The following is a 117,569-nucleotide window of genomic DNA, read 5'->3' as shown; positions in this document are numbered from 1 at the left end:
AAACAAAATGAAAGAAAAATACAATCTCTAGTCATGAAGCTAAGTTAAATATATAAACACCTGATTAGATTGAATACAATACAGTCTCTACTGTTTAAGAGATCTCTAGTCATGAAGAGTAGACCCTTTCAAAACTTCTGATTTCCAATATGGAAGTCAAAGTATCTGTCATATCCAGAAATCCAAATTGTGAGAGAAGAACAATCTCAATTTGCTCCAGAACCTAACCCCTAATTGACATTGATTGATAGTTCAGATCAAGACTTGTAAACACACAGGTGAGAATGAAATGCAGCTCACATCATTCATAGTGCATTGCAGCTGCTGAAAGAAGAGCACTTTCTCTTTCCCTTCACCCTCTTTTGATAAAGCTGTACATCCTAATCAACTTCTAAGCCATTTCACTTAAAATAAGGGAACATCTCTGTTAACCAAATGAACAAAATTATTACAAACCCACTACCCAAATGAAAATGTTTTATCAGTTTATCATATCTGATTTTAAGGATTCCAAGATAGCACTTGATATCGATATGGAACCTGTGTTTTATATCAAATTAGAGGTATAGCTTTGATGAACATAAAATTCATTGAAACAAAGTAATCATGCACCCATCAAATAAGTCATTTGTGAACATTAGAGTTAATGCAAAAAATATAAAGAAGTGGCAATTTTGTGGCTGCTTTATCTCAGGGATCCAAACCCCATATCATATCTCTAATGTTTTTACCTTTGAGAGAAGACATATTTATTCATTTCTGCAAAATAGGTTGAAACATTTTGACCTACATCAAACCATTGCATCATGACTGAGGTCAGAACATCCGAGAAGAACAGATCTAACAAAAAGCTTCACCTCTAATGATTGGACCCGTCTTCTTCTCCTTGATGCAAGGAGAGAAGATTCATCCAAATCAATAACATTTTTTAATACAGAATCCATTTCTCCAACATCAGAATCAAAACCCGCTTCCAAACTGAATCACTATCTACTAAAAAAATACTTACTTCCACTGTCAAAGCTCAGCCAACCAAGGAAGACCCTTCAAAAGATCCAGACCCACTACACATTAAAGACATAGCCGCCGCCATATAAAAAAGAGTGAGTGGGGCAACAGCTCACAGGTGATGGTTTAAAAACCCGGAATAACCTCTGAAATCGACAAGAAAGCGTAATATGGTAGGATTTCCGAAATCTTCAAGAATTGTATTTAGACAGAAAAGGTCCAAATGAAGTTGGTAAGAAAGCTGAAACCTAGAAACGGCTTCTTCCTCAATCGAGGGGAGGGAAAGAAATCAGAAGAGGGAAAAACCAATAAAAAGAAACACATCTTATGATCGTCTTCTTAGTTGTCGCATTCTGACCTCGAATGTGTTTCTTGTCTCGACGCCAGTAGCACGATTAAGGACGCGGCGGCCGCCGCCGCCGCCGCCGTGCGTTCTCCGCGTGTGTCCCAATCTTGAAATAATACGTATGATGAATGCAGTATGAAAGATCTCAAAATCTGAGCCATATTTAAATTAATAAACCATACAAATTAAATAGAATCATATTTAAAATAATTGAATAAATTCTCATCCACTCTATTGGGAGAAAAATTATTGTGACCACCAAAAATGTTTCCTTTCTATCCACCCTAACCGTGCTCTCAAAGGACACTCGCTCTTAAGTCACTAACCCTAGACCTCACAATCCAAAAGCTTTACATGAAAGTCCCAAAAAACAGAGTCATGGCTACCATGGGACCCCACCGCCAATGAGGCCTCCTTCTTTCTGCTCTTTTCAATTTTCCTGCCAAAAAAAAAGTCTGACCAATCAACCTCCTTTTGCCTCGAATCTGGCTTAAAAAAATTTGCAGCGGGATTGCCCGCTACTTGTCCTCTCTCCCTCCCCCCCTTCTGCTCTCTTTTCTCTATATTAAACCCGTCTTCCTGCCTTCTATTCGTTTTGCATGTATCTGTTGTCTCTCCATCACGGTTTCGCACTTTCTTCTTCTTTCTGGGTTCTTTAAACTCTCTGGAAACGGAATCACAGATCTTCTTCGTGCATTGAAGTGGTGTATTAAGGAAAGGGAAGTTTTGGTTTTTCGGCAAGAATAGAAAAAAGGGTATTGGAGGGATTGGAGGAATGGATTCTGGGTCGTTTGTAACGAGAGTGGCTGCTGCGGCTTCTTCTTCTTCGTCTTCGTTTCTGCTGCCGGTGTCGAGCCCGAAGGAGCGGCTTGTGCTTCCGTTTAGAATACAGCAGAGGCCGAAAAGGTTCGGTTTTAGGCCTGTCAGGTGCGCCATCCGAAGTTGTGATGACCCTTTTCATCTCCCGCTTCGTAAGCGGGCGTCGGTCTCGTGTTCTGCCGTGACCGACTTGCCAGTGGGTGTGACTGATCTGCCTCGGGCCAAGCTGCAGCGCCTTGTTGCGGAGTTTCGGTCCATGCGGGAGCCCATCGAGAGGGTGAAGAGGTTGCTGGAGTATGCAGGTCTGCTACCCACGCTCGCCGACTCTGATCGGGTCTCTCAGAATCGCGTCATGGGCTGCACGGCACAGGTGTGGCTGTCGGTGGAGATGGACACCGATGGGAGGATGAGGTTCGCGGCGGACAGCGACTCCGAGATCACCAAGGGCTTCTGCTCCTGCTTGGTTTGGGTCCTGGACGGGGCGTCGCCGGAGGAGGTGTTGGATTTGAAGACGGACGATATGGCGGAGCTCAACGTGGGGTTGCCTGGCCGGGCACACTCCAGGACGAACACCTGGCATAACGTGCTCATCAGCATGCAGAAGAGAACCAAGGAGATTGTTGCGGAGAGGGAAGGGAGGCCGCCCTTTGAACCGTTCCCTTCTTTGGTTGTCACTGCTGATGAATTGATCGCTAAGGGGAGCTACGCCGAGGCTCAGGTTAGCGAGCTCGCCGGTTCTGTTTAGTTTTGTTTCTATGAATTGTATAACTGTTGTTGAATGTTGGGGATGTTTTGTGGAAAATAACAACTGTCCGGGATGAGAAACGGAAATTGATCGAAGAGAAAAAGAAAAATGAAACTTTGTTCTGGAAATTCTGCACCTAATTTTAACGTACTCATGGACCTTGTTGTTCAGTCTTCTAATAAGAAAGTTGTCTGTACAACTGTTGTGGTACTACTGTGTCTCTCTCTTATGTTCCCCCTTTTCTTCATTGATTTTTGCATGTATTGGAAGTTGCTGTTCCTTTCTGATATGTTGGTGAATGCGACTTAAGAGGCAAGAGATTATAGATGGCAGATGGCAGATGGCAGATGGAAGACGTTGGGAGTTGTGAATGTTTTTGCATTGGGACATGTGCCAGCTTCTTAAGAGATTAATGAGCTTTTGTACCCATGGGAATATGATAATAAGTTTTCAACGTTCTCCAATATGAAAAAAACATGGACCAGTGCCTGCTTTTCATTTTTCTGCTTCTTGAAGCAAGTCCCATAGTAGGTGTAGAATAAGTTTGGAATGTATCTGTAGTGTGGAGAGGAATCAAAAAGCTGCAATTAACTGTACTTCTGTCGAAAGAATTAAATCTAAGAATTTTTTTCTTGTGCATTTGAGTCTGTCTATTTAAATCAGAGTTCTAAGTGGCAGCCTAATTGCAGGCTAAATTTTTATCCCCTGATGACGTAAAGGTTAAAGAACTTGTCAATGTGCTGAAGGAGAAGAGGATTGGGGTTGTTGCACATTTCTATATGGATCCTGAGGTCCAAGGTGTCTTAACTGCTGCACAGAAGCATTGGCCCCACATCCATATTTCTGATTCCTTGGTCATGGCAGATTCTGCTGTCAAGATGGCTGAAGCTGGATGTCAGTACATCACAGTTCTTGGAGTCGATTTCATGTCTGAAAATGTACGAGCCATCCTTGACCAAGCAGGATTTGGAGAGGTATGTATGTTTGCGGTTTCTATCTGTTGTCCTATTTCAGATTCTTTTATTTATTTATATTTTCTTATTTCAGGGGAAGAGTCTGAATTGCGATTCACCTGTGAAAATTTCTTCTGTCCTTACATTTCATGTATCTTGACCCTGAGACATGTTGTGCAGGTCGGTGTGTACAGGATGTCTGATGAAAGGATTGGTTGTTCATTGGCAGATGCTGCAGCTGGCCCAACATATATGAGTTTTCTCAAGTCAGCTTCAAGATCAAGACTCGCTTTGCATGTAATCTATATAAATACATCCTTAGAGACAAAAGCTCATGCTCATGAACTTGTCCCAACAATTACCTGCACTTCTTCTAATGTTGTACCGACTATCTTACAGGTTGGTAGGTTTATTCTTCGATCTTATGATGACTTGTTGTCTACATTTTTTGTTGAACTCTCTAACCTACTATCCTCTGTAGGCATTTGCCCAGATACCAGATTTGAATGTTTGGTATGGCCCTGATTCCTACATGGGTGGAAATATAGCTGAGTTGTTCCGCCAGATGTCTATTATGACAGACGAAGAGATAGCAGAGATACATTCAGGGCATGATAGAAGCTCAATAAGGTCATTGTTGTCTCGTCTGCATTACTATCAGGTGAATTTTCATGTCTTATTTGTCTTATAATTTATTCTGATGATAAGTGTATTTGCTGTTCTTTGCACTGAGCTTAGAACGATAACATTCATTCTTATTGTTGCAAAAGTTGCCTTCTTAAGTTTAGAGCATATTCACTTTTGCCTATTTTAGCTTTCCTTCTTGGAATTTTCTATGAATTGGGGAGCATATGGAATTGAGAATCCAAGTTTTAATTTTGCAAAGAGATGCCACAATAATTTTACTTTCTTATTGCTGTTAATGTAGTCATTACAGTCTAAACTTTTGCATTCATGAATTTAAGTTTTGCATTTGCAACTATGGTTTTTCACCAGGATGGAGCTTGCATCGTTCACGACCTCTTTGGACATGAAGTAGTAAGGAAGATACATGAGGGATACTCGGATGCATTCCTTACAGCTCATTTTGAAGTGCCAGGGGAAATGTTTTCTCTTGCAATGGAAGCAAAGAGAAGAGGAATGGGAGTTGTAGGTTCCACTCAAAGTATACTGGATTTCATCAAACAGAGGTTGCAAGAGGCTCTAGACCGAGATGTTGATGAGCACCTGCAGTTTGTTTTAGGAACAGAATCAGGGATGGTCACTTCTATCGTTGCTGCAGTACGTGCAATATTAGGACCTTCCAGTGATCACTCTTCTAGAAGATCAAAAGTCAGCGTTGAGGTTGTCTTTCCCGTCTCTTCTGATTCTCTGTCGAGAACATCATGCAGCAATAACGGAAGTAGCCTTCTCACAGTGGTTCCCGGTGTTTCAGCTGGTGAAGGATGCTCTGTCCATGGGGGTTGTGCTTCCTGCCCCTATATGAAGGTGAACACTTTTTCCTCTTCTTCCATGGACCTACATGCTGTACATTTCCATGCACTATGGAGCCTAGATTTAGTTCAAACATAAATCTTCTCTGGGTTAATGGAACTAATTAATGTTTCAATGCTACACAGATGAATTCTCTTACTTCCCTGCTAAGAGTTTGTCGCCACTTCCCTGACACACAACACGCCCTCTCAGATTATGAAGCAGGCAGGTTTAATACAACAACTGCACTTGGAAACCAAGTTGCAGAAATGGGTTGTGAACCTATCCTGCACATGAGGCAATTTCAGGTTAGTATAGATGCCTGTTTGTGTAATGCCGTGCTCTGCTCTCTGCTTCAAAGAGCACCCTTTAATGTGTTTCAATTGGTTTTGCAGAAGCATGGGAAACTGCCAGAAAAACTTGTCCATCAGATCCTACACTCCAGCAATGGCAGACTGAACTCATAGAAGAATTGAGACTGAAAAAGTTTTCTACAACATTTTATACTTCATTATAGATTAACAAATCCAAAATTTTGTTACAACATTTTATACTTCATTAGAGATTAACAAATCCAAAATTTTGTTGTTGTATACGTATCTGCATCTTCTTCTTTTTTATTTATTTATGCATTTGTATGAATAAAATCTTCACTCGGTCTGAAGGGTCTAAAGCCCCCCAATTCATTCTTGTCAGCCATAGTATTGAGTTGTATTATACCTTTCTTGCTTTCAGTAAGAAGTTTTCAATCAATGCTAGGTCTCAGAATAATTGGCTTTTGATCCCTTTTTTTTTAATCATAGGATACATCACAAATTTAACAAAGCAACAGTGTCTACTGATATGCTACCGAGCTAAAGCGGAGACCTTGCTCTCAATGGACTGTTAAGCGAATGAATGATTAAAAGTGACAAAGGTTCAGAACTTTTAGGAAGTCGCCCATGGCTACTGTAATCCTTCGCACAGGATCAAATTCAAGAACAAAACAATCTGAGGAAACAGATGGAAGGCCATGCATGCAAGCCTAAAATGAGCGATATGATTTGCTGAGCCTGAATATACTCTTGCCTCATTCCATAACAACCTTAGCACCTGCCTCTTTCATCTTTGCAATAATCTTCTCTGCGTCCTCCTTCAAAACTCCCTTTTTCAATACAATGGGTGCTTTCTCTACTAAATCCTTTGCTTCCTTTAAGCCCAAATCCGTGAATGTTCTCACTTCTTTTATTATCTTAATCTTAGCAGTAGCCTCAAAACTTTCAAGCTTCAAATCAAATGACGTCTTCTCCACCTTCTCCTCAACCTTAGCTGCACCAGGTACTTTTGCTGAAAGTCCTTGGAAGCCCATCCCGGGCATCATTACACCCATGGCCGGCATTTCTTCTATACCCAGTCTCTGTCTCACCAACTCCGTTAGATCAGATACTTCGAGCAATGTGAGATTGGAAATTTCATCAACAATTGCTGACACACGCCTAGTGGGGGCTGTCTTCAATTCCTGTTGAGCTGTCGTAAACTCACAAGCGGAACTTGATCGATTACACGCCCTGTCATTTAAGCTGATAATTCCCAGCTTCTTGAAGATATTTGAAGATGAAGAATGGTAAGATTTGGCTGCAGAAAATGCATGAAGTGTAGGGTTCTGGGAGATGAGTCTGGAGAGCGATGAGAAAAACCTCATATTAGGTTTCATAGACAGCTATTCTATTAGGAACTGAAAAGCTTCAATGCAGTGAGGATTACAGGATGATATATAACCTGCAAAAGACAGATGCAAAGATTAATATTCATCAGATCAGGTGACCACCTATGCAAAAGTAGAATGAACAATGTCAACAATTCTCAATATCCTAACTTGAAAATGAGCTTCTTCTAGTTATCATCCTTACTAGTAGTTATGCCAAAGACACTAAGAATGATAATTATACTCTGAAATTAAGGAACAGTAGTTCCCAAGAAATTATGAAGTTATCCTAAAAGAACAACAAGAAAAAGAAAACACATGAATTTTACATATGGTCAAACATCTAAAAAATCTCTTTGTCAAGTAAAATAACAAAAACTAAGTTATCCTAAAGTAGCCTCTGGAAGAGATTTATGAAGTCATAGTTCATGAGTTCATTATAGCCTTTCTCCAAACAAACCATGAACTAATAACCATGAAATCTGACTCAGAAAGAGGACAAAATTTTGGAGGAAGGAAACCAAATTTGACACTTCAGATACTAATAGCAGATGATGAACAGATAAGAATGTCAAAGATCTAGAATGGCCCAAGTTAAAAGAATCAACGATGTCTCAAACTAAGGAGAATTAACCATTTAATCAAGCTCACAAGGGAAAACAACAGTACTGTGACATTTGAGTTATTTATATGAAATGTTGGCTTGAAGCACCTGAAGTGAGAGGGAGCGTTTGACGCTCGTTGTAGTAAGAAGGGGCTCTCCAGCTTACACTGGCTTGGATACCCAGTCTATCATATTGAACAAAAGAAAAGGTTGTATTCCGACCCATCTATTATATGATTATTAGGCTCCCTTCTCAACTAATGAATATCAGTTGAGAGGTTTGTGCTGCTTGATGCTCCGATAAAAGAACAAGTCAGTGGGACCATGCTGGTATGACAGAATATGCATTAGAAAGTCAAACCTAAAGAAGCCACCATAAAACAGAAAGGACATTGTATTGATATCATGACTAAGGTTCACCCTTTCAACACTACGAAGGCTTTACACAGTTTAGGTCTACAACAATGTAGGCTTGGAATATTCCACGAAATTAACATAAAACTCTTTTAGCTTCAGGAAGCTCAGGTTGGGAAGCTTATTAATAAGCAACCCACAGCCCTCCAAACTTTTCCTGCCTTGCTGTAACCCATCAGTACAAAAGAATCCATTTGATGAACCCTGACCTAAATAACGAGTGCTATCATACAATGTTATATTAGTGCTCTCTCTATTTCATCTTTCAAGCAAATTTTACCTTTTCTCCTTCTATGGTAAAATGATTTAGAAGCAAATTTGCTTCAATAATTTACCAATCTTTATTTTTGGCATTTTCAAATATTTTATTGGTAAACATTATCCCAAGATAGTAGACAAGTAAAGGCAACCATGTCCCTAAATAGGACAGCAATTTCTTTTCTTTTTCTTTTTACATGAAATGGTATTATAGAACAGTTCCTGTGAACCATTTTATTCCTTCTCTTTTTCATAATACAACATTGTTGAACCATGAAAGGAAGGAAAGGAATAAATAAGAGAGTTACAAAATGTGTAAAAATTTCTTAGTTTCACATTTAGAAATACAGGAAAATCACCTTCTAAACAACTCAAAGGAAAAATTCCAGAACTTGAGGCCTTCATGTAAATGATCTCCACAAGAACATTAAGAACCATTTAGGTGCTGTTGATGCCATATGCATAAGAAACCCAAATACGTAAAAAAGGAAAAAGATAGAAAGACAGAAAACGAGGCACACTTTTAAGTTGGAGCTCCATGTTTCTTTAAAGAAATTAAGGAAATGAAATTGTAATACCTGTCACATGATTATAGTTCTCCTTAACCATTTCTAACCCCAAAAAGGGTCCCCAAAACAATTCAAATGAAAAAAAATTTAAGGTTCTAAAACAACGATAAGAGATGAGAGCATATATAAGGATAACGCAAAGATGACAATTTTCACAAGTAATAATCAATTCTTTGAGTTGCATAAAGAAAATCTTATATGCTGAAAAATTGATTACCAAGGGAATGAATCAGTGCATGGAAAGCATTGAATGCACTCAATAATTTTACAAGGTTGAGGTCCCATTCCCAACAAGCCACTGCACTTGCTTATTTGTTTACATGGTAGACAACTGCAATTTTTTTTGGAAAGTTGACTACATACATTAAGTGGACGACCTCTCTCTCTCTCTCATTCCCAAAACCTCATGCAAGGACCCCCTATGTGACTATTGAGCCAAAGGCTCTTTGGCTCAATGTAAAAATAAGAGAAAAAAATGATGAAAAAATCATGGAAAATAATTAAGATGACTAACCAGTTTCTGGACACTATGATTTAAAATCTATAATGAAAGAAATTGCATATAACCATAAAATACTCAACATTAACATTCAATTTCACTCACATTCACGTTAAACTTTTTCAAATATAAAATTTATACTGCACAAATACATCTGCTAACATAGCAAATGATCTGTTAATAATATGTGTGGTTTCAAGATGACAAAATCATTTACATATTCTCCATCCCCTGTCATATTCACCAATTGGAAAAACTTAAATTAGATGGAGTTCAACGGTATAAGAACGATAACTACACCTAACAATGACATAAAATTTAAAATGATATTGCCTAAAAATAAAAGTGGAAATTCAAACTCAAAACTATCCACTAAGTTTTACTCCGAATGAACATTGATAAAGCCGATCCTTCAGTGGAACCAATTTAGAAAAGGAACTTTCAAAAAAGACATAAATTTTCCTCACTTCCAAGGCAAGGATTGAACACCCCCCCAATCAAACAGATGCCAATAAAAAGAAACAAAAAGGAAGAAACGAATACGGAAGTAGCGGAAGAAGGGAAGAAAATGAAGAAAAAAAGGAACGAAAACGAAGAGATTTTACCTATTTGGGCGAAATCAAGGGGTAGAAGAAGCGGCAGCGTCTGGCCGAGCCGGCGAGCTACTTTACTGAGAAGATAGGAGACGACGGGTTCAATTTTTCCTTTGGTGGCATTTTCGTAATAATTTGAAATCACAGGGCTAACTAAGGTTTTTTAATTAATTAATTTTTTTACTTTATTTCCACATTAATCTTCTAACCATGCTAGCATAATGGAGTCGGGTGTGACAAAGGCCCAATGAGAATGGTTTTTAAACTAATATATAATGTATTATATAAAAAATATAATTCGTCAAATCGAGTAATTACAGTTGTTTAATTGTGATAGTGCATGTATTTTTAAATATAACTATACAGGTAATTGATAATCAATATGTAACAAAAATCAATATTTGTGACATGATTTAGATAGAATTACCTAACTTATCAGTTAGCTAATTATTTGGGTATGGGAGAGTGACTTCTGCTGTTTGGTTCATATTTCATAACAAATGTCTTACTCCTTTGACCAGTGTCTTCTTCACTAGAAACTAGTCTCTTCTTCCTACACTGCTCCAGCCTCCACACCTTAAAAAACACTTGAAAGTTCCCAGGTTCAAAACATTGTTTAATTTCTTAACTGAAAGCCAATCTCTTCCCACTAAACAATATTCTGTGCAGAAAAATTCCCCTAGCTAGTTAAATTACACATATGCCTCATCTCATGGCCTTCTCTTATTCTTCTTTTTCCTGCAAGCAAAGCTGCTGGGGCCAACTGCTACAGAAGTCCTCTTTGTCCTGTTCATAAAACATGTCAACTAAGCATTTGGCATCACACCTTACTGCAAATACTCTTAAGTGATTCCCAAGCAGGAACAAAACATACCTCGTCGGAAGGTCTTCAAACTCTATCAAATCAATTTCATCTTCCTCTGCACCAGCTGAAGAACAAAAACTTTAAATGTTTAGAAATAGCTCAAACGTTGGAAGGCTCCCAAGGTCACCATGTACTGTTGAAAGCACTTATCTATATGCCTGTAAAACATTTACTCAGTTTTCAGACAGCTTTACCGATTTTTATGAAAATGTAATAGAAAAAGATTCAATGGATGGTTGCAGCAGAAAAATTAATATAGCTTGCAGGTCTTGACCAAGAACAGAGACTATATAATGCCACAAACACAATGACGGAAGTCATATGACTCATTTCCCTTTTCTTAAAATTGTGATCCCAATAGTGTCCACTTGGTGGGAGATACCACACTTATGGACATTTTTTATCAGGAGACATTATTACCGATTACCACATTAATGTTAGATGAAAAGGCTAACCTGCACCATCAAGAAAAGGCGACGGGGAAGCTTATCCCGTACTGTGGCATCAAAATTGCATTTAGCTGTACTAGAGACTAACAAAGAACAGAAACCAACTCGAATGAATATGTACGTTAATATTATCTGAATGCAGCCACCATAAATGGACTATTCATGCCTCTGCTGCCTCAAGGTTTCAACAAGTGGTCAGACCTTATCATGGTCTTCTTTACACCTTCGCCTATCCAGAAAAGTTCACAGATAATGTTAAGAAATGAAGACCTACGCAGGACCTTCCAGTTAATTCATGTTCCTCAAGGAGTTCACCCTATTGCCAATTTGAGAGCCAACAATCTCTAATTGCTGAAAACAATAGCTCTTTATGCACCTCTTCTGGATCCTGACTTGTTACCTCATCCTCATAAAATTCTTTCAATTGCGATATGAAATGTGCAGGAGTAAGAGAACTACAAGAAAATGGTCAAGTAAATGAAAAATAAAAATAACTCATAAACATTTAAAGAGAGGTAATCATGTACAAAAAGAATATGCCTAGCATACTTCAATATCTTGTATCAAGTTTCACTTAAATTAAGGCAAACATTTTGTTTAAGAGGATAGGAAAAAAATAAGGCACAGAACTGGCAGAACAGAGAAAGTTTACAAATGCAAATAACCCTCACCTGGTAGTGCACATTCATCTCCTTCCTCGCCAGGGTTTGCAGAATCCTCCCAACGGTCATTTCCATTGTCATGGTCCCATCGATCCCCAACTGGAGGGACCCAAAAGTTAGCTTCCTCTGAATCACTGTTATTTTCAATTTTGGGCTTCTTCTCCTTAGATTCATTTTCATAGGTCCCATTTGGCATGTCCTTGACACTTCTCTTTGTCAATTTTGACAGTTTAGGTGATGATTTGTCATCTCTTTCTGCTTCCTTTTTTTCTATCCGTAAAAAAGCTTCATATTAGTAACCAAGCTTTGGACCACCAAAACCTTGGATGGAAGGACATTTACAAGTGTAAATATTATAAAACAAGAAATTTATCTGTACATGTTTCCTCTCTGTAGCTTCAATTGACAATGAAAGGCCACTCAAACAAAAATAACTATTATGCCCTGCTGTCATTTGAGAGAAAAGCACAAAGAGTTAGAAAGTTTTAAGCAATGGAAAATCTTGACTTCCACTAAGGGAATCTCTCCTAGTTTTTTTTTTTTTCCTTTTCTCTCATTTCCTCTCCAACAACACAGTTTTATGGTTATATAAATTACACTTAAGGCAGCTACATGCCCCTCATTTTAAGTAACCAACCAAGGGCCACCAAAGCAACTATTAGGTTGGTCATTTTAGCAACACCATCTGTAGACCGGGTTGCGGACAGAGTGGTGGGTCACATATCAACTTGGCTTTTAACAAAGAAAGCATTTTCTCCCTATTTGGGTTCCTCCATTCGTGAAAATTGGAGAAACTTGGCTTTGATACACATTGGAAAAAAGCCTCCGGTCATGCAAAAATGGACTTCTCCAACTCCTGGTTATCTCAAGCTAAATTTTGATGGTTCATCCCTTGGCAACCCTGGTATGTCTGGTTATGGTGGAGTAATTTCAGATCATTCCGGTAATCAGATCTTCACGTATGCGGGCCCCCTTGGTATTTCTGACTCTACGAATGCAGAGTTACAGGTTTTCCTCTCCGGTCTTTGTGTTTTCAAAGAAAGATGCAGTGGGCCCCTCCAAGTTGAAGGAGATTCTAAAGTGGTGATTGGATGGTGTGAGAGAGTGTCTTCTCCTCCGTGGAGACATTGGGATACATTTAAGGAAATTTTAGATATTACTTCAATTGTTTCTTGTTGTTGGACCCACATTCCGAGATCCACAAATTCAGCTACAGATGTACTTGCTAGGCAGGGAGCTACCCTACAATCACTGGTTGTAAGGGAAATGCTCCCTCAAACTTTGTAATTTTCTTCTGTTTTAATACATCTTTTTAAAAAAAAAATAATAATTCTCTAAGACATTAAAATAAGAAAAAATATTAAATTAAATAACTGCTACTTAGTAAAGCAAGATATTTAAATAAAACAATTTTATGTGCATTACCCTCAAAACATTATTTTAGAGGGAATTGTGCAATGTGAGAAACCAATTACCTGACAAAGCCATACTAGAATTTACTCATGATTCTCCAGCTGGAATCACCTAAAGTAATTCTTCTTTTATTATGTAAACCAACTAAAAAAGGGATACCAAATGAACTACTTATATGCAAGAATCTTATATTTGCTGTATGATACATGTCCAAAAGTCAATACTTGTGTGATCAACAATGTGGCATTTCATTTGAGAGAAAGCAGGTAAAGTTGCCTTGGCATCACAACCATGCAATCCATTGTCACCATGGTTCCATCAACCAAAGGATCGCTTTTCCAGATTTGGCAAATCCAAACCTGTTTTAAATTAGCAGCCTCACTGTAGCCTTGTTTATTTCATTTCATGTAAGCAAAACTCCATCTTTTTGTGAAATTCAAATGAAGGAAGCATGAAAAGCCACTTCCAGAAACATAATTGTATGGAATACCACTTTTAAGAGCAGATACCATCAGAAGCAACTTTGCAGGACACCTAGCTGGGTCACTTCATATTAAATGCTCCCAATGGTACCACTACTTTTGACCCTTTTACTCATTGTCCTTGAGGTAAAGGGAAAAAGATCATAAGGTCTACAAAGCCTAGGTTATAGAAGTAAACAAATAAAAAAAAATGTCTGGAATATATAATTAAGACTTTTGCCACTTAAATGAAAACTCAAGAAGCTAACCTATTTGTTTCTGAAATCTTTTCCCACTAATAAACTTCCAAATATGTTCCTCGGATTTGTTGATGGTGTCACCGGTCAGCTTACAGATAAGTTTTGACCTTTGATGAAATAAAAAAACACAAGAAATGAACTAATTAATAAAAGAAGCCAGGTATCTATGGAGTTAGTCTAAAAACAATGGTTATAGCAATGGAATGTAAATTACATGCAAGAAATAGATAATATTTTGGCATTAACACGCAGCCAACCAAGGTGTAAAGATGCCAGATCGTCAATCATGACTACGCATTTACTTGCATACCAAAAACACATCTTTTTGTAGAATTGGAATAGTCTAAAGAGAAGAGGGAAGATATCCGGCAAAGTATAACGCTTAACATAGTGGATGATATATGACAAATATTTTGAGGTATTGCAAATTCAGGGAAAAAAAAAATGTTCCTTTTATCTGAAAAGGAAACCCAAAAATACTAGACAGCTGTTTTTCGTCATGAGTTAATTGTTGCTAATACTCATTCAGCAGTTTCATGAGTCTGACAAAAACATTTCTTACACCATGCAATGGATAAGGTGGATATGATGTTACAACTGACTTGGAAACGCGGAAATTTCAGCTAAACGAACCAAACATTGTTCCCTTTGCCTGAAAAAGACAACCAAAGATACAAACCAAGTATTTTCATCATGACTTAAAATGTGGTTACTACTATTTCATAAAAAATACTCTATGAATCGAACGACATTGAACTACGCATAACATATATCGTCATCTACGTCGACTACACTAGAAATCAATCATTCCACAATCTGACTTCGAAGATTTAGATAGAGAGCTCTTTCCAATAAATAACAGATACCCTAAATCCAACAACTAGACATCAAAGGAAAAGATCAAAAGACCATCTTCACATAAAAAGGATAACTCGGCATAAAGAAAAAACAGTATGAATTTTACTTGGAAGTCTGGTCTTGCTTGAAGAAGTTAAGCGGAGCCTTCTTTTGCCGGAGAGCCGCGTCGATGAGAGCCAACCGGCAGTGCTTACTCTTTCCATACGACTCCATCTCTCTGGCCACCAGTTCGTGTCCCGTCTCCTCGCACTTAAACCGCCCGCCTTCTAACTCCACGAACGTTGGAGAACCGAGCAAGAACCGCCCCTCCTTCTCCTCCACATCCATGGCGTCAGGCTTAGTGCTTTGAGTCTCAACGTCCACGTCCATGGCCAACTTCAAAATCAAATCACAGCCCGAAAACCTTCACAATTTTCTCGGCTGCTCTCCGCCGGCCGGACAGCCTCTAGGAAAGCTCAGCTTGAACCTTGATAGAACAAACATAAAGGAAGGCCGGCCGTGCTCCATAGAAATAGAAAGCCCTCTCGAAGAATTTATTAAAATAAATATGAATTTGATTTAATTTAATGGAAAATTAATTAAAAATTTAAAAATAAATATTGTTTAATAGACAATATAATGATATAAATTTATTAATAACCCTATGGTTCTTGCACATTACATTTTATGTAACACATGAAACACCCCCATAATGTTCCATTAATATATGTAATGAAATAAATGTTTGAGTTATATATCTTTCAAATGTTATGTAATATTAATGTTTGAAAAAAATATAGGGATATATAGTCATATTACCCAAAATAATGCATAAAAATAATAACTATAATAGTTATAGTGGAGTACACTTCAAATTAATTTTAAAATGTGGGTAAAAGATAGAGTAATTATAAAATTATTTAAAAATCATGTTGAGGAAAACAACTGAAGAATCAAAGAATTATTATTTTTTAATAAATTAATACTAGTAAAATATGGAAAATGGTGGAAATCAAAATTATGATTTTCTAACTCACTGAGTGGACTCAAAATCAGGACAAAACAACTAGGATTAGAGGGTCAAACTCTACTCTTCTAGTAAAATATTTATTTTTGAAAGTAATTCAAAGGTTCCTTGTGTGTATGTCAAGAAATCCAGCAATCAAATAGTTCTTGTGGTGCTATATGTGGATGATATCTTTATTACGAGCAATATTAATCAAATGATTTAAGACACCAAGAACTAAATGCATGAGCACTTAAAGTGAAGGACTTGAGTTCAAGTTCTAATATGGTTTGCTCTGTCTCTAATTGCATTTATGGATAATATCCTTGAGAAATACTCAATGAGCGAGTGAAAAAATACCATACCGGTTTCAGAAGAGGACATATTTGATAAATCACAATGTCCACAAAACAAAATAGAGAGAAATAAGATGGATAACCTAAAAGTGGTTTATGTTTCTGCTATTGGGAGCCTAATGTATCTTAGAATTTGTACAAGTCATGATATTTATTTCATTATTTACATGGTTGGTCATTTTTAGGTAGGTCCTAACCCACATCATTATGATTGGGTTAAACAAGTTTTGTTATATGTCAAAGAAACAAGGACAACTCAGGCTTGTGTTTTTGCCATCTTCACCATTGGAGGAGGTTTACTCTTACTCAAATTCCTAACAATATCTAGATTATCATAAATCTATTTTTGGTTTTATCTTCATGTTTGGCGGAGGTGCAATATTATGGAAGAGTAAAAAGTAGGATCATGAAATAGTTATGGGACATGATTATTGATCTTATGGCTAAGGGATCGAGTATTAAAGTGTTTGTTAATCATGTGAGAAATATGGGCATGGTAATCAGTTCTCCTAGGTTCTAATCAAGCCAAGTGGGAGAGTATTAGTGTTTTTACTATGTAGCCATATTCAGAATACTTAGTGTGTATTTGTTATATTTTTATAAATAAATATTTTATATATGCATTATTTAATTTCAGATAGTGCATTTGGTTGTTGTTAATACGAAGGAGTCATATTGACACTATCCTAGAACTTAATGCTAAAAATTTCATCTAGGTAGATAATAGTGTAAATTGGTGCAATTCACTTAAACATTTGAGTATTTGGATGGTAGCATACGACTGACTTGATGCTACATCATCATACAATATTGTGTTTGTATGACACATAGGACAGGTTATTACTTGATTGGATAATTGAGCCTTCAGACCATGAACCTGATCACCTCCTAATTTCACTTCCTTTAATCTTATTAATTGACTTGACTTTTGTTGTGAAATACATAATTCTTTTGGAATAGAAATAATTACATAATTAATTTATTTGATGCATCTTGCCAGTTTGAAGAATTCATGTTTTTTTATAGAGTTGGAGGTTTTTATTCTAAGAGAAACTTATCCTAGAGGCAAAATCATAATTTTGAGATAAATAAATAAATAAATATGAGAAATTATAGATTACAATTTAAATTTGTATATTTTAATTCTCATAAATGGTTTTATAAATATTATTATTTTTTTATATAAAAATATTGATTAGAGTCAAAATTTATGGATATTCATGTTAACATAAACAGTTTAATAAAAAAACTATTTCAAAATTTTAATATTATTTTTTAAAATATTTTATTTAAAATTATAGGAAATGGGCGTGGCGAACTCGTCATGTTGGGGTCAAACGCAATTTTGGGAGATGTCTCAGCTAACTAGAGTTTGAGTTTGAGTGAGAAGTGAACATAGAAGATGAATCCTTGTTGGAGTCTGATAGGTTGATGGATCATTTTACTCTTTATGAGCATATGTTGAAAAGGTCACACTAATCCACAAATTGACTCTATCCTTTCTAATGAGAGTACATGTCATCGAGGAACAGTTGCGAAAGGCGTTGGGGACTTTCATCAAAGAGGTAAATATTCCATTTTTTTTTTGCAAAATTCAAAAATTCTTGAAATTCAAAATTAATTACTAGGACTAAAGTTCTTCAACAGGGTGATTTATTTTACATTATTCCTTGTTTTGGTTTGTGGTTATTTTATAAAGTTATAGGTCTCTAAGCATAGGTGAGAACAATTCCCTATTAGTAGTAATATTATGTGACAATAATTATTCAAAAACATATATTAATGTTCATTCATCACCATATAATAGAAAATCCAAAGTCCCTCATGCTAAGACCATCCAACTCCCTCACATTAAGACCATCCGTAATATTATATATGTCACACCCATCACTTAGGAAGATATATCATGGTCCATCTTGTAGAGGCATCCTTGTTTGTTTGGTCCATCAGAGGGAAGGAGAACTCCCTTATTAAGCCATTTTGACTTGCATCCCCTACCGTTTAAGCCTGTAAATGGCTGCTTTTACATCTCTCTCAACTCTTTGGGTCTTCAAAAAGATACTCTCGTGGGTTTGCGTCTAAATGGCTCCTCACCTGCCTTGGGAGACGGAGAATAACAAGACGGTGATGCCTTCTCAACCCCTCAAACCAATAGCTAAAACCAAATGGCTAAAACCAGAAAGAGAAATTGCCATAAATTATATTACTCAGACCGAGTTTTTACGTACAACCCTTGACTCTTCGAGATCTCACAGAGCCTCTAAAAACCCAATAATTATTATATTCATGTCCTTGGATTTGATTGTCTGATATGACTCCATCTAAGCAGTTAATACGGGCTACAGTTTCCCTTCCCTCGGTATATAAGCCTTTCTCTTGTTTTTTCCCATCTCACATCTGGTTTCCTTTCCAGTTTTCCTTGTTCCGTGCTCTTTCTTTACAGTCTCCAATGGCGACCAGGTTCCTTTTATTTTCCGCAGTTTTTCTCTTTTGCTTTGGTTCAGCTTTTGGTGGAGTGCCCTTCTCCACTCTCCCTCGGACGCTGGTGGTCACTGCATCTCCTAAACGAGGCTCAGGTAAGCAACCCAGAAACCATGGCACCGATTTCTTGAAACTGGAACCGTCCGTGGAGGACCCAGATTGATATTTCTATCAAATTAAATAGTAGTTTGTTTTTCTGTGTGTTTTCGAACTGGGTCAGCGCTGAAAGCAGGGGAGGACTCGTTGAAGGTGACATGGGCGCCGAACGGGACTCTCCCAGCGGGAGCGGATAAGAACTATGCAAAGGTGAAGGTGAAACTCTGCTACGCCCCCATCAGCCAGAAAGACCGGGCATGGAGGAAGACCAACGACGACCTCAGCAAGGACAAGACCTGCCCGTTCACAATCGTGACGCGGCCTTACAGTGCAAAGCAGGAGAGCTTCGAATGGTTGCTGGAGCGAGACGTGCCGACGGCGACTTACTTCGTCCGGGCGTACGCCCTGAACGCCGCCGGCGACCAGGTGGTGTACGGACAGACGACCGACGGTAGGAAGTCGAGCAACCTGTTCGAGGTGGAAGCCATCACGGGCCGCCACGCCTCGCTCGACATCGCAGCCGCCTGCTTCTCCGCCTTCTCCGTTGTCTCGCTCGTTGGGTTCTTCTACGCCGAGAAGCGAAAGGCCCGCCGGAGCGCGTCGCCGGCTCAGTAGGAGAGAACAAAGTGTGGTGGGGACGGACGAGAGACGAGTGGGCGAGCTTATGTTAGGAATTTAAGACAATTTAGTATTATCAATTGCAAATATCTTCCAAGGAAATATTGTAAACTTGAGTTATAAAATTAAATCTTGTCTATTGAACAATGTGATGCCACGTGGTGCATCTTCGACCTTAAGTCTCATGAATATGTGTCATCATAAACACACCAAGTAACCATTTCTTATTTATTGACCAAGTCATGCATTGAGGAACCAATAAGAATGAAGCAATCGTGATTGTGTATGGTCGATTATTGATAGATCAATCGAGGGATTATATGATTGATCGTTTAGAGTTCATGAGGTTGATAGATCAATCGTGGAAACTGATCGTTCAAATGATTGGTGATAGTTGCATCTAGGGGTGGCATTGAGTCGAGTTTGACTTGATTTGAATACTTTTAAGTTAAGCATGAGCATAAAATTGGAATTGAGTCGAGTTTGAACTCTAACCTATATTTAAAATTATAAAAATAAATAAAGAGAATACTGTGATGAACTGCAAGCTATCATAAAGGAATTCGAGACTTTATAATGGAACATACTAATGTATAATAATCAGTTTAATAGACTTAAAAGAAAAAACCTACCTCCATCAATAGTATTTATTCCATTGACAAACAATTAGATGTTTAGGGACTCAAAAGAGCAGAACAATTGATCGTCTTTGCAGTTTGAGGTAAGTAAGACAAACTTTCAACCAACTAAAAAGGTAAATGACGAGAGCAATTAGAGTAAAGGAGTTTTTCGTAGAAAAATCTATGCTAATGAGTAGGCTCATAAGCTAATAAGCCGAGTTTGGAAAATCTTGACCTTGGCTTGTTATATATTACGAAAATTATTTTAAGTTTTAACTCGAATCATGCTCAAGTAAAAATTGAACTGAGTCGAATTCAAACAGTTTGCGAATCAGTTTGGTTTGGTGCCACCCTAGGTTGCATCCTCTAGTTTTGTAGAGGTGATGTTTGAGGTGCATAGGGTATTATAGTGGAAAAACTTACGCATGTCCAAATTACTACCACCAAATTGAATAATAAGAATTCCTTGTAGGGATTTCCCTTAAAGCCCAAGAAAAAGACTATGTTGTGACTAAGCATTATCATCCTCATACTACCGATGATACAAAGGTAAAAGCAATAGTTAGCTTAATGTGACATGACCCTTATATGGATTAGGATTAGAGCTTATTTATGCTCAAATGTTAGTTAACAAACTTCAAATTTGAATTTCAACTTTAAATTTGGTGTTAGTGTGGACGAGTTCGTGTGCACTGGAAAATAGTTTCTAGTGCTAGTGTTGCAAAATAAGAAAAATATAAAAAAAAAGAGAATAAGTAACTTGTAATAATATACTTAAATAAAACATAATACCTAAACCCAAAATTAGGTAAAACAAACATGATTACTATACGAATAAGTAATTTAATGTATAAGTAAAATATATTAATACACTAACTAATTAAAATGGGTTAATTTTTTTTAAACCGAGTTGACCCGAATTAATTTGGTTGAACTCGAGCGGGTTCGATCCGAGATTTGACCATAACCAGTGGTTTAATTTTTTCTAACTTAGAAAAAATTAAATCGACGTCTTCTTCCTCACGGTGCTACGACAGGGGCTCTGCGATGAAGACAACCTTGTGGGGGGGGGGGGGAGACAATGTTCGGCGTCGGGAGGCCGAAAGGTACAATGGTGTATTGAGATAAAGATGTTGGGACAGATCAAGAGGGAGAAGAGAGGGAGAGCAAGAAAAAAAAAATTGGCCTCTCGTGTCGCTACAAGTCCCACTCGCTTCATCCGGATGATTCATAATATAATATGGAAGCCAAAATCCCAAAATTAAACCGTGGGTGTTATCTTCGGGTTTATCTGATTCATCAACATGAATCGGGCATTGGTGCTCCACTAACGACGTCAAGAGATGAGCTGAAGTTCATTTCCTTATTCAAGTTGACTAACCCCCCCTAGGCATGTCCAAATTACTACCACCAATTTGAATAATAAGAATTCCTTGGTCCGGTCACAAGTTGTGGGGATTTCCCTTAAAGCCAAAGAAAAAGACTATGTTGTGATAGAGAATTATCATCCTCGTATTACTAATGACATGATCCTTGTGGAGGCCAACATAGAGGTGGTGGTAGTCGAGGTTGAGGTAGAGACTATGGTGGTAATAAGATATGATAAATTTTGTTCTTAGACTTATATGTCATAATTATTAATTTTTAAAACATCTATATAGTCTATACAGGTAATTAAATTTATATTTTTTTATATTAAAATAAATTAATTTATCTTTAAACAGATTTATGTGTGAACTTGTCCCATAGAACAAATTCATTTGATAATAAAATATGAAAATATAAGACTATACCTTCTTTCATTTTTTCTCACTTGAGTATCCAACAAAAGCTAAAAACGACAAAAAAAAATTCTTGCCAGATTTCTCTCTCTCTCTCTCTCCAGCTAAAGCCTAACTATGGGCCCACTTTTTCCCCTTTTCAAAACGGGGAAGGCGGCCTGCAGTCTGCTTCGATGTCACAGTAGGCCGGCATTGGCGCTTCACCATCTCTCTCTCTCTCTCTCTCTCTCTCTCTCGTGTTCTCGTCGTGGAAGAGAGTTGGCAATGAGCGCAACGAGATTATGTGCTATTCTGGGCGAATTAGGATTAGAGGGGCACGAGTCGCTGAGTCCCGACAGCTTCGAGTGGCCCTTCCAGATCGAAGAAACAAGGCCATTGCTCGCTTGGATCTGCTCCAATCTTCGACCTGCTAATGTTCTCACCTCAGCGGAGGTCGCCCAGTGAGTACATGGTTAAATTTTACCCTTTTCAAAGTTTTTATCTGCTTCTGGATGTTGATATCCGTTTCTCCATTAATTGCATAAAAGTTGTGGATGAAGATTTTGGAAATGATGCCATAACTTATTTTGTTCAGTTCAGAGTTCAAGTTTCATTTGTTCCACGGGGTATTTTTGCAGAAATCTTTGTGCTAGTCACTCATAACCACATTGATGTGTCTAGAATGTATTTATCTTCTTCATTGGAAGTGTAATTGATTGTAGTGGGTAATTCTAACTTCTGGAATTTAAATCCTCTTCCTTGAGTAGTTAGTCACATTGTAGCATGTTAAGATTAGAATTATGTGCAATGTATGTTATAGCTATGTACAATGTCATTGTTATGCTTAGAATGTATATTTGGTATTTGTTTTGGTTGATCATCATGCATGTGGACACAATAATGTAGCTGTTACGATGTTGGTAACTGGTCTCTTCCATCTGATTGTTATAAATATACGGGATGTGCCCACTAATAAGTAAACACGAAAATTTTCCAGACAACTGCTGGAAAAAAAAACTTTATGGAGTGGGATGTTATGGTAGTGAAGAGACAATATCTATAAAAAATGGACTATAGAGATGAGACTTCAATAGGCCAGTGAGAACTGAAGGAATTATCCATCCCCCCTCGCACCCCCCACTGATAAGAAAGTGGTAGGTAATGACTTGAAGAAGGTCAATCCACCAATGGAGCTTGCATATGGTTAGAGCTGAAAGAATGTGAAGGGTTCATATTAGCTCATCTTGTTGTATTTGGGTTAAAGGCCCGAATATAATGATGAAGATATATGATTGCTAGATAGATGTGCAGGTTGCTGGATCTATTGTCTTACTATGCCTTAATTTGTATTCCTTTTTTCTTACTCCTTCATTAATTTACCATAATAGCTGCTCTTAGATTTCAGTTTCACATTGTTGCTATCTATAGTGAGAGCTTTTTATTTTATTTTAATTATTGAAATTTACTGTGGTAGGTATGAGCAGTTTTTACAGGAAGGAAAGTTGTTGGAGGTATGACATTTTCCTTCATTTGGTGAATTTTAGCCTAGATAGTCTTGTCATTTTTAGTTGGGGGGGGGGGATGGGGTGGTGCTGAATTCGTGTAATTTTTCTAGTTAGTTAGTGAACTTCTAGTCAAATTTTTAATTTCTGAAACACTGATCAAGGAGCACCATCCCTTCAAAAAAAGCAAAAAAAATCTTTTCATTCTGTGCATGTTTGATGTGGAGTACATCTTCAGGGGGAGGACTTGGACTTTGCATATGGTAGTATCTCAGCCTTTTCAAGTAGGAGGAATAATCAAGATGCTGTTTTTGGAGCTGAAGAAGGATTAAAAGAAACCAGGTAGAAATATTTTATTTAACTTTCTTGTCCTTTCTGAATGACACTTGCTTTTTATAGTTGTATATGAGAGAATATGTTGCAATTTCATTGCTCTTACATGATCTGAGGTTCTGTTCTGTTTCTTCCTGTCTGGGTCAAGGTTGATTCTGGATTTTATCGGTCAATAATGTAATATTATTTCGAAAAAAATCATTTGTAACATGGCTTTTAGTTTACAAAGTTGATGTAAATTTTTTCCTATTTTTATTTATCTTCATGAGAAAATATCCTCCGTTGATGGTGGATTTCTTCGTGCTATATCTGTCCTGTGTTTTTTGCATTCATTGATGAGACTTGTATTATTTGAAGCTTTGTTTGTCCCAGACTTGTGATTTTCTCCAAGGCTGTTGGTTGTTCGAGTGGAGCACTAGGTTTTTATTGGTTTGAAAGAAAGTAGAAATTTTCAGAAAATATTATTTTCTGGTTAAAAAGTAATGTATGTGCCTCATATTTGCCCTTTGGAAGAGTCCTGTTGGTTTTAGTGTGGAATGGTTATATATCCTTCTAGTCTGGAGTTATGATTGTAAGCAATCTAATAGATACAAACTAGCTAAATATTTTTCCTCCTTCAAATTAATGATTTTTTTTTTTTTAATTTGCAAAATGTTGTGGTTCATGTATCTGATTTTTAGGGAAGCAACTCTGGCGTATAAAGCAGAAGCTGCAGAATTGGAAAAACAGCTTGGCCGGCTTCAGTCTCAAATTGATTTAATCATTTCTCAAGCATCATTGTTGACACAAGGACGAAGGGCACGGACAACAACAACATCCACTGTTAGTGGACAACTGTCATATTTATTAGATGATAAACTATCTGAGAAAAACTTGGAGGTATACTCATCTTCTAATGATTCTATGGTGACCTTAGGAACTTAACTACTTTTTTTTGTAACAAGAAAGGTATTTGACATTGAAGCATATTTTTTGTGGGAGAAAGTTTCTTGAGTGTGCACCACGTTACAATATAGTGGACACTAGATAATCACGAAAAAATAAAACACAAAATTAAGAGAAATTAGTATGAAAGGTTTGAGGTGAGAATGTCGTAAAAGGGGGGGGGGGTGTGGGGGTTGAAGAGCTCTTCTTTCCCTTGCCACGACTGAAGTAGAATCGGCTTCAACAATGAGGGGAAGGAGCAAACTCTGGCAGCAAGGTGGAAGACCATGCAGTATAGGTTGTGAGGCAGAGAGGCCCGATAACCAGTTCTGGTGGATGTGAGCACTCTCGAAGCCTGAAGGTCCTTTCTTGTATGAATCCATTTGATATTAATATATGTGGCTGCTAGGGCATAAAAAAATGAGGCTCAGATTTGTGTCTCCTGCCATTATTTATGCTTAGATTCTGAAACTGGTTTGGTTTAAGCAAAATTGGCACTTCCAAACTCTCTTCAAAACAGATTAAGAAAACTCATTGTTGTATAAATGTTTGATATATAAAAGGAGTACTTTATTATCAATGAGTCAATACACTATATTTAGATATTATAGGAGCATTCTGTTTGTCAGAAAAAGCTAGAAAGTGGTTAGTCATTAACTTAATGATTCTATTTTATGCATTTTGAAGTATCCTTCGAGATGTCTGAGCTTCTCGTTATAACTATGGATTGCACTTCAAATATTTCAATAATATCAATGCTCTTCCATGGTTTTTTGGTTTTAGTTTTTTCCTTAATGAAAAGTACAGGTTTTTGTATCGGCAGTGCCTTCCCTTTGTGAGTCACTTATTTGTTGCTTTCTTTTCTATTTTTAACATTGTATTGTATCCTTTTGTACTTCTTGCTCTTCTTTGAGCTCTCTTAAAGCATTCTTCTTCTCATTGCTTTCAAGAAAAGAAAAAGTATGGGTTTATGGTTTTGACCACTACTTTCATTTTGTTTGTTTTTTGTGTTCTTTATAATTTTTTTGTGTATCTTTCTTCTTCTTACATTGGCTGAAATTTGTTTTTTAGTTTTTTGAATAACTTAATCTTTATATCTAAAAGCATTCTCTTGCCAATTCTCTGATTTTTGATTTCTTTAGATGAATGCAGTCCTTGACAAAATTGCTTCTACTGGTCAGGAGTTGGCTCATTACCTGTCAGGAGATGGTACATATTTTATAGCTACATATTTCAGGAGATGGTACCCACTGAGGCTATAATCTGATTTCTTTCTTTATGACCTTGATTTGCAGAGTACGGGATCTACTTAGCTTACTCTGATTTTCATTCATACTTGCTTGGAGATTCTGCATGTTTAAAGGAGCTAAACTGGTGGTTTGTCAAACAGTTTGATACGGTATTCGGTCTAAAACTGCTTAATTTTTGTTCTTGTGTTCTTTCCAATACTATCTGTTGCTTTTAAGAACAGTTGTTCCTCTCAGACATATTACAGTAAGGCTTTTATAGCCAGGTTAAGAGGGAAGTCCTAGAATTTCCTTTGGGTTGTTGTCGCTCAATCGAGTAATGAACATTTTCAAAGGCTTTATTCTTTTTCAAAATTTTTTGAACAGAGTTTTATTTATTTATTGTGAACGGTGTTATTATTGTACTTTTGGTTTTATTTATTTATTTTTATTTTTTGTGAAATTTCTAGATGGTTTTATTTTAACTTCATCTTAATTCCCATCATTATTGTCGTCATTATTTTATCATCATTATATATGTTTCCAATTGTAGGGACCTTTTCGTCTTGTTGCTGAGGAGGGAAAATCTAAGTGTTCATGGGTGAGTCTGGAAGATATCACAAATTGTATGGAACAAGGTACTTTATCCTGTTGCTTTCTTTCTTTATTGTTTTTTCCAAGTTGTCTGTGCGTCTGGTGTTGTTACAGTTTCTTCTACAGCTTATTTAAATTCCATCTTGTATCTGTTTATGTGTCAGGTTTTGATTTTGTTCTTGTCTATTTTTGAAGGTTGTTGTATAGAGTGATTTATTTTCTGAAAAATAAAATTTGATGAAAATAAAAGGAAAAATTGATTTGTCTGCTTTTTGTCTGAAAAGAACTTCTTAAAGATTGATTGTTGATGTTGATACGTTAAGACGTAGGACCTTTTCTCTTCTCTAGTGATTGTGGTTAAGAGTTTCATCTTATATTAAATTCAATTCTTTATAAAAAAGTAATGATTTTCAAAAATTAGAAAATATTTTTCTTCTGTTTAAAGAGAGCAAAAGGATTAAAGAAGCAGAGCAGACAGAATGGAGCAAACACCAAGCTGTCATTTCGGACAAGATAAGTCACTTCCTAATGCACAAGAAACACTAGATAACTTAAAACTTATACAATACTTGGATTTCTTCTAGCATCGACAAGCTTTCAGTGGAAGGAAGATTCCTTGTGAACCAGCCCATTCCATTTGCTGAGCCTACTTCTCCAGTGAGATGGGCTGGAGCTGTATTTCAGGGGCACTTGTGTTCCTTCTAGGAAAAACCATGCTTCAATTACTGGTAGGTTGATACGAGGCACGTTGAAAGAAGAAACAATCGGGTCTTCCAAATCTTTTTCTCCCAACTTCCCCACACCATGCGTTGTCCTGTTGATGTACATCTGGGAATTTATCAAATTGATAGGCGTGGCCAGCTACCAGTGCAGTCAGGAAAGACGCAGTCTGTTGTATAAACAAACTACTGGATCTCCTTAATCATGATGGTGCCGAATAACTCATTGTGGCATGGACGCAATTAATTTCAGGGCCTTGGTGATAACCCTTATCCTGAATTTTTCTCTAAAAAACTTGGAACTCTACTTTTATTATAGGTTGAGAGGTTGCATCAGTATGGAAGCTTGTTTGCTTGACTTATGGTCTTCTATTTACCAGTTTCCCAAGTCTGGATGACTTCCATGTGGTTTCTTAGTTCTGCCTGGGAGCCTGCTTCTGGTCATACAGCGATTTAAAACATCACATCAGACTCTCTAAAAAGCTGGGAGGAGCTAGCTATGTAATAGTCCATTTTGAATCAACATTCAGCAAGTTATGACAATTCCATGCCTTAATGCACTATAGTCCCAAAATTGTCCTACACAATTTTCCCTACATGGTTGAGAGCTTTTTCAGTCTACTTGGACTATTTCCCCATTTTAGGTGAGTTGTGATGGAGGACTTCCCTTCATGTGCCACATGAATGCTACACAAACATGGCAATGAATTGAGTTGGATCACTGAAAACTTATTTTTGTTTATTTATATCTGATGCAGGAGACTCAGAAAATTCTCAGCTTCATCGTGTCACAAAACTACAAAGGCTTCGATCAATGTAAGCATTCTTGGTCATTTGTGGCTAAAGTTGATTCCATTTCTCTTCTTCTTATTTGTTCCTGACTAGTTTTGTTGGCTAATCAGTTCTTTCTACTAATAAGTGATTTCTGTTATGGAGAGAGATAAACCACTACAACATGATATATAGAACTAGGATATTTATGTGTTTGAGCTGATGGGTAGTATTAGCTTCTGTTGAATTTTTGGAGAAGAAATAATAATTCATTGACTTGAATATAACTGAATACAATGAATCTCTATTTATAATAGAGGAAATAAGTAGAATCACAATTAAACTACACATGTCTCAGTTACACCCAGTGAGCCTCTATTCTTTGAGACTTCCTCATATGAGACTCGTGTGAGACTCTTCCATAATTGCTTCTTCAAAGCCTCATTATCCATGGATTTAATACTGCGTAGTTTAGTGGTTGAAAGGCATTCTAAATAGCAACTTGTTTGATCTACTCTGGGGGAAGTCTGGTAGCTAAGGATGTGTAACCAAAAACATTGTAGCTTTCTTGCATTATTTCTGCTGGAAGATTCTTGTTGGTGTTCTATTTCAGTTTATCTTTTAATTTCTGCTACTGTCTTTCTCTTGAAATTTATCCTCTCTATGAATTGTAACAGATTTGGTATAAGTGAGAAAAAATGGGTGGAGGCCCAAGTTGAGAATGCCAAGGAACAAGCAATTCTGTTGACTGTGAGATCTCAAGTGGCATCTGATGAAGCTCATATTCATCTTGATCTTCATTCTCTTCGGTACATCCTTAAGATTTGTTATATAGTCATTTTCTATTTCCTTCTTCAATTCTTTAATGACAATTAAAAGTTTTCAAGACATCTGTTTTTATTAAAAGGAAATTAAACTAAAAAGTTCTTTTGGAATGTCATCTTAAACACTTTTCCTGTTATCTCAAAAGTTTTATTGTTTCTTGGCTTTGGTGTTGCGTATGTACTGCTAATTAGGTCTGGTCAACTAGTCTATAATTGTAAATATGCTCCATATTTGAGGCTTGTTGTCTGAAGGTTAGATTTGTTACCTGTGGTTGACAACTTTAAAAAGTCAATTTTGGGTGGGGCAGTCCAACTTTAACATGCTATTAGAGCCAACCACGCTCCTACCTGCATTTTGTTAGGTTTTTGTGTTTGTTCCCTATATCCTCTGTGTTTATGTTTTCCATGACTTGATCCAAGTTGTTGGTTTAGACATGGACTTGAGGGCGAATGTCAGTGGATAAAAAAAATCCCACCAGTCTATAGGTATACATGTGCTCCACAACTAAAGCTAATAGTTTGAGAGTGCGGATTGTGGTGGGTGGGAGAATGGTCCAACATTATTTTGACTTGTAAAGATGTTATGCTTATTAATTGGGAAGGGATTTCCTAATTTGGCTATTCATTATGGGAGGAATTTGCCCAGTTTTAACAGCTTGTTTGACATATATTATAGGGTCAACATTGTATCTTCTTGTGATGCAAATGCTATTCCATGTCTTCTGCTATTTTAAGTATTTTATAACTTGTAAGATTTTGGTATATTTGCATTGAGCTTCTTTGCATTCTAGATCACGATTTGCATAACTTACAGGAGACAACATTCTGAACTGACAGCTGAGCTTTCTAATTTGTACCAAAAAGAAGAGAAGCTGTTGTCTGAGGTGTGTAGGCTCATTTTGTGAGAACTGCTTTCATTTGTTCATAGTGTTAATTATTTTCTTTCACACATGTTCAACAATGGCCAAATGACAATTTGGATAAAGACAACTTATATTTCCATGGTCTACTTAACATCTTAATCTTTTTGATCATTGAAACTGTTAGCCACATCTCTCTCTCTCTCTCTCTCTCTCTTCTTCTTCTTCTTCTTCTCTGCGTTTCCAAATTCTTAATTTTTTGGACAGATGAAGCATTTCTTGCTCTGTAATGTTCTTGTGCGAGGTTGACTACTAGTAGAGTTCGAATTATGAAGCCCTGAACTTCTTTTCATTGGTTTTTGTTTGCTTGGTAAAGGTAAACCACATACATGAGGTGTAGGTTGTATTTCCTCAAATTTTTGCGGTACAATCGCAAGCCATTTACCACTAAATATCCAATATCCATTCATATATATTCATGTGAAAGGGTAGCCACTGACCACATGCATGTTATTTATTAAGCTTTGCTATTTTTGAGGGTTGCTCATTGAGTTGGCATGATTTTGGCTATAGTAATTTTTGAAGTTGGTTTCATATGCATTTCAAAATGATTTGTCGACAATTCATGTGAGACTATTCTGAACACTTCTCCCCACGTGTAAGACTTTTTTACAGCTCTTACACATAGAGTTTTTGGGTGGAGAGCCTATGTACAAGTACCTGCTCTAATCCAGGTCTGTCTAAGAATGACCAGCCAAAGTTAAGAGACCTTTTTGCATGTAACAAACACAAAATCCTGAATCCATTTGGCCTACTATTATTAACCATAATAAATACATAATAAGGAGTAGCCCCTATTAATTTGGATAATATAAGTCACCTTTTAATGATCAGTACCACCGCTCTTTTAACTAAAACCTGAGATTTGCTCCATATCATCCCTTTACAATATTCTTCAGTGATGAGTGGTTATAATCTCTTAAATTGAAGAGAGCTAAAAAAGCATCAGCTCCCGTGGTTTACCGAGCTTGACTTTTAGTTGTTGATGTCATCCTAAAGTAGTGTTAGGATGGTTGTGCATCTGTTCTCCTTGAATTTAATAAAGTATGGCTTCTTATGTGTTTCTTCTTTGGCATGCTTTGTTTTATGGGTGTTACACTAAATTGTTGTTTAGTTTGATGCTTTGTCACCTTCTACTTTCTGCCATTTCTGCAGACAATTCCAATTTTGTGTTTGGACCTGGCTCAACTCCAAGACACATTTATTTTACAAGGTATATGAATTGCTCTTTATCCTTGTTACTTGGAAGTAACTTAAGAGTATACCTTGACCCGTATATGTTTTTTAAGTTGATTAGGTGATTATGATTTAAAGGTTATGCGCCAGGAATACTACATTGCTCAACAGAAAATGGTATGTTTCATTTTATGGTTGTTGGAAATTATACTTATAAAAAATTAGTTAATAAAACCAGTTGCTGTATTTTAAGTTGATAGATCCTAGAAGACAATGATATATGATGTCCTTCGTAATTCTAGCTTCTATTTTAGTTGATTCCTATCCTTTGAGATAAGGGCAATGCTGCGTGGTAATCAGGGAGGGTAATGCTGCTTGGGCCATACGATTTGGATATAGCATTCTTGACTTAATATGTACCGGTAATAATTGCATGATACAGATAATGCTACATCACATGTTCAGGAAGCAGGCCAATTATGTGATGATTGATTTCCACTTCACTCGACTCAAGGGCCATCATGTTTTTCCATTTTTTTCTCAGCCTACTAATACTTCAACTTCCTTAGGATGTCTTTGAACTCTAGTTTTAATTTTAGCCTTCTTTTGTTTTGACATGGACTTTTGGATGGTATTATGGGACAAAGTATGGTACATCACCAAACAAGAATAGGGAGCTTTAGGTGCCAAAGCATTTGTCATAGAATTTTCTGGTCAGTGCATGTGATGTGGGCAGCTAAAGACTTCTAGACACAAGAACAATGCTAATGAGGTCTTGAAAAGATCAATAAGGACATTTTTGTACCAAAAAAGCTTAAAGCTTAGTCTGAGATTATTGGAGCTGAATGAGGGGTTCAAAGCCTTAAAAATAGTTACTAGGTTTGAGCTTATTGAAAGTAGCACAACTATCAAGTTTTTAGAAGACAAATAAATCCATGAATCAGGTTAACTTGGTGAGATTTTCACCCAAAAGGGTGTACTTTTTACTTTTTGTGTTTAACTTTTTCCCTTTTTAGGTTTTAGTCAAGCTTCTAATGGCAGCTTAATGTTTTCCTGATTCTTGCACTCCGGAACTACCTTGGCATTGGCATATGTCATCGTGGATGACAAAGACTTGCTATGAGCGAAAGTCTGTTCATACTGGTAATCCAGCCTCCTAGGTGGGATTGAGCTATTCTTTATCTAACTAGTGGCATCCACTAAACTGCATTTCTGGCGTAAGACTGCTAATGAAATGATGATTTTTTTTTTGCATAAGCAGTGATATGATTTCACTGTCTTGGCATCAAGAAAAAGATGGTTTAGCATTCCCTTATCGATTTAGAATATTCGTCAACCCTATTGTTTGAAGACAATCTTTCAACCTGTTGACTTTTTGGAAAAGAGAAAAATTTCAATAACTTGTTGTAATTTGAGTACAAATGAGGCTCTATTTATAATAGAGGAAACAAGTAGAATACAATTACAATTCAACTACCCTTATCTTAATTACACCCAAAGTTAAACACTATAAGATGGGTCCTAGAACAATTAAACAACTAAATATAAATAGAAGAATAACGTAACTAAAACACTTTTAATTGAGATTTTTCTGTGAGACCTCTTCCTGTAAGACTCTTTCTTAGACTTCACCATATTAATTCTAGCTCCTTGAGGCTTCTTACTTTGAAAGTCACGTAAGACTCTTCCATATCTGCTCTTCAACACTCCCCCTCAAGCTGGAGTTTATCACTTCAGCTTGCAATGAAAAGGATTATTGGTTTTCAATTTTTATTTGCTGAAAAAAATTCTTCATAAATGCAAAAACTTCATCTTTTGTGCTCCCCCTTTCTTGAATATTTTGGTCACATAAAAATTACTACAACATGTGGAAACAAATACCTCTTTCTTGTACTTCTTCAGCTACTTCTCTTCAAACTGGGGATACAAAGGACATAAAGACCCAGCTTGAAAAAAACATAATGTGGGAGAAGAAAATCACTTCTAGCCATACGACAAAATTCCTTACTCCAGTCAAAACGGTCATAGTCTAAAACACACTCCGCTCATTTTTAAAGGCGAAAAAACTGCCCAACTTTAGGGCTTAACAAAGAGACTACTCACTTTTTTAAGTATAGCTCAAACACAATTCACCATTTGAGTGAAGAACAAAATACTTGATTCAAACTGAATGTTGGACACACTCTTATACTTTTTAGTTAGTGGGTCTAGGCATTGCTCCGAAGTGATAAAAACACAAGATGATAAACTGAAAAAATACTAGAGGAAAACAACTTTAAACGGAAGGAGGCAACTCTGCCACACTCATACTTCAAAGTGACCTATTTCTTGAAAAACAACTAAGGGCTCTATAACGGTAGAACTTAATAAATTTGACCAAGTCTAACTTTTTTGGGGTGACCACAATTTTTCAGAGTTAACTATACGGAAGATACACAACCAAGTAACAAAAACGCAAAACTTGAAAGCAACATCGAAGCAAGATATTGCATAACTTGAATGAGCACATCATGGAGTGATTAAGTCTGACCAAAATTCTTTGTTTAGAAGAGAATTTTGGCTAAAAAACTAGGATTCTAGGGGAAAGAAACCCAATTCACGGCAATGCATGTAGATATAATAGGAGAGAAAATTAGAAAAATGAGAGATTTTCAGTATGATTGATTTTTGGTACTTTTGATATCGATATCTCAAAAAATATAGCTTAGAATCACAAAGGGTTTGTTGCTAAAGAAACTAGACTCAAAGAGCTTTAAATTGATGTCTAATTTGACATAAAAAGATTCGTTCTTGAATTTTTTATGACCTCTTTATTTTCTTTGTTCGGTAGCTTGACCCTTACCGACTCCAATGCTAATATCTTCTTAAATATGGATCAGATTGACATGAAATTTTCTCCTTCTGAAACTAGACTTCGTTACCTTTCATTCAAGTATAAATTTTCTTCATAAAATATACTTCTTTTGAGAAAAAGAATCTAATAGATTTCAGACTCTATAACCTGGCTGAACTGGGTACTCTTTCTTCTTTGGCCAGCATAACCATTGACCCTTGCGAAATTGATATCTCCCTCTCAAAAACTTAAATTGAGAATTGGTTTGATAAGGTAGAAAGTAGATTTACAGATATTTCTTTTGACATAGAAATCTCCATATAAACTCTCGTTCTTGATGGCTTAAAACGGCTCGAAAAGTGAAGCTTTCTGCTACTGTTCTAACCTCTCTTGCAGTCTGACCTTTACTGCTTTAAATATCGATTTCTCGTTGTAGAAAACTTTGATTACCAAACTTCGTTTTGCGTTGGAAAGTAGACTTGAAGATCTTTCCATTAATATATAATTTGCAATATGAAAAGTTCAGTATAGAGGTGCGAACACCAAGAAACCAATGGGTATTGGGACAAGAAAGAAAGAAAAAAATAGAATACGAACCTAAACTACTAAAGATGATATATTGAAAAAGGATCACATTATCTCTGTGGGTTGACGGAGTCAACTCACAAAAACCGCTTTGATACCATGTTGAATTTATGGAAAAGATAAAAACTTCAGTAACTTGTTGTAATTTGAGTACAATGAACCTCTATTTATAATAGAGGAAACAAGTAGAATCTAGTTACAATTAAACTACCTTTATCTCAATTACACCTAAAGTTAAACACTAAAAGAGTCTTAGAACAATTAAGCAACTCAACATAAATAGAAGATTGATATAACTAAAACACCCTTAACTAAGATTCTTCTATGAGACTACTTCTTAGACTCCACCATATTAATTATGGCTCTGTGAGGCTTCTTACTGTGAGAGTCATGTAAGACTCTTCCATATATGCTCTTCAACAAACCTTATGAGAGAGTAGCCTTTTCTTGTTTTCCAATTTTTTCTTTCTTTTGTAGTGATAAGACATTTGTTCAAATGGACTAATGCTTCTGAGGATTAGTTTTAAAATTGGGAAAATTGGGTGATTTGGTAGTAGAGAGTTGTAACAAAATAGTTAATTTTTCTTTCTGATTGCTTTTCTACACGACTAAGATCATGCCTTGGAGACATGTTATAGTTTGTGAAATCAGCTTATAGTTTTCCATGCAATAAATGGGTAGCGTACATACTGTTTGAGGGTCATATAAGACAATTATAAATGCTCTTTTGATGGCTGTTTTGGGAACGACAACTTTAAACTCATTCCTCTTTGAACTGGTGTACTGTTTTTGCACACGCTTTTTCTCTCATCTTCTATCCATCTTCTTGCCTTCTCTCTGTCTTTAGAGCTTTCCATTTGCACCAGGTCACACCTCCTGGTGGTCCCAGTGATTGTTGTAGCATTTTACAAGTCCATTTCTATCTCACTAATGAGGCTGCTTCAGAGTACTCTTGGTTCTCATTTATATTCCTATTGTACCTTTCTCGCTTGTTCCTATGAACCTTTTCATCTCGGCTACATTTTTTACTTTACCTTTATTATTTATCAAGTACCACTCCATGAACTGTGTGCTGGTGAACTGTGTGCTGGTTGTGCTCCTCTTCTATAAAATTGTTCAATTTGAAACAGTTAAAATTTGTCAAAAAGTATGCCATCTCTTGGATGATTTGACTTGTCCTTGACTCTTGAAGTCACTTTTCTTAGAAGAGGCTCCTCAAGAAAGCTTTTGTTGAGTGGGAAAAAGTCTCACATTAAGAAGTGTTATGAAAAATGATTGGGTTATAAGGTCGAGCATTAAACCTCCTATGTGGCTAGTCATTTTCGGATAGGACTGGGCTCAACCCAAGGGTTATGACACAAATAAAGAGAAAAAGGTATAACCTTTAATCAATAACAATTTGGTGAAATCCTTCTTCCTGGAGAGTTTGTAGACTTGAGAAGGAGAAGATTTTTGCTAAAAACCCACAACAATCAAATGGATTGCTCTAATACCACGTAAATATGACGAATAAGGAGAAATAGATAGAGAAAGAGAGAGAAAAGAGAAGAGAAGAGTTTCGGAAGAAGCTGCATTGAAGAACAATCATTGTTGGATCTGAAATCAGACCCTAATTTCTCTTTTGTACTGACTTAAGTTAGCAGCTTACAAAAAGACGTATATACCTCTCTACATATACACACTTATATCTCCCTAATAACATATCAGAATGACATGAAAAATTAACCACTATAATGCTAAAATAATAACTAGCTAACAACTAATCTAAGAGGGACATACAACCATCGGAAAAGACCAAAATACATTTATATATTTTAACAGCTTTTGATATTCTAGATTTTGAGGAGAGTGATAGGAGGAAAGGAGAAGAACAAGAGGAGGAGAAGAAGAAGACTTCTCAATAGAGGATGAAAAAGAGAAGGTTTGGAAAAAACATCAGATTCCTACACATTGGTCTTGCCCTGGATTTTGTTCACTCTATGAAGGCAAATGTTTTATCAAGAAGTGACTCGTTCATTATAGCCTTTACTCAATGTGTAACTGTTGAAAAACAAGAACAAGAGCATTTTGGTCATTTTACCTTGTCTTTATGTATATTTCTTGATGTAATCTTGTTTTACATTGTCCAAATATGTCTATAGATGAAATTTCATATAAAGGGGACATGCAAAGCAAGAGATATAGATAATTAGGGTTTTTCACTTAAAGTAGGGGCGATGTTGTAAATTGTACTCAACTCACTCAACCCTAAGCTATAAATAGAAGCTAGGGGACGTGCAGGTCCCCCATCTCAATTTCTTTCTCAATTTACTCTTATCTACTGTCTCTCCTTCTCATTCTCTCTCTTCAACCTTCTTTCTTCTTACTTTTTTTACATGGACCTTCTACACCGCCAAGATATTCATGGCTTAAGTTGACTATATATGTGGTTATTGCTATTAGGACATTAACAAGGGTTTTTTCATTTTAGTTCAGACTATATTCCTTTGGTCTTGCAAATAATAGCATAGCAACTACCTTTTGAAGCATTTTGCAACTTACTGGAGCCTCTTTTTGTGCAGTTTATAAATCATCTTGTAAATCAGCTTGTCAGGCACCAATTCTTGAAAATAGCTTGCCAGTTGGAAAGAAAGACAATGCTTGGAGCATATTCATTGCTTAAAGTTGTTGATTTGGAGCTGCAGACCTACCTATCAGCAGCCAACGGTCGTGTGGTATTCAGCCATTTACCTTTATGATTTCGTTTGAACTGTTTGCATGCTGCTAAAGAATCCAGATTGCTTTTATGGATGGTGCTTTTGTACTTGTTGGTGTTGTAAACTGTAAAACTAACCAGAAATTTCAATTAAAAGGGACTAGAAAAAAGTTTCAAGTTTCAATTTTTTTTTGCATTTCCTTTTATCATTTGAAGTGATTTATTTTGATATATTTAAGCCATGTTGGACAAAGTTTGCATGAAAAAGTTCGAGGATTTTCTTCTTTCGGTCTTTCATAACTTTGTTTTTAGAAATAGCAAAATTTGGAAAGATTAGTGCTGGGGAAAAGATGATAATGTAATTTTTCAAGAAAATGATAAATTACAATATATATCTAATAAATCTGTTATCGATGCCTCAATAAAAGATTCACATTTGGGAATTTATTTTAAAAAATCCTTTAAATCAACTATTTTCTTTTTTGAATACCCAAACTGTTATTCTCATAAAAATCTAAGAAAAGCATAAACTCTAAATGTCCCAGTGGCTACCTTATTTAGAAGTGTTTAAAGAGTTCCTCTCCATATACAGCTGAAACATTTGTCATTTATGTAAGATAATCTCAAGAGTTGATGCTTTTACAAACGTAAGTTTTATCTGTTTTATGTTGACCTTGACTTGTCACAGAGCCGGTGCCTTTCACTTATTCAAGCTGCATTGGAAATTCATGAGCAAGGAGCCGTGGATGATCGGGACTCTTTCCTGCATAGCGTTAGGGACCTGCTGGGTATTCATACAAGTAAAATTTTGATACTTTTTTCTAACTATTAAAGGCTATCCAAAATTTATTTAATTTGCAACTTAGACAGTACTTTCTGTTTCCTTTAGATGCTCAAGGAGGATTACCAACATATGTCTCAGCACCTGGCATTGTTCAGCAGATATCAAGCCTCCATTCTGACTTGCTTTCCCTCCAATTTGACCTTGAAAATTCCATTCCAGACGACCGATCCGGATATATTAACAAGCTGTGAGTGCTCTTTTTATGGACAGTAAGAAATTGGTGGTGGTTTTAATTTCTGTTTTTTTAAATGTTTAATTTTATTCTGTATGTGCAAATCCTCTTGCAACTTCTGTGGAGGCATTGGAATGTATATCATGAAATTTGTGATTTGTCTAAAAATGCTGTCCTTAAGTGGTGCCATGTAAATGGTATTGCCAATCATCTAGCTAAGGAAAGGTTGATGCAAAATCTCTTTGTCTTGGTAAATTCTCCTCTAGCCTTGTACTTTTGCTTGCTAGCCTTTGGCCTTTATTGCAATCACCATTCTTCCTAAAAGGACTTTGTAGGATTTGGGTCATTTATTGCTCTAGTGATCTACAAGAATGTCACCCATATTAGGTGAAGTTTTTAAGTACTAACCACATGGAGGCTTGATTCGATGACTCTGAGCTCAAGGCTCGTAGATCAACTTTATCAACTTTAGTCAACATAGATGTCAATCAGTTGCTGTTACTGAAAGGCCTCCACTGTCTCAACTTGATGTGGGTATCAGTAGGAAGCAGTGCTGATCGTTCTAATTCTTTGTTAGTATTCTATGTTTTTTTGGTCTCGAGATCTAGTGATTATTTCTTTCTGGAAGCAATAGTGATATTCATTCCCCAAAAAGTGAAAAAAGCTTGTAACATTTTTTTTTCAAATGTATATTAGGTGCACTCTTATCCAAAATTTGCAGCAGCTTCTATTTGCATCATCAACTACTGCACAACCAATATTGACACCATGGGTATACATTCTTTCAGTTTTTTACTATTACTTGCTTTTATGCCTGCTCATCTAATTTCATCACTTTTTCTCTCTCATTGGCAAGGAAGTGATTTTTTTTTACTCACATTTTTTTTGGGCAATTTTACTTATTTGACTCCTTTTAGATGTTCATAGCTTTGAAAGTTTAACTGAGATGAAAGTAAAGTCTGCTCAAATTAGTTATCCTTTTTCGTCTCTAAACTTGCTTTAAATAGAGGAGGCAGTCTCTTGACTCCCCACCATCTGACGTTCCTTTTCAATCATACACACTGCTTTTCTGCCTATTATGCCTTTAGTGCTGAAAAATATCTCCTCTCCTCTCCATCCTGTGGACTGTGTACAGCCCTGATAGAAGAGGTCCAAGCTCCCCTCCCCATTATGTTCTGCTGTAGGGGAGATTTCTCTTTTTGACCCAGAGAGCAAGAGAGGGGAGGTGGGGCTGGCTCCTCCTTAGAATAAGTATAATTTTTTATTAAAATTAATTGCACTCGGGTAAAAGAGCCATTTTTATGAATTTAGCATCTCCTTTAAAGTATGCTAATGGAAAGACTGCATATGTTGACTAGATTTTTGTTAAAAAGCATTATTTGGAGAAGTAAGGTGACATCTGAGTTGTTGCTGTATTTGGAAATATGATATTTGTGAGGGCTGTATTTGAAAATTACTCTTTCAAGTGCTATGCAACATATAGATCCATATCTTGTTTAATGCCTCTGATATCTTGTAATGTGGAAAATGAGTTACATGCATAATTTCTAAAGGCCTTAGGCAAAAGTAGGGATCAGTAATTCAAGAAATACTTAATGAGGCTTTCTAGAAAGAAAATAAATAGTCAATTAAGTTATACGTGTCTAGATATTTTCTAGAGTAGGATTCTGTATGTCAAGAAATAATGGAAGAAGGGGAAGGAAATGAACGGATTCACATGGTAGACATCTTTCAGCCCAGTTGCAGCAATGGTCAGATATGCAATGGTTCATCTAGCACTGATGCAAGGGGTGATATCAAAATTTGTTGCAATTGCTTCTATTTTATAAGCTGTTGTAGCTTCCCTTTCTGGCTTTTGGATTCGTTTTAGGACCTGTGCTATCTATCCTTCTTCACTGTGCCTTAACCCTTTTTCTTGGTCATATTTTCATCATATAATTTCCTATCTCCCGTTCTATGCAGTCTTGCTGATTTTGATTGTAACAAGTGTGATGGTTTTATTGGGTATGTCTACCAGCCATTAATGAAAGAGCTTGTGGAAATGGAGAAAGTCAATGCACAACTATCTGCAGCTATTGAAGAAGTGACTCGCATGCATCGTGAAAAGGCTGAGGTATTGCTTGGTTTTTGTTCTTTTATGCTTTTTAACCACTTACATGTTCTTGATAGTCTGTACATCTGAAAACCTATTAGGCGGCACATATCAAGACTCTTTTAAGTAATGGATATGAATATAAAGAATGGAATTCATTTTGTGATGTGGGCAAATGGCTCAGTGGTTACATGGAGGGGTTTATTGTGGGAGGCCTTGGGTTCAAGTCTTACTAGAATTAATGAAGTTCTCTCTGTTTGCTGATTTAAATACTAGTCTGGGGTTAAATCATGATGCAGATAGTAAAACATCATCCACATGAGGTGGGCCGAGAGAGGCAGGTCTTTGTTGATTTCTTCTGCAATCCGGATCGTCTAAGAAATCAAGTTCGAGAACTTACTGCTCGAGTCAAGGCTATGCAATTGTAGAAGCATTCTCATTTCTCCTTTTCTGGCAAATTTGGTGAGTTAATACTTTCACGAGATAAAATCAGTTATAATGTTACCAAGGTCTTTATTCGTTCTCTTATCTTGTGAATTTTATGTTGCCGGTTCCATATGTGGTTTGTTCTCTATAGCTTTAAAATTTGTTTTACGTCTATTTGCTGTGTGCTACAGTTTGACCGTGTGGCCGACTACTAGGTATTTCACATTGTACAGCTGATAAGCAGCAAAAAGCTGTTAAGAGGCAGTGTGGAACACGAACTCAGCCATTAGCTGAGGCAGTCACATTAAATATCATCGATGCCAGTTTATCTAATGGCTTGCTACAGTTCATAGATATGATTTATAAGAAAGATTCGGTTCACCATCCAGATGAAAGATTTTAAGGTTTTTCCGTCGAGGAGCCTGTGAGAGTCTACCCAAGTACTTCATCCAGTTTCTTTATCTGATGGAGAACCTAAGAAGCATAGCACTTCCTACAGATATTCAAATGTTCAAGATCAAGAAGGGAGTAATTTGTACTCTACTGTGCAAAAGCAGGAAACCTGTAATTATAAAGTTTCAATTTTCTTTATAGTCAAGAAGTGTCAATGTTGTTGTATTGTAGTAGAAGGTGATTTTTCTGCTAACTACTGTAGAATTTTGATGATGATATCGTGTTTCATGACTGGTTTATTATTTTTTTTGGCCAAAGTATATGTGATTCTACTATCTTTTATGTGATTCCAGAATCTCTCATTTGGTTTTTCAAGAGGAGAAAAGGAGTTTTCTGACTAGGGGTAGGCACCAGGTTGGGTTTCGCATGGAATCTGACCTGACCCAACTAATTTTCACATCTAGTTCATTTGGTGCTGATATTCTCATTTGATTAACTATTTTGATATTATAAAAGTAAGTATTTTTTTAATCATTTTATTTATATAATTAATTAATTAGTCTTAATTTAAAATTCTAATTATTTATTAATTTCTCACAAGTTAAAATTTATCTTAGTTTATTAATTAAAAATTAAGTACAATTATCTTAAGAGTTTATTAATAAAATATTCTCAAGAGAGCCAAGTCTAGACACTAGAAATTTGGTATGGCAGAGAGACTGACATTGCCATAACAGAATCAGATAACTAAGCAATTTTGGATCTGTCGAGTCCAAGTCATCTTTGATCTCAAAAGATATATTGAAGATACAACTGGAACTATGCATCCCCATCAAGCCCATGGCTCCAACTGTGTAGGCCAAGGATGACTCTCAGTTGGGTTGTGGAGAGGACTTTTTAGCCTTTCTCTTCTCTACATAGAAGAACACAAAGAGAGACACAACAGAGAATGCCGAGAAAGCAGCAGCAGCAATATCGATCGAAGTGTGTCGCCCTGTGATTGCTTCAATATCGAACAAGCTACTGGTCTTCTGGCTGTTTGTACTTTGGCCATAAGCCACCTCATGTCCATTAGAATCAACAGCATAAGCCCTCACAAAGTAGGTGGCTGTGGGCACATCCCTCTCAATCTCCCAATCATAGCTATCTTGTTTGTTCTTAGTGTATGCCTTCTCAACTATCTTGAACATGCAGGTTTTATCTTTGTCTAGCTCATCATGGGTCTTCCTCCAAGCCCTTTCCTCTTGGCTCACCGGTGAAAAGCATAGCTTCAGAACCACCTTACTGTATTTGGCATCGGCCCCGGCCATGAGTGTGGAGTTGAGTTCCCATGTCACCTTGACTGTGTCCTCCCCTGCTTTCAGTACTGCAAAGATTGAAGACAAGGGTCTCAGTAAATTAGAACACATTGATAAATTTTCACCCAAAAAAATCTTCCTCTTTCATATTGATTTCTTATTATTTACATGGGTATATATATACAAATTACAGATCCTAAGTTTGACATCAGACACACAATACTTTGAAGACTTACCTGAGCCTTTCTTTGTTGTTGTGGAGGCTATGAGAGTTCTAGGGAGGGTGGAAAAGATGACAGCCCCAAAAGCTGGTCCAAACATGAAGCAGAGAAGAATGGAGGCAATGAGAAGCCTTGATGCCATTGGAATGAGAAATGAGAAGAAGAAGCTGAGTTGTGGAAGTTGCAAAGCAGCTATTATATACAGACACATATGAAAGACAAGCTGTTGGGCATTTTTTTATTTTTTCTTTCCTAAAGTCAAATGTCCAAAGTATAGAAAGGAGATGATAAAGCCAAGCAATGACAGCAGAGAATATAATATTATGAGCAGCAGTAAGATACCGGTGGCCCATTGAGAGAAGCAAGAGGCATGGGATTTTCTTTTGTGCTTTTGGATAATTGGAAATTGGAATGAATTTTTGAATGAATTTCTTTAAAAAGTTGTCTTTTGATGTTTTTTGTGTCATTCCTCTTTGGAAATCCTCCAAGGAGCAAATGCTGGCATCTCTGTATCATGTAAAAAATTAATTAGTGGCCTAAATCTTTGCAATCACCACAAATTAATGGTGAGAGTTTACATTAAATTAATACAAAAAATTAACAACCGTAATCCAGTTTTTTTTGCCTCTCGGATAACCGGTCTTCTGCCTTTGATTCCAGTAATGGAAGCCTAATCTTCGGGCTTCTGTTACAGCGGTATATCCTTCACAACTATAAGCCAGTTAGCCTGTTGAATTTGGAGCTCCAATAGCAGTAGCCAGCAGATCCCAGATGAGAAGGTGCCTCCTTGACTTTGTCCACACTGACTTCTCACACAGCCCAAGTGCCTTTTTCATAGTCTGCAACAACTCCCCAAAGACTATATAGAGGTCACTTTTATTCAATTCATGTCTGGACAAAATGGCCTTTGGTCTTCTTAGACTGACTTCCCCTCTCAGAGTACAACTCCCATTAATTTATTCCAAATACAACCATGCCAGTTCCAAACCAGCTTCTTCTCTTAGACAATTCAACAAACAATTGTCATGCACCTGTGAAACCATGGCAAAAAGAAGTGTATATGATGATTTAGGTGACACAAAGTACAACGAGGTGCATGGATTGTACGGAAACATAAATCTGATTGAGATAATGTATTTTAATCTTGCCTGCTTAAATAAATACTCTCTTCTGGGTTTTTTCTGAAGGAACCTAGTTGCCTGGGTTTAACTCATTTGACTGATCGTCACAAATTTTTTAGTTGCTTATAAATGAGACTATGTGCTAAATCAAGCAAATTTTAAGGGTTTGTTTGAAATCCATAGAAAAGAAAAGAAAACAAGAATTTGATCATTATTATTCCTAAAAATAATTAGTAAAAATGAGATAATAATCAAAAATTTTTTTTTTATTAATTTTTTTAAGAATAATAATAGTCAAATTCTCATTTTCTTTTATTTCCATGGGGTTCTAAACATACCTTAATAGTATTTAGACAGGATCAGAAGAGTTTTCAGCTCCTCAAGACCCATGTAATCACCTACTAATCATATGGATCCATCCAAACCTGACTTGGTGATGAGATCCAACCTTGGTAATTGACTCATATAGTAATTTCTAATAAGAATAGGTGCAGTTTGTGTCATTAAAAAAAAAAAAACCTAATCACCCATTTTTCTTTCACTTATTTATGTTAGGTGTATTACTTAGCCAATTTCCTCCTATGTGAATGGGTCCTCTTTCCATGAAATCACTAGATGTAAGTGTATTATACATAGACAAAAAACTGTTATAAACAATTACTCTCATGGATCACAGACTCCTTACACTAAACAGTCGGGTGTATTCACCTTATATTATATATAACATTCAATACGTTTCAGAGTTTGAAAGAGAAATTTTAAGTGTCACTTAATGAGCAACATGCAACACATAATGAATGTTGCGGGTGTTATAGACAATACGACAAGGTGTTTTGGGCTTTGGAACCCCATAGAAAAGAAAAGAAAACGAGAATTTGACCATTATTATTTTTAAAAATATATAACAAAAAAGAGAATTTGATCGTTATCTTATTTTTATTAACTATTTTTTAGAATAAAAATGGTTAAATTTTCATTTTCTTTTCTAGGGGTTCCAAAACAGACCCTAAATACGTGTCAAGCTTCCGCGATGCCCATTTGTGCTTAGCAACCCTTAGAACAAGGAGAGAGAGAAAACTGTAATCAATTAGCCTCATGGATCACATAAGCTCTTTATAATAATTTTGAAGTAACAATCAAACATTTCTTCTCAAGCAAACGTCCACCAAACACAGTGACAACAAACTTAAAATAACATCCTCAACCAGTTTCATGCCAATTGAAAGGATTCTACTACAAGAAGTCTAAGAGAGAAATCACGTATAAGAAGGGTCCAACAGCTTCCTTCAATTAGTGAAAACCTTGATTCGATAGTAAGAGGAAGGAAGATGGAGAAGCCATCAACCATGCTGGTAGCATTTCTCTTGCTGGACTTGGCCTGCTCGGCCATGGCTACAACATGCATCGACGTATCAGGAAGTTTCCAACCGTGCATGGGAGTAGTGAATGGAACCTCGCCGATACCCTCGACGTCGTGCTGTGACGGGCTGAAGCAGATTCTGAATTTTGAGAGGCAGCTGGGTGTGCCAAGCACTTGTAACTGCACCAAGGCCATGCTCTCCAACGTGCCAGGGCTCATCATCAACTTCGACATCCAGACCCAGTGCAATGTCACCCTTGGGTTTAGCCTAAACACTACTACCTGTTAAGCCTCTCTTGATGTGTCTAATAAGGTTTGTAAGTCTGAGAGGGTGATTATATGCTTATTACAACTTCTGTGGTGTGGTTTGGTTATATTTGGTGATTCCTTCTCAGATTTTTTTGGGTTGTGATGAGTCTTGAAGGGAGCATGGAATAAGGACATGGATGTTCAGATTATTTTTTATATTTGGATGTGTTACATTTATGTTACAACATGTTCATTTTAACTTGTAGCTTGTCCAAGACCAAGATGTCCAACTTTAAAATCGAATGACTTGGCTGGTTAGTCTAATCCGACCATAAATTGGACTAGTTGAATGGGGTCCGATTCAATAAATAGTTTAAAAGACTTAGGTTTTTTTTTTTTTTTTTTGTTAGAGGGAGAATTTGAAGTGGAGACCAAATAATTGCATAGAAAATGTTATACAAAATTGCCAAACTTTTGATTGTGTCAAAAGCTAATGAAATAAATAAATTTTAATAATAGTAACCCACTTTGGTCTAACCTATGGTAGAATCCAATTTAACCCGCTTAAATCAAAACCGACCAACCTACCGATTTGATGGCCAGTTCATTTTTAATAATATTGATTTAATTATATATTTTAATTATCTACTTAAATTCTTTCATGGGATATTTATATTTCCTTTTTCTTTATTTTTATATCAAGAATTTTAAAAATAAGAATTTAGATTTTTTTATCATTATAATTGAGAAAATAACATAATTATACACATAAAAGCTTAAGAATAATGCAATGATAATGTATAAATTAAAAGAGTATAAAAAAATCCTTAGAAAAAAGATATTTGAATTAGAGTTTATCTCAACCATAAATTCACTCAAATAAAAATTATTGAATTGCCCTTATATATAATCCAATAATCGATTAATCGGGTACGCAATATCCCTTCCCAAGTCATCTTCCTTCTAATAAGCAGTAAAACATGTGATCGAGTAAAATTACCTGCACCTAATCTATTAAAGTTTTTTGCTATACTTTTATTCTTTTTAATAAACGATAAACAAAAAATTGGGTAAACAAATAAAATTCATAATGGTAATTAAATTGATTACATTTTTTATAAATAATTTAAAATCAATGATAGTTTTTGGAATGTAACACATGCACTAGAGACCTTAATATGACACCAACAGTTGCCTCCACTCACCTTTGTTTCCATTGTCTCCAACACAAGAGGTAGAAGATTTTTAACTTGTTGTCACATCATTCTTAGGATAGTGTTTGAAATGTCACATAAAGCTCAGTTTGATGTGTGTGTGTGGGAGAGGCAAAAACAAAGTCCATAGTGCTCCTAGAAACTAAAAACCTTAGTTTAATTTACAAGATTTGGAGAACAAACCTTTGAAATAGCCAATTTTGAAGAACTTAATCATAATAATTCAATTCAAGAAATTTAGTCACAAAGCAATGTATTTTTTATGACAAAAAATTTTAGAATTTACTTAAAAAAATCAAACATTTCCCGATGAATATTAAATTCATATGTAGAGACGAATTTTTGCTAGTGACTATAAAGATTTGGTAAATACTTTTCTCGACGAATTTAAAAATTCCCTCGGACAAAATGTACTTTTCTCATTAAAGATAAAAAATTTTCCCAACGAATTTTAACTCGAACTTTTTCAGCCAATTTTGAAATTCATTGGAAAAGGTACAACAAATTTTAAAACCTGTATATAGTTGTCTGATAAGATCAAACATCAACTAATTACAAATATCAAGCAAAGTTTGATTTTCTGAACTAATATTAGAATTTTAATTACACATTTATCTTATCTTGGCAATGACAACAAGACTTTTATTTATGATAAGAATTTTTATTTAATTTTGGTCTATAGAAAATAATAAAAAAATAATAATTATTTTTGCATGAGAAAGTCATGGATGGCTCCCATGGTTGGCCACTTAAATTTATCATTAAATCATTGTTTAGTAACTCAAATCATGCTTTCATAACCTTAAACTTAGAACTTATCTAGGCAACCTTATAATTCCCTAAGAATTGGAATTTATTGGAAGAAGATAGTCGTTTTCTTGACTCAAAAAAGGTGGAATGATACCCGTATCTCCATTGTTTGGAAATGAGAGAGAGAGAGAAGAGAGAGAGAGAGAGGCCCATAATGATACAGGCCCATGAAACTTAAAAAGAGAGAGAAAAATAATTAATAAAAAATGAAAAGAATCTGGGGGGCTTCACGGTCTCTGCATCGAGAGTATACAGCAGTTTCTCGCTTTCTTGCCTTCCTGCCTTCTTGCCCTTTTTTTCGTCCGCGTTCAGACGAAAACCCTTCATTTGGTGCATGCGACCGGAGCTCCGGCTCCAACAAGGAGCCCTAGCTCGCACTGTTTTTTGATTCTACGACGACCCATTTGTGTTTCAGATCTTGACAATGTCGAAGGCGTGGGGAGGAGTCGGCGCCTGGGCAGCCGAGACCGAGCGGGCCGATGCGGAGGAGCGGGAGCGGCAATTGGAGGCCGCGGACGCCACCCCGGCCGAGTCTCAGAGCTTCCCTAGTTTGAAAGAAGCGGCAGCCGCGAAGCCCAAGAAGAAAAAGCCGATGACTTTGTCGGAGTTCGCCACCGGGACTAAAGTTGGGCCCGGGACTGCTTCAAGGTATGATTCCTCCAACCGATTGACGACGGAGGAGATGATGAGGCTACCCACTGGGCCGAAGGAGCGTTCGGCGGATGAGATCGAGCCACGCCGGTTCGGTGCTGGATTTTCTTCGTTCTCGCGCTCGGGGCCACCCCCTCGGCGGTCGGACGAGGGAGATGCGTCGTGGGGTGCTTCTGGACGGAGGTCTTATGGCAGTGGGTTTGATGATGAACGGCGGGATCCGCCGCGTAGGGTTTCTGACTACGATCAGCCGTCCAGGGCCGACGAGGTCGACAATTGGGCGACCACTAAGAAACCCATTTCTTACGGTTCTGTTGATTCCGCGCGGAACGACCGCGACAGGTATTCGGCTCTTGGGACGGGTGGTGGCTCACGCGCTGATGAGGTTGATAACTGGGCTTCAGCCAAGAAGCCCCTTCCGGCGACGTTTGGTTCAGGGTTTAGAGATTCGCCTGTGGATCGTGAGAGGCCGAGGCTGGTTTTAGATAAGCCACGGGGTGATGCAGTGTCGACTGAGTCCACAAGGGGTACGAAACCCAGTCCTTTCGGGGCGGCACGACCTAGGGAGGAGGTTTTGGCTCAGAAGGGACTCGACTGGAGGAAATTTGATTCGGAAATCGAGACCAAGAAGATGAGCCGGCCCACGAGCTCCCAGTCGAGCAGGCCGTCAAGTGCACAATCTAGCCGCCCTGAGAGCCCTGCTAGTACTGAAGTTGCACCGAAGCCCAGACCGAAGATAAATCCATTCGGTGATGCAAAACCAAGGGAAGTTTTACTGGAAGAGCAGGGGAAGGATTGGCGGAAAATGGACTTCGAGTTGGAGCATCGACGAGTTGACAGGTTTGAACTCTTGTGTTTCTTCTTTCATTTTTATACGTTTTTTGAATTTTCTGTGTTCTGTCCTGAATGCTATGTTCTAGACAATTTTGAAGCCTTATTACGAGTCGCATTACACTCATCCTAATTTTCCCATTCTTTTATTCTCTGGGTGTAGAAAAGAATGTAGAAAAGAATAATAGTGAGTTGGATGAACATTGGCTTAACCATTCTTGGGTTCATGATGAAATCTATTGATGGGGAGCGAACTAGAAACTTGGTTTACGAGGTTTAAGACTAGAAATGAAATGGTTGATTGTTAACTTTCAAAAAAAAATGTTAATGGTAAAAAAATCATTTTAGTTGTTTCATTATTACTCGATTGATTGAAGAATTGATTTTTTTTTTATAATATATTTAGATGAGTAAGTAACTCCTTTCTTTGGGGTCAAATTCTTTATCTTGGAGTTTGACTAATTCCCCCTGAGAAAATGAGAAATTTACAACAGTCCTTTTGTGCCTTTTCATTTTTATTTATTTTTGAGTAAATTTTTTTGATAGGTCAAATATTTTTTGAGAAGGATTTTAGGTCAAAACAGAAAGAAATTGTTTTTACCATCTGCATATTCATTATTCTTTTATGGTACCATGCATAAAAAAAGAGAATTTGCCTGAAATGGCTATGGAGTGTTTGCGTTTGGCAGTCATTTGCAATCTCTTTATAGCTTACTATAATTGTTGAATCAACTTGGTAATTCTTTTTTCTATCTGTATCTTTATAACATTATCATTGTTCAGCCCTTATGGGGAAAGAAAAGAAACAAAAGAACTTAGTAACTTTCCTCTGGTTTGATGTATACTTAGGGTTCCTGCATGTGTTTCCCCTTGATGTATACTTAGGGTTCCTGCTTGTGTTTCCCCTTTATTTCTGTCTTCTTCCTTGTCTACCTGGAGTTCTCATATTTTCTCTTTGTCCTTAAATAAATGTTCTCATTGTTCATTTTAAAAAAATATTTATCCTTTTTTTTGTGAAAAAAATATTTCTCCTTCCTTGTTTCAAGACTATGTATTGTAGGAGGGGTATCCTTACCCTTGGGGCTGGACAATGTTTCTCATCCCTTCAGTTGTAATGGCATTATGGTTAATATAATATTCCATCAGTGAAAAAAAAATTCTACACTGTTGTTCAAGTAAGAAAAAAAAAAACTCACTAATTGTTTATGTCAAGGTTGTCTTATATGGATATTTTAGCTGGTATTTATAAAATATTTTTCGGGTATGAATATTCTTTCCTGTATTCAGCCATGAATCTTTTTTTTTCAGTTATTTTTATTTTTATTTTATTTAAAAAATGTAATTTTTTAAAATTTATTTTGTTTCTGATAACAATAGGATTTACTCTCTGTACCATTTAAAAGATAGAAAGTTATTTTTTTGAGGTTGCAGGTTTCAAGCCTTTTAAAAAAAACATGCTTCTTATGCTTCTTTTTTATTATAAAAGGACTTTTTTTTACTTTCTTTTTTAAAGGCTCACAAGTTTTTTCTTTTTGAATGTTGATTTACACATGCATGCACCCCCTTTACCCGTGGTGAGACTTGAACCCAATACCTCACTGTACAACCCCTTCATGTGACTTTGAGCCGAAGGGCCAACTCACGAAAGGCCCACAAGTTTGAATATGTCCATGTTTTCTGTGCTTAAGATCGTCCACTATTTTGGGTTATCTTCATGAATGGTCTAAGGTCTGAGTTTGATGTGAAAAGTTGGCGGTCTAAGGTATCCACTCATGGCATGACATGACCATGGTCAGGAGTATATCTTTTCAAAATTACTGTCAAAATTACTGTAACATCTTGTCTCTTCCCACTCTTATTTTCTGTCTCTTTTCACACTAACATCTTTTCAAAGTTGGCGGTGTAAGGTATCCACTCATGGCATGATATGACCAGTTCTCGTGATGACATTGCTTTCCTTAAAAAAAAATAGATCCATGTGCAACAGTAATGTTGGTGGTAAATAATTCCACTATTCTGTGGCTATGCATGTATCTTTTGTCTCAAGTTAGTTTTTTAAAAGCGAAACAAATTGTTTTTTTTTTATAAAGATGTATTTATATTAACAAGAGAAAAATTACAAAGAGGAGGGAGCAGATCCCTAACAACAAGCGATTGTAAGATAGCTCCCTGCTTGGCAAACACATCTGTTACCGAATTTGCGGATCTTGGAATGTGAGACCAAATACAAGATAAAATTAAGGTAATTTCTAGAATCTCCCGAAAGATGTCCCAATGGCGCCAACGGGGGAGGGGATGCACACTCACACCAACCAATGACCACCTTCGAGGCCCCTTTAATGTGAAGGGGACCACACGGAGCCCGTGGAGGAGGCCATGTAGTTCAGCTGATGTAAAATCAGGTGCTTAAAGGGCCGGCATATGAGAAATGCTGATTACCGGAAGGATCCGAAATAACACCTCCGAAGCCAGCAATCCCGGGATTACCAAGAGAAGAGTCATCAAAGTTCAACTTAAGGTAATCGGGATCAGGAGGGGTCCATTCACGGATAGGGGTACCCAAAAAGGAGGAGAAAGACTTCTTAATCAGAAGCCAAGAAGAGATATGTCCCACCACTTGGTTTGCGACACGTACCGTTGATTCACTTTTTGCATCGAACCGCCTTCGGTTGCGTTCATTCCAAAACCGCCACGGAATGAAACTAGCACAAGCAGAGAACATCTCTTTTCCAAGACTAGGAAGGGGAGTACCAATGAGCGACTGGCTGAAAGAGATCAGATCAGCCATCATGCAGAATTGTAACCTCAACATACTAAGAATGGGAGTCCACATCCTCCACGAGAAGATGCATTATAGCAGAATGTGGCTTGTGGTTTCAGTTTCAATGTTGCAAAAAGGGCACAAGGGGTCGATTGAGGAGTGTCCTCTTCTTCTAAGCACGTCTGCTGAGGGAATCTTGCGTTGACAGGCGCTCCACATGAAGAATTTTATCTTAGGAGGTGCACAAAGACGCCATACAAAGTAGACCTCATGCTCCCTTTGAGACGAATACCAGCCGTTAATGTATCTGAATGCAGATGATACAGAGGAAGTACCTCTTTTGTCCGGCCACCAAATGAGCTTGTTGGTCTCCGAAGGTCGAATTTTTACCGAGTTTAATGAATCCATCAAGCGATTGGCTTCCAAAGCCTCTGTGTGAAAAGACCCCTTCTGGGATCAAGGCTCAGACCACCCTCAAAAGCATCAACTACTGATATGTTTCTACGTGCAGAGAGGAGAAAAAGACTTCTGAAAGCATTCTGTAGCGGCTCCTATCCCATCCACAAATCATCCCAAAACAAATTGTCGTAGGAGAACATTGGTATAGGCTTAGAAACATCTTATGTTTATTTCATTAGACAATTACTGGGTCAGGACAACTTACTATGAGGCCTTGCTTGGTACAAAGTGTTTTAAATTATAGGGCATTTTTGAGGTATATGGCAAATTTTGGGAGCCTAGATTAAAAGGAATTTGAGGTCTACTAGACCTTTTTTTCTGTCGGGAATTTGACATTCATGGATGTTTCTATTTGCTTTCTTTTTATTCTTGGTATTATTTTATTTGAAATGTGAGTATAAGTTATAGTTGTATTTGTTTCTCCCTTCTGTGATATTGAACTTCTGATCATTCCTTTGTTTCTTTATGTGTTCTTTTTGTTTCCTGCCATATCTATTTTTCCCTGGAATATAGCTTTAAAAATTCTGTAATTCTTCATTTAAAAAAAAAATTCTGTAATTCTTCCCTTGGAAGTTTTTTTGTTTTAGGTTTCTGATTCTCATCATTATAAGAAAAGTCGTATATCCACCAAAGTACTCTCCCAATATGCTCATATTAAAAACTGGCTGTGTTGCCACTAGATTTGCCTGGGAAAAGGTACTGCAGCAACCATTTGGCAAATTTATTCAATTTACGCCTTTTCATACCAGTTGTATTGGCTCTTATGAGAATTTTAATTTTTTCGTGAAGAGGTGCTTGGGCCAAACACTGAAGGCTGGTACAGCAAGACTAACTTAATGGTTGCTTTTGACATACTGAGAGAAGATTTTTGAATTGAAAGAGATGGAATAAATGTCTTAGGGAGTGCAGAATATGTTTTGAGTCGGCTGATTATTGATGAAACATGACTTGTTAAGGCAAGAGCCAGAAATGTGGAAAGAATATCATTTATGGAAACATGACTCTGAAATAATGTTTGGATGGAAAGGTTAAGGTTGTGGTGCTTTGCGGTCTTTGTATATTTTTGCTGATCCCAGGTCTTTGTATATGTTGAACCCCAAGCTCCTTCCCTCTTGTTTGGTGATGGTGTATTATTTTTGCTGTCTGTATATTTGCGTTAGCATCGACTTTATTGCTGATCTCAGATGAATCTGTGTTATTAGAGACCTGGACCACACCAACTGGTTGAACCGGGTTCAACTGGACCCAGCCTCTCTACTGGGAATGAAAACACTAAAAACTGGAAATATTAAAAACCGGCTGGGTCAGCTGGCATCCGGTCTGTGTTGTGGGAGGCTTGAAACACTGCCCCATTATGGACATTGGCGAGGGAGGAGTCTCTCCCCTCCCTGCTGTCTGGGTCAGCTGACATCCGATTCAAGTGGGGGAGATCTTTTCCCCCCTACTTGTGACACTGCCTCATTGTGGACACAGGCGAGGGAGAGGCTCTCTTGTAGACGATTGAAGGAAGCTTTTTCCTGGTCTGTTACTTTATAAAATTTTTATTTAAAAAAATGTGATTATGATGTCATATCGGGCCAACCGGCAGTCAAGCTTGGTTGACCTGGGTTGAACCTCAATTTTTATTATGTAGATGGTTATGTATTGTTGTTTCATGGTCAGTGTTTTGGGCATTTTAAAGGTGGACGATGTTATATTGCTAACAATTACATGTATTTGACTTGAACTCATATCATCATAACACAAATTCTTCTAGGAAGTTTTTTTTGCATTGATATTGGGTGATGGTGTCAATCTTTGTGATGATGAATTCCAGAGCCGAGACAGCGGAGGAAAAGATGCTCAAAGAAGAGATAAATCATTTGAAAAAAGAGCTTGCCAAAGAATCTCAAGCTAATGAAAATGGTGAATCAATTGATAAAGCTGGTAGCCTGCATGAGGAACTTCTTCGTAGGGAGAGGGATCTGGAGCTTTTGACGCGTGAGCTGGACGACAAAATCCGATTTGGGCAGCGGGCTTCTGAAAGGCCAGGGTGTGGGTCTGGTGGAGTTGGTCCTGGACTTCCTGAGAGGCCACCATCTCAATCTGGCAGGCAAGAGGAATCCAGAAGTATGGAGTTTGTGGATAGGCCTCGATCTCGTAGAAGTGCAGATACTTGGAGCAGGGGTGATGATAGAAGAGGAGCAGCATTTCAGGGCAGGGATAGGGGATTGATTAGCAACCGAGATTTGGACAGGTGATTGTTTGTTGCACACCATGACTGTTTTGTATCGATTGTACTGTGTTTTTCTTTTTTTTCAGTTTTGGCTGATATGTTTCTATTGAAAAATGTTGCGTTATTTTTTTTTAGTTCTTTTATACTTATTGTAGGCTGTTCTTTAGGTGTTGTTTTATTAACTGCCATAATAAATTGGAAACAAAGTGGGAAAAAATGATTAGTCCAGGAAATCCCATAGTGACAGGAATGAAGTAACAACGATCCCTAACTTCCTGCGCTTAATGGCTAAGAAAACCCTTTAATTTTATTAGTTTGACTTTGATTTTGATTGTCAATGAAGTATTTCTTATTGTTAGGAGTGTAGTCCATAGAAATATTAATAACATAAAGACTCACATGTATTTCATTTATTTATCTAAATTATAAGGAAACAAGCAAAAACAAATCAGTTGGACATGGGGTTGAGGTGATTGTGGAAAGAACTCTTGTTCAATTTTCTTAATCAAATTCATAAGAGAGCATTTTAATGTAATCAATTCTTTCTTTTCCTTGAGTTAATTAGCCATCCACTGGGAGTTACAGATTGAATACTTGTACTTCAATACTAAATCCAATAAATCTAAGTATAGATCTGGAAGAAGGTTTTTGTTTCCAAATGGTTCGGATTCAGTGGATTGTGACGAATCTGTGGGTCAGTAAATGGTAGTGCTGAATAGTCAGTATGAATTATTCTTTGCATTGTTTTACTGGAAATTCTTGTTTCCTTCTAGGTTCTCCATCTTGAGCTCTTTTTAGAGATTCACTATTTTATTGTATGTAGTTTAACCATTCAAAAAATTAAATTTAGCTGATTGCAATTTTGGCCTCATTTAAGAGAGAATTGTTAATATGTGTCACACAACTCTTTGACAGTTATGCACTGGCTTCTCATTTGGTCACATCTTTTGTCATGTATTGTGCATGCTTCATGAGATAATCAACCATCAAACTGGTAACCATCTTTCGTGAGGCCTGTGCTGTTGCATTCTTGAATCCCCATCCTCAGAATTTTGAAACTGTTAGACTTCTTATTGTTTAAATAAGAATCAATATGAAAGTGGAACTTATTCTTTAATTGTTGAAAGAGTTCGGGAACAAGTGACTTCCAGGAACTTGTAGGTGGGATTTGCCAAGTGCATCTAGGATGGCTTTTTGGTGCATGTCCTTTTTCAGGGAAGCAGACCTTCTACTTGCCAGATATCTCTTACTAAATTGTTATTAGTATGAAGTGTCTGTAGTTTTCTATAATGGTTTTTTTGGATATGTTGTATTTGTCTGCACTGTCCCAGGATTTTGAACTTGTAATTTTTGCTTTGTGGTGGGGTAACTTGTACTTTTTTGTTATTTTAAAACCCAAGTTCTTATTCATCCGGGGGTAATTTCCCCTTCAAAAATTTCATTTGTATTTTGTGGTGGGGTAACTTGTACTTTTTTGTTATTTTAAAACCCAAATTCTTATTCATCTGGGGGTAATTGCCCTTTTAAAAATTAATATAAGAACGGGTTGCCTCATGTTCCAAGGTACAGGAAGCACTGAAACCCTTGGCTAAGTGGACATCATTCTTTTCTATTTCGTTTTTGTTCTTAAGAGTAATATTACAAGGCAATCCTTTTGTTTTGCAGGTCCAAGTCAAAGGATAGATGGTGAAGCCTCTGTTGGTGCGGTGGATAATTGTTTGTTTCTTTGTTTTTGACACCAAAAAAGTTAAATAATGTTTAACTTCTTTCTTTTTTGGTTTAAACTGATTCGACTTGAGATAATTCTTGGATACTGGGAAAGAACTCTTATTTATTTTATCAATACTTTGATACATTGTAAAATTTATTCTTTTTCTGCCTCTGTTATGTGCTTTTGTTCTTTTTGGTTTCTCTTATTCTGATTTCAGGGCTAAAAGCAGCTTCAGTCAGCCTGTATACTGTTACGATCAATGATCCTATCTCATTATTTTGATCCCATTTGACTCAGCAAATTCTTATAGTTGATTAAAAAAGGGGCAATTTGCCTTTGGAAAATTAGCTTTTAGGCCCAGGTGGTTGATATGCGCTTCTGTTTAAACTTTGTGGTGTCATAGCAGCATAAGTTGGTCAAAAGTTGGTGGATTGTGTTTTGGTGCATGTTGGGTGGAGAGTTTCCATCACTGTTAATGTAGCCTTCGCGTTGTGCAACAGCAAACTTGCTTGCTGCTTAAATCTTCCAAGTTTTGCTCTAATTAGTGTTCTAACTTTGCATTGGAGACTTGACACAGAGACAGGGCCTGCCCCCCATCTTGGACCAAGTGACCGAAGGGAAGGGAGAAAGATCCCTTCTCCACTTCTAGTTTTTTCTATGAAAATCTCTCTGCCAAGGGGAATTGGGGGATGTTCCCAATGAAGAAGGAAAATCCCTCCCTCAATCTTTTTGAGGTGGATCCAAAGTGTGTCCTTATCTTATTTTAATAAACTGTTTATTTTTATATAATGAATAATTATTATTATTTTAAACGGCTAATGGGACAATCCCCTATAAATTAACTCTAAAAAGTGATTCAGGAACATCTGGAGCAGATTTAATATCCCATAAATAACCTCTATAAACTGTTTATCAGATGCCCCTGTCTGTTTACGATTCACTTCTCTTTTGGCCCAGTATCATATTTGATTGGCACAAGACGGAGAGGCGTCCTCCTCTTCACAACAAGACCATAAGATTCATTCATGTCGATTTCTTCTTTGCTTGTCCCCTCAGGCAGCTCCCAGTCGAAGCAGAAGAGAAGGTTGGCCAATGCAAGCTCCGCGTTCAATATCCCGAAGTACATCCCCGGGCATCCCCGTCGACCTGCTCCGAATGGGACAAGCTCGAAATCCTGCCCTTTGTAATCGATACAACTGTTCTCGAATCTCTCCGGCATGAACTCTTCTGGGTTCTGCCACGATTCTGGGTCCTGTCCGATGGCGAAGGCGTTCACAATGACTATTGTCTCCGGTGATATATCGTAGCCAGCGATCTTACAGTAGTCCATGGTTTCTCGATGGAGGAGAAGAGGGGCGGGAGCGTGCAGTCTCAGGGTCTCCTTGATCACTGCGTTGAGGAATTCGAGCTTGTGAAGATCGGTTTCTTCTACCTGTTGTTTCCCTTGAACGACTGTTCGAACTTCTCTCTGGGCTTTTTTAATTGCAGTTGGATTCCTCATGAGCTCCGTCATCGCCCAATCCACAGTCGATGAGCTGGAATCTGTTCCGCCGATCAAAACATTCTAGCCAGAGAAAGAGGAAAGACAAAGAGTACTTACAGACCCAGATAGGAAACAGAAAAAGATGATGAGCATTAAAGAATAGCCGAAGAGCTCGAAGTCTCACCATGAGTGTTCCTTTAATGTAGTCTCTACCAAGATTCTGTTCTCGCTGCAGTCTGAGCAAGACATCGACCAAGTCTTCTTGCTCAGGGGTTGGCCTTTTCGGATCGAGGTGCTCTTCAAAGATCTTTTCGTAGAAAGAATCAAGCTCGGCGAAATTCTTCTGGAGACGACCATGGAGTCCAGTGAGCACATCAACCCAAGCCAGTTGTGGTAAGTAATCCGTGAAGAAGAAAGCAGTCAACAGAATCCGTTTTTCGTTAAGAGCATCATGCAGTTTAATCCTCTGCTGCTCGTCTCCTCCCTGATAACTCTTCCCAAAGGCAGCTCTGAGAACTATGTTGTTGGCAAATGTCAGTAATAACTCGCTCAAATCGACAGTCTTTTGGGGTGAAGAGCCGGACCTGGCAATTTTATGGATCATTTCTGCAATCTCTTCGTTCCTGATGGAACTGAAGGACTGCACCCTTTTAACACTGAACAGTTCTAAAATGGCGATCTTACGCATCTCCCTCCATTGAGGACCGTAGGGTGCAAAGGCCACATCTCGGTTGTTATAAGAGAGCTTCGTCTGGGAAACGAAAGAGGGTCTGCTGCAGAATTGGAGATCATGTGACTGCATCACCTCCCTTGCCATCTCTGCAGACGAAGCAACAACGACAGAACGTCGACCGAGTTTCAGGAACATGAGGGAGCCGTATTGCTGGGAAAGTGACCAGAGAGACCGATGGGTCACCTCCCTGAGCTGGTGCAGATTGCCAATGATGGGGAGCCGGAATGGACCTGGTGGGAGTCTACACAGAGAACTCCCTCTACTGTTTCTCTTGAGGAGGAGAAAAGCAGGAAAAAGCAGCAGCACCAGGAGGAAGAGGAAAAAGACAGAGACAACCATTGTACTTGCCTTCAATGATCCAAGTGATCACCTGGGTTAAGAAGATTGCCTTATATATAAGCTCTGTGACAGAAGCAGGCAGTAACAGCTCTGGTTGTTCTTCGCTTTTGATTCTGGTCTTCCAGGGCCGCGGGGCGATTTCCAGAACCTGATATCAAAATGTGACCATAAATAGAAGATAAGGAGATTTGAAGATAAGAAGATTGTAATTTGAATTTATACGAGATACATTCCCTTATATACATGTATTCTGATTTATATCATTTAATCGGAAAACAGAAAAATCATTATTGTATTAGAGTGACCTGATTTTCGCTGATCCTGAAATCGGCGCTTCCAGCTCCGGCGACGATATCGTCGAAATTTATAACCTCTCCGTAAACAGAATACCTCTTGACCATCCGTCCGTCTGCAACGTTCGCTGAGATACGCAACCGGAACCTTCTGTCCGCAGTCCCCAACTCAACGTTCGCCGAGACATCTTTGCGCCGTTCATCTAGAGACAGGACCGGAGTTCCATTTCTTCTCCGACAAAGGTGTCCGATTCGCTGTCGCTTCCAGCTCCGGCGACGACACCATCGAAATTTAGAACCTCTCCGCCAGGGTTCCGGCTTCGTTTCTGGCCTCCCGGCCTTCTCTCGCCGCCGAACACCCTCTCTTCAACAACGAGAGGTTCATCAGAAGAGGCCGGAAATCCGGATTTTTTGGCGCACACCCCGAGGTCACTGTAGAACATAATTGTTCTGGCGTTTGGCGCATCCGTCGAAGTCTCACGCACACGCCGAGCCCTCCAAAAATTAATATTTTTTGGCGTTTAGCATACAGGAATCTCGCTGGAAATCCAGACTAGCGACACTAAGTTCACTCGGATACCGATCCATTATACCACTTAATATCGTTACCTTTCAATAAGGATATTGCAAACATAGACATTCGTTTTTGCAAATCCTAATCACTATTCACTTAAGCTTGGGTTGGTTCTCCTACCATTACTCCTCAATGAGGAAAATTATAACACTAGACAGAGATGTCGATGATGCATTACAATAGTAGATTCGTTGTGACAACCTTGTCAAAACCTAGTTATTGAGTTCGATCTCTAAGGATATTGTAATGAACGTGTTCTATTGTGATGAATCACAAACAATTTGGAAAGAACTATGCGAACATTTTTCTTAGGTAAACAACATTCAATTATTTCATATTAAGAATGAGATACATATTACGTATAATATAATATGTTTGTTAGCTCCTATTTCACCAAATTCAAAAGATTGTGGGATGAGAGAGATGCTCTTTTATCCTATCTCACACTGTAGTTGTGGAACTATGAAAGATGAATTATTCTATTGAGAAACATAGAAAACCATCAAGTTTCTCATGGGATTAAGTGAATCCTTTACTACAGTACATAGACAGATATTGACAATGAACCCTTTGCCCAATATTGGCACTGTTTATTCCATCGTGCTCAGGCATGAACGACAGAAAAATGTATCCGATAAAAGGAACATAGTTCAACCTGAGGCAACAACTTTTGCCATCATGAATTCATGCAAGAAAGGTGGTACTTACATTTGTGCAAAATGTAATAATGATGGTCGCAACGTTGCAAATTATCGGGCATATTTGAAATGCACTTATTGCGGATGGAAGGGTCACACAGTTGATTTTTGTCGAAAACTCAAGAATGCAGAATCAACTAAGCACACAGAAAAGAAGAACATCTCCAACTCCTTCCCTTTTACTCAGGAGCAATGCCAACAAATCTTGCAAATGTTCAGTAATAACAAGTCTTCCATGGCAAATCATGTGGGTAACTCCTCACAACCCATGACAAATTTTTAGGTAAAACCCTTTACTTCTCCTCTCAAAATAAGCAAGCCACATGAATCCTCGATAGTGAAGCAACTGATCTTATTGTTTGTTGTCCTGAATTGCTTATATCTTAGAGAGTTGTTACAAACAAAACAGTGGCATTACCATATGGTTCTCATGCCAATGTTACACATGTTCAAGTAATTTTCTCTTCTAGTTTGTTTATTCATAATGTTTTATGTGTCCCAATTTTTCAATTAAACCTCAATTTTATAAGCAAACTTGTTTATCATTCTCTTTGCATCACAATGTTCCTTACCCATTTTTGTGTCATATAGGACATACACTAGGGGAATATGATTTGGACGGGAATTGAATGGAATGATCTCTACTACCTTGATCACCCACACAAATCATCTTAATATTCCGTAGATTCTCCATCTGGCATTTGGCATCAAAGTCTCAGGCATCCTTCAAATAAAAACTCATATTGTTCAAACGCATTTCCTTTTTTTAATAAAAACTCATGTAGTTCAAACGATTGTATAGTTTGCCCCTGAGCTCAACAAACTAAGATTGCCATTTTCTTTTAGTAAAATCCCTAACAAATCATCTTTTGAAATGTTGCATGTTGATATATGAGAGGTTACTAAATTGCATCTATTTCTAGGGCCCAATATTTCATCACCATAGTTGATGACTTTACTAGATATACATGGATTTATTTGATGCGCCACAAATCTGAAACTCAAACTCACCTAATTAATTCCATTAGTATGGTAGAAACCCAATTTTCTTCTTAGGTGAAAGTTGTGCGTAATGATAATGACTCTGAATTTACTCTTGCGGCCTACTACTTGTCCAAAGGTATTGTCCACCAAACAACTTTTGTTTATACCTCATAACAAAACGGGGTAGCAGAATGCAAACAACAACACCTGCTAAACGTGACTCGAGACTTGTTTTTTCAAGCTCATCTTCTTAAAAGATTTTGGGGGGATGCCATTTTAACTACTGCTCATCTCATAAATAGGAAACCTACCTTAGTATTACAAGGTAAAACACCTTATGAGTAATTATTTAATATTATACCCAATTACTCATATTTAAGAGTATTTGGATGTTTATGTTTTGCCTCCACTCATGCCCACAAGCCATCCTAATTTGATATGCGTGCAATCCGTTGTATTTTTCTTGGGTACCCTTATAGAAAAAAAAATATAGAGTATATGATCTTGAACTACATAGAGTGTTTATCTCCCAAGAAGTTACTTTATTTGAAAAATAGTTCCCTCTTAAATACATTTTCGCTTCAAATAAGAGTCTCATGATTCCTCCTCCCATAACATCTACTTTTTATGATGACCCTATATCGGACACCCCTACTCAATCAGAAAGTCATGAAATTGTAAATGTTGATAATGCTTTTTCCCCTCACAAACTTTCTCCCACTCCCATGCCATCCCCTGCAAATCACTTATCTACCAGACCAATTAAGTGACTAAGCTTCCTTCAAAATTTTCATGTGGAAGCGACCCTATCGTCATAGCCTAAACAATCATCTGCGTCCAATATGGTCACAACATCAGGTACACCTTATGAACTCTCTCAAGTTCTTTCTTATGCCTAGTTATCCACCTCTCATAAAGCTTTTACCAATTCATTAACCATTACCAAAGAGGCAAATAGTTTCTTATAGGCCATGAGAGATCCTAAATGGCATCAAACCATGCATGATAAAATTAAAGCACTACAAGCTAACTACAGATGGACACTCATCTCTCTTCCAACTGGTAAGAAACCCATGGGATGTAAATGGGTATACAAAGTGAAGCTCAAATCTGATGGCACCATCGAGAGTTCCAAAACCCACTTAGTCGCCAAAGGATACAACCAGGTTAAAGGACTCGATTCTTAAGAGACATTTGCCCCAATTACCAAGTTGGTTACTGTACGTGTTCTACTGAGTGTTTTTGCTATTCAAGGATGACATCTGCACTAACTCGACGTCAACAATGTGTTATTACATGGTGATTTTGATGAAGATATTTACATGTCCCTACCTCTAGGTTTTGGACGAGGGGAAGACTCAAGTGTGCAAACTTAACAAGTTATTATACGACTTGAAACAAGCTTCTAGACAATGGTTTTTGAACTTTTCCACAACCCTAAAGACTGTTGGGTTTTATCAGCCAAAGGCAGATTATTCATTATTTGTTCAATCCCTCAGGGGAAGTTTTGTAGCAATACTTGTGTATGTTGATGACATGGTTTTGGCAAGTACCAATCTGCAACGAATTGAAGATGTGAAATAATTATTATCCAAGCAGTTTAAACTTGATCTTGGTTAGCTCAAATACTTCTTGGACATAGAAGTAGCAAGGTCTTCAAAGGGGATTTCCCTCTCCCAAAGGAACTTTACCTTGGAGATATTAGAAAATGCTAGATTTCTAAAAGAGACACCTACAAGGTTCCCAATGGAGCAAAACTTGGTTCTTACACAATTTGATGGAGAAATCTTACATGATCCTTCATCATATAGGCGTCATATTGGAAGATTGATCTACTTGACAATTACTAGACCAAATCTAGTCTACGTCGTCCATGTTCTAATCCAATTTATGAAAAAATCACGTATACCACACTTTGACGCAGCACATAGAGTCCAAAGAGTATTCTATTATCTTCCACAAGTACACTCCAATTAAATGTATTTTGTGACGTAGATTGGGCTCGCTGCAGGGACATAATATGGGAAGATTGATCGACTTGACAATTACTAGACCAGATTTACTCTACGCATTCCATGTTCTAACCCAATTTATGAAAAAATCACATCTACCACACCTTGAAGCAGCACATTCCACAGGGTATTCTATTATCTTCCACAAGTATACTCCAATTAAATGTATTTTGTGACGCAGATTGGGTTCGCTACAGGGACACAAGAAAGTCAGTAACATGGTATTGTATATTTCTTGGACAATCACCTATTTCTTGGAAAACAAAGAAGCAAATAACGATGGCTAGATCAACTGCCGAGGCAGAGTATCATTTTATGGCTACTACATGTCGCGAAATTACTTGGTTAAAGAATGTTTTGAAGGGCTTGGAAAATGTTGAATTTATGGAAAAGAGAAATACATCATTGATTTCAAATAATCAGAGTACATGAACTTCTATTTATAATAGAGGAAAGTAGTAGAGTCCAACTACAATTAAACTACCTTTGTTCTAATTACACCGAAACTCTAACACTTAAAGATAAGTCATAGAATAATTAAATAACCCAATATAAATAGAAGAATGACATGACTAAAACACCTTTAAATTAAAATTCCTCTATGAGACTTACTTCCATAATAATTGTGGTTCTATTAAACTTCTTATGCCACCTCACGTGAACATGGTGGGTCCCATATCTTATGGGCTAGGGCCCATCTTCCAACACTCTTGGATATGTGGGTCTTACTTGGTCTTATAGGTTTGGGCCAATCTTCCAACACACTTAGATATGTGGGCCTTCCTTGGTCGTGTGGGCTCGGGCCCATCTTTCAACACTCCCCCTCAAGCTAGGGGTGAGAGAACATCATGAACTCCCAACTTGCTGCAAATGATGTATAAAATCTTCTCGTATAAAATGGCAAACCTCCATATCTTTCAACACTCCCCCTCACACTGGTGCTCTCTTCCATGAGGTTGAGCTGGCATAAGATAAGTGAGAGTAAAATCACTCCAAGCCGTATGACATCTCTCCATACTCTAATCATAACCCATGCTAGATGTATGACATACTCCTATCATTCTCAGGTAGTGACACTCCTATCTTTTGCATGTAGTTGGGTCTATACGTAGTGCTTAGAAGTGTAATAAAAACTCCTCCATCACCGTGTCCCTCCATAGGACAATGACTCTTAAGTGGTAAGAGTAATAAATGCCAATTAAGGGGGATAACATATATGTAGTAATAAGCTCTTCCATCATGGTGTCCTAACCCGGGTACCAACTCTCACAGGTAGAAATGGGTGATAAATGTCTGTCATTTACAAGACGGCGATAAAAGATGTGATAAGTGGGTAATGCTTGTCATTCACAAGATGGCGATAAAAGACATGATAAGTGGGTAATGCTTGTCATTCACAAGACAACGATAAAAGATCCACGAGTATGTATATATAAGTCTCAATGGACTTAAAACACCCAACCATGATGGACTTAAACTCACAACTGAAGCAACACGGAAGAGTTTGGCCCAAAGAAGTATGTGATAGTCAAATAAGGTTGTCATATAACCAAGAAGATAGGATGCTGAAGTCACCACTTTTTCAATAATAATGTCTCATCCAAAGATATACAATAGCTGCAGCTGAAATAGACCTCAAAATAGTAATCCAATCAGAAAAATAGAATCGAGTCAAGCCGAGTCAGATATCACCAATAATTACTACAATTATTATTGCGAGTTAGGATTCTTGGTCTTCAATTTTCTTTGTTGCAAAAATTTCTTCTTAGATGCAAAATCTTCATATTTTGTTCTCCCCCCTTTCTTGAATTTTTTGGTCACATAAAACTTACCACAACATATAGAATAAAATACCTCTTTTTTGTACTTCTTGTACTTCTCCCCCTCAAGCTGGTAGGTAATAGCAATGTTCCCAGCTTCAACCAAATAATATAGATGTAGTAACCAAAAAAGGGGTAAGTGAGATATTTTCCTGATGTAGTTGATCAATAACAACAACTCAAAAAGTGATGTAAAACAATTAGCTTAAATTCGGATTTTTCAATGCAATAGGATACTACTATGACCTTTGATTCTTCCAATGCAAATATATCCTTAAATATAGATCATATTGACATGAAATTTTCTCCTTCTAAAACTAGACTTAAATACCTTCCATCCAAGTATAAATTTTCTTCATAAAATATACTTCTATTGAGATATATAATTTGATAGATTATAGTCTCTGCCAAACTAAGTACTATTTCCCTTTTTTTCGACATAACCATTGACTTTTCCAATATCAATATCTCCATATAAAAAACTTAGATCGAGAATTGGTTGAATAGGTAAGAAAATAGACGTACAGATATTTCTTTTGATATATAATTCTCAGTATAAAGTCACGTTCTTGATACAATAAAATAACTCAGATGTTAAAGTTTTCTGCTGCTGCACGAACCTCTTTTACAATCTGACCTTTGATGCTTCAAATATCTATTTATCTTTGTAGATAACTCCGATTGCAAAAAATCATTTTTCCTTGGAAAGTAAGCTCAAATATATTTCCGTCAATATATAATATGTAATATGAAAAGCTCAGTATAGAAATGTTTTTCCAACATTTCCTAGAAAAGGCACTAACATGTCCTTAAGAGTCCTAGTCTGATTTAATTTGATGCTTTTCTCTCTCCTTCTCCTAAAAAATCCGTGTTCTCCTCTCTTTCTCTCTCTCTCTCTCTCTCTCTCTCCTTTGTCTTTTCATTCATCCCTTAACTTCAATTCTTTCTTTTCTTCTTTTCTCCTCTTAACCCAAAGGCTCTTCTCCTCCTTCCCACTTCTTCCCTTAATCTTCCTCTTTTTACTCCCTCTTCTTCTTTACAATTATCCTTACCTTTTTTTTTTCAGCAGCCTTACCTCCAAAATTCACTTCTTCCCTACACTTAATTAAAGAAGATAGACCCTTCCCTACCAATATATTGGTAATAAATCTACATGTCTTGGATTTTAGAGGTATTGAGACTCGAAACCATATATTTAAGCCAGGAGTGTCTCTTATAAAACCCTAGACAAAGATGATATGATATGATACACTATGCATATCGAATTTTAAGATAGTGAAGAGAGTAAGATAAATATTTTTTTTGTCAATGGCATAAATAAAATCGATTAGTAAAATGGCATCATTTTGGTGTCTGGCTTCAAGTAAGAATATCTGTAATAGTTTAAAATACAAATCACAGAGATCAAAAAGGAGGAAAAAAAATTGAAGGAAGACTTAGTTGCAGCAAAAAAATGGGAAATTGGGATTATAATGATACATCAAACTCGGGAAGTCAGCTGGCCATATATCTATCAGACTTATGATGCCTTATAAGACAGATTTATTAGTAGCCACACCAACGCATTAAGGAGTCCCCTGTTGGAGTTTTCCAGAAAAAAAAAAGATAAAAAGTTTGTTCAATTTTCTATTCTTCCCCTTATATGAACATATGAACCACTTCATGAACTTATAAATCTACATCTTTTTAACAACCATGATGTATTCATGTTCCCCAAAGGGACAACAAAGGTCCTTCAAAGCTCTGCCTTGCAACATTGGGATTTCTATGTGTAACTGTTAGTTTCTTGCAGAAGTGGAGATTCCATGGCCGTCTGATAACAATGGCTTGAAGCCAATCTACACATCAAATTGGGTAGAGTCTAACATCACAATTACTCTTAAAAAATTTAAGAAAAAACAAAACTGAAAGCTCAGGATATTCACATGAAAATGAAAATTCTGGTCTCTTCAGCCATTTCGAATTTTCCACCATTCCTTGAAACAAATCGAGACCGTCGTTTTTAGCTTTTTGTTTTTACTCAAGAGCATCCTCTTAGTTCCACAGATACACCAGGAAGATGAAACTTCAGATGTATATGCACGGTGCTCATCGTCAGAACGAGGGAAAAGTATCACGAAGCAGCTTCAACTACAAAGAACAAAGGAATCGAATGACACAATGAGATGGAAAAGCTTTTGCACAGAGGAGAATAATATCCTGCAGACAAGAATTACATCAGGTTTCTTTGACCAGTAACAGTTCAGTTAGGAGCAATCACATGAATATTGAAGCAATAACAATAAAATTTAAAAGGAAAACAACAATCAATTACTTGTGTTTATTGACATAGGGAAGAAATGAGGAAATGCTTGAAGAAGGCTGCCAAAGCGATGCAAGCAGTAAACTATAGTACAGAATGAAGTAGAACTGAAATAGGTGAACCTAATATAATCAGGATAAGACTAATATAATTGTGGTGATGAGAATTCATGTTTCTACTTCCCGTGTAATGCAAGAAAGTGAGAGAGAGCAAAGAAACATCTCTAAGCCTGCAAAACCAGCCCAACTTTAGATGAAGCTTTCGAGCTTGAGCTGATTTGTTCCCAAAAAATAGCTCTTTTGCATGATTGTTTCATATGATAAGTGAAGTTGGAAAGGAGCATTCCCATCTGTTCTTTCACTTTTGATTGAGAAAAGATGATGTATTGAAGACAAGATGAATCCTTGAAACGTGAGAAGTTGGATTTCTGAAGGGCGGATCTTGTTTCTATTAAACACTTAAGAGATTTCCGTCTTTTGTGCCCTATATCCATTTTGTAAGTGAGTGAACAAGGATGGCTCCCACTTTGACCTGTTGCACAGTATTTCCATCACTTGTGTCAATTGAAACTGGCCTACAAGCTCTCAGAACAACTATACCCATAGCATTCAACATATAAACTAATCAAAGCTTTTTCTTAAAGAGTATTATATAGGGTTGAAGTATGCTGAAACAGAAAAAGAGAGTACCTTTGTTGAGCCTTCCGATTGGTTCACTGAATGGAGACCCCAAACCCATTTACCCAAATTGAATCTATCCTACCAGAGTATTGTCCTAGTGGCAACAAAATTTTCTGTTTCAGCAAGTCTGCCTCCTATATGTAAAAATATACTCCAAACAGTAATAAGGAACCGACTGGAATGAAAAATGATTATATCATCACCATCAGCACCAATGAACTTGGTGGGAGGGGGGAGAGTCTTAGGAATGTTATTTGCTTGATCAACTCAGACACTATAGAGTCCACTCCTATCCTTGGTTGCTTTTCAGGTACCAAAGATTCAAGCCGCTTACATTACTTTCAGACTATCCGGGTGGATATTTTGTAATACAAACACTGGGAGAAATTCTATCTGCTAATCACTGGAAGATGATAAGCAAGACGTGACCTTTCCTTTCCAAAAACTAATGAGAGCTTACATTACCGTATGGTGGTCGCTGCCTACTCTGTCCACTTGAAGCGCATCCATTACCCAAAATGATATAGCAAATGCTTAGACTTTACATAAAAGACCAAGATCAACTTATGCCGGTGAAGGAAAACTCTCTTAATAAAGTTTTTGACGAATCTTGTAATCTGTTCAGGTACACCAAAGTGAAAATGAGAAGGAAAGCAGACAACTGAACATCACCCAAAATGTCATACCTGAGAGATGACTTCACTAGATGTTGGGAAGAACACAGTTATGGTCAAGGATGAATATGCACTCAATAACTTTAGCTTTAGTAAAATATTTGAAGAAACATGGAATATCCAAAAAGAAGGAAATGAATGGAAGAACTCAGGCCATAACCTACAAAGAACTATCACTACTAATTAACTTAGGGGTCATTTGGAATCCGCTTTTCATCTTTCACCAGCACTTCGAACGCAAGAAGAAACATTTTCAATGGATTTTTGTCATCGATCCCATTTATTTGTTTACAGAAAGAACAACATTCAATTCAAACATGGAATCAGACAATGAGCTTCGTTTCCCTGTTAGTTTTGTCTTACGCTTCGTAAAGATTAACTAGGAAATAGAATCCAGTCAATCTCTCTTCTGCTTGCTGGCTCTTGAGTTAAGATAATAGTATTAGTCTCAGATTAGAAATGAATCTGCGGAAGAAATATTTACCAGAAGAAAAACTGACAAAGCTTTTCGATTTCAACAATAAAGTAAAATTGCCCACAAAACAGAAATGAATTGGAAGCACCTGAAAATTGGATTGAACCCATCATAGTCATACAACTTGAGATCCCACAATAAGAGCAGCAACAGCACCGCTAATCAGTCCGATCAAGAAATTCCTTGTACTATTCTCCCTCAGCAGCGGAGCTGGGTCTGGCAATGGTGGCGCCGTTGGAGTAGGTGGAACGAACTCAGGCGTCAATCGTCCTCCGCCCACAGGTACTCCGATAACGCAATTCCACGCAATGCGAGTCGATATAGTCAGCCACCCTCGAGGCCTAGCCGAGCGGGATTTCTGGAGTTGAACCGTGAAAATCTCACCATCATTTTGTACGGCGCTGAGAGGCAGGGAAGCAGACCCCACTATACTGTTCGAGGAACAGAGGACCTCGACAGTTATTCGGGAACTGGGGTCTCGAAGAGTTGGTTCAGACAAAGGGAACAAGAGGGTCTGATTCCAGATGGGGTTTCGGCCTGAAATGTGCAGGGTTTTGGTGGACTTCCGGTGGCGGGGATCAACCCAAGCCACGGCAGCGGTCTTGGTCTTGCCCAGGAAGTTGAAGTCTTTGAGGGCTTGAGCTGAGAGGACTGTTAGGTGGAGAACGGCGGTTCCGTCGCCCATGTTGTCCGCCATTGTTGGATTTCTGGTAACCAGAGGACAAATTCAGGACCCGATACGTTACGATCCCCAAACCTTGAGTTTAAAATGAAAGTGAATTACGTTTTGGTATTAGTGTGATCAATGGCAAGTACAGTGAAAATTACATTCTTGTCTTAGTGCGCACAATGTAAAAACTGTAGTGGAAACAAAAGAACGAGCTTATTCATGAAATATTCCTAACTTTAGAAGATAGTTGTATTTAATTTTTAATTAACAAAATAAGCTAAATAATTTCAATTTTTAAAATAAATATTAATTTAATTAAATATGACAAATAATATACTTAAACAAACATAATTAAAATAATAAATAGGTGTTTTATTAATAAAATAATATAGATTTTAATTATAAATATAAAATGCTTAAACAAAAATGTTTACTTTTATAATATCTAGATACTTATCAAATTCTTATTTTTACAATATCTTAATTACCATTCATAAGTTATTAATTTAATATAGTACTAATAGTAACAAATAAATAAATAAATAAATAGAGTATTTTATTAATAAAATAAGATAGATTTTAGTGTAATATAAATTAATAAAATAATTTAAAAAAATAAAATTATTCATGGTTCGATTTTGAGAGAGTGGGCAGCGAGAGAGGGTGAGGCTAAGCAACAACTAGAGGTTAAACGAGAGGGAGGGGAGCAAAGGTGAGGTCGAGGGTAAGATTGAGTAGTGGCCAGAGGTCGGGCAAGAGAGAGAGAGAGAGAGAGGAGAGTAGTGGCCAGGTCGAGGGCAAGACTGAGTAGTGGCGAGAGGTCGAGCGAGAGAGAGAGAGGGAGGAGAATAGCGGCCAGGTCGAGCAGCAAATGTGTTTGTAGATTCTTACATTTGAATCCAATTCAAGTGTTTTAAGTGTTGATGATCATTCATCAATTTAGTTTGTTCTATTTAAAAAAAAAGTTTATGTTTCTTATTTGCTAATCATGTTCCCAACTCTCCCAAGCAAATTTTAAGAATCTTGACTTACTAGAAGAAGAGGGAATTTGGTACAAAGAAGAAAACCCAATTTAAGGCAAGTGTACAATCCAAATTATGTCTGTATTAAGCTTACTTAAAAGAATCAGTTGATTCAGCTACAAGCATATTCTCAAATAAAACCATCTTAAAAGCAAATTATTTTAATCGAGACATCTGTAAATTAGCTATCCTATCAATGAACAGTAAACTTGACAGGGACGAGATGCAGAGGATTCTTTCTCTGCACCACTGAGATATAGAGTTCCTCCATGCTCAACTCCTCCATCCCACCAGGCAACTCCCAGTCAAAGCTGTACAGAAGGTTTGCCAGAGCAAGCTCCACAGTCATTACGCCGAAAATCACCCCTGGGCACCCTCTGCGACCTGCACCGAAAGGTAAAAACTGGAAATCTTGCCCCGTGTAATCGATATCCACGTTCTTGAATCTTTCCGGCTGGAATTCGTCTGGGTTCTCCCAGGAGTCGGGATCCAAAGCGACTGCTAATGCGTTGATGATCACTCTGGTTTTTGGGAAGATGTCGTAGCCATTAATTCGACAGTGCTGCTTGTTTTCTCGAGGGATCAGATATGGCGTTGGTGGGTGTAGTCTCAGCGTCTCCTTCACTACGAAACGAAGGTATTGAAGGTGGGTGAGATGGGTTTCTTCTACCTTCCCTTCGTTTCCAACGACTCTGCGGATTTCCTCCTGCACCTTCTTCATGGTAGAAGGTTTTCTTATCAATTCTGCCATTGCCCATTCCACCACACTGGCACTTGAATCCGTCCCACCAATCAGAAGATCCTAGAAAAGATTGATGAATCTGAATTAAATCTCACTGACCATGAACCTGATTAAAGAGTTTATACGTTTTTGGGAAAAAGAACACAAGTTAATTTTACCATGAGAACTCCCTTGACATGATCCCTGGTCAGATCGAGTTCTTTCACGCTTCTCAGCAACACATCGATGAAATCCTCATGGTTCGGTTTGGTTCTCATGGGATCAAGGTGCTCGGTTATGACTTCTTCAAAGAAATAATCCATGTCAATAAAGTTCTTCCGCAACCGGCCTCGAAGTCCAGTGACGGAATCAATCCACCCCAGCCATGGCTGCACGTCCGAAAAAAAGAACGCACCCAGGAGCATCTGAGCCTCATGCAAAGCTCGGTAAAATCTTCTCTTCTCTTTTTCGTCTTGCCATCTGAATCTGTCGCCAAAAGCAGCTCTACACAACAAATCATTCGTGAAAGCCGTCATTATCGCAGTCAAATTCACGGCTTTTACCGAAGAAGAAGACCCAGATATGGAGCTGATCATTCTGCCAACCAATTCGTTCCACAAAAACTGGAACGATCGCACTTTGCTCGAGCCCAAAAGCTCATGGACGCAGACCTTCCGCAGTTCCCTCCAGTGGCGGCCATGGGATGTATAAGCAATGTCGCAATAATTGTAAGTGAGGGTCTTCTCTGGTGAATCATTAGACCTGTCGCAGAATTCAAGATCATGGGACTTCATCACCTCTCTGGCCATGCGGGCAGATGAAGCAACTACTGTGGGAAATCGACCGAGCTTGAGATACATCAGTGGCCCATATGTTCTTGATAGTAACAAGAGAGAGCGGTGAGGAAGATCCCCGAGCTGGTGAAGGTTTCCGATTACTGGAAGCTGGATGGGACCCGGTGGGTGTTTGCCTCTTTTGGTTCTGTTACTGAACATACAGAATCGAAGAAGAAGAAGAACACCAAGCAAGAGGAGAAAAGGCAGCAATGAAAATTGATTGAAGGAAGCCATTGATTGTCAACACATGCAGGCTCTTCTATTTTTTCTTCCTCTGATATGGGTATTTATAATGGAGGGAAAGATCACACTTCTCCAATATAAAATGCTCTTCTGATTATTTTTCATTATTTTTATGTTTATGTTTATCTCTATCACCTACTTTTCTGTATTCTATTATGAACCAAGATTATTTACTAACAAATCACGCTTAATGAATTAATAATCTCCACAAGCTATTTTGGGATGGATTTGATCCATCATTAAGGAATTTTCTATGATTAGAAAGATTCATCCCACTACCTAGCGCTTGTAATTTTTTTTTTTTCCTTGATTTCAGATTGGAGTAAACCTACTTTAGTTTTACACGACTCTTTGCAATCAAGACTGTTTTACGTGACTCATTGTACCAACCCGTTTATTATAGAGTTTGCGTAATTACTTTCTAATAGTGCCATTTATTATTGGGAATTTTGCTCTACTACCCCACTTTTTAAAAATAATAACACCAATAACCAATTTTTCAACTTAATATCACAAATACCCAACTTTGATCGGTCAACTACAAACGTGTATAGGTAAAGGTGACATGTAAACTTTGACCGCTTACGTGGTGCCACATCATCACCCGAAGAGTCTAATGACATGTCTCAGCTATGTCATCCTTGAATGCCACATCATCCTACCACGTCATTGAATAAAAGTTTTTAAAAATATGAAACTTTTAAAAATATTTTAAAGAAAGTTTAAATTATATATTTCAATATTTTAAAATATATAAATATTTTTAAGAGTTAAATTAGATTTTTAAACTCTAAAATAAAATTTTCAATAAAAAATATTTTAAATCGATAATAAAAAGGTGATAAATAGGAATCGACTTATCCTGTCCAAGTTCGAGATCCAGACGATGCTTATTTAAGTTAACAAGTCGAGCTCGATCGAACCATGGTTTAGTTCGAATGCTCGTGAGCCAGACTTAAAGAGGGCCTGGGACTTGGGGAAGCGGGAGCGGGAGGTCGACTCTTCGAGTTCGAGTCTCTTCGTCTTTCGTTCTCTCGAAATTAGGGGGAAAATAGAAACGACATTCGACAGGCGACTCTTTAGCGAAAATAGGGGGATTTCGTCTTCTTATTCCTCATTCTCCCTCCTCGATTCCTTACTTTCAGTCTCAGTCTCTGATTTTTTACTCTCAATCTTAGTATCCGATTTTCTCCTCTTCGATTTCTTCCTTTGAACTTTTTCCTCGTCGATAGAAATAACAAAACAGAGGTAAGTTGTTTTATTCATAATCTTTAGGTTTTTTTTTTTTTGTCGCCGACCTAACACTGATTTCATCAAAAGATAACCTAGAAAAAGAGAAAAAAAGTGTTATTCTATCCACAAATAACAATGCCATAACACGAGAGAATGGCGTCCATCAACTTTGATAACATGAAATGTTGAAATTTTGTTAGAGACTTCAAGTGAATTTTCCATTCTCATCTTTGTTATTAGGCATTTCTTCGCTGAAATGAGAAAAGAAGTGAATAAGAAGAATCAATTGAGTATTTTGCTTTCCCATCAAATTTTATTTTTTTATTATATTAAATTGAAGGTAATGAAATGAAATGTGTAAAAAAAATTAAAACAAAAAATTAATATTTTTTAAAATATCTTTTAATTACAAAATAACCTAAATCAATCATGAAAAGAAAATGGGAGAAAAAAAGTAAACTGACATGGAAGGCTTATTTGGCATTTGATGATGTGGCATCATACATGGAGGATGATGTGGTTCCCAATTATGTGGTGGGTATCATGTAATAAGACTCTTCAAGTGTTGATGTTGGCGTGATAAAGTGGTTTTATGTAAACGGTCAAAACTTAATTGTCACCTTTGACTATACACATGTGTAATTGACTCATCAAAATTAGGTATTTATGATATTAAGTTAAAAAATTAGTTATTCGTATTATTATTTAAAATAAATTAGATAGTACAATAAAACTCCCTTTATTTTTCCTTTATGCATCGATATTACAGTCTACATACACCAATTCATTGTAGGAGGAATAGTGTCTCTGATTGAAGGAGCTCGAGCTCCAACCCAAAAACCCAGTAGATGTGTTCTTTCCTGTTTCAGATGCTTATGTCTGGTTACGATTCACTCTCTTTTGGCCCAGTATCATATTTGATTGGCACAAGTCGGAGAGGCGTCCTCCTCTGCACAACAAGACCATAAGATTCATTCATGTCGATTTCTTCTCTTCTTGTCACCTCAGGCAGCTCCCAGTCGAAGCAGAAGAGAAGGTTAGCCAATGCAAGCTTCGCGTTCATTATCCCGAAGTATAACCCCGGGCATACCCGTCGACCTGCTCCGAATGGGACAAGCTCGAAATCCTGCCCTTTGTAATCGACAGAACTGTTCTCGAACCTCTCCGGCATGAACTCTTCTGGGTTCTGCCACGATTCTGGGTCCTGTCCGATGGCGAAGGCGTTCACAATGACTATTGTCTCCGGTGATATATCGTAGCCAGCGATCTTACAGTAGTCCATGGTTTCTCGATGGAGGAGAAGAGGGGCGGGAGCGTGCAGTCTCAGGGTCTCCTTGATCACTGCGTTGAGGAATTCGAGCTTGTGAAGATCGGTTTCTTCTACCTGTTGTTTCCCTTGAACGACTGTTCGAACTTCTCTCTGTGCTTTTTTAATTGCAGTTGGATTCCTCAGGAGCTCCGTCATCGCCCAATCCACAGTCGATGAGCTGGAATCTGTTCCGCCGATCAAAACATTCTAGCCAGAGAAAGAGGAAAGACAAGAGTACTTACAGACCAAGATATGAAACAGAAAAAGATGATGAACATTAAAGAATAGCCGAAGAGCTCGAAGTCTCACCATGAGTGTTCCTTTAATGTAGTCTCTACCAAGATTCTGTTCTCGCTGCAGTCTGAGCAAGACATCGACCAAGTCTTCTTGCTCAGGGGTTGGCCTTTTCGGATCGAGGTGCTCTTCCATGACCTTTTCGTAGAAAGAATCAAGCTCGGCGAAATTCTTCTGGAGACGACCATTGAGTCCAGTGAGCACATCAACCCAAGCCAGCTGTGGTAAGTAATCCGTGAAGAAGAAAGCAGTCAACAGAATCCGTTCTTCGTTAACAGCATCATGCAGTTTAGTCCTCTGCTGCTCGTCTCCTCCCTGATAACTCTTCCCAAAGGCAGCTTTGAGAACTATGTTGTTTGAAAACGTCAGTAATAACTCGCTCAAATCGACAGCCTTTTGGGGTGAAGAGCCGGACCTGGCAATTTTATGGATCATTTCTGCAATCTCTTCGTACCTGATGGAACTGAAGGACTGCACCCTTTTAACACTGAACAGTTCTAAAATGGCGATCTTACGCATCTCCCTCCATTGAGGACCGTAGGGTGCAAAGGCCACATCTCGGTTGTTATAAGAGAGCTTCGTCTGGGAAACGAAAGAGGGTCTGCTGCAGAATTGAAGATCATGTGACTTCATCACCTCCCTTGCCATCGCTGCAGACGAAGCAACAACGACCGAACGTCGACCGAGTTTCAGGAACATGAGGGAGCCGTATTGCTGGGAGAGTGACCAGAGAGACCGATGGGTCACCTCCCTGAGCTGGTGCAGGTTGCCAATGATGGGGAGCCGGAATGGACCTGGTGGGAGTCTACACAGGGATTTCCCTCTACTGTTTCTCTTAAAGAGGAGAAAAGCAGGTAAAAGCAGCAAGAGGAAGAGGAAAAACACAGAGACAACCATTGTACTGTTTTATATTCAATGACCCAAGTGAAAACCTGGGCCTTCTCAGTTGCCTTTATATACATGCTCTGTGACAGACAGTAACAGTCTACCATAGCCGCCGGGGGATTTCCAGAAGCTGATGTCAAAATGGGACCATGAAATAGAGATTGATAAGGAGAATCAGAGAAACAGGTAATAAGTCTCGCAAAAGACATCCCTGTAAGATTAACAATCGTTTCTTTGTAATGTCATATCACGCAGAAATGACGAAGATCGATACTCTTATTTTCTTCATCGTGAATTTGATTAGACCCTTTTGGAATAAATCTGGGCGTTGTTGATAGACAATACATTGTATTCATTGGAAATGCACCGACTAAATCTTTACAAAAATCAAGCAAAACTTAGAAAGATTGCCGTCCGCCCTTGAATTATCAAAGGGAAGTCCGTTTCAGTGGTTCATAACAATAATTTAGAAAGCTGCCAAATACCAGATCAGACATCAAACGTTAGAATTCCAGTTTTTTACGATATTGTTGACGGCACGAACTTTTACGATTCGGACTCCAAAAGAAATATGTGTGCTCTGTTGGAGTTCAAATCAACATCATTAAAACTCATATTTGTCTCCGCCAAGGTTTTAAAAACTCCGATAAATAGCTGGTAAATTTTCCACGAAGAAATAGGCTAAAAGACAAATGCCGTTCTTCTACGTCTCTTCACTTCACATGACGATGCCATTCCATCAGCCCAGCGACTATCAGTACCGCCGTAAGAGAACGGTCCTTGGGTGAAAACTGTTACAGAGATTTGGAGATGACAAGACGAACGCGCGGCGACTCACGGGCGAATCACATTTTTCTGTTCTCAGAGACTTTTTAGGCCCACGGCAGACCCATCTAATAGAATGTAACCTTAGACTTTTTTTTCTTTAGCTAGCCATAACTTGATATGTTTATCAAAGGAGGAGGTTCAATTTGAAGTGCTCATATGACAAGAGAGAGAGAGAGAGAGAGCAAAAGAAGAGAAGGATAAAAGAAAAATGAAAGAAATTGTTTTGATTTTCTCGTATTTGGATGCAGATGGAAATTGAGAAAGAATACGTGTGCTCTTGTTTGGAAATCCATGAAAAATAAAATAAAAAATTAGGGAGGCGATACGCACGCATTGTTTGAGGTTTTATACCTTTGAAAATTTTCCTGTTTGTCTATTTTCTTTTCTTTTTTTTTTTAATTTTTTAAATTTTTTAAAGAAAATCTGAAAGCTAGGAGAAAAAAAGATTTAATGAACTGCTCTGATACCATATGAGATACTATTGTTGATTGAATTGAACCACGATTATGTATTAATTTAGAATCATATTTATATACAGATTTACAATAAAAATCATCTAAACAAAAGCCATTGAAGAGAAGAAGGTTACTTTCTTCAGTAAGGGAATGACAGTTTGGTACATCTCATAATAATGGAGGATAAAAGAAAAATGAAAGAAATTGTTTTGATTTTCTCGTATTTGGATGCAGATGGAAATTGAGAAAGAATACGTGTGCTCTTGTTTGGAAATCCATGAAAAATAAAATAAAAAATTAGGGAGGCGATACGCACGCATTGTTTGAGGTTTTATACCTTTGAAAATTTTCCTGTTTGTCTATTTTCTTTTCTTTTTTTTTTAATTTTTTAAATTTTTTAAAGAAAATCTGAAAGCTAGGAGAAAAAAAGATTTAATGAACTGCTCTGATACCATATGAGATACTATTGTTGATTGAATTGAACCACGATTATGTATTAATTTAGAATCATATTTATATACAGATTTACAATAAAAATCATCTAAACAAAAGCCATTGAAGAGAAGAAGGTTACTTTCTTCAGTAAGGGAATGACAGTTTGGTACATCTCATAATAATGGAGGGAAAAAAGAGTAGAGCCCTAGATTATGAATCCACTCTCTGCCTTGTTCTCATACTTGTCAATCTTTTGTCTTGGGCCATCATAGGTATTGACAACAATCATTAAATTAGATTGGACTTGTTGTTGATATTTGCAACAAATTAGGCTTAGGTGCCCATCAAAGCTTCTTTACTAGCAAAATAATTAAATCATCTGATGCATTGTTTTGCACTATAGTCCAAACACGTCTACAACAAGTTTCATTTTGTTTATTTGACTAAAAAGATTATAATTAAGGAGAAGACAAAAAATTGATTGCAATCTAAGTTGGAATTCCACAATTTGGTTTTACCTTCAGTTGATGGTCTGAAAATTCCAATTAGTGAATTGATGCAATGCAAGTGTCACTTTCTTTGAAGCTAAATAATTGAAGATTGGCACAATTTGACATCAATAATTGTCACTGAAAATTGAATCTTACCAACTCTTTACCAACTTTGAAGATCAATATAACTTGACAAATTGTATGTACTCGGTAAATGTGATAACCTTATTAAATGTCCAACATAAGGTCCCATCAAAAGTGAGAAGGATTTTGCACTTTGTAAGAAGTAATTTTTATGTTTAGTTATTTTAGGGTTTCGAGGCTTGCCGATTTCAACTTGAGGAGAATTTTTCACCTGGTAGGATGTGATTTTTATATTTAGTTATTTGAGCATTTCGCGGCTTGCCAATTCAACTTGTGAATTAAGCAAGTCGACATAGTTATTGAAGTCAGTGATTCAATTTTGAGAGTATCGATGATTGAACTTTGCAAATCATTGCATCCTAATAATCACCAAGAGATGCATCATCTTCTTTTGATTGTGAGTCTGGAATCAAACTCACTTCTTCATCCTATTTTTCATCTTGACTGCCTTCCGTGGAGGAGTCATAGGCCAAGATTGACATATTATCATCTTTATATTTTCTATTAAATTCAAAGAAAAATGATCCTTTGAGTAATAACTCATCATAAGATATGTTAGGAAAATTTTCTTTTAATTGGGCTTTGATAATATAAAAAAGGTAACATATTTGTCGAAGGTTTCATATATCAAGGAGTTAGATTTTTATATTTCATTATTACAATCTTAATTTCTGTAATCTTTTCTTCCATGGTTATGGTGAAAAATTTACCCCACATACGCACATGGAAATTATGCTGTAAAATTGGCACTTGTAATTCATTGAATTTAATTTTCAAATCTCATTTCCATATCCAGGAAAGGGAAAATTCTTGAAAGAAAAAGAAATGTCTCTGATCCTTTTACTAGATGTTGAACATCCTTAGTACTAAGGGTGGCATTGAACCGAACCGGTTCTCGAGCGGCTCAAGCTCGGTTCAACTCATTGTAATTAGTTTTTTTTATTCTTTGCCGACATAACACTGATTTTTTTTCATTTTTATCTTATATATCCCATTATTTATCTTCGATTGGACAAACGCCTCATGCTGATGCTACTTTAGGAGTTTTTTCCTACTCATTTGTCAGAGGTAATGGCTCTCAACCTCTCACCCATTGAAGAGATGAATTTGGTTATTATGCAACTACTTTTTCAATTTCTTAATATTGGACAAAGTGTGATAATTAGTCACATATTGAGTATGAGTCAGAATTGCCTCATAATCAAACCATGATTTGTGGTTGATCATTGGGAAGAAAGATTATTTCAACCACTTACAACATACTTTCCAAGGATCAACAATCATGAGCATTGTTGACCAGAATTTCTTTGGTAATTGGAAGAGTTGTAAAATTAGGTTCGGCTAGAACCACGTCCTTCATTGACGTTGATGGTGATGTTTCAGAAACTTTATTTTTCCCTGTATTCATCCATTTATTAGAGTTTGACCTGCCTCGGCCTCTTCCTCCTCTAGTATAGAGAGAATTTCCCCGGTTGGGAAACTGTGACATTAGTTTATCCCTGCAAAAATTCACGGGTAAAAACATCAAGTAGAGGGTTATTTTCATCGATGATATATTATATAGCATAGATGCAAAAGCAAAAATCTGATAACCCTTTGCTAATCTCTTTTATCCTCCTTAACGAGGCTTCTAGCTTTGCTTTTTTTATTCTTTTGTGGTATTTTACATAGAGAGGAGGTCCTCCCTTGAAGACAATGAAAACTCAAGGAATTATAGAATACCCTAGAAACAACTGCTCTATTGGAATCCAATTTTTTCATACTATTACAGGAGAAGTTACAGGAAGATAGAAGTTTTACGAAATATTAGGTTCTTTCTCATGGATAATCATTGAAGAAGGGATAGACACGACGAATCTCAGATTTTGACATGATAACATATCTGAGAAACCGGGACTCCCACCCAGATATATACTAATATAATGCAATGCTTTTAACCAGTGAATTTTGTTTTTTGAGAAACTCTTATAAATAGGTGAGGAGCTCAGATTGAAGGGGCAACCTGCATCTCATGGAGCTCTTCTCTCTGAATCCATGGCTGCATTTTCTTATCATACTTCTTCCTGTATTTTTTCTCAGAGAAATCATAATAAAGAGAACCAAAAGTTACAGGCTCCCCCCTGGCCCTCCTCAACTTCCCATCATAGGGAACCTTCACCAGATTAGGAACTTCACCCATCGATCACTGTGGCTACTTTCTAAGAAGCATGGCTCCCTCATGTATTTCAACTTTGGAAGATTACCTACAGTGGTTGTTTCATCTGCTACGATGGCAAGGGAGGTCATGAAGACCCATGACCTTGAGTTCTGTAGCAGACCAGCTCGCTTGGCCTACAAGATTTTCACCTACAATCTGCTGGATGTGAGTTTTTCTCCCTATGGTCGTTACTGGAGAGAGATGCGGAAGATTTGTATCTTGGAACTCTTCAGTGCCAAACGAGTCGAATCTTTTCGATTCATAAGGGATGAAGAAGTTGCAAAAATGATCCATTCTTTATCAACCCCTTCTTCTTCTTCTTCTTCCAGAGCTTTTAACTTGAGCGAGATGTTGGTTTCCCTTCCATACAATATCGTCTGTCGGGCGGCTTTTGGTAAGAGCTACCATGAAGAGAATCGACATGAAAAGAGCAGACTGCATAGAGCTATCAAAGAAGTAGAAATTATGTTAGGGGCTTTCTGTTTCAGTGATTTCTGGCCATGGCTTTGGTGGTTTGATGTCCTCACTGGTATCCGTGGTCGGCTTGAAAAGAGCTTCTCTGTCTTGGATTCTTTCTTTGACAAAGTCATTCAAGAACACACTGATTCTTCCGGGCCTAAACCTGAACAAGAAGACTTCATAGATGTGTTGCTTCGAGTCCAGAAAGATCTCCATCTCACTCAAAACCATGTCAAGGCCATCATCATGGTGAGCTTTACATGGCAACCTTCAACTGATCTCTGAAATACCTTTTCTTCCAATTAATCTTTCAGTTCTGAAAAAAATCAGCTTATGGGTGTTTTGCTATAACAGGATGTTCTGGTTGCTGGAACAAGTACCAGCTCGGTCACTGCGTTATGGGCCATGGCAGAGCTCATCAGGAACCCACCAGCAATGGAGAAAGTTCAATCTGAAGTGAGAAGAGTCGTTCGGAGGAAACGAAAGGTTGACGAAAGTGACGTCCGCCATCTCGACTACCTGAAATCCGTGCTCAAGGAGACTCTGAGATTGCACCCTCCTGTTCCACTACTACTCCCTCGAGAATCCATCCAACACTGTAAGATTAATGGCTATGATATCCCTGCAAAAACAACGGTCTTCATCAACTCATTCGCAATCGGTCAACATCCTGAGTCCTGGGAAAACCCAGAAATTTTTCACCCAGAAAGATTTGACAACGAACCAATAGATTACAAAGGGCAGGATTTCCAGCTTGTCCCATTTGGATCTGGTCGGAGGGGATGCCCAGGTATTTACTTCGGCATGGTTACGGTGGAGTTAGCCTTAGCAAATCTTCTTTATTGCTTTGAATGGGAGTTGCCCGTTGGGATGAGCAGAGATGAAATCGACATGAGCGAATCCTCTGGGTTTGTGGTGAGCAAGAAGATTCCCCTTTTCCTTGTGCCTGTAAATGTCAGCGATAAAAAACTGATCGAGGTGCAAGACTGAAAGAAAGCAAGCTACCATGGATGATAAGCCTTGGTGATTTACACTATTGGCTTCTTGAAAATAATCTATGCTGAATTATAACAAATGGGTTATGTTGAATGTTACTTGTTATTATTAAAGAATAACCCTATGTGAATTAGTGAGAACAAATATGTTAAGTTTATAAGTTGGCTAGACATTTCGGGATAGGCCTTTGACACAACTTCACATGGTATCAGAACAGGTTTTCGTATATGGGTCTCCACCCAAATTATCTACATGTAAGAGCTCAGAGGGCCTACACCCGAAAGAAAATGTTAAGGAATAGTCCTACATAGATTAATGAGAATAAATATGCTAAGTTTAAAAGTTGGGAAATAGGTTTCCTAAGGTAGTCAGTCATTTTTGGGATAGGCTTTAAACCTAACTTCACACTCGAGCATTCAGATTTTTATATGGAAGAGCAAAAAATTAATAGGGAATTTTACCAAAATACCAATTTGAAACAATTTATTTATGAAAACAACGAAGATCTCAACTTATTTGCAAGACTACTGAACTTTGACCGGTCCACTATATATGTGGACAGTCAAAGGCGACACGTAAGCTTTGCCTGCTTACGCGTCGCCCTATCATCAGAGCGATACTGTAGATGAACACAGAGACTACCACGTCATTATTATTGACACATCATCTGCCATGTCATTATTATTGACACATCATCTGCCACGTCATTATATGATAAAATTTTGAATAAATTTTAAAAAAATTAAAAAATCAAATACACTTTTTATTACCTTATATCTAAAATAAAAAATTATTAAATATTTTAATAAACAATTAAAAAAATAACTCTTACTTATCTAACACCACTTAATACCAATTAAAATATTTATTAATTTAAAAAATTATCATTACACTTTTTATTACTTTATATTTTAAAAAATAAAATAAAATAAGTAAAATAATTAGATTTAAAATATTTATAAAGAAAAAAATCTTACTCTTAAGTCTTACCCACATATTATCGATTTAAAATATTTATAAATTAAAAAAATATACAAAAAGTTATTTTAGAGTTTAAAAATACAATTTACAAATAAATACATATGGCCCCTCCCATTGATTCTCCGTACAGGAAAGAAGGCAAAGAGGAGAAATCGGATTTGTTTTTTATGGAGTCGAAGAAGGAAATGCAGTCCTGGACGACGAGATCGACGTCACGGACGAAGGCGCTGAGGCCTTGGGAGAGGCCATGTCCTTGGAGATCGAGCGCGAAGGAAGCAAAACCCATTTGAGCGAGGAAGATGGGAGTAGCTTGGAAGGTCCAGCTGACATCGTTGCCATAGCCGTGGACCATACAGATGATTGCACGGGGAGGAGAGTGAAGCGGCAGCCAGGTTCTGGTGAAGAGGGAAAGGCCTCTGGAAGAGGTGTAGAAGGATTTGGAGGAGCGGACGCGTTGGGAAGCGTAGTAGTCAGCTTCCGGGGTGTTTCCCCAGTAGTGGGAGAGGGGTTGCAGGCCTTCGTTCTCCTTCTCCATCTCCATCTCTTAGACGCTGATAGGCTGTGACTTTTTCTGTGCAATGCTGGACTCCCGAGTGATGGAATGGATGAGACTCAGAGATAGGACCAGAGCGAAGAGGAAGGATAAACGACAAACGATTAGTCGCTACCGACCGGCAAAGAATGGTAACCAGCACGAGAGGAAACCGACCGAGTTACGACACTAGCGGCGAGTCAAAAGTGTTGGGGTCAAATTGACGTGCACCGCTGAAATTCCACCTCTTGCACGATCTGTCGTACAAGTGAAAACCGAAAACTGTGAACAGGGAGGGTTAAACTACTAAGATTAGTAATCGGAATATTGTATTTATTTGTAAATTGTATTTTTAAACTCTAAAATAACTTTTTGTATATTTTTTAATTTATAAATATTTTAAATCGATAATATGTGGGTAAGACTTAAGAGTAAGATTTTTTTCTTTATAAATATTTTAAATCTAATTATTTTACTTATTATTTTTTTAAATATAAAGTAATAAAAAGTGTAACGATAATTTTTTAAAATTAATAAATATTTTAATTGATATTAAATTGTGTTAAATAAGTAAGAGTTATTTTTTTAATTTTTTATTAAAATTTTTAATAATTTTTTATTTTAGATATAAGGTAATAAAAAGTGTATTTGATTTTTTAATTTTTAAAAATTTATTCAAAATTTTATCATATAATGATATGGCAGATGATGTGTTAATAATAATGACATGGCAGTCTCTGTGTTCATCTATAGTATCGCTCTGATGACAGAGTGACACATAAGCAGTCAAACTGTCCACATATACAGTAGACTGGTCAAAGTTTGGTAGTTTTGCAAATAAGTTGAGATTTTTGTTGTTTTTATAAATAAGTTGTTTCAAAGTGGTATTTTGGTAAAATTCCCAAATTAATATAGTTTTCAATAAAGCTGATCTTTACATGCCCTTTGATCTTTCTCAGATTTTTTCATCTCCCAACTATAAAATATTATCTACTTCATACTACAAGTTGTATCACCCATTGCAGTGATTTTGATGCCACCTGTGGATAGCATCCCAGTGATTAGCAAATCGGTTCACAATCACTGCAAAGATCTGTAGCAAGCTTGGGAGATAGAAACACTGTTGTGAGAGAGATCGCCATTAAGTATGCGGTTGGCAACCAATTGATTAGCAGCTTGAGTGTAGTGAACACCGTCCCAGCTCACATACTTGGATGGATCAGCACAACCAGAACCAAAGAGCTCGGTGCCGTTCACCGCCACCTTCTCCCCACAACCGACGTATCGTCCGCCTTCTCCAAACCTCCCACAGCAGAACTTGAGAGGATCAGTGAACCCTGTAATCAGCAAACAAATTAAACTGAGCTTTTGAACAATAACCCAATATTCAGAATCACAACTACAAGGCTGAGAGCAGAGTCCTTGCCTTGCTTCTGAGCTTCACTAATAAGAGCATATTTAGAAGTGTAAGCATCAACATATGTTAAAGCTGCACCAGGGAGCTGTCCCCTTAGTTGGGTCACTCTATCCTTGAGCTGCCGGTTGAACTCTTTTGCCACTTCATTTTGAGGATTAACGCATCCGAACTGATCCAGATTGATAGGCTTGAGAGGATAAAACATGACTGATAATGGCAAGCAACCAATGGGTCCAGTGTTGTGAATCCAAAATGAGCGAGCTCCCATGGCATATAGGTTCTATACAAGCAAGAAATACTAGTCAACCTTATGACGCACCATATTTCATACAGCAACGTTTTTCAGGTATGCAAAACCAGTTCTAACTGGGCAAGGTATGGAACTAAAGAGAGTTTCCGAACTTTGAGATAAAGAAAGAGTGAGGGACTAGTTTTTGCTTACATATATGGCTTGAGAGAACTGGTTCAGAATTTCAGGAATAGAAGCCAGTTGATCATCAGACATGGATTTGAAACCAGCAGCTAGATCGTTCTGTCCTATATCTAATACATAGAGAGCATTTTCAAATTCCTCCGGCTTTGGATAATTATCCTTGTAGAGACTGTTATCTGCTAACAAGATGAGACCAGTACTAACAGTGAGGTCAATCAGGTCAATGACAAACAACTGATGGTACTGTCCTACAAAGCTTCGATGTACCTTGGCTGTGGAGGTCACTGGTACGAGTTTTGAATTGTATGAATTGCCAGACCTGCAAATCCAAAGAGAAGGGGCTGAAATCACCCACATATGGAGTTGTGTTTTGGGGTCGGATTGTGGAGCCTCCAGTCGCGAAATTGGCTCCATGTCTGAAGTTAGTTCCTATGGAATCCAAATACGCGCTCAGGTATGGCAATCCTTGGCTTTCAGCTGTAAACAACGCAATAGCAGAGAGAAAAAAATAAATGAGAAGGTGAAGGAGCTCGCGGAAAGATCCTCCATTGCTGGAGGAGATTAAAGCTGATAATGTACTAAGTAAAAAGTTGATGATGTACTGGATAAGTCTGTATCACCTATGAAGTCTATAAGAAGGCGCCCATCACAAACTCTTCCCCGTGGCTTCTCAAAAAATGATTCGCCATTGGGAGGAGGAACCTGGAAGAACGCAGCAGAGAGCCCCCCCGTGTCCCAAAGTTGAAAATCGCCGGAAAGTTGCATTTCCCCTCGTCCGAAAGCACCATAACCCCGCGCCAACCCAGAATCAACAAGACGAACACCAAAGCTCCTAAACCCATTTCAGCAAAGCGTGACAAACGGTGCAGTACTCTTCGTTCTGCGAGAGAGCTCTTCGCTATTTATGTGGATTTTCTTTCTACTGGTGGAAGCCACGAAACTCTTGTCTGGCAACCAACAGCTAGGGAGAGACGTTTCTACTCCAAGAATGGTAGTCTGACTGACAGTTTACGTTACAGAGATTGGTTTCGGTTTTCCCAGGATGAGGACGACGTATAGCTCAGATTTCTGAACCCCGTCAAAACAGTGAAGAGAGTTTTGGAACGTTGTGAGTGGATAACAGAAGAGAATCTGTGCGTTACAGGCTCAAGTATGATGAGCTAGCGTCCGCTCAATCATTTCTTCATTCCAACTTTCGAAGAGACGATCGTGACGACAAGAAGTACGAGAAGAGAGAGGAAAGGAAAGGGCACCTTGAAAGGACAATGGAGAATGAGAAAGGGGACGAGGAGAGGCCCTCCCCCTCCCGCTCTCGCTTCACTGGTTCCGACGAAGGCAAGGAAGGAAGGGCCTCCCCCGCCTCTTTTTTTACGCCGGACAGGATAACGCTTATCCTATATGCAAATCAAATTGAGAATCACTGGAGTCACGAAATCTGCCCTGAAATCGTGGAGAAATTCTCTAACTCCGATTCAAAATATCATTCCACTCCCTTCAAAGAAACCTAAACAATCTTTTAACCAAATTCAACGCCCCCGACAAGCCCGGGCTACAGCTCGGAAAAACACGAACCCGACCCTAATAATTCTGGTCCAACCCGGGTTCAATACAAAGATCCGAGTAAGGGTCCGATGTAAGGATCCGACTAAATATCCCAATATGGATCCGAATCAGACTAAAAATCCGATTAAAGATCCAACTAATTACTCTGGATCCGAATATATACCCTCATCAGATTCTCGCCTGTATCATTTTCATTCTCATATCCCTTCAACTGGAGGGAAATTGGAGGGAGGAAGCCCTCCCAATGACCATGGCAAGAAGAACAGCTCCTTCCCATTCTAAAATTTTAGTATTTAGTTTTGAATATGATTTTTTATTAATAATACTATAAAATACTTATTGAAAAAATCAATTTATAAACTTAAAATGGATTAAATTTTAATTATTAATTAAAATATAAACACTATATAAATTATTGACTTAAGTATTTAAATTTTTAATAAATTAATTAAATATATTATAAAATTATTTTTAAGTAAAAAATAAATATATTTAATTCACAGTTATTTATAATTTTTTAGTTATATTAAGTAAAAATAATAATTAAAATGTATTTTTCAATTGTATTAAAATTCAAAATCATGTCATCAAATTTGAAGATTATGTTATAAATTTATGACTAAATGAGATATTTAAAGTAGACAATATAATTATGAATTGAATATACTTCTTATTATATAAAAGCCAAAAAAATAATTAATTTTTTTGAAAGAAACGTCTTCTTCTCCCTTGCAAGGGAAAAATTGAGATCACTCTTCCCCTTTTGTCCCTGCATGATGCGGCTCTCTTACTGTATGAAAATATTTTAGGGCATGAGGAAATAAGGAAGCGGATCTGTTTAGATCATTTTCTAGCCATGGAACCTGTTCCTTCCAATCTCATGGGAGGATAAATGAGGCCATTTCACCAATTATCTTCTTGTGATCTGAAGGAGTGGAGTAAAAAGGAAGCAAACCCACACATGAACTTCAAATTTCTTTCATTCCATTTTCATGGTAGAAACATATTATTCGCCTCAGTGATCAAATACATTATTTCCGTCAGAAGAGACCCATTCGAGTGGTCTTACATTACACTTATATAGTTGGCAGCTCAGTGATTAGCAGATCCGCACACCATCAATGCACAGACCTGTAACAAGCCTGGAAGACCGAAGCGCCCGTATCAGAGAGGCCGCCGTAGAGTATGCGGTTAGCAATCCACTTATTAGCAGCTTCAGTCTGGTGAACAGGATCCCAGCTCACATACTTGGACGGATCCTCACAGCTTGAAGAACTATCCGCGCCACAGTTGATGGTCTGTCCATCTTGGAACCGCCCGCAGCAGAACTTGGAAGGCTCAGCAAACCCTGCAATCAACAAACAGAACCAGAACTAAGCATTTGAACAACAAGCTGAGAGACTACAGATGGAGCTGAACTGTGCCGAGGATACAGCTCTTGCCTTGCTGCTTAGCTTCACTGACTAGCTGATACTTTGCGGTGTAAACATCGACATATGTTAAAGATAAATCTGGCAGGTTCTCCCTTAGTTGGTTCACTTTATCCTTGAGCTGCCGGTTGAACTCCTTGGCCACTTCGTTGTGAGAACTGACACATCCAAATTGATCAAGATTGTTGGGCTTGTTGGGGTAGTACAAGATTGAGTTTGGCAAGCAGCCGACTGGACCAGTGTTATGGATCCAGAACCGGCGAGCTCCTGTTTCATAGAGTTTCTACACAGGCATGGATACCAGTTAGACCATGTAAAACGCCCTATTCAAGAAGAGTTGAGAGGCTTCATTTTACTTACGATTATGGCTAGAGAGAACTGGTCGACCATCTCAGGAACAAAAGCTCGCACTTGATCCTCAGACATGGACTTGAGCGCACCATTTAGATCGTTCTGCCCTATATCTATCGTATAAAGGGCATTAGCGAAATCATCCGGCTTTGGGTAATTATCTGCAAACAAGAACAGACCGACACCCTGATGAGTTCAGTCGGGTAGATTAACAAACAGGTGAGAAGAGGTCCCCAAAGCGCTTCGATATACCTTGGCCGCAGTGGTCACTTGACAATTGTTTGAACTTGAGGAACTGCCCGAGCTGCTCATTAAGAGAGGGAGGGTTACTGGCCGGGTCTTGAGGTCGAACTGTGGCTCCTCCGGCGGCGAAATTGACTCCATGTCTGTAATTGTTTCCGGCGGATTCCGAGTACGGGTTCAGATACGGCAGTCCTAAAGTTTCAGCTGCACAAGGCACAAGAGCAAAATGAGAAGATGAAAAGCTCGTCGTCGGCCTCATGGCATTAAACAACCTAATTAACAGAAAATTAATTAGTTGGATGGGAAGATAATCGTGTAAACAAAAACTGTTAAACAAAGATTTGGTTACATGAAAATTATACAAAGTCTGCATTACCCAGGAAGTCGATGATAAGTCGTCCGTCACTGGCTCTTCCGCTCGGCTTCCCAAAATACGTTTTGCCATTTGGGGGACCAACCGAAGCTCCAGTAGCAGAATTCGAGTCCCCGAAGTTGAAAATCGCCGGGAAATAGCATTCCCTCTTCTCCCTAGCAAAGCCTCCATGAAAACCCGCAACCAAGAGCACGAACAACAAAGCTGATCCTACTGCACCCATTTCACCAAACTCTGATCACTGATCCTATCGAGTCGCTGCCTCTGAAGTGAGTTGCTGATGAACCATTTCATCGCTATTTATACTGATGGAGCCTGAACAGGTGACAGCCACGAAGGCTCCTATCTGTCAAGCAGCAGCATGGGAGAGACGTCGTCGGCGCGGTGCTCGCTTGAGAGGATACGTTACAGAGTCTGGGTTGGTCTTCTCACCACGTTTCCGCAGGAGGGGATGAGGACGATGGCGGGTGGGTGATTTACAGCACAGGTTTAGTGGTGAAGTTTTGGAAGTCAACGGAAGAAAGGATCAGCGTTGGCCGTCAACTTTTTGCAGGATAAGTACGAGGAAGCCATTGTCTGCTTCGTCGAAGATGGATTTCGTTCCTGGTTTTGAATTTAAGAGCTGCAGTTTCGAGCAAGTAATCAGTTACATAGTGTTAACTAATGTGAGAAGCTTAAACGCTTCAATTCTTTGTCTGATACCGTCATGCAGGAACCTGGAGCAGTGCATGGTTTCTCAGATTAAGGGAGTCGTCGAATCAGACGTCGGACTCGTCCCGAGTCCGAGAAAAAAGCCCCTACTCAAGTGATTGACTCAGTTTAAAGTGACTTCTCGCTCTCTCTCTACTTCCTTTGGACTCTCAAGTTGATATAAATTCAAAAAGGCAAACAAAAGATTGAGCGATATCTGCTGCCGCCGAGCTAGAATTGAACCCACAGTAGATGCCAGAGAGAACGTTGCCATGGAGGAATCAACTTGATTCAACCGAGTTTTCTCCCATACTCATCAGCAATACGAAACACGAGGTACGTGATAAAGAAGGTGAGGGGATTCCATCCGGAGAAACACCAGCCCTCACTGTACCTCTTTCGCTGGAGGGGAAAGCTTGACGGAGGTCCAGAGGACGAGCTTCATTTTGTCAATTTTGTTCTACTTGCATACTCTGCTAGTTAGTAGGGATTCCCACAGCCAATTTCCCTCATCTAATATGTTTTACCGGCTGAGAGAAGAGTGAAAACTTATTTCCCAGAAGCCCGGAGAATCCAGAAGCAGAAAAACCAAGCGACGAGTTAGAGGCAGAATAATTTTGTAAACTCTCACCATCACGGTGATTACAAAGATTTTAATCAAATCTTACAATATTCACTTCGTCGAAGCCTATCTTTGTGCAAACCATGGGTACCACGTCTCTCCGAGAATTCTCACATAATTTGGCAAAACGCCACAGAATTTTAGAGGGATAAAATGTCTTACCCTCTATATAAAAATAACATAAAAACTGAAACATCTCCACTTATAAATCCCAAACCCACCATTTATGCAGAGTAGCAAGTGCTAATTGCCCAGATAGGCGTGAAATTTCTTTTAATAGATTTTCGTGCTCATAGATATGTCAAATGATGCCCTGAAGCATTTTCTCAATCTACAACGTCCAGAACTTAAATAACTTGTCAAAGAGTTACTCCCAAACTGCAAATATATTTAGCTGGACTATCTTAACGTAGGCGCAGCAGGCAAGAAGATCTCAGAAAACCTGGCACTAACATGCAAATTAAAGTTAGAACTCAGAATTGAACAATTGCTCACTTATAGAATTCTCAACAGCTTGCGTTTTGGATTTTTGAAATTTGATACGGATTTTTAACTCTGTCAATCGCCGATGTTCACAAGTGCATGTAGGTGAGTATGTAGTTATTGATTCCCACTGCTAAGAAATCAACAACTTTTGATTTTTTGCCATTCCAGCTTCTGCTCAAATCCGGACACCCCCACAAAGTCATCATCTCACACATGAGTAAGCAATAAACTCCTTAGAAGTGAACTGGAATGGCTGCTGAGGGATAGGATTCCTGCAGCAAAGAGTTTTTTAAACGCCCTGTTAATCTTGAGAAGAAAAGGAAATTGAAAACTACTAATACATTGAAGGTTTAGCATGGAAACTAAAAAGATCTGAGGCAAGTCGCTTACGGCCGAGGCCCATAAACTTTTATCTGGCGCACGTGGGTGTCCCTTCCATTGAGGTGGTTGGACAACACAGCAAGTTGCAGCATGAATGTGTTGATAAAAGTCTCTCTGCAGAGTGGTGAACGGAGTCAAGGATTTCTTTTCTTTGAGAAGTGAATAAGCCATGGATTTTCTCCATCCAAATATATGCACTAAGCAGATAAATGGTATGCACAACTTTGGGTCACAAGTTTTGCAAACACAAGGATAAAGTCATTTTTCAGTCTCCAAGACATGTTCAAGAGACCAACAGATCAAATGACAATCCTGCTAATTTGAGTATGGTATCTCATAGAACAGATCCAAAGAGATGGAGTTGATGGCCAATTACTTGATGGAAATTTGACCTTAACCCAGACATGATGGAACCAGCCAAAAGAGATGAACTAGATTAGGTTTTCAGATATTCAGAATGGTTAGGGCTGAGCAACCTCCACCCAATGCAAATTCAGGGAGGCCTTGGGCAACCAAAGACAACTCTGAGTCAACCAATTTTGAGGTGATATACTAAGGAATCCCCTTAGTTCTCTTACATGTCAACCATGACATCAACTTCTTTTTTTCCTTTCAAAAATTTTTCCTACAGAATTATGTGGGACCCATAACATATTCAGAGAGATATGTAATTTAAAAAACCCTCCCATGTAGAAATAGCTTCAAAACTCTTGGTTAGTTTTTTATGAGAGATAAAACAGGAAATGCCCCAAAATTTTTGGTTCTTAATCTGTTAACTCTTACATCTACATCAGAATTAACATATGAACTCTTTGCTCCATCAACATCCTAAACAACATTATGACGAGGGCATTGAAATTCTTTTCCACCATTCCATGCTGAGGTTTCACAATGATAGTGAATTTTGTCACTTAAGCTACCACCCTTGGCTTGGTATATTAGAGGGTGGAACGCACTACCTCGCCAGCATCCCTGGCACATCCAGGCATCTTTCGTACTGGTGCTAACAGAAAAACGTATCTTTGGAGCTCAGGATGCCTAAACATTGTTCCCTTCAACAAAAGTACAATGCCTGTAAAGCTCAAGTGATGTGCCTTGAGAGTTGCATCAAAGGGGTCTTCACAAAAAAAGCACTGTTGTATGAAAAACACATATTCCATTCTTATTTTCAGATCCAAAACAGACCATTGGGAGTAGTTTGCAAAAACAGGAGTAATAGTTGCTAAAGTTGGAAGCATGAAATGCATCATCTGAGATGAACTTGAATTGTTAAGAACAACCTGGAGATCAAACCTGAAAATAGATAAGTTTTTAAAGACATTGCTTACCGTGGATCAGTTCCAGATAAAGATATATAAACCCAACCAGCAGGCTTCACAAGTTCCACTGATTTTATCTCCTGAAAATAGCAACCTTGCAGGAAGTCTTCTTAGAGCAGTTTTATAGAATATAAAGCTCATATAATAACAAAGGGAAGACAGAAAGAAATGTCAACCACATTTACACATTTATTAGTAAACATATCGACACATAAAAGAACGTTTTATAACCTGTTTTACTTTTCTGTTGTAGAAATTGCTTAGAGAACTATATAAATCATCTGATGGAGCTTAAGTAAAAATCAAATCAAGTTCCCACATCTAAAAGTCCACAAAAAATACACCATTATTATTCCAGACTTCTCTGCAAATTCTGCACAGCTCAGAAACTTGAAAACACCTCCCCAGTGAAATAAAAGCTATGCCTTTGGCTCTATGCCTATTGGGTGGAAGCCAATGGGAAAGCTTAGCATCATTCAACCTGAATATTATTACTTTTTTCATGACGAAGGAACAATTTGCTATCAAGATTGATGTTGGCAGCTAATTCAAGACTGCATCACAAACTATATTGAATCATATGAAAAGGATAGTTTGATCATTTCGCATTTGTCAGATTGTCCCTCTATGTTAGACTTAAGTTTGTCTTGGTGTATGTGTTTTATGGTTCAATATTTAGTTGATTCTGAGTTGTAATAAGGGAGTTATGGTTAGTTGGATATAGAAGGGTATTTATGCACTTTTGATACATTAAGAATTAAGTGAGGGTTAATGACGGGTCGAATTCCAGACTTCTCAACGAGTGCTGGAAGCTGTGCACTCTTCCTCTCTCTCGTGTTCTTCTTTCTTTCTTTTATACTCTTGATTTCTTCTCAATTTCCCACTTTTACATGGCATCTAAGCATTAAGATCCATTTGCAGAAAGTTTTCAGCAATCTTTTCTCCTCTCCCTAAGTCTGCAACTACTCCAGGAAAGAGGATTTTCAGAATTTTCTACTGATTGAAGTTCAAGGTTAGATTTTTCCTTCTTCCTTTGTGCCATAACCCTAGTCCCGATGGTCTGTACTGCCAATTGATCAATTCTATGAGTTATTTGTGCCCCAAGAGGGTTATATGTTGGGATTTTTCCAACCCTTATCTGCATAGGTCCCCAAACCTGTGCCTGTTGCCTACATCATCCTCTTGGATACTGACATCATCTATGTTGTTGGTGATTCTTTCTATTTTGTGTTGAATTACTATTGTTAAAAGGGTACTTGAGTACTCATGGTTTGGTTTAAAGTTTGGGTGCCACAGTTGAATCCATTGTGTCCCCATCTTGTCAGATCAAGCAATTTACTATGTTTTTGGTGAATTTTTTGTGTTGGACGGTGTGTAAACTTGTTTCAAATCGATTCTTGTGTGGATTGACAAGTTTTTGTGGTAAATTATGGCTGATTCAGGTGAAGTTATTGCTCCTGCCAAAGAATCTAGAAATTTTGAAGGTAAAGATACTATCATGATTACTTCTAAAAAGTTGAATAGCAGAATTATCTAAGTTGGTTCAAATTTGTCAAATGTATCTTAAACCAGAAGAAGAACCAAGTATCTTATGGATGACGAAAACAAGACAGGTGAAGAAGATGAAAAAATAAAAAAAACCAACCGTGTGTAGCCAAGAAGCAGTTTTTAGAGAGAGAAGTGGTTTTGCGAAATCACTGTCCTAAGTGGGTTTCCAATTTTCCAATATAAAAGGGAGCTTCACTCTCTCTCACTGCCCTCTCTCAGAAAAAATCCATCTGGACAGAGGATCTTGCTAGCAACAAAGCATTTCTGTGTAATATTTTTGGATCCAGCAACTCATTTCCAGACAAGAAAGCAAAGGTCTTTCTCTCTCTTTCTCTCTCCCCTCTATTATAGAAGATCGGAAGATCCAATTGTATATCTATCGTCTTTTGCTCAGCTCTCTTACCCAAATCTCTCGTGTTCATCTGCCGGCATGCTTCTCGTCCACTGGGGTGAAGACAACGGAGGATGCTGCTGTGGCGACCAAGTCTGAGCAGAGCATAGTCGTGTCCGTCTACCAGAAGAAAATCACAGACCAGTGCCGTTCAATGACGGATAACTGGGAGGCTGAGATAATCATGTTATGGCATAGCTTGTTAACAGTATGGGATCCTTATTGTGGCTGTGCACTCTTCTTCTCTCACTCGTGTTCTTCTTTCTCTCTCTATTTCTTCTCCATTTCCACTTCTACATGAACAAACATTGATTTGACACATGAAATCTAAGTTTAAGAAACTTTGTCAAATATTTTCAGTTCCCTACTTGTCATGTAACAAATAGCACCTGGTGAGGTTCATGAGTCCTACAAGCGAAAAATAATCAGGCATACTACCTTTAAGTTGTGGAAGCCATCACCTGCACGAATAGATATCTTGCTTGGTGTGTAGCTCTCATCTAGCTTGAAGTCCACATAGAGCACAAGTAGCTTAAAAAGAAGAAAAAAAAAAATAGAAAATCTGGTTCATTGGTGGTGAATCTAATTAATATTATATCAGATGCACAACATGCTAGGATCTAAAAGAAATCAACAATACGTACATGCAACCTAACTTTCTTCTGGAACTGTATATTGACTAGATGTGGCTGGGCACCGTCTGATCTGCAGATATAAGAAGCATATAAAGCAATCTCTGTGTGGAAGAAAACAAACATGCTTCGCATTACAGAGACATCAGTTCATAAGGTCAAAATAATTGAAGAAACTACTTGTAGTGGTAAATTTACATAAAATTCAAATTCAGTTGATTCAAGTCAAGTGAAGGAATTCCTGAGCGTGAGGAATTAAGAGACAATGAGGACAGTGCAGAATAGAAACAATTCACTAGCCATGACATACCAAAGCATTCAAATTAATTTGTACTAAAAAGTTGACAGGAGGATTAGGTGATATTTGATCACAACTTTTTATACTTGAACCTAATGAAAGAGGAAAACAGAGACACAACCCTGACCAAGAACCAAAAAAGATTTCTCTCACTATTTTTTATTCTGCTGCAAGGTCTAGAAATTAGGAAGCAAGTGAAAAATGTACAGAAGCATATCATTCAAGAAGCCACAATAAGTAACAGTAATATGCATTGCGTATCAAAAATACTTAGAACCAAAACTTCTATGTAGGACAACTGATTACTTACTGCCAGTAAGTATCTAGATTGTCATCACGAAGAGCAACAACACCATTGCCAGGTTTGCAAGAGCTGACACTCCAAGCAGCCTTTTTTGCCATCTCCTGGAGGTCATTGTCGACCACCAGATGCTGATTCCCGACCAGCTTCCCTTCCTCCTCACCCTCAGACTCTGTTGTAGCCATTCAGTAAAAATGCATACCTAGGAGAAAATAACGGTTGTCAGAGCATCTATTTCAAAATGTATATTCTAGAAAACACTGGAACATCAGGCAACTGCAACGGAGTCTTCGTGTGCTACACACTTTCTATTTCTTGGGGTGAACATATGATTGACAAGAGAATACGGAGATGGTAGTAGTTCTTCAGTCTAAAACCATCATCTCCCATTTGCATCAAATTTAATTATAATAGAACAAGACCAAGTCACAAAACAAGAAAACTCTCAGCTCTTTTCGTGTTATCATCATTTATCAAAAAAATGACCACGCAAACTTACAGTGACCTTCTATTGCAGTCAGCAAACTCACTGTGCAACTTAGTGGGTTAGGTGCCGAAATCAGTATTTCGATCATCAAGCGACTCGGGATCAGCAAAAGCTTGCTTAAAACTACCTTTGATTCAAGATTTCTCTAAGAAGCAAATATGTGAAAAACGGATGATAGCATATTTTTGTTTGAAAAGAGCTGTGGTGATAGACATATTTATTTCGACAACTCATCCCTAAAAAGAAACAGCAAATTTTAAGCCCTCGCAGCTTCTGACCACAGTTCCAGGTAGGGAATGCTAGCTCCAGTCAAAGTTTTCGAATTTCAACCCAATCACATCTGCCAACAAAAAAACATAGAGAAAGAACAACAAAAAATTTCCTGAGTGAAACTGCGAAATCCCAAGAACCGTGCACAGACTTCGCCCAAATGCAGTGCTAGTCACTCTGAAACAAAAATAATATATCGAGACTTCAGGGAAGAAGACTGAGAAAAAAGAGCACATGGCAGAGATAAAAGAATTAGCAGCAAAATCCACCACTCTGTTGTCAAGAGAACAGGGGCCATGGTCCAAAAGAGAGAAAAAAAGGGAATACCCACCATTCCTTATATCAAAGAAAGACTAAATACCATTTTAAAGAGAAAACCGCTGAGAATGACAAGAGACGGAGAAATACAGAGATAATGATAAGAGAGGGGAAGAGCGGAGCGAGAGGGAGAAAAGAGAATGACTGATCCTTACGGGTCCAACGATAGCGGCGAGACCGACCGCTTCTGGAAAATGCAAGGTGCGAGCTTTGAATTTCGTAGTGGGAACGATGAGCAACCGACTAGATTTTCAATTGGGCAATTTCGAATATGAACTCATACCGTATTTCCAAACGCCGTCGGCTTAGATGCCGTAAATTTTAAAATATGATTAACGAATTTAAATGTATTTTAATTTTAATTTAAAAAAAAATGAAATCTCCTTTCTATCCAGCAAGATGGGAGGGCCCCCATCAAGAGCATTGTGTTGCCGCCTCCCTTAATTAATTAGTCATGATCACTGGTCAGTGCAAACAACATAGAATAAGACACCAGTGAAAGCCGGCCATGCAGTCTCCGTTACAGTCTGAACAATCAAATTTACAAAGAAATCATGTCTCGTAATCTCAGCCCAGCAAGCACAAAGCTCTTTCTCTGCTGTTTCTCTCAAGCTTCTCCTTATACTGTCCTCCACAGCAGGAGAAGCGGCCAGCTTGGAGAAGAGATCCAACTGTAAACATGCAAAAGAAGCTGGTTGAGAGCCGCCAGTCAAGGTGGACGATGCCGGAGCCAGAGTCGGAGCCTGTGCCGAAGCCGGTGCCTGATATCACTGATCTGATGAATGATTGGTTTTATGGGAATGGTAACAAGGAGCTCGAGAGATACGATTTGAATAGTGAGAATGTGGAGGATGATAGATCTGGTGATATTAGTAATTTTACACATGAAGAGTGGCTGCAAGAAGCTAAGAGAATGGTTGCATCCTCTCCTTCGAGGCACAGCTCGTCTTCTCGACGTGTCGGTTCGCCGAGGTTTGCGGCCGCTCAACGGAGCGAATTTGCGCCACAGTCGCCTTTGGATCGAAGGGATCCGCTTTCTAGATCAGCCAGGAGGTAAGTGGGTGTTTGCAAAACTTCAGCAAGAGATGGAACCGGAGAGTGTAAATCATGTCGGTAAAGTTGGCTAGCTACTCTTGGGCAAAATTTTTGAGATTAATAGAGATCCAGTCTAGAATGAAGAAGATCATAACTCTGATAATTACAACTGTCTAGAGACAATATCACTGCGTCGAAAATGGTATCTTGCCCATTTAAATTGGTTCAATTCCCACTTGAATGAGAAAGATAGCTTGATTTCAAACTAGCTTTCCTGCAACCAAAATTAACATTGCTTTAGCTGTCTCTGTCAAGGATTGTTGTGTGCTTAAAAACAATTGATCGAGTTGTGAGAATCTTTCTCTTTAACTTGTTCATCAGTTCTATCTAATGACAGGCACAGATCAGAGGAAGGGTTCAGTGGAGAAATCCTATCAAAATCAGCTAAACACACACGCAACCAATCGGAAAGTTTCGAACAAACAGTGGAGAAATCACCAGCTGCTACAGTGCAACAGTGGTTCACAAACATTCTCAAACCCAACAATGGAGTTGAACTAAAACAAGGGCAGTCCTCACAAGCACCAGATGAACTTGAAACCAACCAGACACCAAGACAATCGACACGACGAAAATCACGGTTTCACGATGACCCATCTGCTGGACAGGCTTCACTACCAAAGCCTATCTCAAGGAGGACATTCAAGACCCAACCAAAAGATCTTGAGAACCCAGTGTTGTCCCCTCCAAAACATCTGATCGAATCGGCTCACCGGAGGTCGATTTCATCCTCTACTTGCTCATTCAACAAGTTCTCCAAGTTGGATAGCGATGCAGATCAACCCAGGCAATTAGTTGCGGAACTAAGACTAATGGAGGAAGTTGGGAGCTTGAATCTATTTCTCAAAGAGAAAAGAGCTGTGATAGGAAGGATTTCTAGAGGAGAGATTCCAGCAAAGGCAAAGGTTATACTCTCTGGATCTTCAAACAGTTAAGTGAGTTTTCCACTTTCAGATAATTTTAGACATTAATTAGATGAACAAACTTACCTACATGTTTCTTAACAGGTACAAGCTCCATACTGGCTGCAGTTTCTTATGCTTGGCTGTTGGAAAATAAAATGAAAAAGGACGAAGAAGGGGAGATAGTGGTGCCTGTGATGAATATGAAGAGGAGAAGGATGTGGAAGCAAAGGCAAGCTGCTTGGCTTCTTCATCATGTAGGGATTGATGTCAAAAGTCTCCTTTTCACAGATGAGGTCAGTTCAAATAACTTGGTTTATAGACAACTCAACTGTTTTTCTTAAGTTCCTAGAAGTAATTGAAACACAGACATACTGTTTGGTGCTTGCTGATCATGAAATGGGAATAACTAACAGCTCTTTCATCAATTCTTAAAAGATTTTTACCTTGTTTTTCTCTTTCAATCTTTGCTTGTATCAAATTCATCTCCTCTACAATACAAATTACTGGTGGAAATTCCTTCACAAGTAGTTTGATACTGATCTCTCTCTCTCTCTCTCTCTCTCTCTCTCTCATCTCATCTCTCTTGACATGTTGTTAAGCTTAAGGCTCATAAAAGTATTGATATTTAGATAAACAGATCTAACTTCATTGATGTACTTTTTTAATACAAAACAATCAGGTGGATCTAGACGGTTTAATTATGGCAAGGCAGCTGAATGTACTGGTTGTAGGCCAAGATATTCTCAAAACAAATGGAGAGGTTAATTTCCACTTCTCTAAAGCCTGTCTTGTTAGTATAGCTCTAAACTGACGTATTCTCATCTTCTTGTACCTCTAGGTAGGATCATCATGCACTCTTCTTACAGATAACTACTGTGAAGAAGCTTATGATCTACTTGATGAGACTCCAAGCTTAAGGAAAATACTGGTATGTTCTCTAAATTGTGTTCCATATAATTTGTTTGTTTAACATTCTCCTTTCTCACTCAAGAACGAGAATTCCTGTTCCACAGCTCGCCGGAATACTACTAGATACCCAGAACCTAAATTTCGTGGCGAAGCTCTCAACGAACAGGGATGCAGAAGCAGTTCAGTTGCTGTTGGTTGGATTCCCGCCGAACCTCCGGCATGAACTTTACGATCAGTGTAAACTCACAAATCGATAGTACTCTTATGAACGATTTGGTCTTTAACAAGAAAAAACAACAACAGAAATCATCTTTTTTTGTTTGTTTTAGTGATGCAAGATCCGAAGGATGAATCTTTCCTAGAAGTTTTGAGAGCAAACTATGGGAAGCCCCCTGGTACAAGTAAGTCTCTCTTTAATGGATAAACTTATACTGGGTATCCTGTAATCCACCTCAAAATTTGATGTGTTTTATCACTACGTATCAGCAGTACAAGGGGATCATTTACCAGTTTCAAAGCATGAAGAAACGGGAATTAGAGGAGGGAAACATGAGTAACTTAAGATTTTTATGTGGATGTAGGGTATGAGGAAAATGGAGAGCTCATGGAGCACAGGGCTTCAGTCAGGAAACCAACTTCCAGTTCTTACCAGCAAATGAACAGGCCAACTTCAGGTAGAGACTCAAACTCTTGTGGCAGATGCAGGAAAATCAGATTTGAAATTAAAGCATTTCAGTATATATGGACTACCACAAAACCAACTTTGCAAGTTCTTTTCAAGTTTTCATTAAGGGCATAAAATCATAAACAACAAGAAGAATGATTCAAAACTTCAATATATGGTGATAGATTTTGGTGAAAATGGAGCAGTTGCAGACTTCAGATACATGGATTCTCCTGGTAGAACTTCTACCCCAGGAAGCATGAAGACTCAAGCACCTCCTATATCAGGTGGGTAGGATAACTCCAGCTTCCCTTATTCATATTCCATCACAAACATAATAGAAATTTGTACCTTTCTGGAAAATAATCTGGCAAGACAAAAAATGAGATTAAATTATTTCTTTTTGTGAGACAGTTTAATAAATTAATGTTAATGCAATCAATTCAATTTTTGATAAAAATTAAAAATATTTGGTGATTTTTTCTCTTTGAACACAGGTAATTCGATCCAGTCAACCAGTCCATCACCGAAACCATCCTCTAAGAACAACACCGAATCACCGAATCGTCCTAAGAACAAGTTCTTCCTAGCAAAGTGGTTTGGTTTTGGATCAAAATAAAATGAATAAGCATAGACAAGCAAATTTAATCACCCAAAAAATTGTTTTCATTTTGATTTGGAGTCACAATGTGATCTTATGTGGAGGTATTCTTCAAGTAAATATTGTAATGTTTCAATTCCTTTTCCTTCAAGTAATAATTTACTTGCATGTGTTTTGTGACTATATATATGGACCTCCTATGCCACATGATTGTTTACTCAGTTTTACTTGAAGAAATGTTAGTCTTTATCTATTATTTCCACTCTAAGAAGTACTTTATCTAAGAAGTTGGTGGAGAATCGGAAACTTTCTAGCTTTCGGCAAAAGAGTAGTTTGGAGGAGAACACATACATAGCTCGACTTGCTCACCCTCAGTTCCTTTCAGTAGTTTTGCTTTTCTTGAGCAAGGATCTCTTTTGCATAATTTGTCCTTCAACATCCACCTCCGATCCCCTCTTTCCACCGGTCAAGATTCTGCTAGTCATTTCATCGAATATGTTTCGCTCACTGAGAGAACATATTCTACTTTTAAAGTAAAATTGACAGGGAATCGCCATTATCAGGCATGAGATGCCTTCCCCGTATCACAGCAGAAGCAACCCAGAAGCCTATAAATTCCGCAGAAGCTTTAGATGAAACCACAGAGCAGTCACAGAGCACTCAAACTTAATTTCACCATGTTCAGCAACAGACACAAGGCGACTCAAACACAGAGGGTCACCTTCGCGGACGAAGGCCATGTCCCAAACACCTTCCACCTTAGTCATCCGAAGGGAAGCCGCGGCGACGTCCTCAACAACCCGACGGACGTCTCCACGGAGAAAAAGCACCCAAAAGGCGACAACGTCTACGTCCAGTCCGTGGATAAGATGCCCAGGGCCAAAACCGAGGGGACTCACTTCCCGAACCTCCAGCTGATGTTCAACGAGAAACCGGTCTACGGCAACCCAGGGGACATCGTGCATGATGTGCCGGTTGTGAAGGAGAAGAAGAAGAAGAATGGCGGCGCCGGTGAGAAGGAGAAAACTGTCGGTGAAGAGGGGGAGGACAAATATCAGAACGTGGATGGGTTTGCAGTGGAGTTTCTGAAGAAGAAGCACGAGTTCTTTGAACGACAGAGGCTGCTATCCATGCAAATGAGGGCATGAACACTGTATTAGTACTGAAATTAAGCATTTTAATGTAAGTGGAATTTGGTGTGGTTATGAAAAAAAAACTATTTTAAATAAATAAATTATTATTAAATATATAATTTTAAAGGAGAGTTTTGAATTATTATTATTTTTTTGGATAAGATATATTGATATAATAATATCATTATCTTATCGTTTATTAGATTACAGCAACTGAGTATTAAAGTAAATTTCCCACACCTCGACAATGTCGGATTTCTGGATAAACACGCGATTATCCGATATTAATTCATCGAACCCAGCCGTCAAAGCTCCAAAGGGCACGGATCCACTCAATCTGGCCACCATTTTTGGAACAACCCCGCGCTTCCAGGCCAAAAACAGAAGAAGAAGAAGAAGGAGACAGATTGAAATCAGCAGGAATTACTCGTAATGGTTCTGTCTCTCTCTCTCTCTCTCTCTCTTATCCAGAATTGACTCCGCCGACGCAGCATCGTCTCCACATTACATGCCTGATTGATCACAACTGCTCCGTCCTCGTCCAGAAAAAACGAGGCCAGTTCCATCCATATAAGCTACAGCACTGCAGCAGAACACTTCACTCCTCAGATCCGTGTCTCCACTTATCATCAGTTCTCGGAGTGAACTTCTTCTTATAAAATCTTGATCAGCGCAGTTCTTTTACTCTGTTTTTTTTTTCTTTTTTACTATCTCGACCGGGCTCTTTAGTCTCTCGATCTACTGTTCTGCTCCTCGGAGAAGATGAAGACTGTGGAGACTGGATTGTCGCGGAGTATTCTATCGGCCCTGCTCGGCGTGTTGTTCGTTCACGTTTCCGCTACTTCGAGATGTGAATTTTCAGCGGTGTTCAACTTCGGCGATTCGAATTCCGATACCGGAGGCCTGGCGGCGTCTTTCTGGCCGGCCCCGGAACCGAACGGGGAGTCGTTTTGGGGTCATCCCGCCGGGAGGTACTCGGACGGCCGGCTTGTTATTGATTTCATCGGTAAGCACGTTCATTCTTTTCTTCTTTTTTTGTTGTTTTAAATACCATTATACGAATTTCACAATCGTTTATCATATGTTACCATTAGCCATTTCTAACCTGCGTATTGCAGCCAACAACCTTGGATTACCATACCTTGATGCCTACCTCAACTCCCTGGGCACAAACTTCAGCCACGGTGCCAACTTCGCCACCGCCGGCGCGACCATCCGTCGTCCTGACGCCACCCTGTTCGAAAGTGGGTTAAGTCCGTTCCCCTTGGATACGCAGTTCTCGCAGTTCTCACAGTTCAAGTCCAGATCCCAAATTATCTCCAAAAAAGGTCCGTCTGAAAATTCACTTCTTTCAAGCAGACCTTGTTAAGTGTTCTTAATGGGTTCTTGTTGATGCCAGGAGGGGTGTTCAAGGATCTGATGCCAAAAGGGGAAGATTTCTCTCGAGCTTTGTACACATTTGACATTGGACAGAATGATCTCACTCACTGCTTCTTTAATAACATGACTTCTGCTGAAGTTAGAGCAAATGTGCCTGATATTCTCCGACAATTTACATCAATTGTTAAGGTATGAATCTAATCTTTAGAACCTTTGTTTTTTCAACTAATAAATTCAAAATCTTTGTAATGTGTAATCTTTAACATTCCTCCACAGCTAATAAACTCAAAATCTTTATACTCATTCAGGATATCTACGAGCAAGGAGGAAGATACTTCTTGATACATAACACAGGGCCGTTTGGCTGCCTTGCGTATGTGATCGAACGTGTGAATCACAAGAAGAGTCAAATAGACAAGGCTGGGTGTGTGAAAACCTTCAACAGGGTGGCTCAGTATTTCAACAAGAAGTTGAAGGAGGCTGTGGTTAAGCTGAGGAAGGAGGTCCCTTCGGGTGTATTCACCTATGTGGATATCTACTCCTTGAAGTACTCCCTCATAACCCATGCCACCAAGTATGGTAAGAGTCTCCATTTCATGTCTTCCTCACGTGAACAAATGAAACCCACCCGAATAAGGCTATTCGGGTATTTCGTATCCGTTTAATTTTACATCTGGAAAATTTTCAGGTTTTGAGAAGCCACTGGAAGCATGTTGTGGGCACGGGGGCAAGTACAACTATAACCGGAGCATGCGCTGCGGATCGACCGTTGAGGTAAACGGTACCAGAGTCTTAATAGGGAGATCGTGTAGGAATCCACAAGTTCGAGTCATTTGGGACGGAATCCATTATACTCAGGCAGCTAACCGTTGGGTATTCGATGGGATTAGAGGCGGTAGCTATTCTGACCCCCCGACTCCACTCTACTTGGCCTGTCAGGGGAACATCCATTGATATTGTGCCCTTATTTTCTGTTTTTTAGGCCTTTCCTCTTTTCTTTTAAGGTTAGCTGTGTGCTGTAATTATGCAATATTTATATGAGTTTTGGTGGTCTGTTCGATCAAAATCAGAAGCGAAGAATTTGAAAAAGAAAAAAAAATAGAGCAATATTAAATGATTAAGCAGCAAACAAACAAAAAAATTCTGTTTATCCAACACTGAAAAATGTCAAGAAAAAAATTACATCTCCTTTCTTGTGGAATAATTAGGTAGTCGTGGATGGAGATAGATGAGAAAAGAATCGCAGAAATCCAATGAGGTTCTGTTCCAGTTATGCGCATTTTATTCTGCAACTCCAGCTGTAACCAAGTCTCCACCAGCTCCGGTGAGCCCCACCTTCCCTACCTCCTACCTCCATTTCTGGTACAGACGTTATCTTCCTTCTCTTGGGCTCTCACTCCCCCTCTCTCTCTTCTCTGTAAACATTATCCTGTTTCGTCTGCTTCTCAGAGCTCCAAACACAAACATTAAAAATGCTATGTGATTCCTCAATTACACCTCATTCCCCCTGTCGTTTTAACCCTTTTTGCAACTGCTCGAACGTGCTCTCGGATTGTCTTCCGCTGATGGCTGCCAACTAACCCGGCGGCGGTTTTAGCTCAGTCCAGCTTCCAGGCGTACAAGAACAAGCAGAATCCCGATGACCCATTTCCGTTTATCCCCTCGATTGAGTCGGAGAGTGTTGTTTGAGAGAAGGGAGTGCACATTGATGAGGAAGCGGATGATAAGGGCGAGGATATTTCAGAGGAGATGGGTTTGAATATGAACAGGCCGTGTCTCAATCCGGGGCCGAAAAGCCAATCGTGGACGTCCCAGTAAACGTCGACTCGGACCTTGTTGATGGAGATGGACTCGTTGCCTCTGAACTTCCATTGCAGGTGCTTCACGTGAATGGCTAAATGCCCATCGACCCTTATCGCCATTTCTGGATCGGTGAGCTCTGAAGAGGCTCCGCCATTGTTTCTGCATTCGATGGAAATCTCGTGGAGCTTGCCTCGTTCGTGGAACTTGGCTCGGGTGGAGAACTTATTCTTTCCGAAGATGTGCTCCTTTTTGGAGACTAATATGGCATCGATGAGAGAAGGCCGGGCACCTGTCTTTCTGTAGGCGTCCTTCTTCAGATTCCCCAGAAACAGAACCACCTCTTCGTCACAGACCATGGCAACGTAGTAGTCCGAAATGGGTTCTGGGTCGCCGCCAAATTTCGCCGCCTTGAGGTCCCAGAACACATCGACGGCAGTCCCATCGATCAAGAAACTCTTGCAACCCTGCTTCCGCCAGAAGAACCATGGCTTCAGCTCCACCTTGCAGGCGTACTGGTTGTCTCCCCCCTCGATGGAGATGGAAAGACCGTGAACTAGCAGATTCTTGCACCATGTGACTGTTATAGAACGGCATTGGCCTGCGATTTTCGTCTGGTAGACGGACATGATCATGCTCTGCCCAGATTTGGTCGCCACAGCAGCATCCTCCGTTGTCTTCACCCCGGCGGACGAGAAGCATGTCGGCAGAGGGATTGTATCCTGCATCTTTTGGAGAAGGGGAAGGATAGGAGAACTGAATTAATGGGATTCGAAAATGAACACGGGAGATTTGGGTAAGAGAGCTGAGAAAAAGACGATAGATATACTATTGGATCTTCCCATCTTCTATAATAGAGGGGAGAGAGAGAGAAAGAGGAGACAGAGAGAGAAAGACCTTTGCTTTCTTGACTGGAAATGAGTTGCGGGATCCAAAAATATTACACAGAGATGCCTTGTTGCCAGCAAGATCCTCTGTCCAGATGGGTTTTTCTGAGAGAGGGCAATGAGAGAGAGTGAAGCTCCCCTTTATAACGATAGAGTGATTTCGCAAAACCACTTCTCTCTCTAAAAACTGCTTCTTGGCTACACACGTACGTTTTTTATTTTTTATTTTCTTCGCCTGTCTTGTTTTCGTCACTACTGAAAAGAAAGAAGCTTTTTAATCCTGATTTGGAGCTTAGATTTCCAAGCAGAAGCCTCTTGGGGCCATGAGTGCTTATGGGTAAAAGGAGATCAGTCAAAACAGGCAAACCATTAAACAAAGTTTTGGTATTTCCGTGTGTCTCTGTCATTTTTCTTTGCCTTCACTTGGATTAGTTAAACTCTGTCCAGGACTCTGGTGAAAAGCAGAGAGAAATCTAGGGTGGCAGTAGCAGTAAAGTCTAAGAAATCTGCGGTTTGCACATGCAGAAAAAGATTTAAGAGGCTACACCAACATGTGGTTGTTGGGTTAAATCTCACTGAAAGCAGCAGATGAGAGCCCTCATCCGAAAAAAATCACTTTTGTTTTGCGGACAGCAAAGTTACTAGCAAACAAGTAGCAGACGTTCAGAGATAGAAAACTTCCCTAGTGGAAAAAACAAATGCCAGAAATTAAGATTTAGACGATTTAGAAGACCTTTGTTTTTCATGTTGCTACAATGTCATATCCAAGATTTAGAAGAAAGTAAAGGCATTAAGGGTTACTTTGGAGGCTCTATTAAGAAGCCAGCTTGATCATATCACAAAAAAAAAACACCATGGGTGTTTATGGTTCCAAATTTCGATCCAATCCAACCCAAGCCTTACCGTTAATTCAATCCAAACTCGATATAATTTACAAATGACTGATACAGTTTTACACTGTAAAACAAAGGGTCCCAATGGATCCCACAATGACATTAGTTTCCATATAGCTCAAAGCAAACGACAAGTTTGGGACATCTGGAGGAGGTGTTTCATAAAGCAGTAGGCCTTTTTCCAGTTCATAAGGATGGTGTTTGTGAGTGAATGAGATAGCCAGCTAAAAGGTACATGGAAGAGCTCTGTTGTTGCTCCTTTTCCCTGATAATTGAACCATTTATGAAAAGCCTTTCCATCCAATTCCCTAACAATGATGAGCAGACAGCAGACAGCAGACAGCAGACAGTGACCATCACCCAGACTTCCAACTCTCACTTTCTTATCACCACCAACCTCTTACTGCTTTTGCCATTGCTGCACCAGGTGAGTCGTCAAACCATGATCCTACCCAGATTAGATCAAATAAAATTTCCACAGCGTCACATTTTAAATAATGACATCTTTTGTTTTTCTGTTTTTGGTGGAACCTGTTGCATCTGATGTAAGAGTGTCCTCGAAAAGATTAGAGATAAAGATAACTGAACTTCTAATAAGGCTACAAATCAATCTGCCACAACCATGGCTAAAAGCAATTTCAGAGATAAGCATCAGGTAATGTTTTGAAAGGGGTTTTTCATATTTATACAATTGACCATTGTCTAAGATCTGTTTAAGAATCAAGCTGGAAGAGAAAGACCCTTATCTCTCTGATTGCAGTAGAAGCGCTTTAAGTCAATAATCATAACTGTGATATCATCTGAATTGCCCCTAATTGTAGCCAGAGTTACAAGCTCCTTACAAGCTGCCAGTAGCCTTCCCGGATCTAATCTGCTCTTATAGCCATTCTCTTGGCTTGGACTCAAGAATCTCAATCTTTGGTGGGAGGTTGATGTGAGTTTCCTAGCTTTGCAAGGAGAACTGGCATTTTGACTGCTGAACTCGTCTTGGATCTCTTTGCAGTAGTATCCATCTTCCTTTCCTGTCTTCTCCATGCCCGAGTGAAAATGCACCGCTGTATCTATGGCTTCTTGATTTCCCACCTAGCAAGTATTAACACAATGAATGCAAATGATCCCATTATATCTAACAGAATTTTGACTAGCCGTTCTTGACTACGTAGAGAAAACTGCTCACAATGTGACTCAACAGGAAAACACACTTCTGCAAATAGGATGCAGATATCTACCCAGTATAACACTTCTCAGTTTCTAAAAGATCAGTCAAAAGTCAAAGATGTCTTCATAATAGACTAATAAATCCACCTCTATTGATTCCGACAGAGCTAAAGAAAATGTATGAAATGCTCAGTTTTTTTTTGAAATAGTTAATGAAGTGACTGCTATCTAATCAATAGTGATGGCATACAGATGCAAGAGTTTTCAAAAGAAGAATTATATGAAGACAAGTCACATGAATATATATAGATGAATGCAGAAAAACGAATTTGAAAGTCCCTATACAGATCATACTCTGTTTTTTTTTTTCTCACCTTATCCCAGAGTCCATCTGTTGCTAATATCAGAAGTTCCATGTCGGATGTCAAAGGCAGTGTCCTTATATCAGGTTCAGCTGTAACCCATTCCTTCAGATGAACATCTCCAATGCTTCTAGAAACAGCAAGTGTCCCTTGAACCCTCCAAATCCCTTGGTAATTATCTACAAAGCCTCCCTTAATTAAATCATAAAACAGGATCAGTCAGCAACCAAGCTTCAGATCTGATTACATTTCTAATGCAGGAAAAAAGAAAACTTATTTCCATTAGAAATGACAAAAGAATTCCTAGACAGCAACTGGACACCTTAAAAATGTAATGCAGCAGCCTAAAACCAAAACCCTGCTAAATGATGATGAAGTCATTTCTTTTCTGGGTGAATTAGACCAAAGCATGTGATGTCCCACGAAGAATACATTATTGAAAAGCCTCTGCAGCTTGCAAGTGCTACTGGTGGTGGTACAGAATATGTCCAATAGGTTGTTGACAGAATAAGTGGGTAATTTGACCCACATAATGCATAAAGGAAAAGTTGGGCCTCGTTGGGAAAAAATTGGCAAGCTAGCAGACAATACCTTTTCTTCAATTCTGTTCCTTTCATCCTCCTGGCCAACTTTGTGATCAACTGTAAGAGGTTCAGCCACACCACCTCTAGACAGTACAGCGCGGCAATCTCCCAAGTTTGAGACAATGACATCCCCCTCTTCAATGAGAGCCGTAACACAGCAAGCACCACCACTGAGCCCCTGAAAACAGAACACTGTGCTCATCCTCTGAGCAAGAAAGGATGCAGAGGAAGGGAAAGTATGGGAAGAAATCCAAAGTTCCATGTACCAATCACAGGTTTCCTTTTACTGTTTCCTTCGGGCTTTAATAATGCATAAATCTGTATTTTTCTATGTGGCTAACCCGCAATATGTTGCTTTAGCACTTTCTTTTTTTCACATGAAAAACAGATAGTTTATTCTCTAAACGCTAAATGATACAGCAAGCACGACCTGAAACCATAATCACTAAATAAAGGAGAGGGGAAAATGCCTGTTTCAAGAACTCGTGGTCAGTCTTCTGATACCCATCTTTGATGGCATCCTCCTTCCCATCATGCTGCTCACAACTCCCCACCATCTTCAAAATATTTTCATGCAGATTCTGCGCAACAAATTCAGAAGCATTTCGGCCACCATGCCCATCATAGACCCCAAAAAAACCCTGAAACCGAAAAACACAGGACCCAGACAGCAACTTCACTAATTGATGGAAAAAACCAACTTTACTATACAAGTAAAGCTTCTTGCAACTCAAAGTCTCACCTTCTTGGAACCTCCCGTTAACTGCGAGACAATCTTATGTGCATCTTCCATCATACTTTTTCTCTTCCCTTTCTGGCAGAAGACACCAAACCCAGCACCATCGAATCCAACCCCCTCCTCTTCATGAGTCTGCGACGCCTGAACCAGACGAGCAGAAGGGGGAACTTGAATAACGGGTGGTCGTTTTCTCTTCAAGTGAAAACGCTCAGAAGTTATAAATGCAGTACCAGAGGCCAGCGAGTTGATCTGTATTTCAGAAAGAACAGAGGAACCGTCGGCATCGTTGTCCTGGCGGTGAAATGGGGAAGGAAATTCAGAGTGCAATGTGCGGCAATTTCGATCCAGGACAGATGCCATTTTGCAGAGGATGGGAAACGGGAAGAACGCGTCCTAACTCCTAACGGCTCGAAGAGACGGATGAATGCAGCTCTATTTGCTTTGAAAAGGAGAGGGCAAGTAGCCGTTCCATTTCCATGGGACTAGGACTCGACACGGGCTCCTAAAATTCCGAGTCAGGGTTTGGTTATCAGGCAGCACCGAGTGCGAATAGGGACTCGCCCAAAAAACATGGAAGGAACAAGACAATTCCACCCGGCAAGCCGACTTGCCCGAGTTGTGAGTCCACTCACTATGGTGAAAAAACCCAACCCTTGATAAGTAAAAGACATGGTAGTTTAGTGTTTTACAGGTTTTAGGAGAATATTAAAAAAAATTACCTCAAATAAGATGGAAAAATCAATGGAGAAAGTACAAAGAGTTAAACACAAGAAAATTAATTGAAGAAAAAATAATTTCAATTTATTGAGAATTTACTTCTGATATCAGTTTCGTACCTGGTGATTCAAAATCATGAGCAAACGGTCAGTAGCGGGGAGAGGGATATTCATGACCCGTTCAAGGGTGGCAGGAGTAAAGCATTTTGTAACAGAAACATTGGTCAGGTTCACAGAAAGCTCAACTCGGAAGGACTCGGATAAAAATTCAATAATAAATGGTGAAGAAAAACCAGAAGCCTCAATTCTTCAAGTTCTTCTTACCCGGCATCAACGATGGACGGCTAGTAATCTTCCTCCCTTGTCCCCTCTTTTTAGTTCCTGTTCTTTCATTATCTTTGCTGTTCTTGAAGGACAATCGTGGGATTCTAGATTGCCTGCAAATGTTTTTCACCAAAACTGTAGTTAGTGTATGTTAGTATCAGGAGATGTATTTACCAGAAATGTGCATGGGTTCTTGAAAAGGTAGAAGATATGTGAGAATTGAAGGAGCGGAAAACAGGGAAGGGGTTGAGCTCTCTGGAGAAGCAGCGAGGGAATACTGAAGATTTCTTCTTCTATTCTTTCGTGTTACTTCTCTGAATCTGAGCTTCTATTCTCATAAAACCTGCTGTGGTTTAAACAGCCCCAGGTGTAATGATAGCTTCTTGGCATAATTTTGGTGAAGGGCCATAGGTCACATTAAAGTATGGACAGCGCTTTTAAAAGACTGATGAAAGAACCAGCTACCAATATAAAAATATAGATTGACAGACTAGGACTCTGGTACTAATTCACAAAATTCCTAGCCTGGCTTGCAGCTTTCAGTAAGTAAAACCTTATCGCATACGCGTGTATGTTGCTGAGAGTATGTATGCTTCGTTCGCGATTTTGTTTCATAAGCAGTAACTGTCTTGAAGGAGCATTTTTTATGATGTTTGTGTTGCAGACGATCCCCTTTTGTGATTTTGTTGTATAACAAGGAACTTTCTTTGAAGATGGATGATTTGAATGTCTGTGTTGCAGATGATCCCTTCAGCCTTCCTTAAGCATATGGAAGGGAGACGTTCTGGAAGTGCTTCTCTTATTGGCCCTAGCGGAAACATTTGGCATGTTGATTTGATTGAGAACAATAGGGATGCATTCTTGCAAAATGGTTGGCCGGAATTTGCGAGAGATCACAATGTACGTGCAGGTTATTGTTTGATTTTCAGACACGAAGGCAATCTGCAATTTACTGTGGCAATATTTGATAAAAGTGCTTGTGAGAAAGAGAATGCTGTACGTGCCAAACCTTCCCAAGATTCCACTGGTTACAAGAATGACACAAAAACGGAAACTCCAGGCGGAACTTGCAAAAGTAATTTGAAAAGGAGTATGAGAAATAAATGCCAATCAGCAGTTCAGCGACCCTTCTGTGAAAAAACTACACGTTCTACAAAACTCGATACTGAAAAAATGTTGCACAAAGTCAAATCAAGCTGTTCTAAAGTGAATAAGCCAATGGTGAACCTTCAAAACAAAAATGGTGAATTCTCTTTCGTCTTGAGTAGATCTTACAATCACTTTTCTTGGACATCTTCTCTTTTATTTTCAGAAAATTAGTAATGGCATTATTTTGGCTTTCTTTCTATGTAGTTTTTAGGCACCATAGGGGCTCCAATTTTTCTCAAAGAAGAGAGGTCAGAGAGGAAGAAATAGCTAAAGCTTATGCAGATGCAATGACTTTCACATCAAAAAATCCAACAGGTGTTATAGTTATGCGGAAGGCATATTGTTATTTTGGATTTTATCTGGTAAGTAAATCATCTTCACTCTGTCAGGCTAACTCATGGTTGTGACCGTATCCTAAGGCTAGACATTACAACTGCAGATTTCTTGTTTGGTTGGCCAAATGCTATGTAGTCATAGTCTTTCGCTATTGTAACTTGGTCAGCATGATCAGTGTGTGCTTCATGGGAGTGAAACTTCTTGAGTTTTGAGAGAAGTCCGAAGGCACTATTAAATTGATTAGAGAAGGGCACTATAAGAATTTGGTTGGTGCACAGTACTGATAAAATATATCTGTGAATGATGGCAAACATTAATATTGGAAAAAGTAAGGAAAGAGATAGTTGAAGGGAGAGAATGAGAAGGAAAGAAGGTGGAGAGGAGAGAGTTCAAGAGAAAGAGCTTCATAGGGGGACGTGCACATCCCCCAACTTCTATTTATAATGTTGATAATATGCTTTATTGCTTATGAAAAGTAGGATGCGTATGACGAGTTTGCCAAAAGTTGCAAGTCCAAGCTGCAATCAATAACTTCTAAGTTGTTGACATGGATTGTGTCATAACAGATCTGACCACAGTCTTCATCTTTTTACTCTAGTGATCAACTAGAATTCCAAAAACAAAAATAAACAGTAGTCAGATCTCTAGAGACAGATACGCATGGTAGTATACCAGTTGTTACTCAATGAACATTTTCACCTGGTAAGTCCTCTCTTATTTCCTCCACTATGAATGTTGGTCTTTTTTGTCCCTCTTGGATGATGCATGGAGAAGGCAAGTGTACTCCATGTTCTATTTGCACACATATTTCAGCTCATAATTTGGAACCCATGTTCTGGTCATTTGCTTAATCTTTGTCATCTGTCATTGTTTTAAGTATTACTGTACCTAAATCAGCAAATAATTTGGCCGACTCTCTAACTAAAGAAGGGGCATCCCTCCAATCTCTCATTATAAAGGGACCCCCTGGCTGAGATTTTGTTCTCTTTGTTCCTTAGAATAAAATCTCATCTGAGGCACTTTTGCATCTGGATTAGTAGTAGTAATGGAGGAGAAAATGCTAAATGCTAACCTAATAGATTGATTGAGAGGCCCTAGGCTAGAATGGTCGTAAAAACGTTCACTGAAATCTATAGCATTGCTTTTTCGTGAAAATTTTTCACCCCAATCCTAGTTGCTGCTATTTTTTGTTACTCTAGTTACTAGTTGGATATGAGAATTGGTGAGTGATTTAGCTAAAGGGAGATGAGCACCCCCTCCCCCAGTTAGTGCAAAAAAGGTGGGGGAGGGTGCGTGGAGGGGCCTGAGGCCCCTTTTTCTTTGCAAGCACAGGGAGGCATCCTCCACTGTCATGCAGGAGTTCCCAACCACACTTTACCATTGTGCAATGGCGAAGAACTGTAGGCCTTCTCCCACTTGCTGAAAGATGGGAAGGCCTGCACCCTCACTTCCCTGCTCTCTGTTTCTTGCCAGAGACGGGAGGGGGAATGAGAAACAAAGGAGGGAGAAGGAGGGGCTAGGCCCCTCACACTCTGTAGGCTGCATTGAACAAAGGAATGGATCTTGCTTCCTCCATCAAATGCAAAAGGGGGTGAGAGGGAGGGACTGGTCTCGTTTGAACTGGCCAAACCATCTTCTCCCTCCTCTGGCTTTTGTGATTTCAAAACTGAACATGAGCCCGATACTGGTTGAGCCAAGTTCAACAGGCCAGTCTAGTCCAGTACCGGCAATATTGGTTGGAGGTAAGTTTACTACTATGAAGAGTAAAGAAGCAACATGTTATGGCTAAGTGACATGCAGTCTTTTAGGCCTTTGATCATGGCTAGAGTAGTTGCAAGAGGTTCTGTGCATTTCTTTCTTCTGAAAATGGTTTTATAGAAACTTATAGCATAGGATATTATTGAGATTCTTTCCACATGGTCAGTTCCATGAGAGGTTTTGTCTTTGTGCTTCTAATTTCTCTTAGCTTCTTTTGCTAGTTGGATGTGAGGCTCATAATTTATCTGAATGAATTTGGCTAAGTCTTTGGTGAAGGTTTTAGGTCCTGTGGTACAAATTCTACTTCCTCTAACTTATGACAGCAAAAAATAGAAAAAATAAATCTCATTAGCACCAAGTTGGTCTTTTATAAGCACCCCAAGCATCCAAAAGTTGATTGTGAGTTTATTCAAGAAAAAATGGTGGATAATAAAGTTTGTGGATGAGTTTCACTGTATCCGTTGCCCCAAGTTTAGCATTTTTAGATATATGCTTCAGGATAAGTATTAGAGAGTATTCGCTGTACTTTCTTTGTTTCTATTTCGTTTATTTCCAGGGTTTATATACTCAAAAGGTTTTTATTTTGTTTTTACATACAATGTATACCAGGCTTCAGCTGAACTTTTCTTCCTGTTTCTCTCCCTAAGACAACTTCCCTTTCTTTCTGCTTCTTCCTTGGAGACCACTCCTCTTTTCTTCTTTTTATTTTCCACCGCATCCTGACCTATCCTTTTGGTCTTTCACTTAAAACCTTAAATTTGTTATTTTTCAGTTTAAAAATGAAAAAATACCAAATTATTATCTCCTTTGGATTTAGTTATTGCTAAGTTGCCCCTGGGAAGCTGGTTCTTTATCTTTGTCTTGTGAACATATCAGCTGGAGCATCCCAATGCAATCAATCTTAATATCACCTGTTTTCTGCCTTCAATTTCTAGATATTGGTAGTTGAAGTTGCTCTCCAAATACAAACTTCAGAAGTGAATGATTAAACTTTTGGTCATGGTGTTGATCCTGGTCTTCTTCTGTCTGCAGCAACTTCCCAGGTCTTTTCCCTTGTCAGCAATGCCAAAAGCCACAGAGACCATAATCCTCTATGATCCAAGTGGGAAACCGTGGGAGACCAAATTTCTCTATTCAAAAAAACGTGGTATTGGAGCTTTGAGTGGTGGTTGGAGAGCCTTTGCTATTGGTAATAATCTTGAAGAGCATGATGCCTGTGTATTTGAGATAATTGAATGCAACAAAATTCATGTGCATATTTTCCGGGTGGTGGATGAAGTTAAACCACAGTCGCGTGCCTGAAAGGAGAGAATGATGCATTGAGGATATCATACTAAAAGCTCTGTCTATGTTGTTGTGCAATACTTTATTTGCTTCCTCATTGTTGAAAAAAAAAAAAAAACAATTATACCTAAATCATCTTCAAGTGAATAATGCACTTTTCAACTTCCTTCCTCTTCTTTGTAGTTCTTCTGTGTCAAACTTATTCAGCAAGAACTCAGTGATCACTCGTGGTTCATGTCGTGTATGGCACAGTAGAGCTCTCTTGAAACAAAAATGGTTCCCAAGTGTGCATGGGTGCCCTGTTAAGTTATGGTTCATTAATGTATCTATTTTGGATGGCCTGCCTGAAAAATCCTGCAGCAGAAGAGGAACTTCTGACCATTAGGCCTTTGCCATACACGGGTTTGATCCAAGTGCTGAAGCTGTCAATGACTGAGTACAGTTTGAGAAGTGTCTTGTTATAGTGGGCAGGCCCCATCTTTAAGAGTCAACACTGTTTGTAGTTGGTGATAGTCTTCATTATATCAATGGATTCATTACACTTATCATCCCTACCAACTGTCAAGCATTCACAGAGGAAGGTTTCCTTTGCTCCTCCAAAGCAACTCGAAGACATGTTTGTTAGTCTCCGTAAAGGATTTACTTGCAAAGACTGTTAACCCTGCTTCAGAAGCCTATCCAACAGCAGTTTGATGTAGCACCTTCAAAGCAATATAACCAAACACCTCATTACCCATCACCATCACTTTAACTAAAAACTGAAGAGAGTACTCTGGCCTTAATTTCAGAAAGCTCCACATATCAAGGTCCGTTATATTTTCTCTGTCTCACCCAGAAAAGAAAATAAACAGACTTTATATTTTGTTCTGTCCACCGATCTGCTTCAAACACTCACAGTGCTTACCTCCAACAGATAACTGAGTTGAGCACATTTTTACCGATAACAGTAACCAAAAATCTGTAGGCAAATATCATTTTCTTCTTGAACAACCTCTCATCAACTTCTCACGCTAAGGTCTCTCTCTCGCATCAACATTCTTTCTCCAAATCTTATCTTCCACGGGGAAAAAGCAGACCAAAGTAAGGTTAAAAAAAACAAGAAACACTCCAACTGCTTCCAGCGAGGAAAGCCAGCGTTACCCACGCAGACAAATGAAGAAGAAAAGGAGAGATTCCCAAAGCAGTGGCCTAGGCCTGGCACGGCCACTCCACCGCTTCAAACTGGAAGCGAGGAGCATGGCGGCCGGAGGGGCGGGGACGAGTTGGGATTTCGGCCAGTCGCTGTAGGACTCGTACGAGATAGTGACGCTGTGCTGGAGACTGGAGGCGGGCGTGTCATTGGATCAGCCCATTGAAGGAGGGGCACAGGAGCTGAGGAAGAGACAAGAGGGAGAGCAAAAACAGGTTGCGGAGCTTGATTAACCGGATCTTTTCCAGGAAATTTGATGTACATTTTCCGACGGAGGATGATGATGATGATGTACAATCTTGAGTCGCAGGAAATGGGTCTGCTTCTCCCGTGTTTTTTTCGTTCTAGTGAATTTGTCGGGAAGCCATTGATGAACAAGTTCCCATGCGTCATGACAGAAAAAATGAATACCATGACACGGTAGAAATGTAGAATTGAATCTGATCCTACTACTTTTTGTTATATTTACCATTAATGCAACAAGCTGCAATACCTGAAGTTGATCTTCCAAAAATCACCGTCTGAACTCTGATTCTCTGAAAATATTGCTGAAGCAAATCATCCATTAGAGAG

At 38.4% G+C, this 117,569-nt stretch overlaps 14 protein-coding genes, 1 long non-coding RNA gene and 1 pseudogene across 20 annotated transcripts; 7 read left to right on the top strand and 9 right to left on the bottom strand.

Moving 5' to 3' along the window:
* Positions 1–1,905: 1,905 nt before the first annotated feature.
* LOC137938642 (quinolinate synthase, chloroplastic-like) lies at positions 1,906–5,900 on the top strand. The gene is made up of 7 exons (XM_068784011.1): positions 1,906–2,891; positions 3,608–3,892; positions 4,052–4,270; positions 4,353–4,532; positions 4,868–5,359; positions 5,491–5,652; positions 5,740–5,900. The coding sequence occupies exons 1-7, from the start codon at positions 2,130–2,132 to the stop codon at positions 5,809–5,811; spliced, it is 2,172 nt and encodes a 723-aa protein (XP_068640112.1). The 5' UTR covers positions 1,906–2,129; the 3' UTR covers positions 5,812–5,900.
* Positions 5,901–10,474: 4,574 nt separating this feature from the next.
* LOC137937317 (uncharacterized) lies at positions 10,475–15,398 on the bottom strand. Of its 2 annotated transcripts, none has more exons than XM_068782687.1 (5): positions 15,040–15,398; positions 14,085–14,182; positions 11,951–12,211; positions 10,840–10,894; positions 10,475–10,751 (listed from the first exon to the last, which is right to left on the bottom strand). In XM_068782687.1, the coding sequence occupies exons 1-5, from the start codon at positions 15,300–15,302 to the stop codon at positions 10,676–10,678; spliced, it is 753 nt and encodes a 250-aa protein (XP_068638788.1). In that variant the 5' UTR covers positions 15,303–15,398; the 3' UTR covers positions 10,475–10,675. The 2 variants fall into 2 exon arrangements, with proteins under 2 accessions (XP_068638788.1, XP_068639332.1); XM_068783231.1 differs by having other exon boundaries at positions 11,951–12,040.
* A 3,292-nt stretch (positions 15,399–18,690) lies between these two features.
* On the top strand, positions 18,691–19,561 carry LOC137936572 (high-affinity nitrate transporter 3.1-like). Its single transcript, XM_068781728.1, has 2 exons — positions 18,691–18,850; positions 18,976–19,561. The coding sequence occupies exons 1-2, from the start codon at positions 18,724–18,726 to the stop codon at positions 19,464–19,466; spliced, it is 618 nt and encodes a 205-aa protein (XP_068637829.1). The 5' UTR covers positions 18,691–18,723; the 3' UTR covers positions 19,467–19,561.
* A 2,533-nt stretch (positions 19,562–22,094) lies between these two features.
* LOC137935763 (AUGMIN subunit 3-like) lies at positions 22,095–41,183 on the top strand. The gene is made up of 19 exons (XM_068780583.1): positions 22,095–22,310; positions 23,324–23,360; positions 23,590–23,693; positions 24,365–24,563; positions 25,751–25,817; positions 25,904–26,007; positions 26,388–26,472; positions 27,906–27,963; positions 28,596–28,727; positions 29,557–29,626; positions 30,818–30,875; positions 30,960–31,015; positions 36,818–36,970; positions 37,640–37,751; positions 37,841–37,982; positions 38,664–38,739; positions 39,985–40,080; positions 40,359–40,521; positions 40,677–41,183. The coding sequence occupies exons 1-18, from the start codon at positions 22,135–22,137 to the stop codon at positions 40,485–40,487; spliced, it is 1,854 nt and encodes a 617-aa protein (XP_068636684.1). The 5' UTR covers positions 22,095–22,134; the 3' UTR covers positions 40,488–40,521; positions 40,677–41,183.
* Positions 41,184–41,750: 567 nt separating this feature from the next.
* Positions 41,751–42,539, bottom strand: LOC137949822 (high-affinity nitrate transporter 3.1-like). The gene is made up of 2 exons (XM_068796019.1): positions 42,413–42,539; positions 41,751–42,244 (listed from the first exon to the last, which is right to left on the bottom strand). Exons 1-2 carry the CDS (start codon positions 42,537–42,539, stop codon positions 41,751–41,753), a joined length of 621 nt encoding a protein of 206 aa, XP_068652120.1.
* A 4,870-nt stretch (positions 42,540–47,409) lies between these two features.
* LOC137953900 (eukaryotic translation initiation factor 4B1) lies at positions 47,410–55,949 on the top strand. The gene is made up of 3 exons (XM_068801452.1): positions 47,410–48,642; positions 53,670–54,089; positions 55,734–55,949. Exons 1-3 carry the CDS (start codon positions 47,576–47,578, stop codon positions 55,756–55,758), a joined length of 1,512 nt encoding a protein of 503 aa, XP_068657553.1. The 5' UTR covers positions 47,410–47,575; the 3' UTR covers positions 55,759–55,949.
* A 682-nt stretch (positions 55,950–56,631) lies between these two features.
* LOC137953888 (cytochrome P450 71A1-like) lies at positions 56,632–59,002 on the bottom strand. Of its 2 annotated transcripts, XM_068801433.1 has the most exons (3): positions 58,640–59,002; positions 57,447–58,482; positions 56,632–57,343 (listed from the first exon to the last, which is right to left on the bottom strand). In XM_068801433.1, exons 2-3 carry the CDS (start codon positions 58,332–58,334, stop codon positions 56,717–56,719), a joined length of 1,515 nt encoding a protein of 504 aa, XP_068657534.1. In that variant the 5' UTR covers positions 58,335–58,482; positions 58,640–59,002; the 3' UTR covers positions 56,632–56,716. The 2 variants fall into 2 exon arrangements, with proteins under 2 accessions (XP_068657534.1, XP_068657542.1); XM_068801441.1 differs by lacking the exon at positions 58,640–59,002 and having other exon boundaries at positions 57,447–58,544.
* Positions 59,003–66,523: 7,521 nt separating this feature from the next.
* Positions 66,524–69,591, bottom strand: LOC137934650 (uncharacterized). Of its 3 annotated transcripts, XR_011109244.1 has the most exons (4): positions 68,935–69,591; positions 68,158–68,314; positions 67,707–67,791; positions 66,524–67,548 (listed from the first exon to the last, which is right to left on the bottom strand). It is a non-coding gene; the product is annotated as an uncharacterized lncRNA (long non-coding RNA). The 3 variants fall into 3 exon arrangements; XR_011109216.1 differs by lacking the exon at positions 68,935–69,591 and having other exon boundaries at positions 68,158–68,919; XR_011109246.1 differs by lacking the exons at positions 67,707–67,791; positions 68,158–68,314 and having other exon boundaries at positions 66,524–66,914.
* Positions 69,592–70,720: 1,129 nt separating this feature from the next.
* LOC137933870 (cytochrome P450 71A1-like) lies at positions 70,721–71,841 on the bottom strand. Its single transcript, XM_068778360.1, has 2 exons — positions 71,439–71,841; positions 70,721–71,340 (listed from the first exon to the last, which is right to left on the bottom strand). Exons 1-2 carry the CDS (start codon positions 71,793–71,795, stop codon positions 70,732–70,734), a joined length of 966 nt encoding a protein of 321 aa, XP_068634461.1. The 5' UTR covers positions 71,796–71,841; the 3' UTR covers positions 70,721–70,731.
* A 2,450-nt stretch (positions 71,842–74,291) lies between these two features.
* LOC137966290 (cytochrome P450 71A1-like) lies at positions 74,292–76,085 on the bottom strand. Its single transcript, XM_068813233.1, has 2 exons — positions 75,190–76,085; positions 74,292–75,087 (listed from the first exon to the last, which is right to left on the bottom strand). Exons 1-2 carry the CDS (start codon positions 76,069–76,071, stop codon positions 74,455–74,457), a joined length of 1,515 nt encoding a protein of 504 aa, XP_068669334.1. The 5' UTR covers positions 76,072–76,085; the 3' UTR covers positions 74,292–74,454.
* Positions 76,086–80,401: 4,316 nt separating this feature from the next.
* LOC137965470 (cytochrome P450 71A1-like) lies at positions 80,402–82,234 on the top strand. The gene is made up of 2 exons (XM_068812091.1): positions 80,402–81,317; positions 81,423–82,234. The coding sequence occupies exons 1-2, from the start codon at positions 80,424–80,426 to the stop codon at positions 82,056–82,058; spliced, it is 1,530 nt and encodes a 509-aa protein (XP_068668192.1). The 5' UTR covers positions 80,402–80,423; the 3' UTR covers positions 82,059–82,234.
* Positions 82,235–84,657: 2,423 nt separating this feature from the next.
* LOC137949814 (uncharacterized) lies at positions 84,658–89,610 on the bottom strand (annotated as a pseudogene).
* A 1,357-nt stretch (positions 89,611–90,967) lies between these two features.
* On the bottom strand, positions 90,968–97,395 carry LOC137953880 (anaphase-promoting complex subunit 10-like). The gene is made up of 7 exons (XM_068801421.1): positions 97,286–97,395; positions 96,065–96,257; positions 95,469–95,529; positions 95,263–95,355; positions 92,895–92,965; positions 91,576–91,680; positions 90,968–91,457 (listed from the first exon to the last, which is right to left on the bottom strand). The coding sequence occupies exons 2-7, from the start codon at positions 96,238–96,240 to the stop codon at positions 91,388–91,390; spliced, it is 576 nt and encodes a 191-aa protein (XP_068657522.1). The 5' UTR covers positions 96,241–96,257; positions 97,286–97,395; the 3' UTR covers positions 90,968–91,387.
* Positions 97,396–103,199: 5,804 nt separating this feature from the next.
* Positions 103,200–104,771, top strand: LOC137949805 (GDSL esterase/lipase At3g26430-like). Its single transcript, XM_068795996.1, has 5 exons — positions 103,200–103,443; positions 103,556–103,765; positions 103,837–104,006; positions 104,126–104,396; positions 104,506–104,771. The coding sequence occupies exons 1-5, from the start codon at positions 103,200–103,202 to the stop codon at positions 104,769–104,771; spliced, it is 1,161 nt and encodes a 386-aa protein (XP_068652097.1).
* A 175-nt stretch (positions 104,772–104,946) lies between these two features.
* LOC137949795 (uncharacterized) lies at positions 104,947–110,633 on the bottom strand. The gene is made up of 7 exons (XM_068795985.1): positions 110,244–110,633; positions 109,972–110,142; positions 109,509–109,679; positions 108,930–109,109; positions 108,124–108,480; positions 106,515–106,739; positions 104,947–106,345 (listed from the first exon to the last, which is right to left on the bottom strand). Exons 1-7 carry the CDS (start codon positions 110,598–110,600, stop codon positions 105,416–105,418), a joined length of 2,391 nt encoding a protein of 796 aa, XP_068652086.1. The 5' UTR covers positions 110,601–110,633; the 3' UTR covers positions 104,947–105,415.
* Positions 110,634–111,081: 448 nt separating this feature from the next.
* On the top strand, positions 111,082–115,972 carry LOC137963817 (B3 domain-containing protein Os11g0197600-like). Of its 2 annotated transcripts, none has more exons than XM_068811330.1 (4): positions 111,082–111,303; positions 112,022–112,523; positions 112,634–112,791; positions 115,556–115,972. In XM_068811330.1, the coding sequence occupies exons 1-4, from the start codon at positions 111,235–111,237 to the stop codon at positions 115,823–115,825; spliced, it is 999 nt and encodes a 332-aa protein (XP_068667431.1). In that variant the 5' UTR covers positions 111,082–111,234; the 3' UTR covers positions 115,826–115,972. The 2 variants fall into 2 exon arrangements, with proteins under 2 accessions (XP_068667431.1, XP_068667501.1); XM_068811400.1 differs by lacking the exon at positions 111,082–111,303 and adding an exon at positions 111,723–111,822.
* Positions 115,973–117,569: the final 1,597 nt, after the last annotated feature.

Source organism: Aristolochia californica, unplaced genomic scaffold, assembly GCF_029961685.1.
Source record: "Aristolochia californica isolate CCGP_79_NKW_82.1479 unplaced genomic scaffold, dmAriCali1.0.hap1 SCAF_1, whole genome shotgun sequence".
In the NCBI taxonomy this organism is placed as follows: Eukaryota; Viridiplantae; Streptophyta; class Magnoliopsida; order Piperales; family Aristolochiaceae; genus Aristolochia; species Aristolochia californica.
Note: the sequence above shows the minus strand (reverse complement) of the source record. Positions and strands in the feature narration are given on the sequence as shown.

Bases quoted from the DNA above. Each gene is read 5' to 3' on its own strand.
- LOC137938642 (XM_068784011.1), top strand. From the start codon at position 2,130: ATGGATTCTGGGTCGTTTGTAACGAGAGTGGCTGCTGCGGCTTCTTCT. The intron at 2,892-3,607 runs GTTAGCGAGCTC...GCCTAATTGCAG, and splicing joins GGAGCTACGCCGAGGCTCAG to GCTAAATTTTTATCCCCTGA. The intron at 3,893-4,051 runs GTATGTATGTTT...CATGTTGTGCAG, and splicing joins ACCAAGCAGGATTTGGAGAG to GTCGGTGTGTACAGGATGTC.
- LOC137937317 (XM_068782687.1), bottom strand. From the start codon at position 15,302: ATGGACGTGGACGTTGAGACTCAAAGCACTAAGCCTGACGCCATGGAT. The intron at 14,183-15,039 runs GTAAAATTCATA...ATTTCATCAAAG, and splicing joins AAGCAAGACCAGACTTCCAA to GTCAAAACTTATCTGTAAGC. The intron at 10,752-10,839 runs GTATGTTTTGTT...TTTTATGAACAG, and splicing joins TTTGAAGACCTTCCGACGAG to GACAAAGAGGACTTCTGTAG.
- LOC137936572 (XM_068781728.1), top strand. From the start codon at position 18,724: ATGGCGACCAGGTTCCTTTTATTTTCCGCAGTTTTTCTCTTTTGCTTT. The intron at 18,851-18,975 runs GTAAGCAACCCA...GAACTGGGTCAG, and splicing joins ATCTCCTAAACGAGGCTCAG to CGCTGAAAGCAGGGGAGGAC.
- LOC137935763 (XM_068780583.1), top strand. From the start codon at position 22,135: ATGAGCGCAACGAGATTATGTGCTATTCTGGGCGAATTAGGATTAGAG. The intron at 24,564-25,750 runs GTATACTCATCT...TGATTTCTTTAG, and splicing joins TATCTGAGAAAAACTTGGAG to ATGAATGCAGTCCTTGACAA. The intron at 25,818-25,903 runs GTACATATTTTA...CTTGATTTGCAG, and splicing joins TCATTACCTGTCAGGAGATG to AGTACGGGATCTACTTAGCT.
- LOC137949822 (XM_068796019.1), bottom strand. From the start codon at position 42,539: ATGGCATCAAGGCTTCTCATTGCCTCCATTCTTCTCTGCTTCATGTTT. The intron at 42,245-42,412 runs GTAAGTCTTCAA...CAATCTTTGCAG, and splicing joins AACAACAAAGAAAGGCTCAG to TACTGAAAGCAGGGGAGGAC.
- LOC137953900 (XM_068801452.1), top strand. From the start codon at position 47,576: ATGTCGAAGGCGTGGGGAGGAGTCGGCGCCTGGGCAGCCGAGACCGAG. The intron at 48,643-53,669 runs GTTTGAACTCTT...GATGAATTCCAG, and splicing joins GAGCATCGACGAGTTGACAG to AGCCGAGACAGCGGAGGAAA. The intron at 54,090-55,733 runs GTGATTGTTTGT...TTTGTTTTGCAG, and splicing joins AGCAACCGAGATTTGGACAG to GTCCAAGTCAAAGGATAGAT.
- LOC137953888 (XM_068801433.1), bottom strand. From the start codon at position 58,334: ATGGTTGTCTCTGTCTTTTTCCTCTTCCTCCTGGTGCTGCTGCTTTTT. The intron at 57,344-57,446 runs GTGAGACTTCGA...TTCTCTGGCTAG, and splicing joins ACATTAAAGGAACACTCATG to AATGTTTTGATCGGCGGAAC.
- LOC137933870 (XM_068778360.1), bottom strand. From the start codon at position 71,795: ATGACGGCTTTCACGAATGATTTGTTGTGTAGAGCTGCTTTTGGCGAC. The intron at 71,341-71,438 runs GTAAAATTAACT...AATCTTTTCTAG, and splicing joins ATGTCAAGGGAGTTCTCATG to GATCTTCTGATTGGTGGGAC.
- LOC137966290 (XM_068813233.1), bottom strand. From the start codon at position 76,071: ATGGTTGTCTCTGTGTTTTTCCTCTTCCTCTTGCTGCTTTTACCTGCT. The intron at 75,088-75,189 runs GTGAGACTTCGA...TTCTCTGGCTAG, and splicing joins ACATTAAAGGAACACTCATG to AATGTTTTGATCGGCGGAAC.
- LOC137965470 (XM_068812091.1), top strand. From the start codon at position 80,424: ATGGAGCTCTTCTCTCTGAATCCATGGCTGCATTTTCTTATCATACTT. The intron at 81,318-81,422 runs GTGAGCTTTACA...TTGCTATAACAG, and splicing joins ATGTCAAGGCCATCATCATG to GATGTTCTGGTTGCTGGAAC.
- LOC137953880 (XM_068801421.1), bottom strand. From the start codon at position 96,240: ATGGCTACAACAGAGTCTGAGGGTGAGGAGGAAGGGAAGCTGGTCGGG. The intron at 95,530-96,064 runs GTAAGTAATCAG...TTATATCTGCAG, and splicing joins AATCTAGATACTTACTGGCA to ATCAGACGGTGCCCAGCCAC. The intron at 95,356-95,468 runs GTACGTATTGTT...CTTCTTTTTAAG, and splicing joins AGAAGAAAGTTAGGTTGCAT to CTACTTGTGCTCTATGTGGA.
- LOC137949805 (XM_068795996.1), top strand. From the start codon at position 103,200: ATGAAGACTGTGGAGACTGGATTGTCGCGGAGTATTCTATCGGCCCTG. The intron at 103,444-103,555 runs GTAAGCACGTTC...TGCGTATTGCAG, and splicing joins GCTTGTTATTGATTTCATCG to CCAACAACCTTGGATTACCA. The intron at 103,766-103,836 runs GTCCGTCTGAAA...TGTTGATGCCAG, and splicing joins CCAAATTATCTCCAAAAAAG to GAGGGGTGTTCAAGGATCTG.
- LOC137949795 (XM_068795985.1), bottom strand. From the start codon at position 110,600: ATGGCATCTGTCCTGGATCGAAATTGCCGCACATTGCACTCTGAATTT. The intron at 109,680-109,971 runs GCATTTTCCCCT...TTCTGTTTTCAG, and splicing joins ACCACGAGTTCTTGAAACAG to GGGCTCAGTGGTGGTGCTTG. The intron at 106,740-108,123 runs GCTTGATTCTTA...AAAACAAGACAG, and splicing joins ATAAGGGTCTTTCTCTTCCA to GCGAAGAAAATAAAAAATAA.
- LOC137963817 (XM_068811330.1), top strand. From the start codon at position 111,235: ATGGTGAAGAAAAACCAGAAGCCTCAATTCTTCAAGTTCTTCTTACCC. The intron at 111,304-112,021 runs GTAATCTTCCTC...TCTGTGTTGCAG, and splicing joins GCATCAACGATGGACGGCTA to ATGATCCCTTCAGCCTTCCT. The intron at 112,792-115,555 runs GTAAGTAAATCA...TTCTGTCTGCAG, and splicing joins GTTATTTTGGATTTTATCTG to CAACTTCCCAGGTCTTTTCC.